This window comes from Ranitomeya variabilis, chromosome 7 (assembly GCF_051348905.1).
Source record: "Ranitomeya variabilis isolate aRanVar5 chromosome 7, aRanVar5.hap1, whole genome shotgun sequence".
In the NCBI taxonomy this organism is placed as follows: domain Eukaryota; kingdom Metazoa; phylum Chordata; class Amphibia; order Anura; family Dendrobatidae; genus Ranitomeya; species Ranitomeya variabilis.
This window is the reverse complement of record NC_135238.1, coordinates 50,117,677-50,261,855: the sequence shown is the minus strand read 5'-3', so window position 1 is coordinate 50,261,855 and position 144,179 is coordinate 50,117,677. Positions and strand designations below refer to the sequence as shown.

At 45.5% G+C, this 144,179-nt stretch overlaps 2 protein-coding genes across 2 annotated transcripts; both read left to right on the top strand.

Annotated features, from left to right (window-relative positions):
• The first annotated feature begins 52,495 nt into the window (after positions 1–52,495).
• UQCRC2 (ubiquinol-cytochrome c reductase core protein 2) lies at positions 52,496–82,993 on the top strand. Its single transcript, XM_077275053.1, has 14 exons — positions 52,496–52,647; positions 53,956–54,033; positions 54,959–55,108; positions 55,463–55,527; positions 56,447–56,503; positions 57,201–57,325; positions 57,887–57,984; positions 58,164–58,221; positions 59,118–59,213; positions 72,707–72,906; positions 73,199–73,279; positions 80,789–80,865; positions 81,914–82,067; positions 82,499–82,993. The coding sequence occupies exons 1-14, from the start codon at positions 52,615–52,617 to the stop codon at positions 82,580–82,582; spliced, it is 1,356 nt and encodes a 451-aa protein (XP_077131168.1). The 5' UTR covers positions 52,496–52,614; the 3' UTR covers positions 82,583–82,993.
• Positions 82,994–92,849: 9,856 nt separating this feature from the next.
• Positions 92,850–129,516, top strand: MOSMO (modulator of smoothened). The gene is made up of 3 exons (XM_077275052.1): positions 92,850–93,139; positions 124,362–124,574; positions 125,816–129,516. Exons 1-3 carry the CDS (start codon positions 93,034–93,036, stop codon positions 125,998–126,000), a joined length of 504 nt encoding a protein of 167 aa, XP_077131167.1. The 5' UTR covers positions 92,850–93,033; the 3' UTR covers positions 126,001–129,516.
• The last annotated feature ends 14,663 nt before the right edge of the window (positions 129,517–144,179 follow it).

Genomic DNA, 144,179 nt, shown 5'->3' with positions numbered 1-144,179 from the left:
TTCTGATAACATTGATGACCGGCAAGCAACTAACAGAGCAGCAAGGTTATATAGCGACTCCCACATCTTGATGGGAACAGGTGAACAGAGAAGATGAAAACACCAGTTCAATTCCACCAGTAGCCACCGGGGGAGCCCAGAATCCAAATTCACAACAGGCCGGTCTCAGACAGCCCTGTTGACAGCGCTCTGGACTGAGGACTCTAAAACCTTCAGTAAAGAGGTAAAGAGACTGCAACCTGGTGTCCTCGTTATTTACTGCACCGCACCATCTACATCCGTCACATCATTCACTGTGCGCCCCACGGCAGGGTCACGGATCGGGCCTAGCCACCGTGACCACCCCAGAGCAGAGACTCAGAGGCCCAGTACCGGGTACCCCTCGGCCCTGCGGCAGTGGGGGCGCTCCAACTTGGCGTCACGAACAGGATCTACTTAAGCCTGAAGAATCAGGTCATGTGTGCTTTGGAACTGTGATTTATTGTGCTTGGACTGTGTATTGCCATTTACCGCCAAAAACTCGCCATTGCCGTGCACGGAGGGAGGAGCCTTAGCTTCGTGGGCGGAACCGGCCAAAAGAAGCGCGGAACGGAAAGCGCGGTAAGGCGCCAATCCCAGAAGAGGAACTCCGACCTCCAGCAGGTTAGTGGGAGGAAGGGACAGCCATGTCCGAGTCGGGAGGAGAGGAGGTGGCAGCCGCGGACGCAGAGGCAGCTCCGGTCCCCGCAGCGGGCGAAGCCGCGGCCCTAATACCACCACCGGTTGCCGCAGAACCCGCTGTTCCCCTCAGCCAGTCGGACGCTGCCGCTAACACAAAAGCCATAATGCCCTTCTCCATGCCGTACCTGCCCAGAGCGGCCTGGCTCCCACGATACTCTGGGGAGTCGCATACATTCACTGACTTTAAGGAAGGGCTCTCCAGCCTGCTCGAGTTCTATCCCCTGACAGAGCCGCAGAAGGTTCATATGATAATTGGCCAACTCTTTGGGGCGGCTCTGAGAGAATTGAAATCCTGGCCCGCCGAGGATAAGGGAACTGCACAGCAGATTTTTGCAAAGCTTAAAGCCACCTTCGATACTCGCACTGCTACGGAAATTAAACTGACTTTCTATGGATGCAAACAGAGACCGCAGGATAGCTTACGGGACTATGCCCTTAATCTCCAGGAGGCGATGCGGGCCATTAAGCAGAGTGACCCCGGCAGCATGCAGGATGAGGATAAACTCCTGAAGGAGCGGTTCATTGAGGGGCTCCTGTGCAGTCACCAGCGGGGCCAATTGCACTTCCTGGCCATGCAAAATCCAGACTTGACTTTTGCGCAATTCAAAGATAAAGCTATCCAGGCATTGCAGGAGCGACAGCCCAGCCGCGCAGTACCACCCAGGCGCCCCGCTCTCACATACCACCAGGAGGTGGCATCGGAAACCCCAGTTGCCGCGGAGGCCGACGCCCAGAGCTTCGAGGACGACTCCCCTGCAGGACTCCGTCTTCAGATGCAGGAGCTGACCAAGAGCGTTGCTGCCCTAGCCCGGACGGTGCAGTCCCTACAGGAGGCCCCCAAGGAAAAGATCCAGCTAGCCTCCAGACCAGAAGATGTCCCCTGGACGCGACAGAAGAGGACCCCACCGACCAGAGGCCGGGACAGCGATCGCTTCCATCAGGACGGACGACCCATCTGCCGCCGCTGTCACTAGGTGGGCCACCTTGCAAGGTACTGTCCTTTAAACGAGCAACCCCTGGGGCAAAGGGCCAACCCCCAGGAGTAGGACGGTCAGGCCCGCAGCATTGGAGAACCAAGTATATTGGAGGACGACCAGTTCTCCCTGTAGTGGTTGATGGAATCCCCTTGAACGCTTTGCTGGACACCGGTTCTCAGGTGACGACTATACCTTACGTGCTTTATAAACGGTATTGGGAGGACACTGATATTACTCGTGGTCCTGACGATGATTTCACCATAATAGCCAGTAATGGTCAGCCATTGCCACAAGTGGGGTATAAGGAGGTCACCATCAAGGTGGGGCGGGTGGAATTGAAAGCCCAAGGGATTGTGATTGTTGATATTGATCGTCGAGAATGTAATCCCATGATGACTCTTGGTACTAATGTTATAGAAAATTGTCTTGCAGAAGTTATTGTTTTGTTGCAACAGGTGGCAGAAACCGCTGGCCACAGTGAGCAACGTGCCCTGCAGAAGGAAATCAGAGCTCTGATGCAGAGACAGCAGGTAGAGCTGACTGGTGGTGAGATTGGTCGTGTTACTGTGAGTGATTCAAACCCCATCGCGATACCCCCCAGGAGTGAAATGTTAATATGGTGTCGGGCAGCCATAGGCCTCAGGGGTAAGGACTACCAGGCCTTGGTAGAACCCGTATATTCAGACAACAGGCCTACTGTTCTGACAGCCCGGGGGGTGGTCGACGTCCACCAGGGGAGAGTGCCCGTACGTGTCCTCAATTGTGGGGAGGAAGAGGTTCACCTCACCAAGTATACCACGCTCGCCAAACTGTTCACTGTCAATAATAGTGTGATACAGACACCTGAACCCTTGGTCCCGTCAAACGTGGCGGAGAACAAAGGTTCTGCAGAGCACTCGAAAGACTGGTGTCGGGAATTGCATGTGGGCACTGACTCTACCCCATCCCATCAAAAACAGGGGGCCTACAGGGTGGTACACGAGTACGAGCAGGTATTCAGCAAACACCCCTTAGATTTTGGGCAGGTGAAAGGGATCCAACATCACATCCCCACGGGAGACCCATAAAAGAGAGATATCGCCCTGTACCCCCAGCTCATTACCAGTGTGCCAAGGACATGTTGCGGGAGATGAAGGAGGCTGGGGTGGTGAGAGACAGCTGTAGCCCCTGGGCAGCTCCGTTAGTCCTTGTTAAAAAGAAAGATGGTACAATGAGGATGTGTGTTGATTACAGGCAGTTGAATCGCATTACACATAAGGACGCATACCCACTGCCCAGGATAGAGGAGTCTCTGGCTGCTTTAAAATCTGCTAACTACTTCTCTACCTTAGATCTCACCAGTGGGTACTGGCAGGTTCCTGTGGCGGAGGCGGACAAAGAAAAGACGGCCTTCACGACACCAATGGGTCTCTGCGAGTTCAACTACATGCCCTTCGGATTGTGCAATGCTCCCGGGACGTTCCAGAGGATGATGGAGTGCTGCCTAGGACACATGAACTTTGAAACTGTGCTGCTGTATTTGGATGATGTCATTGTCTTCTCTAAGACCTACGAAGACCATCTGAAGCACCTGGCCGAGGTGTTTGAAGCCCTGTCCAACTTCGGCTTAAAGGTGAAACCGTCCAAGTGTCATCTGCTGAAACCTAAAGTGCAGTACCTGGGCCATGTGGTGAGCGCTGAAGGAGTGGCCCCAGACCCCGACAAGGTCACAGTGATCAAGGACTGGCCAAAGCCCAGTGACCTCCACGAAGTCCGGCAGTTCCTCGGGCTGGTAGGCTATTACCGAAGGTTCATTAAGGACTTCACCAAGAAGGCCGCACCCTTGCAAAACCTGTTGGTGGGCCAACCAAAGAAGACCAAGGGGAGGAACACCCCCTTTGATTGGAACAAGGAGCTGGAGGAATCCTTCACCTGTTTGAAGTCGGCACTGACGGGAGAAGAGGTACTGGCTTACCCCGAATATGACCAACCGTTTGTGCTGTACACAGATGCCAGCAATGTGGGATTAGGAGCCGTGCTGTCTCAGGTCCAGAAAGGCAAGGAAAGGGTGATCGCTTACGCCAGCAGGAAACTCCGTCCCACGGAAAGGAACCCTGACAACTACAGTTCCTTTAAGCTGGAATTCCTTGCCATTGTCTGGGCAGTGACAGAGAGGTTCAAACACTACCTGGCCTCCGCGAAATTCACCATCTTCACGGACAACAATCCGCTAACGCATCTGGATACTGCCAAACTCGGGGCTTTGGAACAGCGATGGATGGCCCGGCTGTCCAACTACGATTACACCATCAAGTACCGGGCAGGGCGCGAGAATGCCAATGCCGATGCCTTGTCCCGAATGCCCAATTTGCCAGAAGCGGGAGAAGACCCGGAGGCACTTGAAGAGGTGGAGCTGCCTGCATTCCATCGCCCCAAAGCCACTCAGAGCTCTCATCATGTGAAGAACAGGCACAAGAACCAACCGGATGACACGCTGAATCCCCTGCCCCATCACGGGTGGGCGGAAACCCAGGAGGGTGACCCCGCGGTCCGTCGGGTGAAAGAGCTCTTGACGCAGGCAGGGTCGCACCCTGGCCCAGATGACCCACAAGAGACCCAACAGCTGTGGAAGGGGAGAAGCAAACTGTTTATCCATGATGGCAAGTTGTGCAGGAGGAGCATCGACCCACGTACTCATGAATTGGTGTGGCAGATAGTGGTGCCAAGGCGAGATGCGCCCATGGTTCTGGGAGCCTACCATGATGGAGCCGGACACTTCGGATGGAGGAAGCTGGAAAGGCTCCTCCGAGGGAGGTTCTATTGGATTGGCATGAAGAGAACCATTGAGAAGTGGTGTCGGGAGTGTGGTCCATGTAGTCTGCGCAGGAAGGACCGTGACAGTCAACGGGCTCCCCTGCGGCCTATCATCACCAAATGGCCGCTCGAACTGGTCGCGCTGGATCATGTGAAGCTGACACCTAGCCGGTCGGGCTATATCTACGCCCTTACCATCGTGGACCACTACTCCAGGTTTTTGGTGGTTGTACCTGTCAAGGATCTAACGGCCAGGACTGCCGCCAGGGCCTTTCAGCAGCACTTTTGTAGGCCCCATGGCTACCCAGAGAAGGTACTGACTGATCAGGGACCTGCATTCGAAGCGGAAGTGTTCCAAGAATTCTGTCAACTGTACGGGTGTAAAAAGATCAGAACCACACCGTACCATCCTCAAACCAACGGGATGTGTGAGAAGATGAACCAAGTGGTAATCGATTTATTGAAGACCTTGCCTGTGGAGGAACGGAACCTGTGGCCAATAAAGTTGCCTGACTTGGTGGATATGTACAATCACATCCCAGTAAGTTCCACCAACTGTACTCCAGCGTACCTGATGCGAGGAAGATCTAGTCGGTTACCCGTTGATTTGGACATGGGGGTCCTAGTATCCGAAGATACCTCGCCGGATGACAATTGGGATGCAGAAAGGCAGCGAAGGTACCGCGAGGTACAGGAGTGTGTAGAAAGAAGTCTCGCCCAGGCTAGGCAAAAACAAGAAAGGGACTACAACCAACACGCTCCTGCGATTCCCCTGTCCCCTGGTGAACAAGTACTTAAACGAAAGAGGAGATTACACAAGCTCGATGACCAATGGGAAGCGGAACCGTATACCATCCTGCCATCCGATTTCGATAACACGAAGGTCTGTCTCATCAGCAAGGACAGAGGGGAGACTTCGACAGCGGTATCCAGGGATCACCTTAAGGTCTGCCCCGATAAGTTGAGAGAGAGGGACATGGCCCCGGAAATCTCCCCGCCAGTGGAAAAGGAGAAGATGATCCATACCGTCCTTGGTGATTTTCCCCAGTCCTGGACTCAGATAAATCAAGCCATCGTGGTACCTGTTCTAATGTTTCAACAGCCGGACCCACCAGAAACAATGGTGGTACCAGATCATCCGGTCCCGCTACCTCAACAAGCCCTACCTGAAGATGCCATGCCAACCGTTGAACCGGCAAATCCTCCCTCTGCTATCGGTGAATCTGCTGTACCCACTGTTGATAGCAGCAGCTCAGAGAGCCCCAACCTGCCAGTGCTACCCAGACTCACTAGAAGTGTAGCTAGAAGACAGTGCACTACACCAGCGGTAGCAAGCATAGCGGGCCCTGTTAGGCCAATAGCAACCCCTGCGCTGCGAAGGTCCACACGCAGCACTCAAAATCAAACTCCTCTCCGCTACAAAACTTGGAGGTATTAGCGGGGGCTGCTATTCAGTTGAAAATGTTTGTGTGTATATCTTTTGTTACAGGTTTTAAAATGGACAATAGAGTAATGGACAGTGAATTGCTCAAAAACGTTCACAAGGGGGCCCCTTTGTTTACCCGGGGTCCCCGCAGTTTCAACCACTGAACTGAGAGTCATAAACTGTGCATGACCTAACTTTCGCAACGTTCAAGAGTCCTCACCTCCCATAAAGGGAAGCACTGTTATGTTTACTTGTTTATGCTATTTCAAAATTTTGTGTGTTTCCTGCTAACATGTATTGTTGTTCTTGTTTTCCCAGTCCCGGAGTACTGGATTTAACCGGGGGGGAGTGCAGCGCCCCAGAGTCCTGGTCGTTGCAGTACTGTGGCTCCGCCACTATGGGGAGCTATGGTACGTCTGATTGCACTAAAGGAGTTTCTCTGATCAGGTAACACCTCACTACACTTCACACTCCGGCCACCAGGGGGGGTGGTCCTATCTAGTAGGCCACTCCTCACACTCTGGTAAAACTGGGGGTTGGACAGGAAGACAGGGAGAAGTAACTGGGAAGAGCTAGTGAGAGGACCTGTCAGGGATGGGATCCTGGCAGACTCCTCAGAGCAGAACTAACCAGTGAACAACGGGAATACAGAAAAGAGGCATTAGGACCAGAAGGAGTCGTGCTGTTAGACCGAGGCAACATCCTTCTGAGGCGCAAACAGTCGGTGGCCGGAACGCCGAGCAAGTAAGAGACTCTAAGTACTACTGCAAACCACGGCCGGACAGCCAATTATAGGTTGGCTGTCTCACTTAACACCTAAGCAGACAACGGAGGCAGCTGTGGGAGAGGGGCGACTCTAGGGTCCCGGAAGAACTCCAGGCCTACCCCGTCATATGGGTGCGTCCTACCATATCATCTGGGGGACGGAGAGAACGAACATCAGAGACAGACAGAAGCAGTTGTGAGGACTATCCCGGGAGCTCAGCAGGGAAGGACTACAACACCCAGCGCTAGAAGGTAGACACTGATTCCCACCTGTAAAGAGAACTCCTGATGTGCCTTTAGACCGGCCGGTCTCAGACAGCCCTGTTGACAGCGCTCTGGACTGAGGACTCTAAAACCTTCAGTAAAGAGGTAAAGAGACTGCAACCTGGTGTCCTCGTTATTTACTGCACCGCACCATCTACATCCGTCACATCATTCACTGTGCGCCCCTCGGCAGGGTCACGGATCGGGCCTAGCCACCGTGACCACCCCAGAGCAGAGACTCAGAGGCCCGGTACCGGGTACCCCTCGGCCCTGCGGCAGTGGGGGCGCTACATGTATATATCCTGTATCTAGTGTGTGACTGGTGTGTATGTATCCTGTGTCTAGTGTGTGACTGGTGTGTATGTATCCTGTGTCTAGTGTGTGACTGGTGTGTATGTATCCTGCGTCTAGTGTGTGACTGGTGTGTATGTATCCTGTGTCTAGTGTGTGACTGGTGTGTATGCATCCTGTGTCTAGTGTGTGTCTGGTGTGTATGTTTCCTGTGTCTAGCGTGTGTTAGGGGTCGAGTTCCTGCCTCTGCACAGGGGGAATCTCAGGCCATCTCCGCTGCGGTCTCCCATTCTTCTCCTGCCGCAGTGGATCCTGCTCAGCAGAGACGTCGGTCCCAGCGTCTCACTGGATCTGATATTGTGCAAAGGGTTACTGCTGCCTCTCCAGGCTTTACTATTGTACCCTGCACTGATCTGCAGCGAGCAGGCTTTTCTGGGACTAAGGGTATGTGTCCACGTTCAGGCTTGCTTCAGGCTTTGGTCAGGATTTTATGCAAGTAAAATCCTGACCAAAACTGCACCTGAGGTCACTGGCAGGTCACCTGCGGTGTTCGTGCATGTTTTGCTCATTGTAGCAACATGCTGCGTTTTGAAAAAACGCACCGCGCATGCGTTTTCGCGGCAAAAACGCATGCGTTTTTTAACGCATAGTGGAGTTGGGATTTCATGAAATCCCCTCCACTATGCTGTAACATCTGGACGCTGCGTTTTTGACGCTGCGGAAAAACGCAGCGTCAAAAACGCAGCGCTTCCTGAACGTGGAAACATACCCTTAGTCCTGCTTTGCACACATTGAGCATGCCCAGGGCAAGATCTTTCAGTGGAGATCTAGGGTCACATGCTCAGGTACTGCAGCAACTTCCATTGGTTCTTCTTGGAAGGTCCTGTAGGTGCTACAACTATAAAATGTTCTCATGACCGCACGGTATGTATATATATATATATAAAAAAATATTCTATTTCTTGTTTAAATAGTTTTATTGAAAATGTTCTAATTATTATACAAAATGGAGTTAAACAACGTGAAGGAAAAATATGGGGAAACTGGAAAATTAAGAAAAATGGGAGAAGGAACTATCGCAAAGCAATAACAATTATTCTTTCTCTGATACATGTACCAAGAAATATGAAGATCAAGGATAAGACAATGGAATTATCATTTCTTTCACAGTATCTCACCATTTTGATAGTTTCATTATCACATATGTAAGCTAGCTATGTTCCTGATCAGGACTGCCAAAAGGAATTTCAGGGCCCCATACTTGCAAAATTTTCAGGTTCCTTAGAGGCTCCAGGCTCCACCCCAGTTGCGCCTCCACCCGTCGAACTTTCAACAGTCCCATCGCCCACCCTTGGAAAAACTCTTCTGCCCCCCACCCCGTTCAAACCAATTACACTGTAACAGTTCCCATGGAACCATATCACATACATAACCATCAGCTTTTGTTTTGACCAACAGATTTTTAAGCCTGCCACCACGACAAGGTAGACTCTTTTGGCAGGGCCCTACTCTACTCTACTCTAACCTATTAAACATTTCTTAAAATATCCAATACTCTTTTTAGGTATATTTTTAATTATTTTTCTTAAAGGGAATGTGCTACATACATTTTTAAAGCTAAATTGAAATCAGATTATGATCATCTTTTTTTATAATCTGAATCTCTGATTGCAGATTATTGTATTCTGTTTCCTGTACATTTTTGGAAGCTGCTCTCCTGTCTGTTAGGAGATAAGGACATTGGGCATATACATGTGTGTATATATATATATATATATATATTTATACTGTATATATCATAAGACATTATAGGGAACTCTATTTCCTTGGGAGAGTTTTTTATTCATGTTCTCATGCTTTAGTGACATGCAGATGTCATTGTGTAGGAAGGGGAAGAGGTGAGCTGTGATACTCCATACTGTGAATGGTGAATTCTGTTATCTCTCATTGTAATCCTGCCTGTTATGATAATGAGGCGACTGCTAATAAGGGACCTCTTCTGGACATGTCAGTCTATTAGAAAAGCTGTTTCTGTTTATTATTTTATTATATAAGGGGTGACAAACTTTAAAGTAAATTCTTGCTTATCTTTAAACTATGATTAAAAGGATTGGCAAATTCCTGGTTATTGTTGAGGAATGTGTTTGAGATGTAGGGCTCTTACTAATATGGCCTTTCTTGAATTTTGGCACCAAATATGAAATATGGGAAATAGAAATATAGATTATGCTGAATTTCTGCACTAAGTGCCTTTTAAGCATCTCACAAACACATTGGTTAACAATTATCAGAGAGTTGTCAATGTCCAAAACATAAAAGCTTCATAACACATTCCTACTAAATATTTTGCTAACTAAATCTATTTGTCATAAGAGTCATTTAGTTTAAATCCTTTGGTCAATTACATAACGTGAATAATTGCAGTGCCAAAAACAAAAGAGAAGACAAACAAAAAAAATATCGTGTTGTGGAGAAATGCTACATACTGTCTGTATGATAAAGATTTCTTCCAGGCTTCCATAATATTTCTCCACAACAGGACCATTCCCATGAGGCATACAGTTAGGACTAGCCTAACATTTCTATTACCTGTATGCCCATATTAATAGGTCATATACATCTTGGCAGTGACCGATTCCCTTTAAAGCATAAACACACATATATTAATTCTTATCTATCTAATAGGATGACGACAGCTGTCCAGACCTGCATCCCACCACAAGTAACAGTCCAGGAGTACCGGTAATCCCCAGAGTATGAAATCATCCTCAGTGGGTCATCACAAAGCAAGAGGCTACGCGCCTCTCTTTGTTCTTACGGCATTTACTCAACTAAGAGTGCTGCTCAAACTGTTGGGGTGCAGCTGTGGGACCCTATTTTCAGAGATGATGTCCTCCACCCAAGTCTCAAAAAGCTGAAAGGGTCTTCAGGAGAGGTGGGTAGTTGAGCTAGGCTATCAGACGGTCACCTCTGTAGCTGTAGTGTCATCCTTCCTATGGTTACATTCAGGGGTGGACAGGGGCGGACATGTTATTGGTGCAACTGCACACAGGCCAATTGGTAGGGGACACATTTCCACATCCAAAGCAGATGATATTGTGTGTTATGATGAGTTATTGGGCTGCAAAGTGCTTATATATTGTTCTTGCATAGGGGTACTCTTCTGTCTGTGTCTGCCAGTGGCTCCAATGTATAATTAATTTCCTGCAATGAGAATCACATCATATTAATAATTTCCAAGCAATGAAGCTCAATACAATCAATCTTATCACTACCACTACGGGCTTTAGCAAAGTTGAGAATATATTGTTTAACCCAACTCTGATAAACCCCATCCAGAAAAAGGGATTCCATCCCTCCTTGGATATATCTCTAGCTTTTTATTGCAGCTCCTTTACTTTATCCATGTTTCTCTATTGAATCATGTGCATCTTCAATCTAGGAGCAGCATTCCTCACCTATAACAGCAAAGGTGCCCCTTTCAATTGCTAACAGGTAGTCAAGAACCATTCTCTTCTGAAGGGCCACCATCCCTATTTGGTGACTTCAGAAGTAGAAGCTAATGGGGGCGAAACCATCAACCAAAACATTTGGTGATATGACATATAAGAGCTAATGTGGGTGGAGCCAACAACCACCACAATCCTTGACATCATATGACGCATCTAATGGGGGCGAAATCAACAATCCCAACACTCTAAGACAGGGGTGGGGAATCTTTTTTCTTTCGAAGGGCCATTTGGATATTTATACCATCCTTGGGGGCCGTACAAAGTCCGCCCACAAAGTACATCCTGACTATGGCATTGGTATCAGGACGTAATCTTTCATAGCATGCCCTTCAGTGTTCAGTGGTGAACACTGCGTGTGTGCTAACAGAGCAAGAAGAAATTAATGAGCTTGTGGCAATCAAAATACAGCTCTTTGCCCAAGAACAAGAATCAGCTTGGAGCCTGATAAAAGGCCATTGAGGGCCTTACATGGCCCTGGGGCCTGAGGTTCCCCACCCCTGCTCTATGACATAACAAGCAACAGCTCATGTGGGCCGAGCCAACAACCACCACATTCCGTGACCTTACAAGTGTTGGCTGTTACTGCTGGCTTCCACTGAAGTGCATTGCCCAATATACTAACAATATGAATCCTACCAATATGGGGGAATATTTCAATAGTTTCAGTACATATGGAGCTAATATGTATATACATCGGTGTTGTACAAGAATTTCCCAATATTGGTTGGATTTATATGTTTGATCTAGACTATATATTACTATAATGTCTCAATAACATCCAACAATTACATACTGTAATTATCTCCAGGTTACATGTGTTCGTTTTACAGGATATAACTATAATCTCCCAGATTTGGATGATTCTATAACAATTCATGGCCTAAAAGTCAAGAAGTCGTCATGTTCCAGTTATGGCTGCGGGGATTCTCTCAATTATAACTATGCTATGGACCTGATGAGCAAGAAAGTCAGAAACCAATAAAATGTGATGGATAATCGGGAAGTCATTGTCATTTCTGTACTTGAAGATTAAACCTGTCACATCTCCCTTTACTATTGGAAGAAATGCTGTAAAACTTGGACATCACCTAATCTGAGGGGTTCACTCTTTGTTTTGGACGTGCTTGTATTATATAGAATACAGACTCCTTAATGAATAAAAAATAAATGAGAAATAGATGATAGAAGAGAATGAAGGACACAACAAGAGATGACATAGAGACGACTTACCTCTCTCTCCGCTGTCTGCAACTGTCAAATGGAATGTTGGCTCTGCGGCTCCTTACACAATGTGTGTGATGTCATAATGCAAAGGGGCGGAGCCAGAAACCACAACATTCCGTGACATCATCAACAGGAGCAGCAGTTGTTATTTAAAGTGACCAGGTCGTACAACCAGTTCATTACCATATACCGTATTTTTCGGACTATAAGACGCACCGGACCATAAGGCGCACCCCAAATTTGGGGTGAAAATTGCAGAAAAAAAGATTTTTTATAAGATGGGGGTCCATCTTATTGTCCGAATTTACAGTATCTTACCTGAGGGCTGGTGGTGGCAGAGCAGGGTCACAGGAGGCATGGTGGCGGCAGAGGTGGGGTGATGCGGTACGTCGTGCACCTGAGCAGGGTCCCTTCCTGCTTAGGTGGGCGACGCCACGGCCTGGTGTCCATGGGAGGGTGGCAGCAGTGGTTACCGACAGAGGTGCTGGGATGAGGAGGCACAGTGAGAGTTATGGCGTGAGAGGGGTCCCTTTACCCGGTGAGGTGATGGAAGGATCTCGTGGGCAGATGGACTGGAGATGATGGAGGTAGTGGTGTACATTGTGAAGCGAGTATTCCACAGGAGCTCAGATGTCTGAGTCCTTGCCGCTTCCCGGCGCTCCTCAGCGCAATAATTATTTCAGAAGCCGGTAATAAGTGAGGAGCTCCGCTACCGAGACACAGCCGCCATGACCGGACACTGCGGGAAAAGCGCCTCTGTACTGCTGCAAGCCCTGCTGGAGGCGGAGAGCCGGCCGTGCCATGCGGTGCTGAGGAGCGCCGGGAAGCGGCAAGGACTCAGACATCTGAGCGCCTGTGGAATACTCGCTTCACAATGTACACCACTACCTCCATCATCTCCAGTCCATGTGCCCACGAGATCCTTCCTGAACCTTGCTGCACCCATCCTGGCAAGCAAAAGGATACAGGATACAGAGTCCAAAGTCCCGGTGAGGTGATGCAGCAGCCCGGTAATGTAGCAGAGCCGGGTGAATCCTGTTGATATCGGTGGGCGCGGCCATCTTCCTGAGGCCGCGCGTTCGCAGATGGAGCTCTGCTGCCCGGGGCTTCAGGAAAATGGCCGCCGCGATCCCCATCTGCGCACGCGCGGCATCCCGCGGCCATTTTCCTGAAGCCCCGGGCAGCAGAGCTCCATCTGCGAACGCGCGGCCTCAGGAAGATGGCCGCGCCCACCGATAACATCAGGATTCACCCGGCTCTGCTGCCTTACCGGGCTGCTGCATCACCCCACCGGGAAAAGGGACCCCGCTCACTGCGCCTCCTCATCTCCGTACCTCTGCTGCCACACCTCTGCCGCCGCACCTCTGCCACCGCACCTCTGCCGCCACGGTAAGCTGCATTGCGACTATTAGACGCACCCCCCATTTTCCCCCCTTTTTTTGGGGGGAAAAAGTGCGTCTTGTAGTCCGAAAAATACGGTAAATGAAATGAACTCTAATTATCCACCTTGACCTCTTAAAACTTTTATACAATGTCATTATTGCTATAAAATGTAATTCCGGAGTAGTTTCTACTGATTTGAACAGTGCTAAATCGACAATAATAACCCATTTATCCCAGTATTACACAAGATTAGATTATATGGATGGTTGGATGGGGAGGTGGACATACTACTGTAGGATAAATGGCCAGTAAATAGGAGAGGACACTATAACCAATGTTACTATAAATTCCAGGATGGGACAATTAATTTTCCCAAGGGGCTACATGACAGACAGTGACTGATGTGGAGGGGGGAACCAATAGGCTGAAATTAATTCTGAAATATATATACAGTATATATTCCACTGGCGTAAGACACAAGGTTCTTTGGCGATTCTAGCTGCCTGTTTGGGTGACAACAACCACCTGTTGTCGAGAAGTAAAAATTAGAATAAAAATAGTAAAAGTTCAAAACGGCACTCAGACACCAGTCGTGATGACACTAGTATTAAAGCGAGTCTGCAAGAAAAAAGAACGTATGTCCTCACATAGAAGTATTCCAAGGGCCAGTATACAGGAAAATACCCCTCTTGGAACCACGCTGTAGGAAAGTATATTTTGAAATTAATTCTGCTCAATATTAATATTTACATGATAATTACAATTATTATTACAATTATTATTTTAAATTAATAATTATTGCATAACTTAATATTCAGCAGAATTATGTATGCTGATGAAGCGATGGCCGGGGGACCATCACTGTGCAGGAAGACTACTGTACACAAGATGAGGTGCAAACAACAAAGGGTAGATTTATTGGGAGGCAAGGAATGAAGGGAATGAGGGAGATGCAAACAGGGGTTAACAATAGCAAAAGACAATATAGATGAGTAATACTGTCCGGAAAATAGCACAGTGCTCCAACAATTACAGACTCACAATTTGTCTCACAAGCAACTTTAAACAATAAAACCAATAACGATGCTACTCTATGTATAACCTCCCTGGCCTTTACTAAGCAGGCCACACGGCTCCCGTGTTCTGACTACTGAAGCCTGCACTAAGCCCTAACAGGTGCACCATACAGGAACAGACTCACGGTGATGTTGGGGACTCAGGTCCAGTCCCAGGGGGGCCCCCAGCAGTCTATACGGTGGTGTGAACGGCTTTCTGTCAGCTCTGTGAAGCGTGGTCTTCTACTTGCTTCCGGATCCTAGGAATGCTCCTGGAAACTGCAAGTCCCTTTCTCAGTATCTTCGTGGCTTCACAAACTAGCACAGAACAGCCACCTTTGCTGAAACCCGGAAAAGTCTTGCAAATTTCAGAAGTACACTCTGTCCCAGCCTGGGATCTTTCTTGTAGCAAACAGCATGCAGTTCTCTCTCTCTAGAAGCTTCTGCTCACACACGCAGTCCAGGCTCAACTCTGTTGGGAATTCCGCTCTTGGGCTCCCTCCTGTGGTTGTAAGTGGCACTTTTGTGAGTTCTGCTCTTGGGCTCCCTCCGGTGGTTTTAAGTGGTATGGCTGCTCCTTGGATTTAGCATAAGCAGCTGCTTCCACTGATTGTCTTTCTGGCTCGGCTATTTTAGTCTGGCCTTATCCTTCAGCCAGTGCCAGTTGTCAATGGTTCCTGTTTGGAGTCACATCTCTTTTTGGATTTCCCTGATATTCTGACCAGTTCAGCAAAGATAAGTCCTTGCTTTGTTCTTTTGCAGTCCACTTGTTGTGGACTTAATTGTTCAGCACATTCTATGTTTTTCTTTCTTGTCCAGCTTATCAGTATGGATTTATTCAGTTAAGCTGGAAGCTCTGGGCAGCAGAGTTGCCCTCCACACCTTTAGTCAGGTGTGGAGTTTTTCGTATTCTCTGTGGTGGATTTTTCTAGTTTTTTATTACTGACCGCACAGTATTCTGTCCTGTACTATCTATCTAGCTAAAAGTGGCCTCCTTTGCTACATCTTGGTTTCATTCTACGTATGTCATTTCCCTCTCCACTCACAGTCAATATTTGTGGGGGGCTGTCTATCCTTTGGGGATTTTCTCTGAGGCAAGATAGTTTTCCTGTTTCTACCTTTAGGGGTAGTTAGTTCTCCGGCTGTGACGAGGTGTCTAGGGAGTGACAGGAACATCCCACGGCTACTTCTAGTGTTGTGTTAAGCTCAGGAACTGCGGTCAGTATAGTTACCACCTGCTCAGAGCTCGTCGCATGTCGCTCCTAAACCACCAGTTCATAACAGTACAACTGGCCAAAAATGAGTTAAATGCATCTCAAAAGAAGGAAAAAAAAAGAGTTTTGAGCCATTTTTTTTTTCTGTAGTCTGTTTTGTCTTTTTTTTCCCTCTTAATCTCTGGGTGGTTCAGGATTTTGGCGCGGGCATGGATGTTCAGGGTTTGTTTTCTCGTGTGGATCAACTTGCTGCAAGAGTACAGAGTATCCAAGATTATGTTGTCCAGACTCCAGCTTTAGAGCCTAGAATTCCTACTCCTGATTTGTTTTATGGGGACAGATCCAAGTTTTTGAACTTTAAAAATAACTGCAAATTGTTTTTTGCTCTGAAACCCCGTTCCTCTGGTGATCCCATTCAGCAGGTTAAAATAGTCATTTCTCTGCTGCGTGGTGACCCTCAGGACTGGGCATTCTCCCTTGAGTCAGGGGATCCGGCATTGCTTAATGTAGATGCATTTTTTCAATCGCTCGGATTATTGTATGACGAACCTAACTCTGTGGATCATGCAGAAAAAAACCTTGTTGGCCCTGTGTCAGGGTCAGGAAGCGGCAGAATTATACTGCCAGAAATTTAGAAAATGGTCTGTGCTCACTGAATGGAATGAGGATGCTCTGGCTGCAATTTTCAGAAAGGGTCTTTCTGAAGCCCTTAAAGATGTTATGGTGGGGTTCCCCACGCCTGTTGGTTTGAGCGAGTCTATGTCTCTAGCCATTCAGATCGATCGGCGCCTGCGCGAGCGCAAAGTTGTGCACCATATGGCAGTATCCTCTGAACAGAGTCCTGAGCCTATGCAATGTGATAGGATTTTGACTAGAGCAGAACGGCAGGGATTCAGACGTCAGAATAGGCTGTGTTTTTACTGTGGTGATTCTGCTCATGCTATTTCTGATTGCCCTAAGCATACTAAGAGGGTCGCTAGGTCTGTTACCATCAGTACTGTACAGCCTAAATTTCTCCTATCTGTGACCCTGATTTGCTCATTATCGTCCTTTTCTGTCATGGCATTTGTGGATTCAGGCGCTGCCCTGAACTTAATGGACTTGGAATTCACCAGGCGCTGTGGTTTTTCTTTGCAGCCTTTGCAGAGCCCTATTCCTTTGAGGGGCATTGATGCTACACCGTTGGCCAAGAATAAACCTCAGTATTGGACTCAGCTGACTATGTGCATGGCTCCAGCACATCAGGAAGATTGCCGTTTTCTGGTGTTGCATAATTTACATGATGTTGTTGTACTGGGTTTTCCATGGTTACAAGTACATAATCCAGTGCTGGATTGGAAATGTCTGTGACTAGTTGGGGTTGTCAAGGGGTACATAGTGACGTTCCTTTGATGTCAATTTCCTCTTCCCCCTCTTCTGATGTTCCTGAGTTTTTGTCGGATTTCCAGGATGTATTTGATGAGCCCAAGTCCAGTTCCCTTCCTCCACATAGGGACTGTGATTGTGCTATTGACTTGATTCCTGGCCGACTTTTCAATCTGTCTGTGCCAGAGCATGCCGCCATGCGGAGTTATGTTAAGGAGTCTTTGGAGAAGGGGCATATTCGGCCGTCTTCGTCACCATTGGGAGCGGGATTCTTTTTTGTTGCCAAGAAGGATGGCTCCTTGAGACCCTGTATTGATTATCGCCTTCTTAATAAGATCACGGTCAAATTCCAATACCCTTTACCTTTGCTTTCTGATTTGTTTGCTCGGATTAAGGGGGCTAGTTGGTTTACTAAGATTGACCTTCGAGGGGCATATAATCTTGTTCGTATTAAACAGGGTGATGAATGGAAAACTGCATTTAATATGCCCGAAGGCCATTTTGAATACCGTGTGATGCCTTTCGGGCTTTCTAATGCTCCTTCTGTATTTCCGTCCTTCATGCATGATATTTTCCGCAATTATCTTGATAAATTCTTGATTGTGTATTTGGATGATATTTTGATTTTTTCCGATGATTGGGAGTCTCATGTGAAGCAGGTCAGGATGGTATTCCAGATCCTTTGTGATAATGCTTTTTTTGTGAAGGGGTCTAAGTGCCTATTTGGAGTTCAGAAGGTCTCTTTTTTGGGTTTTATTTTTTCTCCCTCTTCTATAGAAATGGATCCTGTTAAGGTCCAAGCCATTCATGACTGGATTCAACCCACATCTGTGAAGAGCCTTCAGAAATTTTTGGACTTTGCTAATTTTAATCGCCGTTTCATTGCCAACTTTTCCAGTGTGGTTAAGCCCCTGACCGATTTGACGAAGAAAGGCGCTGATGTGACGAATTGGTCCTCTGCGGCTGTTGAGGCCTTTCAGGAGCTTAAACGCCGATTTACTTCTGCCCCTGTGTTGGGTCAGCCGGATGTTTCTCTTCCTTTTCAGGTTGAGGTTGACGCTTCTGAGATTGGGGTAGGGGCCGTTTTGTCTCAGAGGAATTCTGATGGTTCCTTGATGAAACTGTGTGCCTTGTTTTCCCGAAAGTTTTCGCCTGCGGAACGCAATTATGATGTCGGCAATTGGGAATTGTTGGCTATGAAGTGGGCATTTGAGGAGTGGCGACATTGGCTTGAGGGAGCCAAGCACCGTGTTGTGGTCTTGACCGATCATAAGAATCTGATTTACTTCGAGTCGGCAAAGCGGCTGAACCCTAGACAGGCTCGATGGTCCCTGTTTTTCTCCCGTTTCGATTTTGTGGTGTCGTATCTTCCGGGATCTAAGAATGTTAAGGCGGATTGTTGTGGATTCTGTTTGTGGGCTCCCTCTGGTGGTTACTGCTGGTACTGGGTGACTTTGGTGGGTTGCGGCCTTTGGTTTCCACCTGTCCATCAGTGGCTGGGTGTTTCCTATTTTACCTGGCCTTTCTGTCATTTCCCTTGCCGGCTATCAATGTATTCAGATGTGCTCTGTTTGGTTCCTGCCTACCTGCTCCCAGATCTTTCAGGATAAGCTAAGTGCTGATTTTCAGTTGTTTGGTTTTTTGTCCAGCTTGCTTATTATGTCTCTATGCTAGCTGGTAGCTCTAGTGGACTGAGGTTCTCCCCATGTGCCATGAGTTGGCACATGGGTTCTTGTAATCTCAGGATGGTTTTTTTGATTAGGGTTTTTTGCTGACCGCTCAGTCCCCTTTTGTATCGTTCTGCTTTCTAGTTTACAGCGGGCCTCAATTTGCTAAAACTATATATATCATCTCTATGTGTGTGCCTTCCTCTCATTTCACCGTCAATACATGTGGGGGGCAACTATATCTTTTGGGGTTCATTCCGCTGGAGGCAAGTGAGGTCTTTATTTTCTCTGCAGTGCTAGTTAGCTCTTAGGCTGGTGCGTGGCGTCTAGAACCAACGTAGGCACGCTCCCTGGCTATCTCTAGTTGCGTTTGTCAGGCGTAGGGCAGCGGTCAGCCCAGGTTCCATCACCCTAGAGCTCGTCCGTGATATATTTGTACTTTGCTTGTCCTGTGCTATCCCTAGCCATTGGGATTCATGACAGTATAGCCGGCCCACAAAGTGTTAATTGTTTGGGCTGAAGCAGGAGAAAGAGAAGTGTTTAAGGGAAATTTTTTTTTTTTTTTTTTCCCTTCAGAGTTTTGCTGCCTAGCCCTTAATTGCTGTCTAGCTGCTTCTTACCTCCTCTTAACCCTTGAATGGCTCTGATCTTTGCTGTTTAACATGGATGTCCAGAGTTTGGCTTCCAGCCTGAGTAATCTCGCGGCAAAAGTTCAAAACATACAGGATTTTGTTGTTCACACTCCCATGTCTGAACCTAGAATTCCTATTCCAGAGTTCTTTTCTGGAGATAGATCTACCTTCCTGAATTTCAGGAACAATTGTAAATTGTTTCTTTCTTTAAAATCTCGCTCCTCTGGAGACCCTGCTCAACAGGTCAAGATTGTAATATCTTTCCTGCGGGGCGACCCTCAGAATTGGGCATTTGCATTGGCACCAGGGGATCCTGCATTGCTCAGTGTGGATGCGTTTTTTCTGGCATTGGGATTGCTCTATGAGGAACCTAACCTGGAGATTCAGGCTGAAAAGGCTTTATTAGCCCTCTCTCAGGGGCATGATGAAGCGGAGATATATTGTCAGAAGTTTCGGAAATGGTCGGTGCTTACTCAGTGGAATGAGTGCGCCCTGGCTGCAAACTTCAGAAATGGTCTTTCTGAGGCCATTAAGGATATTATGGTGGGGTTCCCTACGCCTACAGGTCTGAATGAGTCTATGGCTATGGCCATTCAGATTGATCGGCGTTTACGGGAGCGCAAACCCGTGCACCAGTTGGCGGTGTCTTCTGAACAGGCACCTGAGACTATGCAATGTGATAGAATTCAGTCCAGAAGTGAACGGCAAAATTATAGGCGGAAAAATGGATTGTGTTTCTATTGTGGTGATTCAGCTCATGTTATATCAGCATGCTCTAAACGCACAAAAAGGGTTGATAAATCTTTTGCCATTGGTACTCTGCAGCCTAAGTTCATTTTGTCTGTGACTCTGATTTTTTCACTGTCTTCCATTTCCGTCGATGCCTATGTGGATTCGGGCGCTGCCCTGAGTCTTATGGATTGGTCATTTGCTAAACGCTGCGGTTTTAGTCTGGAACCTCTGGAAGTTCCTATTCCTCTGAAGGGAATTGACTCTACACCATTGGCTATGAATAAACCGCAGTATTGGACACAAGTGACCATGCGCATGACTCCCGTTCATCAGGAGGTGATTCGCTTCCTTGTACTTTATAATTTACATGATGTACTAGTGCTTGGTCTGCCATGGTTACAAACTCATAATCCTGTCCTGGACTGGAAAACAATGTCTGTGTTAAGCTGGGGATGTCAGGGGGTTCATGATGATGCACCTCCGATTTCAATCGCTTCATCTACTCCTTCTGAGATCCCTGCGTTTTTGTCTGACTATAGGGATGTTTTTGAGGAGCCTAAGCTCAATTCGCTCCCTCCGCATAGAGATGGTGACTGTGCTATAGAATTGATTCCTGGCAGTAAGTTCCCTAAGGGTCGTTTATTTAATCTGTCACTGCCAGAGCATACTGCTATGCGGAATTATATTAAGGAGTCCTTGGAAAAGGGACATATTCGTCCATCTTCGTCCCCTCTGGGAGCAGGTTTTTTTTTTGTGGCAAAAAAAGATGGTTCCCTGAGGCCTTGTATAGATTATCGCCTTCTGAATAAGATTACAGTCAAGTATCAGTATCCATTGCCATTATTGACTGATTTGTTTGCTCGCATTAAGGGGGCTAGGTGGTTCACTAAGATAGATCTTCGCGGTGCGTATAATCTGGTGCGGATAAAACAGGGTGATGAGTGGAAAACCGCATTTAATACGCCTGAGGGCCATTTTGAGTATTTGGTAATGCCTTTTGGACTCTCCAATGCTCCGTCAGTCTTTCAGTCCTTTATGCACAATATTTTCCGTGAATATCTGGATAAGTTTATGATTGTGTATTTGGATGATATTTTGGTGTTTTCTGATGACTGGGAGTCTCATGTTCTACAGGTCAGGAAGGTGTTTCAGGTTCTGCGGGCCAATTCTCTGTTTGTGAAGGGCTCAAAGTGTCTCTTCGGAGTCCAGAAGATTTCTTTTTTGGGGTACATTTTTTCTCCTTCTACTATTGAGATGGATCCCGTCAAGGTTCAGGCGATTTGTGACTGGACACAACCTACATCTGTTAAGAGCCTTCAGAAGTTCTTGGGGTTTGCTAATTTTTATCGTCGGTTCATTGCTAATTTTTCCAGTATTGCTAAACCTTTGACTGATTTGACTAAAAAGGGTGCTGATGTTGCTGATTGGTCTCCTGCGGCCGTGGAGGCCTTTCGGGAACTTAAGCGCCGGTTTTCTTCTGCTCCTGTGTTGTGTCAACCAGATGTTTCACTTCCTTTTCAGGTTGAGGTTGATGCTTCCGAGATTGGAGCGGGGGCGGTTTTGTCACAGAGAAGTTCTAATGGCTCGGTGATGAAGCCATGTGCATTCTTCTCTAGAAAATTCTCGCCCGCCGAGCGCAATTATGATGTGGGTAATCGGGAGCTTTTGGCCATGAAGTGGGCATTTGAGGAGTGGCGTCATTGGCTTGAGGGTGCTAAACATCGTGTGGTGGTCTTGACTGATCACAAGAATCTCATTTACCTTGAGTCTGCCAGGCGTTTGAATCCTAGACAGGCTCGTTGGTCGTTGTTTTTTTCTCGTTTCAATTTCGTGGTTTCATACCTGCCAGGTTCAAAGAATGTGAAGGCAGATGCTCTTTCCAGGAGTTTTGTGCCTGACTCTCCTGGAGACTCTGGGCCTACTGGTATCCTTAGGGATGGGGTAATATTGTCCGCCGTATCCCCAGACTTGCGACGTGCATTGCAGGAGTTTCAGGTGGATAAACCGGATCGTTGTCCACCAGAAAGACTGTTTGTTCCGGATGATTGGACCAGTAGAGTCATCTCCAAGGTCCATTCTTCTGTGTTGGCTGGTCATCCTGGAATATTTGGTACTAGAGACTTGGTGGCCAGGTCTTTTTGGTGGCCTTCCTTGTCTAGGGATGTGCGTACCTTTGTGCAGTCTTGTGAAGTGTGTGCTCGAGCTAAGCCTTGCTGTTCTCGGGCCAGTGGGTTGTTGTTATCCTTGCCCATCCCGAAGAGGCCTTGGACGCACATTTCCATGGATTTTATTTCTGATCTCCCGGTTTCACAGAAAATGTCCGTTATCTGGGTTGTGTGTGACCGCTTTTCTAAGATGGTTCATTTGGTGCCCTTGCCTAAGTTGCCTTCCTCCTCTGAGTTGGTCCCTTTATTTTTTCAGAACGTGGTTCGTTTGCATGGGATTCCGGAGAATATCGTTTCTGACAGGGGATCCCAGTTTGTGTCTAGATTTTGGCGGACGTTTTGTGCCAAGATGGGCATTGATTTGTCTTTCTCGTCTGCATTCCATCCTCAGACGAATGGCCAGACGGAGCGAACTAATCAGACCTTGGAAACTTATTTGAGGTGTTTTGTTTCTGCTGATCAAGATGACTGGGTTGCTTTTTTGCCACTGGCCGAATTTGCTCCTAATAATCGGGCTAGTTCGGCCACGTTGGTCTCTCCTTTTTTTTGTAATTCGGGGTTTCATCCTCGTTTTTCCTCTGGTCAGGTGGAGCCTTCGGATTGTCCTGGAGTGGACGTGGTGGTGGACAGGCTACATCAGATTTGGAATCAGGTGGTGGACAATTTGAAGTTATCTCAGGAGAAGACTCAGCAGTTTGCTAATCGCCGTCGCCGCGTGGGTCCCCGACTTCTTGTTGGGGATTTGGTGTGGTTGTCTTCTCGTTTTGTCCCTATGAAGGTCTCTTCTCCTAAGTTCAAGCCTCGGTTCATCGGTCCTTATAGGATCTCGGAGATTCTTAACCCTGTATCTTTTCGTTTGGATCTCCCAGCATCGTTTGCTATTCATAATGTGTTCCATCGGTCGTTGTTGCGGAGGTATGAGGTGCCCGTTGTTCCTTCGGTTGAGCCTCCTGCTCCGGTGCTGGTGGAGGGAGAATTGGAGTATGTTGTTGAGAAGATCTTGGATTCTCGTGTTTCCAGACGCAAACTCCAGTATTTGGTTAAGTGGAAGGGTTATGGTCAGGAGGATAATTCCTGGGTGGTCGCCTCCGATGTTCATGCGACTGATTTGGTCCGCGCCTTCCATAGAGCTCACCCTGATCGCCCTGGGGGTTCTCGTGAGGGTTCGGTGACCCCTCCTCAAGGGGGGGGTACTGTTGTGGATTCTGTTTGTGGGCTCCCTCTGGTGGTTACTGCTGGTACTGGGTGACTTTGGTGGGTTGCGGCCTTTGGTTTCCACCTGTCCATCAGTGGCTGGGTGTTTCCTATTTTACCTGGCCTTTCTGTCATTTCCCTTGCCGGCTATCAATGTATTCAGATGTGCTCTGTTTGGTTCCTGCCTACCTGCTCCCAGATCTTTCAGGATAAGCTAAGTGCTGATTTTCAGTTGTTTGGTTTTTTGTCCAGCTTGCTTATTATGTCTCTATGCTAGCTGGTAGCTCTAGTGGACTGAGGTTCTCCCCATGTGCCATGAGTTGGCACATGGGTTCTTGTAATCTCAGGATGGTTTTTTTGATTAGGGTTTTTTGCTGACCGCTCAGTCCCCTTTTGTATCGTTCTGCTTTCTAGTTTACAGCGGGCGCCTCAATTTGCTAAAACTATATATATCATCTCTATGTGTGTGCCTTCCTCTCATTTCACCGTCAATACATGTGGGGGGCAACTATATCTTTTGGGGTTCATTCCGCTGGAGGCAAGTGAGGTCTTTATTTTCTCTGCAGTGCTATTTAGCTCTTAGGCTAGTGCGTGGCGTCTAGAACCAACGTAGGCACGCTCCCTGGCTATCTCTAGTTGCGTTTGTCAGGCGTAGGGCAGCGGTCAGCCCAGGTTCCATCACCCTAGAGCTCGTCCGTGATATATTTGTACTTTGCTTGTCCTGTGCTATCCCTAGCCATTGGGATTCATGACAGCGGATGCCCTCTCTAGGAGTTTTTTGCCTGATTCTTCTGGAGTCCTTAAGCCGGTTGGCATTCTTAAGGAAGGGGTGATTCTTTCTGCCATCTCCCCTGATTTATGGCGGGTGCTTCAGGAATTTCAGGCTGATAAACCTGACCGCTGTCCTATGGGAAAGCTGTTTGTTCCTGATAGATGGACAAGTAAGGTAATTTCTGAGGTTCATTGTTCGGTGTTGGCTGGTCATCCTGGGATTTTTGGTACCAGAGATTTGGTTGCTAGGTCCTTTTGGTGGCCTTCCTTGTCGCGGGATGTGCGTTCTTTTGTGCAGTCCTGTGGGACTTGTGCCCGGGCCAAGCCTTGCTGTTCCCACGCTAGTGGGTTGCTTTCGCCTTTGCCGGTCCATGAAAGGCCCTGGACGCATATTTCCATGGATTTTATTTCGGATCTTCCTGTTTCCCAGAAGATGTCTGTTATCTGGGTGGTTTGTGACCGGTTCTCTAAAATGGTCCATTTGGTACCTTTGCCTAAATTGCCTTCCTCCTCTGATTTGGTTCCATTGTTTTTTCAGCATGTGGTTCGTTTGCATGGCATTCCGGAGAATATTGTGTCTGACAGAGGTTCCCAGTTTGTTTCTAGGTTTTGGCGGGCCTTTTGTGCTAGGATGGGCATTGATTTGTCTTTTTCTTCGGCGTTCCATCCTCAGACAAATGGCCAAACTGAGCGAACTAATCAAACCTTAGAAACCTATTTGAGATGCTTTGTGTCTGCTGATCAGGATGATTGGGTGGCTTTCTTGCCATTGGCCGAGTTTGCCCTTAATAATCGGGCCAGTTCGGCTACTTTGGTTTCGCCTTTCTTTTGTAATTTTGGTTTCCATCCTCGTTTTTCTGCGGGGCAGGTTGAGCCTTCTGATTGCCCTGGTGTGGATTCTATGATGGACAGGTTACAGCAGATTTGGACTCATGTGGTAGACAATTTGACGCTGTCTCAGGAAAAGGCTCAACGTTTTGCTAACCGCCGTCGGTGTGTTGGTCCCTGGCTTCGGGTGGGGGATTTAGTCTGGTTATTTTCTCGTCATGTTCCTATGAAGGTTTCTTCCCCTAAGTTCAAGCCTCGGTTTATTGGTCCTTATAAGATTTCTGAGATTATCAATCCGGTATCTTTTCGTTTGGCCCTTCCAGCCTCTTTTGCCATCCATAATGTTTTCCATAGATCTTTGTTGCGGAGATATGTGGTACCCGTTGTTCCCTCTGTTGATCCTCCTGCCCCGGTGTTGGTTGAGGGGGAGTTGGAATATGTGGTTGAGAAAATTTTGGATTCTCGTTTTTCGAGGTGGAGGCTTCAGTATCTTGTCAAGTGGAAGGGTTATGGCCAGGAGGATAATTCTTGGGTTGTTGCCTCCGATGTCCATGCCGCCGATTTGGTTCGTGCTTTTCACTTGGCTCGTCCTGATCGGCCTGGGGGCTCTGGTGAGGGTTCGGTGACCCCTCCTCAAGGGGGGGGTACTGTTGTGAATTCTGCTCTTGGGCTCCCTCCGGTGGATATAAGTGGCACTTTTGTGAGTTCTGCTCTTGGGCTCCCTCCGGTGGTTTCAATTGGTATGGCTGCTCCTTGGATTTAGCATCAGCAGCTGCTTCCACTGATTGTCTTTCTGGCTCAGCTATTTTAGTCTGGCCTTATCCTTCAGCCAGTGCCAGTTGTCAATGGTTCCTGTTTGGAGTCACATCTCTTTTTGGATTTCCCTGATATTCTGACCAGTTCAGCAAAGATAAGTCCTTGCTTTGTTCTTTTGCAGTCCACTTGTTGTGGACTTAATTGTTCAGCACATTCTATGTTTTTCTTTCTTGTCCAGCTTATCAGTATGGATTTATTCAGTTAAGCTGGAAGCTCTGGGCAGCAGAGTTGCCCTCCACACCTTTAGTCAAGTGTGGAGTTTTTCGTATTCTCTGTGGTGGATTTTTCTAGTTTTTTATTACTGACCGCACAGTATTCTGTCCTGTACTATCTATCTAGCTAGAAGTGGCCTCCTTTGCTACATCTTGGTTTCATTCTACGTATGTCATTTCCCTCTCCACTCACAGTCAATATTTGTGGGGGGCTGTCTATCCTTTGGGGATTTTCTCTGAGGCAAGATAGTTTTCCTGTTTCTACCTTTAGGGGTAGTTAGTTTTCCGGCTGTGACGAGGTGTCTAGGGAGTGACAGGAACATCCCACGGCTACTTCTAGTGTTGTTTTAAGCTCAGGAACTGCGGTCAGTATAGTTACCACCTGCTCAGAGCTCGTCGCATGTCCTCTCCTTGGATTTCTCTGATGGCCAGTCCATTTCAGCATAAGATAAGTTCTTGCTAGTTCTTGGTTTGTTCCTTTGCTTTTGACCTTCTGTTCAGTTTAAAGTTATGTCTCTTTTTGTCCAGCTTGTCATTATGAAATATTCAGGCTAGCTGGAAGCTCTGGGGAAGCAGATTTGCCCCTCCACACCGTGAGTCGGTGTGGAGACCTTTTTTTTGTAAACTCTGCGTGGATTTTTAGTTTTTTAATACTGACCGCACAGTATCCTTTTCTATTTCTGTCTATTTAGATTAGAATTTGCCTCCTTTGCTAAAATCTATTTTCATTTCTGTGTTTGTCATTTCCCTCTCCACTCACAGTCAATATTTGTGGGGGGCTATCTTTCCTTTTGGGAGTTTCTCTGAGGCAAGATAGTTTTCCATTTCCATATTTAGGGGTAGTTAGTTCTTAGGCTGTGACGAGTGTTGTGAATTCCATTCTCGAACTCCCTCCTGTGGTCAGGAATGGTACTTCTGTGAGTTCTGTCCGGGGACTCCCTCTGGTGGCTGAAAGTGGAGCTGCTGGTCTTGAAGCTGCTTCCTCACCTGTCCCCGTTTAGGACTGGGCTGGCTTCGCTATTTAACTCCACTCAGATCGTTACTTGATGCCAGCTGTCAATGTATCAGTACTGGTTCAGATCTCTCTTGGACCTTCCTGATGACCTGTCTACTCCAGCAGAAGCTAAGTCACTGCTAAGCTCATTTGTTGTTCATTTGTGTACTGAATATATTCATTAGTACTTTCTAAGTTCTAGTCCAGCTTGCAATCATGATATTGCCTTGCTAGCTGGAAGCTCTGGGTTGCAGAGTGGCACCACCGCACCATGAGTCGGTGCGGGGGTCTTTTTGCACACTCTGCGTGGCTTTTTTTATTTTTTTTAGTTTTTTTATGCTGACCGCAAAGATCCCTTTTTCTATCCTCAGTCTATTTAGTAAGTCTGGCCTCCTTTGCTGAAACCTGTTTCATTCCTGTTTGTGCCTTCCTCTTAACTCACAGTCAATATGTGTGGGGGGCTGCCTTTTCCTTTGGGGAATTTCTCTGAGGCAAGGTGAGGCTTTATTTCTATCTTTAGGGGTAGTTAACTCTGAGGCTGTGATGAGGCGTCTAGGCAGAGTTAGGCACGCTCCACGGCTAATTCTAGTGTGTGTGATAATAGGCTTAGGGTTGCGGTCAGCAGAGCTCCCACTTCCCAGAGCTCGTCCTGTTTTGCAGTTTACCTATCAGGTCATTTCAGGTGCTCCTAACCACCAGGTCCATAACAGACGAGGTGTCTAGGGAGAGTCAGGAACACTCCACGGCTATTTCTAGTGTTGGTGTTAGGAGTAGGGATTGCGGTCAGTAAAGCTACCACCTCCTCAGAGCTTGTCCCATGATTAATTTTACCCACCAGGTCATATCAGTGCTGCTCCGTAACCACCAGGTCATAACACCAAACGAAAAGATACCGGATTGATAATCTCAGAAATCTTATAAGGACCAATAAACCGAGGCTTGAACTTAGGGGAAGAAACCTTCATAGGAACATGACGAGAAGATAACCAGACTAAATCCCCCACCCGAAGCCGGGGACCAACACACCGACGGCGGTTAGCAAAACGTTGAGCCTTTTCCTGAGACAACTTCAAATTGTCTACCACATGAGTCCAAATCTGCTGTAACCTGTCCATCACAGAATCCACACCAGGACAATCAGAAGGCTCAACCTGCCCCGAAGAAAAACGAGGATGGAAATCAAAATTACAAAAGAAAGGCAAAACCAAAGTAACTGGCCCGATTATTAAGGGCAAACTCGGCCAACGGCAAGAAAGCCACCCAATCATCCTGATCAGCAGACACAAAGCATCTCAAATAGGTTTCCAAGGTTTGATTAGTTCGCTCAGTTTGGCCATTTGTCTGAGGATGGAACGCCGAAGAAAAGGACAAATCCATGCCCATCCTAGCACAAAAGGCCCGCCAAAACCTAGAAACAAACTGGGAACCTCTTTCAGACACAATATTCTCCGGAATGCCATGCAAACGAACCACATGCTGAAAAAACAATGGAACCAAATCAGAGGAGGAAGGCAATTTAGGCAAAGGTACCAAATGGACCATTTTAGAGAACCGGTCACAAACCACCCAGATAACAGACATCTTCTGGGAAACAGGAAGATCCGAAATAAAATCCATGGAAATATGCGTCCAGGGCTTCTCAGGGACCGGCAAAGGCGAAAGCAACCCACTAGCGCGGGAACAGCAAGGCTTGGCCCGGGCACAAGTCCCACAGGACTGCACAAAAGAACGCACATCCCGTGACAAGGAAGGCCACCAAAAGTACCTAGCAACCAAATCTCTGGTACCAAAAATCCCAGGATGACCGGCCAACACCGAACAATGAACCTCAGAAATTACCTTACTTGTCCATCTATCAGGAACAAACAGCTTCCCCATAGGACAGCGGTCAGGTTTATCAGCCTGAAATTCCTGAAGCACCCGCCATAAATCAGGGGAGATGGCAGAAAGAATCACCCCTTCCTTAAGAATGCCAACCGGCTCAAGGACTCCATGAGAATCAGGCAAAAAACTCCTAGAGAGGGCATCCGCCTTAACATTTTTAGATCCCGGAAGATACGAGACCACAAAATCGAAACGGGAGAAAAACAGGGACCATCGAGCCTGTCTAGGGTTCAGCCGCTTGGCTGACTCGAGGTAAATCAGATTCTTATGATCGGTCAAGACCACAATGCGGTGCTTGGCTCCCTCAAGCCAATGTCGCCACTCCTCAAATGTCCACTTCATAGCCAACAATGTTATGACCTGATGGTTAAGGAGCAACACTGATATGACCTGGTGGTTAAAGAGCAACATGGGACGAGCTCTGAGGAGGTGGTATCTTTACTGACCGCAGTTCCTAATCCTAACACCAACACTAGTAATAGCCGTGGGATGTTCCTGTCACTCCCTAGACACCTCGTCACAGCCTAAGAACTAACTACCCCTAAAGATGGAAATAGAAAGCTATCTTGCCTCAGAGAAAACCCCGAAAAGGAAAGATAGCCCCCCACAAATATTGACTGTGAGTAGAGAGGGAAATGACATACACAGAAATGAAATCAGATTTTAGCAAAGGAGGCCAATACTAATCTAGATAGACAGAATAGAAAAGGATACTGTGCGGTCAGTATTAAAAAACTAAAAATCCACGCAGAGTTTACAAAAATGATCTCCACACTGACTCACGGTGTGGAGGGGCAAATCTGCTTCCCCAGAGCTTCCAGCTAGCCTGAATATATCATAATGACGAGCTGGACAAAAAGAAACATAACATGAGCTAAGCAATAAAGTCCACAGCAAATGGGCAACCAAAGAACTAGCAAGAACTTATCTTTTGCTGAAATGGACAGGCCATAAGAGAAATCCAAGGAGAGATCTGAATCCAACCCAGAACATTGACAGCTGGCATGAACTGAAGACCAGAGCCAAGTTAAATAGCAAGGCCAGGAGAGACGATAAGTGAAAGCAGCTGCTACAGCAAAACTCAAGGAGCAGCAGTTCCACTCAAAACCACCAGAGGGAGCCCAAGGGCAGAACTCACAAAAGTACCATTCACAACCACAGGAGGGAGCCCAAGAACGGAATTCACAACACAACAATTCCCGATTGCCGACATCATAATTGCGTTCCGCAGGCGAAAACTTTCGGGAAAAGAAGGCACACGGTTTCATCAAGGAACCATCAGAATTCCTCTGAGACAAAACGGCCCCTGCCCCAATCTCAGAAGCGTCAACCTCAACCTGAAAAGGAAGAGAAACATCCGGCTGACGAAACACAGGGGCAGAAGTAAATCGGCGTTTAAGCTCCTGAAAGGCTTCAACAGCCGCAGAGGACCAATTCGTCACATCAGCGCCTTTCTTCGTCAAATCAGTCAGGGGCTTAACCACACTGTAAAAGTTGGCAATGAAACGGCGATTAAAATTAGCAAAGCCCAAAAATTTCTGAAGGCTCTTCACAGACGTGGGTTGAATCCAGTCATGAATGGCTTGGACCTTAACAGGATCCATTTCTATAGATGAGTGTTGTGAATTTGGATTCTGGGCTCCCCCGGTGGCCGCTTGTGGAATTGGACTTGTCATCCTCTTTCCTGTTTCACCTGGTTCCATCAGTAGTGGGTGTCGCTATTTAAGCTCATTTCTCTGGTGGTTTCCTGCCGGTCAACAATGTTATCTGATGCCTCTCAGTGCTTGTTCCTGCTTCTAGACAACTACTAGATAAGTTGGACTTTTGTCCATGTTTTGTTTTGCCTATTTGTTCCAGTTCACAGCTGAAGTTTTGTTACTGTGTCTGGAAAGCTCTCGTTGATCAGGGATTGCTACTCTGGCGTTATGAGTTAATGCCAGAGTTTAAGGTAATCTTTGGATGGTGTTTTGTTAGTGTTTTTCTGCTGACCATGAAAGTATACTATCTGTCTTCTGCTATCTAGTAAGCGGACCTCAAATTTGCTAAGACTATTTTCCTGCTGCGTTTGTTGTTTCATCTGAACTCACCGTCATTATATGTGGGGGGCTACTGTCTTCTTTGGAATATTTCTCTAGAGGTGAGCCAGGTCTTATATTTCCCTCTGCTAGCTATTTAGGTCTTAGGCCAGAGCTGGGCATCTAGCGATAAATAGGAAATGCTACCTGGCTATTTCTAGTTGCGCGGCAGGCTTAGTTCATGGTCAGTATAGTTCCATCTTCCGGGAGCTTGTCCCTCTATAGGCTTGCTATGATCTCTGCCTGCAGAGATCATGACAGTTTGACCGGCCAGTAAAGTGTTAAAGACCCAGGTTGAGAAAGGAGAGTTATAAGAAGTCTGCTGGAATTTTTTTTTTTTTTTTTTTTTTTTTTTTCCTCCAGTCTGCCTTGCTGCAGTCTTTTTTCTCTCTCTCCTCCTAATCTCTGTATGGCTCTGTGTGCACCTGACAATAATGGATCTTCAGAGTGTAACTGCGGGTTTGAATAATCTCATCACGAAAGTACAAAATTTACAAGATTTTGTGGTACATGCTCCGGTATCTGAGCCGAGAATTCCTTTGCCGGAGTTCTTCACAGGGAATAGAGCTAGCTTCCAGAATTTCCGAAATAATTGTAGGCTTTATTTGTCCCTGAGGTCTCGTTCAGCTGGAGACCCTGCTCAGCAGGTTAGGATTGTGATTTCCTTGCTCAGGGGTGACCCTCAAGATTGGGCCTTCTCATTGCCAGCAGGGGATCCTGCGTTACGCGATGTGGATGCGTTTTTTCTGGCCTTGGGCTTGCTTTATGAGGAACCTCATTTGGAACTTCAGGCGGAAAAAACTTTGATGGCACTATCTCAGGGGCAAGACGAAGCTGAAGTTTACTGCCAAAAATTCCGTAAATGGTCTGTGCTTACTCAGTGGAATGAGTGCGCCTTGGCGGCAACTTTCAGAGAAGGTCTCTCTGATGCCGTTAAGGATGTTATGGTGGGGTTCCCTGTGCCTGCAGGTCTGAATGAGTCCATGACAATGGCTATTCAGATTGATAGGCGTCTGCGGGAGCGCAAACCGGTGCACCATCTGGCGGTGTCTATGGAAAAGACGCCAGAAAGTATGCAGTGTGATAGAATTCTGTCCAGGAGCGAGCGACAGAATTTTAGACGGAAGAATGGATTGTGTTTCTATTGTGGGGATTCTACTCATGTTATATCAGCATGCTCTAGGCGTACAAAGAAGCTTGATAAGTCTGTTTCCATTGGCACCATTCAGTCTAAGTTTATTTTGTCTGTAACCCTGATTTGCTCTTTGTCATCCATTGCCACGGACGCCTATGTTGACTCTGGCGCCGCTCTGAGTCTTATGGATTGGTCCTTTGCCAATCGTTGTGGTTTTGATTTAGAGCCTTTGGAGACTCTTATTCCTCTGAAGGGGATTGACTCCACCCCATTGGCTAATAATAAACCACAATACTGGACACAAGTAACCATGCGTATCAATCCGGATCACCGGGAGATTATTCGTTTCCTGGTGCTGTATAATTTACATGATGATTTGGTACTGGGATTGCCATGGTTGCAGTCTCACAACCCAGTCTTGGACTGGAGAGCAATGTCTGTGTTGAGCTGGGGATGTAAGGGTATTCATGGGGACTTACCTTTGGTTTCTATTTCGTCGTCCATTCCCTCTGAAGTCCCTGAGTTCCTCTCTGATTATCAAGACGTCTTTGACGAACCCAAGCTTGGGTCGTTACCTCCGCACCGTGAGTGCGATTGTGCCATAGATTTGATACCGGGTTGTAAATATCCAAAGGGTCGTTTGTTTAATCTGTCTGTGCCGGAACATGCTGCTATGCGGGAATATATAAAGGAGTCTTTGGAAAAGGGACATATTCGTCCATCTTCTTCTCCCTTGGGAGCTGGGTTTTTCTTTGTCTCAAAAAAAGACGGCTCTTTGAGACCATGTATTGATTATCGGCTTCTGAATAAGATCACTGTTAAGTATCAATACCCATTGCCATTGCTTACTGATTTGTTTGCTCGTATAGAGGGTGCTAAGTGGTTCTCTAAAATTGATCTTCGTGGGGCGTATAATTTGGTGCGGATCAGGCAGGGGGATGAGTGGAAGACCGCATTTAATACGCCCGAGGGCCACTTTGAGTATTTGGTCATGCCTTTTGGTCTTTCTAATGCCCCTTCAGTTTTCCAGTCTTTTATGCATGATATTTTCCGCGATTTTCTGGATAAATTTATGATAATATATCTGGATGATATTCTTATTTTTTCTGATGACTGGGACTCTCATGTCCAGCAGGTCAGGAGAGTTTTTCAGGTTCTGCGGTCTAATTCTTTATGTGTGAAGGGGTCTAAGTGCGTTTTTGGGGTCCAGAAAATTTCCTTTTTGGGGTATATTTTTTCTCCCTCTTCCATTGAGATGGATCCCGTCAAGGTGCAAGCTATTTGTGACTGGACTCAGCCCTCCTCTCTTAAGGGTCTTCAGAGATTTTTGGGCTTTGCCAACTTTTACCGCCGATTTATTGCTGGTTTTTCGGATGTCGTTAAACCACTGACTGATTTGACCAGACAAGGCGCTGATGTTGCTAATTGGTCCCCTCATGCTGTGGAGGCCTTTCAGGAGCTTAAGCACCGTTTTGCCTCTGCCCCTGTGTTGCGTCAGCCTGATGTGAATCTGCCTTTTCAGGTTGAGGTTGACGCTTCGGAGATCGGAGCTGGGGCAGTGTTGTCGCAGAAAGGTTCCGACTGCTCCGTCATTAGGCCTTGTGCCTTCTTTTCTCGCAAATTTTCGCCCGCAGAGCGGAATTATGATGTTGGGAATCGGGAGCTTTTGGCCATGAAGTGGGCGTTTGAGGAGTGGCGCCATTGGCTCGAGGGGGCTAGGCATCAGGTGGTGGTATTGACTGACCACAAAAATTTGATTTATCTTGAGACTGCCAGACGCCTGAATCCTAGACAGGCGCGCTGGTCTTTATTTTTTTCTCGCTTTAATTTTGTGGTGTCATACATACCGGGTTCTAAGAATGTTAAGGCAGATGCCCTTTCTAGGAGTTTTGACCCGGACTCTTCTGGTAATTCTGAACCCACAGGTATCCTTAGGGAGGGAGTAATTTTGTCGGCCGTTTCTCCTGATCTGCGGCGGTCCTTGCAAGAGTTTCAGGCGGATAGACCGGATCGTTGTCCGCCTGATAGACTGTTTGTTCCGGATGATTGGACCAGCGGAGTCATCTCTGAGGTACATTCTTCTGCATTGGCAGGTCATCCCGGAATTTTTGGTACCAGGGATTTGGTGGCAAGATCCTTCTGGTGGCCTTCCCTGTCACGAGATGTGCGAGTCTTTGTGCAGTCATGTGACATTTGTGCTCGGGCCAAGTCTTGTAGTTCTCGGGCTAGCGGACTGCTGTTGCCCTTGCCTATTCCTAAGAGGCCTTGGACACACATCTCGATGGATTTTATTTCAGATCTGCCTGTTTCCCAGAAGATGTCTGTCATCTGGGTGGTCTGTGACCGTTTCTCTAAAATGGTCCATTTGGTTCCTCTGCCCAAGTTGCCTTCTTCTTCTGAGTTGGTTCCTCTGTTTTTTCAGAATGTTGTCCGATTGCACGGTATTCCTGAGAATATTGTTTCTGACAGAGGTACCCAATTTGTGTCTAGATTTTGGCGGGCATTCTGTGCTAGGATGGGCATAGATTTGTCTTTTTCGTCTGCTTTTCACCCTCAGACTAATGGCCAGACCGAGCGGACTAATCAGACCCTGGAGACATATCTGAGGTGTTTTGTCTCTGCTGACCAGGATGATTGGGTTGCTTTTTTGCCATTGGCAGAGTTCGCCCTCAATAATCGGGCCAGCTCTTCCACCTTGGTGTCCCCGTTTTTCTGTAATTCGGGGTTTCACCCTCGATTTTCCTCCGGTCAGGTGGAATCCTCGGATTGTCCTGGAGTGGATGCGGTGGTGGAGAGATTGCATCACATCTGGGGGCAGGTTATGGACAATTTGAAGTTGTCCCAGGAGAAGACTCAGCGTTTTGCCAACCGTCATCGTCGTGTTGGTTCTCGGCTTTGTGTTGGAGATTTGGTGTGGTTGTCTTCTCGTTTTGTCCCTATGAGGGTCTCTTCTCCTAAGTTTAAACCTCGGTTCATCGGCCCTTATAGAATATTGGAGATTCTTAATCCTGTTTCTTTCCGTTTGGACCTCCCTGCGTCCTTTTCCATTCATAACGTTTTTCATCGGTCGTTATTGCGCAGGTATGAGGTACCTGTTGTACCTTCAGTTGAGCCTCCTGCTCCGGTGTTGGTTGAGGGTGAGTTGGAGTACGTTGTGGAGAAAATTTTGGACTCTCGTGTTTCCAGACGGAGACTCCAGTATCTGGTCAACTGGAAGGGTTACGGCCAGGAGGATAATTCTTGGGTCAATGCATCTGATGTTCATGCTTCTGATCTTGTTCGTGCCTTCCATAGGGCTCATCCTGGTCGCCCTGGTGGATCTGGTGAGGGTTCGGTGCCCCCTCCTTGAGGGGGGGGTACTGTTGTGAATTTGGATTCTGGGCTCCCCCGGTGGCCGCTTGTGGAATTGGACTTGTCATCCTCTTTCCTGTTTCACCTGGTTCCATCAGTAGTGGGTGTCGCTATTTAAGCTCATTTCTCTGGTGGTTTCCTGCCGGTCAACAATGTTATCTGATGCCTCTCAGTGCTTGTTCCTGCTTCTAGACAACTACTAGATAAGTTGGACTTTTGTCCATGTTTTGTTTTGCCTATTTGTTCCAGTTCACAGCTGAAGTTTTGTTACTGTGTCTGGAAAGCTCTCGTTGATCAGGGATTGCTACTCTGGCGTTATGAGTTAATGCCAGAGTTTAAGGTAATCTTTGGATGGTGTTTTGTTAGTGTTTTTCTGCTGACCATGAAAGTATACTATCTGTCTTCTGCTATCTAGTAAGCGGACCTCAAATTTGCTAAGACTATTTTCCTGCTGCGTTTGTTGTTTCATCTGAACTCACCGTCATTATATGTGGGGGGCTACTGTCTTCTTTGGAATATTTCTCTAGAGGTGAGCCAGGTCTTATATTTCCCTCTGCTAGCTATTTAGGTCTTAGGCCAGAGCTGGGCATCTAGCGATAAATAGGAAATGCTACCTGGCTATTTCTAGTTGCGCGGCAGGCTTAGTTCATGGTCAGTATAGTTCCATCTTCCGGGAGCTTGTCCCTCTATAGGCTTGCTATGATCTCTGCCTGCAGAGATCATGACAGATGAGGGAGAAAAAATAAAACCCAAAAAAGAGACCTTCTGAACTCCAAATAGGCACTTAGACCCCTTCACAAATAAAGCATTATCACGAAGGATCTGGAATACCATCCTGACCTGCTTCACATGAGACTCCCAATCATCGGAAAAAATCTAAATATCATCCAAATACACAATCAAGAATTTATCAAGATAATTGTGGAAAATATCATGCATGAAGGACGGAAATACAGAAGGAGCATTAGAAAGCCCGAAAGGCATCACAAGGTATTCAAAATGGCCTTCGGGCGTATTAAATGCAGTTTTCCATTCGTCACTCTGTTTAATACGAACAAGATTATATGCCCCTCGAAGGTCAATCTTAGTAAACCAACTAGCCCCCTTAATCCGAGCAAACAAATCAGAAAGCAAAGGTAAAGGGTATTGGAATTTGACCGTGATCTTATTAAGAAGGCGATAATCAATACAGGGTCTCAAGGAGCCATCCTTCTTGGCAACAAAAAAGAATCCCGCTCCCAATGGTGACGAAGACGGCCGAATATGCCCCTTCTCCAAAGACTCCTTAACATAACTCCGCATGGCGGCATGCTCTGGCACAGACAGATTGAAAAGTCGGCCAGGAATCAAGTCAATAGCACAATCACAGTCCCTATGTGGAGGAAGGGAACTGGACTTGGGCTCATCAAATACATCCTGGAAATCCGACAAAAACTCAGGAACATCAGAAGAGGGGGAAGAGGAAATTGACATCAAAGGAACGTCACTATGTACCCCTTGACAACCCCAACTAGTCACAGACATAGATTTCCAATCCAGCACTGGATTATGTACTTGTAACCATGGAAAACCCAGTTCAACAACATCATGTAAATTATGCAACACCAGAAAACGGCAATCTTCCTGATGTGCTAGAGCCATGCACATAGTCAGCTGAGTCCAATACTGAGGTTTATTCTTGGCTAACGGTGTAGCATCAATGCCCCTCAAAGGAATAGGGCCCTGCAAAGGCTGCAAGGAAAAACCACAGCGCCTGGCGAATTCCAAGTCCATTAAGTTCAGGGCAGCGCCTGAATCCACAAATGCCATGACAGAAAAGGACGATAATGAGCAAATCAGGGTCACAGATAGGAGAAATTTGGGCTGTACAGTACTGATGGTAACAGACCTAGCGACCCTCTTAGTACACTTAGGGCAATCAGAAATAGCATGAGCAGAATCACCACAGTAAAAACACAGCCCATTCTGACGTCTGAATCCCTGCCGTTCTGCTCTAGTCAAAATCCTATCACATTGCATAGGCTCAGGACTCTGTTCAGAGGACACTGCCATATGGTGCACAACTTTGCGCTCGCGCAGGCGCCGATCAACCTGAATGGCTAGAGACATAGATTCGCTCAAACCAACAGGCGTGGGGAACCCCACCATAACATCTTTAAGGGCTTCAGAAAGACCCTTTCTGAAAATTGCTGCCAGAGCATCCTCATTCCATTTAGTGAGCACAGACCATTTTCTAAATTTCTGGCAGTATAATTCTGCCGCTTCCTGACCCTGACACAGGGCCAACAAGGTTTTTTCTGCATGATCCACAGAGTTAGGTTCGTCATACAATAATCCGAGCGATTGAAAAAATGCATCTACATTAAGCAATGCCGGATCCCCCGACTCAAGGGAGAATGCCCAGTCCTGAGGGTCCCCACACAGCAGAGAAATGACTATTTTAACCTGCTGAATGGGATCACCAGAGGAACGGGGTTTCAGAGCAAAAAACAATTTGCAGTTATTTTTAAAGTTCAAAAACTTGGATCTGTCCCCAACAAACAAATCAGAAGTAGGAATTCTAGGCTCTAAAGCCGGAGTCTGGACAACATAATCCTGGATACTCTGTACTCTTGCAGCAAGTTGATCCACACGAGAAAACAAACCCTGAACATCCATGCCGCGCCAAAATCCTGAACCACCCAGAGATTAAGAGGAAAAAAAAAGACAAAACAGACTACAGAAAAAAAAAATGGCTCAGAACTCTTTTTTTTTCCTTCTTTTGAGATGCATTTAACTCATTTTTGGCCAGTTGTACTGTTATGAACTGGTGGTTTAGGAGCCACATGCGACGAGCTCTGAGCAGGTGGTAACTATACTGACCGCAGTTCCTGAGCTTAAAACAACACTAGAAGTAGCCGTGGGATGTTCCTGTCACTCCCTAGACACCTCGTCACAGCCGGAGAACTAACTACCCCTAAAGGTAGAAACAGGAAAGCTATCTTGCCTCAGAGAAAATCCCCAAAGGATAGACAGCCCCCCCACAAATATTGACTGTGAGTGGAGAGGGAAATGACATACGTAGAATGAAACAAAGATGTAGCAAAGGAGGCCACTTCTAGCTAGATAGATAGTACAGGACAGAAAACTGTGCGGTCAGTAATAAAAAACTAGAAAAATCCACCACAGAGAATACGAAAAACTCCACACCTGACTAAAGGTGTGGAGGGCAACTCTGCTGCCCAGAGCTTACAGCTTAACTGAATAAATCCATATTGATAAGCTGGACAAGAAAGAAAAACATAGAATGTGCTGAACAATTAAGCACACAACAAGTGGGCTGCAAAAGAACAAAGCAAGGACTTATCTTTGCTGAACTGGTCAGAATATCAGGGAAATCCAAAAAGAGATGTGACTCCAAACAGGAACCATTGACAACTGGCACTGGCTGAAGGATAAGGCCAGACTAAAATAGCCGAGCCAGAAAGACAATCAGTGGAAGCAGCTGCTGATGCTAAATCCAAGGAGCAGCCATACCACTTAAAACCACCGGAGGGAGCCCAAGAGCAGAACTCACAAAAGTGCCACTTACAAACACCGGAGGGAGCCCAAGAGCGGAATTCACAACAGTTTCTCTCTGACCAATACTCGGTCTCCAGGTTGGAGCAGTAACTCTTGAGTCGGTTTGCGGGCCGTATGTTCTTTTTCTTGCAGTTGCTGACCCGCCAACCACCGTATCGTTTGCAATCGTTGCCGATGCTCTTTCACCCATGAGGTGACAGTTCGCTCCATCAGCTCCTCTGGCTGTTCCAAATTCAGCTCAATGATCTCTCGTCCAGCTCTTCCAAACAACAGTAGATAGGGGGTATAACCCGTGGTGGAGTGGACCCGATTGTTGTAGGTCCAGACCAATTCTGGCAGATAGTCTGGCCAACACGCCTTCTTATCCTCCTCCAACGTTCTCAGCATCTGAAGCAAGGTTCTGTTGAAGCGTTCACAAGCTCCATTGCCTTGAGGGTGGTAAGGGGTGGTCCGGGACCGCTCGATGCCATACATGCGATACAATTCTTCCATCACCTTGCCTTGAAAACATGCGCCTTGGTCAGAGTGGATGCGCTTTGGGCACCCATACACCCGGATGAAGTCTTGACAGATGGCTCGCGCCGCCGATTCCGCAGTCTGGTCTCTAGTTGGAGTGACTACTGCGAACTTAGAAAAATGATCGGTCATCACCAAACAGTATTGCAGCCCCTGGGCCGAGTGTCCAACGAGGAGATAGTCGATCATCAAGACTTCCAGCGGTTCCTTAGTTTGTATGGTCTGGATGGGGGCCCTCTGTTCAGTACTCTTAATGAGGTCACATACTCGACATTTCCGGCAAACCTCTTCCACCACAAGCTCCAACCAAGTGTGTGACTGGTGTGTATGTATAATGTGTCTAGTGTGTGACTGGTGTGTATGTATCCTGTGTCTAGTGTGTGACTGGTGTGTATGTGTCCTGTGTCTAGTGTGTGACTGGTGTGTATGTATCTTGTGTCTAGCGTGTGACTGGTGTGTATGTATCCTGTGTCTAGTGTGTGACTGGTGTGTATGTACCCTGTGTCTAGTGTGTGACTGGTGTGTATGTATCCTGTGTCTAGTGTGTGACTGGTGTATATGTGTCCTGTGTCTAGTGTGTGACTGGTGTGTATGTATCCTGTGTCTAGTGTGTGACTGGTGTGTATGTACCCTGTGTCTAGGGTGTGACTGGTGTGTATGTATCCTGTGTCTAGTGTGTGACTGGTGTGTATGTATAATGTGTCTAGTGTGTGACTGGTGTGTATGTATCCTGTGTCTAGTGTGTGACTGGTGTGTATGTATCCTGTGTCTAGTATGTGACTGGTGTGTATGTATCCTGTGTCTAGTGTGTGACTGGTGTGTATGTACCCTGTGTCTAGGGTGTGACTGGTGTGTATGTATCCTGTGTCTAGTGTGTGACTGGTGTGTATGTATAATGTGTCTAGTGTGTGACCGGTGTGTATGTATCCTGTGTCTAGTGTGTGACTGTGTGACTGGTGTGTATGTATCCTGTGTCTAGTGTGTGACTGGTGTGTATGTATCTTGTGTCTAGTGTGTGACTGGTGTGTATGTATCCTGTGTCTAATGTGTGACTGGTGTGTATGTATCCTGTGTCTGGTGTGTGACTGATGTGTATGTATCCTGTGCCTAGTGTGTGACTGATGTGTATGTATCCTGTGTCTAGTGTGTGACTGGTGTGTATGTATCCTGTGTCTGGTGTGTGACTGGTGTGTATGTATCCTGTGTCTAGCGTGTGACTGGTGTGTATGTATCCTGTGTCTAGTGTGTGACTGGTGTGTATGTATCCTGTGTCTAGTGTACGTTTGTGTATTGTGTCTAGTGTGTGCACATGTCTAATTAATACAATCTTTCTGTGCTTATAGAATATCATTGCTCTCGGCAGCACTTGTCTTTTTTATACAAAATTATCTGCTGCCGATAAAGACGTTTTTAAATCAAGTAGAAAAATCATTGCACCCAACAAATGAGCGCTTTGCTGATTTGTTAGGTGATTGTTTGGACAGGTATATAGCTGGAAAAAAATTCCCTCATTATCAGCTTAACTAGATGGAAGCTAAGGGAAGACTCTGCAGCTAGTACCCCTTAAGCATGGTGGCCCCCAAGAATGATTTTCACTGGAGGGCCCACTCCTCTTTGCAGATTTGTTGCAATTCAGCCCCATTGGAGGGTTTGGAGGTATGAACGACCTTTTTAAGTTCATACCACAGCAACTCAATCGAATTAAGGTCAGTACTTTGACTAGGCCACTCCAAAGTCTTAAAGGGAACCTGTCACTCCCCTCAGGCATTTGTAACTAAAAGAGCCATCTTGTGCAGCACTAATGCTGCATTCTGACAAGGTGGCTCTTTTAGTTATGCTCCCTGCACACGCTGAAATAAATGCTTATAAAATGTGCCCCCTCACACTGTGAAATAGTCCCGGGGGCGGGTCTTTCCCCCTAATCAAACGCAGCACAGCCATCACTCCAGGCCTGTGCACGCCGGGCGCCACCTCCTCATTCATTAGCATTCCCGGCGCCTGCGCTATAAGTATTTTTTTCCGGGCATGCGCAGTTGCGCTGCCCTTTGAACTTACAGCGCAGGTGCCAGGGATGATAATGAAGCAACAGGAGGCGGCGCCCAGCGCGCACAGGCCCGGAGTGACGGCTGTGGGGGGTGACAGGTTCCCTGTAATATTGTTTTTCTTAAGCCATTCAGAAGTGGACTTGCTGTTGTGTTTTGGATCATTGTCCTGCTGCATAAAACAAGACTACAACACCACACCCCTGAGAGAGTCAGAGCTAAAGTTTCCCCAAGCAGAGATTTATAAGGCCGAAAAATCTCCACAACTCTGGCAATTTGATTACTTTTTCAACAAGGCGATTAACAAGTGGGTTAATTTATTTGGATAGATCAGACATTTACGGACACAATACTATATATTTTTTTGAAGGAAGGTGGTAAAGACTTAGATGGGAGGTATGTGTCAGGTGGCTGGCCTCAGTAATGTAGATCCCGGAATGAAGGCTTCAGTAACAACAGGTTACAGAGAATTTTGTTTTGTTGGTCCGGATTTTGGGTTAGGGATTTAGGAGCGACCAAACAGCTTGAGTGGGAATGGCCGCTCTCATAGGTCAATCCATCTTTTTCAGCTTCCATAAAAGACTGCTAAACTGGCTCATGTGTGTGCGGGTAAGAGAGCATGTTTGTAAGCTTGTGTGTATGTATCGTGTCTAGTGTGTGACTGGTGTGTATGTATCCTGTGTCAAGTGTGTGACTGGTGTGTATGTATCCTGTGTCTAGTGTGTCACTGGTGTGTATGTATCCTGTGTCTAGTGTGTGACCGGTGTGTATGTATCCTGTGTCTAGTGTGTGACTGGTGTGTATGTATCCTGTGTCAAGTGTGTGACTGGTGTGTATGTATCCTGTGTCTAGTGTGTCACTGGTGTGTATGTATCCTGTGTCTAGTGTGTGACTGGTGTGTATGTATCCTGTGTCTAGTGTGTGACTGGTGTGTATGTATCCTGTGTCTAGTGTGTATGCATCCTGTGTCTAGTGTGTATGTATCCTGTGTGTCACTGGTGTGTATGTATCCTGTCCAGTGTGTGACTGATGTGTACATGTCCTGTGTCTAGTGTGTCACTGGTGTGTATGTATCCTGTGTCTAGTGTGTGACCGGTGTGTATGTATCCTGTGTCTAGTGTGTGACTGGTGTGTATGTATCCTGTGTCTAGTGTGTATGTATCCTGTATCTAGTGTGTGACTGGTGTGTATGTATCCTGTGTCTAGCGTGTGTTAGGGGTCAAGTTCCTGCCTCTGCACAGGGGGAATCTCGGGCCATCTTCGCTGCCGTCTCCCATTCTTCTCCTGCCGCAGTGGAGCCTGCTCAGCGGAGACGTCGGTCCCAGCGTTTCACTGGATCTGATACTGTGCGAAGGGTTACTGCTGCCTCTCCAGGCTTTACTATTGTACCCTGCACTGTTCTGCAGCGAGCAGGCTTTTCTGGGACTAAGTCCTGCTTTGCACACACTGAGCATGCCCAGGGCAAGATCTCTCAGTGGAGATCTAGGGTCACATGCTCAGGTACTGCAGCAACTTCCATTGGTTCTTCTTGGAAGGTCCTGTAGGTACTACAACTATAAAAGGTTCTCATGATTGCACGGTATGTTATATATATATATATATATATATATATATATATATATATATTAAAAAATATTCTATTTCTTGTTTAAATTGTTTTATTGAAAATGTTCTAATTATTATACAAAATGGAGTTAAACAACATGAAGGAAAAATATGGGGAAACGGGAAGGAACTATTGCAAAGCAATAACAATTATTCTATCTCTGATACATGTACCAAGAAATATTAAGATCAAGGATAAGACAATGGAATTTTCATTTCTTTCACAGTATCTCACCATTTTGATAGTTTCATTATCACATATGTAAGGTAGCTATGTTCCTGATCAGAACTGCCAAAAGGAATTTCAGGGCCCCATACTGGCAAAATTTTCAGGTTCCTTTGAGGCTCCAGGCTCCACCCCAGTTGCGCCTCCACCCGTCAAACTTTCCACAGTCCCACCGCCCACCCTTGGAAAAACTCTTCTGCCCCCCCGTTCAAACCAATTACACTGTAACAGTTCCCATGGAACAATATCACATACATAACCATCAGCTTTTGTTTTGACCAACAGATTTTTAAGCCTGCCACCACGACAAGGTAGACTCTTTTGGCAGGGCCCTACTCTACTCTACTCTACTCTACTCTAATCTATTAAACATTTCTTAAAATATCCAATACTCTTTTTAGGTATATTTTTAATTATTTTTCTTTAAGGGAATGTGCTACAAACATTTTTAAAACTAAATTGAAATCAGATTATGCTCATCTTTTTTATCATCTGCATTTCTGATTGCAGATTATTGAATTCTGTTTCCTGTACATTTATGGAAGTTGCTCTCCTGTCTGTTTGGAGATAAGGACATTGGGCATATATATATATATATATATATATATATATATATATATATATATATATATATATATATATATACTGTATATATCATAAGACATTATAGGGAACTCTATTTCCTTGGGAGAGTTTTCTATTTATGTTCTTTATGTTCTTTAGTGGCATGCAGATGTCATTTTGGAGGAAGGGGGAAGAGGTGAGCTGTGATACTCCATACTGTGAATGGTGAATTCTGTTATCTCTCATTGTAATCCTGCCTGTTATGATAATGAGGCGACTGCTAATAAGGGATCTCTTCTGGACATGTCAGTCTATTAGAAAAGCTGTTTCTGTTTATTATTTTATCATATAAGGGGTGACAAACTTTAAAGTAAATTCTTGCTTATCTTTAAACTATGATTAAAAGGATTGACAATTTTCTGGTTATTGTTGAGGAATGTTTTTGAGATGTAGGGCTCTTACTAAAATGGCCTTTCTTGAATTTTGGCACCAAATATGAAATATGGGAAATAGAAATATAGGCTATGCTGAATTTCTGCACTAAGTGCCTTTTAAGCATCTCACAAACACATTGGTTAACAATAATCAGAGAGTTGTCAATGCCCAAAACATAAAAGCTTCATAACACATTCCTACTAAATATTTTGCTAACTGAATCTATTTTTCATAAGAGTCATTTAGTTTAAATCCTTTGGTCAATTATATAACGTGAATAATTGCAGTGCCAATAACAAAAGAGAAGACAAAAAAAAAAAAAGATTGTGTTGTGGAGAAATGCTATATACTGTCTGTATGATAAAGATTTCTTCCAGGCTTCCATAATATTTCTCAACAACAGGACCATTCCCATGAGGCATACAGTTAGGACTAGCCTAACATTTCTATTACCTGTATGCCCATATTAATAGGTCATATACATCTTGGCGGTGACCGATTCCCTTTAAAGCATAAGCACACATATATTAATTTTTATCTTTCTAATAGGATGACGACAGCTGTCCAGACCTGCATCCCACCACAAGTAACAGTCCAGGAGTACCGGTAATCCCCAGAGTATGAAATCATCCTCAGTGGGTCATCACAAAGCAAGAGGCTACGCGCCTCCCTTTGCTCTTACGGCATTTACTCAACTAAGAGTGCTGCTCAAACTGTTGGGGTGCAGCTGTGGGACCCTATTTTCAGAGATGATGTCCTCCACCCAAGTCTCAAAAAGCTGAAAGGGTCTTCAGGAGAGGTGGGTAGTTGAGCTAGGCTATCAGACGGTCACCTCTGTAGCTGTAGTCATCCTTCCTATGGTTACATTCAGGGGTGGACAGGGGCGTACATGTTATTGTTGCAACTTGTGCAACTGAACATGGGCCATGAGGTAAGGGGACCCATTTCCACATCCAAAGCAGATGATATTGTGCTTAATGATGAGTTAGTGGGCTGCAAAGGGCTCATATATTGTTCTTGCATATAGATCCTCTTCTGTCTGTGTCTGCCAGTGGCTCCAATGTCTAATTAATTTCCTGCAATGAGAATCACATCACATTAATAATTTCCAAGCAATGAAGCTCAATACAATCAATCCTATCACTACTATTATGGGCTTTAGCAAAGTTGAGAATATATTGTTTAACCCAACTCTGATAAACCCCATCCAGAAAAAGGGATTCCATCCCTCCTTGGATATATCTCTAGCTTTTTATTGCAGCTCCTTTACTTTATCCATGTTTCTCTATTGAATCATGTGCATCTTCAATCTAGGAGCAGCATTCCTCACCTATAACAGCAAAGGTGCCCCTTCCAATTGCTAACAGGTAGTCAAGAGCCATTCTCTTCTGAAGGCCACCATCCCTATTTGGTTACTACAGAAGTAGAAGCTAATGGGGGCAAAACCAACAACCAAAACATTTGGTGATATGACATATAAGAGCTAATGTGGGTGGAGCCAACAACCACCACAATCCTTGACATCATATGACGCATCTAATGGGGGTGGAATCAACAATGCCAACACGCTAAGACAGGGGTGGGGAATCTTTTTTCTTTCGAAGGGCCATTTGGATATTTATACCATCCTTGGGGGCCGTACAAAGTCCGCCCACAAAGTACATCCTGACTATAGCATTGGTATCAGGACGTAATCTTTCATTGCATGCCCTTCAGTGTTCAGTGATGAACACTGCGTGTGTGCTAACAGAGCAAGAAGAAAATAATGAGCTTGTGGCAATCAAAATACAGCTCTTTGCCCAAGAACAAGAATCAGCTTGGAGCCTGATAAAAGGCCATTGAGGGCCTTACATGGCCCTGGGGCCTGAGGTTCCCCACCCCTGCTCTAAGACATAACAAGCAACAGCTAATGTGGGCCGAGCCAACAACCACCACATTCCGTGACCTTACAAGTGTTGGCTGTTACTGCTGGCTTCCACTGAAGTGCATTGCCCAATATACTAGACATCAAACAATATGAATCCTACCAATATGGGGGAATATTTGAATAGTTTCAGTACCTATGGAGCCAATATGTATATACATCGGTGTTGTACAAGAATTTCCCAATATTGGTTGGATTTATATTTTTCATCTAGACTACATATTACTATAATGTCTCAATAACATCCAACAATTACATAATTATCTCCAGGTTACATGTGTTCGTTTTACAGCATATAACTATAATCTCCCAGATTTGGATGATTCTATAACAATTCATGGCCTAAAAGTCAAGAAGTCGTCATGTTCCAGTTATGGCTGCGGGGATTCTCTCAATTATAACTAATCTATGGACTTGATGAGCAAGAAAGTCAGAAACCAATAAAATGTGATGGATAATTGGGAAGTCATTGTCATTTATGTACTTGAAGATAAATCCTGTCACATCTCCCTTTACTATTGGAAGAAATGCTGTAAAACTTGGACATCACCTAATCTGAGGGGTTCACTCTTTGTTTTGGACGTGCTTGTATTATATAGAATACAGACTCCTTAACCCCTTACCGACATCGGACGTACTATACCGTCTGATGTCGGCTCCCCCGCTTTGATGCAGGGCTCCGCGGTGAGCCGGGACATGTCAGCTGTTTTGAACAGCTGACATGTGCCCGCAATAGGCGCGGGCAGAATCGCGATCTGACCGCGCCTATTAACTAGTTAAATGCCGCTGTCAAAAGTAGACAGCGGCATTTAACTACCGCATCCAACCAGGCGGCCGGATATGACGTCATTGCCGACCCCGACACATGATCGGGGGTCGGCGATGCATCACGAAGGTAACCATAGAGGTCCTTGAGACCTCTATGGTTACTGATGCCGGCCTGCTGTGAGCGCCCCCCTGTGGTCGGCGCTCACAGCACACCTGCATTTCAGCTATATAGCAGCGATCTCATGTTCGCTGTTATGTAGCTGAGCCGATCGAGTGGTGCCTGCTTCTAGCCTTCCATGGAGGCTATTGAAGCATGGCAAAAGTAAAAAAAAAAAGTTTAAAAAATGTGAAAAAAATAAAAAAAATATAAAAGTTTAAATCACCCACCTTTCGCCCCAATCAAAATAAATCAATAAAAAAAAATCAAATATACACATATTTGGTATCGCCGCGTTCAGAATCACCCGATCTATCAATAAAAAAAAGCATTAACCTGATCGCTAAACGGTGTAACGAGAAAAAAAATTGAAACCCCAGAATTACGTTTTTTTGGTCGCCGCGACATTGCATTAAAATGCAATAACGGGCGATCAAAAGAATGTATCTGCACCGAAATGGTATCATTAAAAACGCCAGCTCGGCACGCAACAAATAAGCCTTCAATCGACCCCAGATCATGAAAAATGGAGACACTACGAGTATCGGAATATGGCGCAAATTTTTTTTTTTTTTAGCAAAGTTTGGAATTTTTTTTCACCACTTAGGTAAAAAATAACCTAGTCATGCTAGGTGTCTATGAACTCGTAATGACCTGGAGAATCATAATGGCAGGTCAGTTTTAGCATTTAGTGAACCTAGCAAAAAAGCCAAGCAAAAAACAAGTGTGGGATTGCACTTTTTTTGCAATTTCACCGCACTTGGAATTTTTTTCTTGTTTTCTAGTACACGACATGCTAAAACCAATGATGTCGTTCAAAAGTACAACTCGTCCCGCAAAAAATAAGCCCTCATATGGCCAAATTGACGGAAAAATAAAGAAGTTATGGCTCTGGGAAGGAGGGGAGCGAAAAACGAAAACGAAAAAAACGAAAAATCCCACGGTCATGAAGGGGTTAATGAATAAAAAAATGAGAAATCGATGATAGAAGAGAATGAAGGACACAACAAGAGATGACATAGAGACGACTTACCTCTCTCTCCGCTGTCTGCAACTGTCAAATGGAATGTTGGCTCTGCGGCTCCTTACACAATGTGTGTGATGTCATAATGCAAGGGGCGGAGTCAGAAACCACAACATTCCGTGACATCATCAACAGGAGCAGAAGTTGTTATTTAAAAGGACCAGGCCGTACAACCAGTTCATTACCATATAAATGAAATGAACTCTAATTATCCACCTTGACCTCTTAAAACTTTTATACAATGTCATTATTGCTATAAAATGTAATTCCAGAGTAGTTTGTACTGATTTGAACAGTGATAAACCGACAATAATAACCCATTTATCCCAGTATTACAGATGATTAGATTATATGGATGGTTGGATGGGGAGGTGGACATACTACTGTAGGATAAAAGGCCAGTAAATAGGAGAGGACACTATAACCAATGTTACTATAAATTCCAGGATGGGACAATTAATTTTCCCAAGGGGCTACATGACAGACAGTGACTGATGTGGAGGGGGGAACCAATAGGCTGAAATTAATTCTGAAATATTTATACAGTATATATTCCACTAGCGTAAGACACAAGGTTCTTTGGCGATTCTAGCTGCCTGTTTGGGTGACAACAACCACCTGTTGTCGAGAAGTAAAAATTAGAATAAAAATAGTAAAAGTTCAAAACGGCACTCAGACACCAGTCGTGATGACACTAGTATTAAAGTGAGTCTGCAAGAAAAGAGGACGTATGTCCTCACATAGAAGTATTCCAAGGGCCAGTATACAGGAAAATACCCCTCTTGGAACGGCTTGATACTTTGATCAAACATCGCGGTGCTTGGTTACACTCGTTACTCGGTCAAGTCCTCAAGCGCCTTTCTCAAGTCCCCCCGACATGTTTTGCAACTGTTAGACAGCTAATAAACATGCGATAATTGCCTGCCATACACAGTAATGCCATAGCCATGTTGGCTACTGGCATTACTGTGAATGGACAGCCGCATCGTGTCATTGAGTCTTATATGAGACCTGATGATGCGATGCTCGGCACAATGTCCTCTGGAAGCATTTAACCCCTTAACCCCCAAGGGTGGTTTGCACATTAATGACCGGGCCAATTTTTACAATTCTGACCACTGTCCCTTTATGAGGTTATAACTCTGGAACGCTTCAACGGATCCTGGTGATTCTGACAATGTTTTCTCGTGACATATTGTACTTCATGATAGTGGTAAAAAAAAATCTTGATATTACCTGCGTTTATTTGTGAAAAAAAATGGAAATTTGGAGAAAATTTTACAATTTTACAACTTTGAATTTTTATGCCCTAAAATCACAGAGATATGTCACACAAGTAACATTTCCCACATGTCTACTTTACATCAGCACAATTTTGGAACCTAACTTTGCTAGGGAGTTTTAAGGGTTAAAAGTTGACCAGCAATTTCTCATTTTTACAACACCATTTACACCCCATTTGAAGTCACTTTGAGGGGTCTGTATGGTAGAAAATACCCAACTGTGACACCATTCTAAAAACTGCACCCCTCAAGGTGCTCAAAACCACATTCAAAAAGTTTATTAACCCTTCAGGTGTTTCACAGGAATTTTTGGAATGTTTAACAAAAAATGAACATTTAACTTTTCTTCACAAAAAAATTTACTTCAGCTCCAATTCGTTTTATTTTACCAAGGGTAACAGGAGAAAATGGACCCCAAAAGTTGTTGTACAATTTGTCCTGAGTACGCCGATACCCCATATGTGGGGGTAAAAACGACTGCTTGGGCGCATGGGAGAGCTCAGAAGGGAAGGAGCGCCGTTTGAGTTTTCAATGCAAAATTGACTGGAATTGAGATGGGACGCCATGTTGTGTTTGGAGAGCCCCTGATGTGCCTAAACATTGAAACCCCCCACATACGGCAGCATTGGCTCAGTATTGGGGTATCAGGTGCAGTAATAGGGACACATACAGCAGCAGCGGCTCAGTATTGGGGTATCAGCAGGATGAGCAGTTTGTGCCGGTTGGGAATAGATGGTGACGTGCTGAAAATATGAGATGTGAAATGTGTCTTTGTTGTATTCTCTGCAGACGAGTCCTGGCTGGAAGAAGTTGTCATGTTGGTCTGTGCCAGATGGGAAAAATGAACGATCCCATCAGAAAGAACATCAGCGGTAAGGCATTATCTGCAACTGCGCTGTGATCTCTTACATGTTCTGTAGGACTGGTATCTGCCACTGACCATATGGCGGTAATATCCATGTTGGTCGTCTTTATATAGAGAATATCTTCAGTAACAGCGCGGTCTTCTGCTGAGGTTCTCCTCCACTATTAGGGGGCGTCACTGAGTTGTAATCAAGGTTACCTGGTTAGGGGCCCACTCAGAAGCTTCGCCCCCCCCCCAACCAAAACCCTAGCTACACCTCTGCGTCCTCCGTTTAAAGGGAACCTGTCACCCCCAAAATGGAAGATGAGCTAAGCCCATTCGGCATCAGGGGCTTATCTACAGTATTCTGTAATGCTGTAGATAAGCCCCCGATGTATCCGGAAAGATGAGAAAAAGAGGTTAGATTATACTCACAGTACAACTGTCTACACAGTCAAAGTAGGGGAGTATACAGCAAAACCAACAACTCAGAGAGCAATCCTACCCCTTAAAACCATTAATCTTTATTAATATTCCAGTATAAAATATACAATAATTTACCAACTAAAGATAAACAACATCCCAATTAGGGGACCACGATATCTGGGAAATAAGAGACTCCGCTTAACTATATCTCATTTGTATACAAAAAATAACACAATAGAAAAAATAAACAGAACGTGAATATCTAAACATAATATATGGTGATAACTAGTTCATTGAGCGTTTTTTTATCAAAAACTCTAGCTAGCAACAACATTAGATCTTTATGATAGATGATGGTTATATGATCATTTTTCTTCCTCTAAATACACATATGAGGACTTATTAAGAATTTATATGTACAGCTAGGGTATACCAAAAGGATGTTGGCTGGCTATTGTTAGCACACATATACAAACCTAGGGGCAGTTCCATGCCTATATGGATCATTGCATATCCACTATATGAATGAATTGTAGGTCATACATCAGGTGTATCAGTATTGTTTTTATGTGTGTTACTATGGATCTTTTCTGATCCATACTTGTGTGGGGTTTGTTATTTGTGGGTATTAGATTTGTAGGGGTCACCTAGGGAAATAAGGGACAGCCGCCGTTGAGCGGGGGCGCCATGTCGACTATCTAGGGTGCCAACCTCCGCTGCAAGGAAGGGTATCAGACCTTAGGGCTCATTAGGGTCAATATAGGCATACTATATCAATTTTTCATTTTTTATGCTTTTTTCATGTTTTTTGGTTTTTTAGTGTTATTTTTCACGTTCTGTTTATTTTTTCTATTGTGTTATTTTTTGTATACAAATGAGATATAGTTAAGCGGAGTCTCTTATTTCCCAGATATCGTGGTCCCCTAATTGGGATGTTGTTTATCTTTAGTTGCTAAATTATTGTATATTTTATACTGGAATATTAATAAAGATTAATGGTTTTAAGGGGTAGGATTGCTCTCTAGATTATACTCACCCAGGGGGTTCCCACTGCGGTCCGGTCCAATGGGTGTCGCAGTCCGGGGCCTCCCATCTTCTTACGATGACGTCCTCTTCTGGTCTTCACGCCGCGGCTCCGGCGCAGGTGTACTTTGTCCTGTTGAGGGCAGAGCAAAGTACTGCAGTGCGCAGGCGCTGACCCTCTCTGACCTTTCCCTGCGCACTGCAGGACTTTGCTCTGCCCTCAACAGGGCAAAGTACACCTGCGCCGGAGCCGCGGCGTGAAGACCAGAAGAGGACGTCATGGAGTGAAGATAGGAGGACCCCGACCGGACCGCGACGTCCATCGGATCAGACCGCCCCTGGGTGAGTATAATCTAACCTCTTTTTCTCCTCTTTCAGGATACATCGGGGGCTTATCTACAGCATTACAGAATATGCTGTAGATAAGCCCCTGATGCCGGTGGGCTTAGCTCATCTTCGATTTTGGGGGTGACAGGTTCCCTTTAAGAACATGCTGGGAGTTGTAGTGCTTTCAGACCACCCTTTTTTGGCAGTAACATAAGCCTCCATCTACGCAGGTCTTTAACACTGTTATTTTCATAGGGGCTCTCTAGGGAGCTTTGGGGCCCGGGTGTGATTGTACCGCTGTACCCACGATAGTTTTGCAACTGGGCGGACGGTGGGTGTCTGAGGACACTGGTGACCGGGGCAGGGGGCGGCGCTGGGCATGCCGGGAAAGCGGACGCCGCCATCTTGGACTTCCTGTCAGCAGCTGAAGGAGACTGTGCGGTCATGAAGCTGATCACCGGCGCCCGGTTCCTCTCGGTAAGGACGGGCTCCGTGTTATCTGCCTGTTCACATTGCAGCCGGGGGCGGCCATGTCTGCTGCTAGTCACCTAGGCTGGGGTGTGAGGGAGAAGGGCTGGTGGTCGCTCAGGCTGTCACCCCCGGTGTGTATGGGGAGCAGTGCCCGGTGACAGGCGGCTCTGCGGCCCCGGTCCTGTGTGTGACTGTGGCGGGGCCGGGGCGAAGGTGACCCCGCTGTCCTGTGTGACATTACACATGGCCCCCAGCGGAGCGGGGACTACTGCTCCCAGCGGAGCGGGGACTACAGCTCCCAGCGGAGCGGGGACTACTGCTCCCAGCGGAGCGGGGACTACTGCTCCCAGCGGAGCGGGGACTACAGCTCCCAGCGGAGCGGGGACTACTGCTCCCAGCGGAGCGGGGACTACTGCTCCCAGCGGAGCGGGGACTACTGCTCCCAGCGGAGCGGGGACTACAGCTCCCAGGTGATGGCAGTAAGCTGCATTAAGAATGCTGCAGCCTCCGGAGCTGAAATCTCTCCTGTGGTCTGAATAGGAGTGGCTGATCCGTAATATCAGATCTCCGTGTCCGGGAGGCTGCGCTCTTATGTGTGGTCACTGTTACTAACCAGACTCCCTGCAGGTGTATGGAGGCGGCCAGGACCCTCACTCATCTGATCGGGGGGCTCACTGGAACACCAGCAATATTATCATGTCATTTGCTTGATGGCAGAGCTGCATACCATGATGGCGGCCCCCCAGATTGCTGCGCGATGTCACCTACTGTAGTTGTTAATAACCTATTATTTTGATACTGAAAGCTGCACAGTACAGCCGGATTCACACCATGGTGTTTTCCAGGCCTGCTCTGGCATCAGTCGCTCCACCTGGACTTTGTGTCTGTGGCGCTGTAAGTTTGGGCCGGAAGACCTACGGTCAGTCTGGGCATTGTGGTCCATGTACGGCCCGGGATATACTGGTGTTCATGAGCTCAGGCTTCTTCCATGTTCACTGCGGGGCGCAGGAGACTATGGGTATATTCTGCTACCACTAAGCACACTCTCTATGTTCCCCCATGTAAAATACTAACTCCTCTCCAGTGCCGGTGCATGGATCTTGATATTGTTCCATCGGGCGATCTCTGCAGCTTCATTCTTCCCGTCTGCGGACAAATCCCAGACATCTAGAAGAAATAAGCGCTGCTGCTCTCCGCTTCCTCTTGGGTGTATGTGATCCGTCCGGAGGCGGGGAGAGTTGGATGTAATATTACTTTCTCCACATTAGAAGCTTTCCAATGACGCCAAGTAACTATCGCTGCTCTTTCTTCTAGAGACGGCTGTATTCTGCAACAGCAGCCGCAAAGTCAGAAGCTGCCGTAGGAGCGCGTCTTCTGCCCGAGGAGCTGGAGGTAAGTTCTTGGTGACGACGTGTCACCTGTATAGTGCCCCTATAAATACCAGGCCTCCAAGAGTCCGCTGTGTGTGTTCCCACGTACGCTAACTAAGTCTTTAACGCTGTTGTTAAAGGGGTTGTACAGCATATGAAATTTAATCCCCCCCCCCCCAATACATAGAATTGGAACTAACCCTTCGATTGCTGGGACCCCTACTGATGCAGAGATTGGGACTTTGTAGAGCCCCCATCTTAATAGAGCTGAAGTAAAACATGATTCGTTGTGCTGGAGATCGCCGAGCCTTGAACCCATAGACAGATATTGGAGAACAAGTCACCGCTGCTCCTTTTAGGTAGTGTGGTGCAGAACCCCGTTCAATGGATCTGTGGGGTCCCAAAGGTCGGACCCCCAGTGATCAGTATGTTATCTCCTATTCTATGTATAGGGGGATAATTTACAATCTTGGTACAACTCCTTAAATTCTACATTCTTCACGAAATTACATTTTCTTTAGGTGTTAAAAAAGCATTGGTCTAGGTGAGTGTTTCTCAAACTCCAGTCCTCCCAGCCCCCCCACAGGTCATGTTTGAGGGTTTCAATAGGTGAGAGAATTCCTGATGTCTTGATGATACTTCTATAACCTATGTAATGCTAATGATATCATGAGAACATGACCTGTTGGGGGCCGTGGGGACCGGAGATTGGGAAACGCAGATCTAGGTGAATATTGTTCGTAGAGAACTTCCGTTTTAATGGAGAGCAAATTACTGTTGCAGCCAAAAGAACAACAACCAGTCTGCTCGCTACCTCTGTATTTTATTATATACTCAGCATAGGGACTTGTGGTCCTCACGGGGACTAGTCTGGTCCCGAATGTTATTACATACTCATGTGTTACCGTGCTGCTTGTGTATAAAGCTGTTTTACTTGGGTTTTTCAGATCACAAAGTTGCCAAATGGGCTGGTAATCGCGTCTCTAGAAAACTACTCCCCGGCTTCTAAAATTGGAGTATTTGTGAAGGCTGGAAGCAGATATGAAAGTGGCAACAACTTGGGCGTTAATCACGTGCTCCGCCTGGCATCGAACCTGGTAAGGTCTACTTTAAATTGGCTTAGTGTGATGTAGGAACCATACAAAAGCATTTTGGGCCTCATACATTACGATTTGTTTTATATTGCAATATATACAGAATACCTTGGCAAACATAAAGTGGAACTATAATGTATAAAATGCATCAACATGGTGTGTAAGATCTTTTGCAACTTTAAAAAAAAAAATGCCACAGAGGAAGAGATTATTTAAAAAAAAAAAAAAGTATAATTTATCTCTCCAAATCTGCTGCAGCGCCCCACGACGGTGGTCTCTACCAGCACCTGAGAGCATTCAAAAAGGTTATTTGGCCTCTGTATAATTTTTCTGTTCCATTTTTTTTTCTCCTTACAGACTACAAAGGGAGCCTCTTCTTTTAAAATAACCCGAGGCATAGAAGCTGCAGGCGCAGGATTAAGGTTTGTATTTACAATTTGTAATTATTCCCAGCATTGCAAGTTATCACCTCTCTATAAGATAAATTAAAACTTTCTAATCGGTGAAGGTCCAACTGCTGAGACCCCCCTCCACCAATTTTGACAGGGCTTTGAAAAGTTCAGACTACTTAAAGGCCTATTCCCACCGATCACAAAGCCGTCATCTGTCTTGTAGACAGTCTATGATGATCAATGTTGGGAGTAACCGTTACAGCTTTAGCGCAGAGGGGGGGGAAATGTCTGTGTAAGGCTGCCGTCACACTAGCAGTATTTGGTCAGTATTTTACATCAGTATTTGTAAGCGAAAACCAGGAGTGGGTGATAAATACAGAAGTGGTGCATATGTTTCTATTATACTTTTCCTCTATTTGTTCCACTCCTGGTTTTGGCTTACAAATACTGATGTAAAATACTGACCAAATACGGATAGTGTGACGGCAGCCTGAAAAAAATGAAGCAAGTTACCTGCAACAATTATCAAGAGCCTTTCACACTAAGACCTGCGCCATGCTGTGAACTGCGATTAACACGTGGAAAGCCTTATTTACACTTTTCCCCCCTCTTTCTTAGTTTGCTGGATCTATTTTGTATCCCTGTGTCCATCCTTGCAGTCCGTGGGGCTTCGTTATTTTTTTCCTTATGAAAAATTGTTAGGCAATCCCTGCATGTGTTGTGGCTGTCAAACAGCCGCAAGACATGCAGGTACGGGGACTGTAACATATTATTCGAGCACGCCAAAGACACACTCGGTTAGCTCCTGAGCATGCTCTGGTGACATCTGATCCGAGCACATTCGCTCATCCCTAGTAATGAAGCTTTCATAGAAGAAGCTATCACTTGGTGACAGATGTTGATAGTGTTAGGAATCACAGAATAATTGCTTTGGATGTCTGTTTTGCAGTGTAACATCTACGAGGGAAAACATGGTGTACACCGTGGAGTGTCTGAGGGACTATGTGTAAGTATCTCTTTCATTCCCTTCACCGTGCCCTCCTGCCCCTGCTTCAGTGGTTCAGGGGAAGGGAGATGCATAGTAGGACATTTTATGTAGATGTGTTACTTAGCATGCACTTTTAGGGTATGTGCACACGATGCAGATTTAGTGCAGAATTGGTGCAGAACTGCAGCAGATTTTTCTGCTGCAGAAACGCTGCAGAACTGCACTGTGATTTACAGTACAATGTAAATCAATGGGAAAAAAAAAAGCTGTGCACATGGTGCAGAAAAATCTGCGCAGAAACGCTGCAGATTTCAAAGAAGTGCACGTCGCTTCTTTTGTGCAGTTCTGCAGCGTTTCTGCTGCAGATTTTTCTGCACCATGTGCACAGCTTTTTTTTTCCCATTGATTTACATTGTACTGCACAGAAACTGCACAGAAACTGCATAGAATCTGCATAGAATCTGCGCAGAAACTGCATAGAATCTGCATAGAATCTGCATAGAATCTGCATAGAATCTGCATAGAATCTGCATAGAATCTGCATAGAATCTGCATAGAAACTGCACAGAAACTGCATCAAATCTGCAGATGCAGATTTAGTGCAGAAAATTCTGCACCACATTTCCTACGTGTGCACATAGCCTTAAAGGCTCACATTTGACACACAAATATGTATTTGAAACGAATGCTAAATATTTGTCTTTATTTTCTCCAGTGATACCGTAATGGAATATCTGATTAATGTCACTACGGCCCCTGAATTTAGAAGATGGGAAGTGTCTGACCTTCAGGGCCGAGTGAAGAATGATAGACTTCTGGCTTATCAGAACCCACAAGTCGGTGAGTAATTGGTCTGCCTCTAATTAGAGAACAATTACCACAAATGTTGTAACAATTAGACCTCATTTACACATCAATTTTATTTCACATATGAGAAAAACGGACCAAATTTCATCAGCACTTTGACTGAGTGTTATCTGGGTTTTTTTTTTATCCTATTTAACAATCTATGAAAATCTGACTGCTTGCCTTTTTTTTCACACACCTATAGACTTGCAGATGATTTTGAACCCACACTGAGATCAGTCAGACATGTCTCTGCGATTTTGCATGGACCATTTGGTCTGCGGAAAATTACTTACATGTCTATGACACCCCATTCACTATTAAAGGTACAAGTGCTATCCTTGAAAAATATGGATAGCGCTCGTAAACAAACAAGAAAAATTAGGTCTTAAAATTGGCACAATACTATGTAAAAACTTAGGAGACATCGTCTGTATGTTGAAACGTGAAGGGTAAGACATTTCTAACACTGAGGGCAATTGAACCTTGCTGTAATTCCCATGTATTATTGCACGGACATAGTTGTACTAAGTTTCTGAATACATTTATTCTCAGGTGTCTTGGAAAACCTTCACGCTGCATCTTACCGCAATACACTTGCTAACTCCTTGTTTTGTCCTGACTACAGAATTGGAAAAGTGTCGCCTGATGAGGTAATGATTTACACTGAATGTCTGTTTTTATAGGTTGTGAATTTGGTGTAGAATTTATTATATAAATGGATTGCGGCGTCTAAGAACCCCAGAGATTATATTTTTTGTGATATGAACCATTGCTGTACAGTAATTTAATTAATCATTTTAAATTTACAAAAAAATGTTTTGTCTTTTAGCTACATCAGTTTGTACAGAATCACTTTACAAGTGCAAGAATGGCCCTGGTTGGACTAGGTGTGTATTAATGGGCGTATGGCAGAAATCAGGTCATGGTATGGTTCACATCTCAATTCTTGCTGCTGTCTAAAGAAGTATTTTATCACCTACACTTTTGACAGAAACCTAATGTACAACATGGACTACCACAGAATCAAAATAATTATGTATGGCCAGGTGCTGCAAGCTGCGCTTTCCTGTAGAGTGGGGAAAAAAGGTGTACGGACCCTGCGTATACCGAAAAGTGCCTTGTTGGCTCATGGTAGTCAAACCGATTTATGTGAAAAGCGTTTTCCACATAAATGTGGAATCTGACAGTATATCGGCTTTTCCCCTCTTACACTGACATTGGATTAGGTTGCATTAGTGACATTACTTTTGCATTTGTCCCTCATTCTTCTAAGAGCACCAACTTTTAAGGTAGAGCAGCACAAGAGTACCAAAAACAGCAGCGACACAGGCCTTTAGTAAACTCCTCAGTGCCCTGCAATCGTGTCCCGGGGAGGCCAGTTGGAGCTGGTGACCGTGAGCATCAATAACCGCTCAGTTCATACGGTTAACAAGAGCGTTTGGAGCTCAGTTCTGGCCCCTGCTGATGCAGATACCATGTAACAGCTCCTGGGCTCCCCCCACTCATGGATACCCCAGCACTGATGTACCCACACTAGATTTTCCGTTAGTGGGTAAGCTTGGGAAATAAAGCAATATATCAGTTCCTGGGGTGTTTGCCTTTAAAGCAAAATCCAATTGTTGCCACTTGAATCAATTAGAAATAAAATGACTCGTACACAAAAAAAAAGGCATCAAATAATTCACCGAAAACTTAAATTTTCTGCTGAGAAAAGGGCCACAAAACTTTTGCAAAAAGCTGTATGAACTTTTTATAGTGCAAAACTGACAGTGTCCTGTTTTAGGTGTCAGCCATTCGGTCCTGAAACAAGTCGGAGAGCAGTTCCTGAACATCCGAAGTGGCGCTGGCGTTGCATCTGTGAAAGCTCAGTATCGCGGAGGTATGATTGTGCCTGATGATGATTTACACTTATTTTCTCACTCTGTTTAGTACTTTCTGAGTAATGCATTTTGCCGCCCTTGGTATTTTGCCTGGAGCACCATGCTGTATTGTCCATGTATGTATTCTCTAGAAGTGTCAAAAGGAAGGAGTTGTTTAGCAGGCACTTATGTAATATTTGAGCCGACGTGAATTCATGTGACCAAGTCTGAAGCAAGTGATAAATGCGTTGATCATACACCGTAAGCCCTCATTCACATACGGACTCTGTATACGGCCTGTGCTTACTGCTTCCCTGCTCAGTCAGCTGCTGTATATATGGAGCTGTCTCCGACCAAGGAAGAATACTTTAATTAAATATGTGGCATCTGATGGAGCAAACCTTTTGTTTCTCTGTGCAGAATCGCTTCTATGACCTTAGAGTTGCCAATGTTATGTTCACTAGACCTAAGGCTCTTTAATAAATGCAAAATACTTTGTTGTAATAGTTGTCAGCCATGACTAGGCGAAGAAGTTAAGTAACGGAAAACTTTTAATGGAAACACTTGCACTTTACTCTGTCGCCTCATTGGGGGACACAGGACCATGAGTGTTATGCTGCTGTCCACTAGGAGGCGACACTATGCATAATCTGAAAAAGATTAACTGTGGCTCCTCCTGTGCAGTATACACCCCTGGACGGCATCAGCCTTCTCCAGTTTTTTGCTTAGTGTCGCAAAGGAGGCACACCTAAAGATTTTTTACTCTGTTTTACTCCGTTTCCCGTTTTTTCGACGGGATTACAGATGAAGAAAAGAGGGTCTCCTGTGAGACCCCCGGCATGGCTCCTTCCTCGGCCCCCTATTATGGGGTGCCCAGTTGAAGTTGAAATGGCTATTCCCCATGCTGCTCCTTCCCCAACCCCTCGGGTGTTGGTTCGAAGTCGAGACCCCCCTCCTTCCCCAATTCCTTTTGGTTTCTGGGTTGAGGTCGAGGCGAGGATAAAGGCCCCTGATGGTGACAACAGCACCCTCCCTATCCCCCTCTGGGGGTATTAGGTTGAGACACCTCAGGTAGGGCCTGTACAGGCAGCATCCTACAGCTCCCAGCAATGGGCCAGCACACTGCGCCTGCATCCAGGGACACCAGCCCAGCTGCGGGCTCCTGTTGGGGCCGGGGGGAGTGCAGGCAGGCATGGCACATACAGACACAGGGCTCTCAGTGTCCCTGTCTCTGTGGCAGCACCAGCTCTCTACTCCCTCAGGGGGACCCCTCACCGGGCTCCCCCTTCCGCTATAGCCCCACCGCCATCCTGCCTTCAAATCCGGAGGGGTCCGGTTCAGATCCGACCCCCTCCCGGACTTTCGCGCCGGCCTGGAGCCCTTCTGGGCCTCAGGCATCTAATTTAGGCCCCGGCTCCGGCCTAGCTGAAGCAGCAGCTTCCTCTCCGCCCCCCGGCCCGCCCCCCGGATGACAAATATGACACTCTACAGTGTCATACAAGGGGCGGATTGAGACAGAAAGAGCGGGTTTTTTTTATAGCCTTGACGCCTTTTTTTCAGCTCTCCGCCCCCTTCTCCTCCTCTCTCCTCTGTCTCTGCAGCCATTTTCGGCTGCAGATTAACCCTGCATCTCCCGGTCTGCAGGACCAGGACCAGGCAGCCAGTCTCCGGGGGGCACAAGACTGTGGATCTTCGGCGCTGGACCTCAGGGCACACTGGTGGGGTAAGATCACAGCTGGGTTATTTTTACTCAGCTGTGAATCCATATTACCTACAAGACTCACCTGTAGGTTCTCTACCCCTGTAAGGTCCATCTGCTGGCAGCACCTCTGCACTTGGTGCACTATACAGGGTTCAAGGTCCGAGAGAACCAGGCAGATCTGCTATTATGCATTCTGCACAGCCTGCGGGACTGCTCTCCCCAGTAGTAGCACGTACCCGCATTGTCAGAACTGTATACAACCTAATGTGTCACTTGGTGTCTAATGCCACGCCGGAATGGGCTATCAGTTCTCGCAATCTATGACGCAGTCTATAGATAACCTAACTTTCACATTGCTTCAGGCTCTGCAGGGTCATGCCCCGGCTATGACCGTTACCCAACAACGGGAGAGCTTGACTCAGGAACAAGATGACCCTGGCACATCCACGTCTAGGTCAGGACGCAAGCGCGGATCCATGGATCAGGTCCATCTGCGTCATCCCATAGCACACGGTCATCCCCCTCTAGGGAGACACCGTAGCTCCAGGTCATCTAGACCGTCCCATTCCAGGGACAGACAATGCAGATCTCCGCAATCCTCAGAGAAGGCCTCCTGCCCAGCAGGGGACGCCTCAGTGATACACAGGATTCGGAAGGCACGACTCTGACTCGGACAGAGAAACGAAGGAGTCCCTGATCCCAATCCCTCCTAGGAATACAGCGCTAGTTGAGGACATGATATCGTCCATCCATCGGGTGCTGGACATTTCTGATTCGCCACCAGAGGTCCCAGAACATAAGATTTCCTTTGAAGGACCTCTGAAGCCGCCTAAGCTCTTCTCTAACCACCAGAGTTTAAGGCGATCCTTAAAAAAAAAACAAAAAAAAAACTACAGCCTGAGAAAAAAATCGCAAATATCTGGGGGCGAGGTACCCCTTCCCACAGAAGGACACCAAGGGATCCACCTGAAGTGGATTAAAAGTCTCCAGGCTAGCAGCACAGACTCTCCTTTCACTGCCAGATAGCTCAACCCTCAGGGACGCAGCAGACCGGCAGGTAGAACGCATGGCTCGTTCAAATTTCGAGGCAGCGGGGGCAACCATGGCCCCCGCGTTCGCCTCAGCTTGGGCTGCCAAGGCCAGCCTGACCTGGGCAAAGAATTTACAAGCCTTACAAGCATCCGCTTCTGAACTGCCGGACCAAGCGGTTCAAATTGCAGTTGTAGCAGATTACATGCTCCATGCAGCTCTGTTTTCAGCAAGGGGAGTCGCGGGGATAGCATCAAACGCCATCGCGATTCGGCGTATCCTCTGGCTGCGGGAATGGAAAGCGGACGCAGCCTCAAAGAAGTCCCTCACGCACCTCCCCTACCTCAGTGGGAGACTTTTTTTCGGTGAACAGTTGGACACTATGATATCCAACGCCACAGGGGGTAAGAGTACTTCTCTTCCCCAACTGAAACCTAAACGCACTTACAAGAAGCGTAACCAAACTCGATTCCGATCCTTTCGGAATTCCTCCGGCTGGTCCGTCTCACGTCCGGTACAAAATCGTAACCGTTCCCCACGCAGGGACAACTCACGATCGACGCAGAGGTCGGACAAGACTTGGCAGTCCAAAGCAGGCCAGTCTAAGCCCAGAGGAGGAAGATCCCAGACTTCTCCTCCTCATGACTCACGGACTCCGGAAAACACCACACCAACAGGTGGCCGATTTTTCGCAAAACCGCCAGCCAAGGCTCGACCCTACCACCAAGTGGTCTCCTCGCTTTATTAATCAGGAGTCATTGTACCGGTACCCACGACCGACCGCTTCCGAAGGTTCTACTCCAATCTGTCGTAGTTCCCAAGAAAGGAGGCAGCGTACGGCCCATACTAGACCTAAAACAGCTCAACAAATATGTACAGGTCTGTCACTTCCGCATGGAGTCCCTTCGGTTCATGTTGCGTCCATGGAGAAGGAAGAATATCTCGCCTCCATAGACATACGTGCATATACCTATTGCACCTGTCCATTAGAGTTTTTTCTCAGGATCGCAATAGCCCAGGATCACTACCAATTCGTGGCTCTCCCCTTTGGACTCGCCACGGCTCCCAGAGTCTTCATCAAGGTCATGGCAGCAACCACGGACGTCCTGCATTCCAGAGGCGTAGTAGTCGTTCCATACCTGGACGACCTACTCATCAAGGCTCCCACCTTAAAGGAATGCGAGCTCAGCGTCTCAATCACAACCGATACTCTCAGTCGCATGGGCTGGTTAATCAACCTACAAAGTCATCACCAACCCGAGTCAGTCCCTGACTTTCCTGGGAATGTTATTCAACACTTCCAAGGGTCTATTGCTCCTTCCCAAGGATAAGGCACTGGCCCTCCGTCTAGCAGATGAAGAAAGAGGGTCTCCTGTGAGACTCCCGGCATGGCTCCTTCCTCGACCCCCTATTATGGGGTGCCCAGTTGAAGTTGAGATGGCTATTCCCCATACTGCTCCTTCCCCAGTCCCTCGGGTGCTGGTTCGAAGTCGAGATCCTTCCCCAATTCCTTTTGGTTTCTGGGTTGAGGTCGAGGCGAGGATAAAGGCCCCTGAAGGGGACAATAACACCTTCCCTATCCCCCTCTGGGGGTATTAGGTTGAGACACCTCAGGTAGGGCCTGTACAGGCAGCATCCTACACCTCCAAGCATGAGCCAGCACACTGCGCCTGCATCCAGGGACCCCAGCCCAGCTGTGGGCTCCTGTTGGGCAAATGGTCCTCAGCGGAAGCGTCCATGCCCATCAACGTCCTGGAGATTCGTGCCATCCTTCTGGCATTGAGGGCTTTCCATCACTTACTGGCAGCCTCTTACATCAGGACACAGTCGGACAAAGCCACGACTGTGGCATATGTGACTCATCAAGGGGGGACCCGCAGTACCCAAGCGATGAGGGAAGTGTCACATATCCTCCGCTGGGCGGAGGACACAGGGTCGGTCCTTTCGGCGGTCCACGTTCGGGTGTGGACAACTGGGAAGCAGACTTCCTCAGCCGACAAGGAATAGACTCGGGAGAGTGGTCTCTCCATTCTGAAATTTTTCACAGATCTGTCTCCGCTGGGGGACCCCGGATGTGGACCTAATGGCATCCCATTTCAATGCCAAGGTCTCCAACTTCATTGCCAGAACACACGATCCGTGGTCGCTCGGAGCAGACGCTCTGGTTCAGGACTGGACTCCGTTCCAGCTTCTGTATATCGTTCCACCTCTCCCCCTGATATCCAGAGGGTGAGGAAGATCAAACAAGAGGGAGTTTCATCCACCCTCATTGCACTGGACTGGCCCAGACGCACATGGTACGCCGACATCGTACAACTCACAGCAGACGCCCCCTGGCGTCTCCCCGACCGCCGCGATCCTCTATCACAAGGGCCGTTCTACCACCAGAACTCAAGGGCTCTCAACTTGATGGCGTGGCCCTTGAGACCTGGGTTCTACCCAGGCAGGGTTCTCGACAGAGGTCATTGTAACCATGATCAGAGCACGGAAATCAGCCTCTGCCAAGATTTATTACCGTACCTGGAAAGTTTTCTTTACTTGGTGCGAATATCGTGGCCAGGTTCCACTCCCTTATTCCCTACCCAAAGTTCTTGGTTTTTCTCCAAGCGGGTCTGGAGGCCAGTCTGTCATTAGGATTGCCTAAAAGCCAGGTGTCAGCCCTCTCAGTGCTTTTGTCAAAAGCGCATTGCTACCAGGCCGCAAGTAAGGCCTTTCCTTCAGGGGGTTTCCCGATTGGTTCCCCCCTACAGACGACCACTAGAAACCTGGGACCTCAACCTGGTCCTGACAGCATTGCAGGAACCACCCTTCGAACCCCTTAAGGAGGTCCCGCTCCGCCTTCTTTTCCAGAAGGTGATTTTTTTCCTGGTGGCACTCACCTCGCTACGCAAGGTGTCTGAACCGACAGCACTCTCATGCAGACGGCATTTTTTTTCCTGGTTTTTCACCAGGCCAAGGTAGTTCTTCGTACGGTCCCATCCTTCCTTCCGAAGGTTGTGTCAGACTTCCACCTCCATGAGGAAATTTCACTACCATCCCTTTGTCCGGTTCATACAGTGGAGAAGGCTCTGCATACGCTTGACCTTGTCAGGCCTTTTGCTTATATACGTGTCTAGGACTGCGTCCTTCCGGAGGTCTGATTCTCCTTTCCTCCTTCTGGAAGGCGGCCACAAGGGTAGGCCAGCTTCCAAAAGCTACTCTTGCCAGGTGGATCAAATCCACCATACAAGAGGCGTACCGCCTTAAGAATCCTCCTCCTCCAGCCGGTATTACGGCACACTACACGGGCGGTAGGGGCCTCCTGGGTCATTCGGCACCAGGCTTCGGCACAACATGTGTGTAAGGCGGCCACTTGGACTAGCTTACACACATTTACCAAACACTACAGGGTTCATACCCAGTCCTCAGCGAGCCTGGGTAGATGTGTCCTGCAGGCGGCGGTACCCTAAGTGTACGGGCCTGTCTGCACAATATTCGTCCATTGCTTCCCACCCAGGGACTGCTTTAGGACGTCCCATGGTCCTGTGTCCCCCAATGAGGCGACAGAGTAAAGGAGATTTTTGTGTACTCACCGTAAAATCTTTCTCTTAGCCTCTAATTGGGGGACACAGCTCCCACCCTGTTGCCCTTTCTGGGCTGTTGTAACTGTTGAGTTCTCATATTGTTTCTTGAGCTCGTACATAGTTGCCTTCTTACAGGCATAATTATGTTATTCATGTTACGTTCCTCCTACTGCTTTGGCACAAAACTGGAGAAGGCTGATGCCGTCCAGGGGTGTATACTGCACAGGAGGAGCCACAGTTAATCTTTTTCAGATTATGCATAGTGTCGCCTCCTAGTGGACAGCAGCATAACACCCATGGTCCTGTGTCCCCCAATTAGAGGCTAAGAGCAAGAGATTTTACGGTGAGTACACAAAAATCTCCTTTTTCTCACTCTGTTTAGTACTTTCTGAGTAATGCATTTTGCCGCCCTTGGTATTTTGCCTGGAGCACCATGCTGTATTGTCCATGTATGTATTCTCTAGAAGTGTCAAAAGGAAGGAGTTGTTTAGCAGGCACTTATGTAATATTTGAGCCGACGTGAATTCATGTGACCAAGTCTGAAGCAAGTGATAAATGCGTTGATCATACACCGTAAGCCCTCATTCACATACGGACTCTGTATACGGCCTGTGCTTACTGCTTCCCTGCTCAGTCAGCTGCTGTATATATGGAGCTGTCTCCGACCAAGGAAGAATACTTTAATTAAATATGTGGCATCTGATGGAGCAAACCTTTTGTTTCTCTGTGCAGAATCGCTTCTATGACCTTAGAGTTGCCAATGTTATGTTCACTAGACCTAAGGCTCTTTAATAAATGCAAAATACTTTGTTGTAATAAACGAATAAAAGAAAACAGCTACCTGCACTACTGGTCCGGCAATCCTCTAGCCTCCTGGCTTACTGCGCTCCAGCTGGTCCGCTGACGTCGGGTGCTATGGCCGTGAATGGAAATCCAACATTGATTGCATCCAGACGAATAAAGATGCGGCCGCACTCACCGGTCTCAATTTCCAGGTACTTTATTTGTGCAAAAGATACTTCACGGCACGGGGGTGTTCACATAACAAGAAGAGGTGTAGGCAGAACGACGGCCGTTTCGCGCCCGTGTGGCGCTTCAACGGGTTCTAAGGGTGGACGGACATGACGCCCTAAGAAGTGCATGAAAAAAGCGCCACTCCCCCTGACGTCACTGCGTCCAACCCAGTGCGATACAGATTAAAAACAACATTGTTTACAAAAACAGAATTATTTAAAAACAAATACAATCAATAAGCACAGGCCTATAAATAAGCAATATTATGAGCAAAAATTAATTAACTATTTACCGATACTCCTAGCCTAAAAACATCCCGAAATCCCAAGAATGCACTCAGACTTTCATATGAGACGCCAAGTATAAGTTGGCTTAAATAACATAACGCTGCATTACTCTATCCCTTGAATTCTATTTATATAGTAATACTTTTACTTGCTGCAACAAAAGGTAATGTTATAACCAAATAATTAACTAGGAATATGTAAAAAACCATTGAATAGATATCTACGCTACTATGGAGGTAGCCAGACTGCCCTATAGACACACAGTACAGTAACTTATAGGAAGATGGACATGTCAAGTTTGTCATTTAAACCTGCGGGACCTGTGGCTCCAGTCCGCATAATCCATGACGCTTCCCTCCTTAATAATAAATTATGGTGGTCTCCCCCTCTACTGGGAGTTTTAACCTGTTCTATTCCCGCAAAAGTCAACACTTCAGGGTTACCACCATGTGCCTCTAATATGTGATTAATTAGTCTCGGTACTCCTTTACCTGTTTTCACCGACCTCAGATGTTCACTAAATCTAACATATAGACATCTAATAGTTTTGCCTATATAGTACCTGCCACACGGGCATAGCACTACATAGACAACATATTTCGTATGGCACGTAATTAGTTGTTTCACAGTGTGTGTAATAGAACCAATCCGCAACACTTTATCGATAACATGAAATTTACAGTACGAGCAGTGTCCACAACGAAAGTTTCCAACAGGGGTACAACGTTCCAGCCAATTGCTGTTTCTTCCCTCTGTTATGCGATTTCTTACCAGCAGATCCCTAATTCTAGTGCTCCTCCTGTTAGAAATTAGGGGACCTCTCACCACCATCTCACTAAGTTCTCTATCACTGTCTAAGAGGTGCCAGTTATTTCTGATAGCTGCCCTAATCTGTTGGTCCATTGGGCCATACTGAAAGCAAAAGGTGAACCTCTTGCCTATCGATTTGGGCACATCTCTAGTTCTACCGTGTAAGTTATCGTTCATTTTCCTCCGTGCTCCCTGCCACATATAGTCAGGATACCCTCTTTGCTTGATTCTCTGCTCGAGATCTCCTAATTGTTCCGCCAAACCTCCCTGTGTGTTATTGGCCCTTTTGGTTCGCACTATCTGGCCATAAGGTAGGGCACGTTTTGTATGGCTAGGGTGGTAACTATCATGATGCATGAGGGCATTGGTGGATATGGACTTACGGTACAGCGAGGTATGTATTTTGTCATCTACTATTTGTACGGACACGTCGAGAAAATCTAAATGGGAGCCCCCAAACATGGACGTGAAAGCCATACCCATATTGTTATCATTCAGATAGGAGACAAATTCTCCAAATTGTTCTTCAGTCCCATCCCACACAAGAAACATGTCATCGACGTACCGTAAGTACATCTTGACATGTTTTAAAAAGACATATTTGCTGTGTACAGATGCTGCTCTTCAAAAAATCCCAGATATAAATTTGCGAATGTGCATGCTGCCGGAGTCCCCATCGCGGTGCCCACCATTTGAAGGTACCAGAGGTCCAAAAAAGTAAACGCATTATGCGTCAAAATAAATTTCAGACTATTACATATAAAATCCACCACTTTGCTGCTTTTGTCAGTAGTCTCCAAAATGCTCCGTATCGATGCTACCCCTAATTCCTGCGGTATACGCGTATACAGATTTATAACGTCAATGGACGCCAATCTGAAAGTGGGTTGCCACATGAATGTCTGAATATGTGCTAAAAACACACCGGTATCCTTGATATACGAAGGAATATGCGGTAATAAGGGGCGTAATAGCCAATCTACATATTTGGAAAGTGGTTCTGTCAGGGAACCCACCCCTGACACGATTGGTCGGCCAGGTGGCTCCGTTACAGATTTGTGGATTTTAGGGACGTGGTACCAATGTGGCCTGATGGGGAACTCCGGCAGCAGCTTCTCCGCTTTGTTACTCGACAGTACTCCAACCTCCACCGCTACTCGTAGGAGTGTTCTCAGCTCTCCTTTAAATTTAATGGTGGGGTCCCCTCCCAATCTTTTGTAAGTTACAGTGTCACTCAATTGTTTTAGGGCTTCTTTGATTTATAGTTCCCTAGGTATTAGTACTGTTTTGCCCCCTTTATCAGCTGGCCGGACAATAGTGTCCTTCCAGCTAACAATTTCTTTTAGGGCCCTCTGTTCTACTGACGTTAGATTGGGGGGTGCTTTAGGATAAATTAGAGCCTCTACATCCCTTATAACTTGTGTGGCAAAAAGATCGATACCATTCCCGGGGGACACTGGGGGCATGTATTTAGATGAAACCCCCCCTGTAAAAGGTACGTCAGAACTCCTCTGTTGTACTGGTGCCCCTGATAAACTGTCAGTAAGACTTACTAATAATTCCGCCTCAGCATAAGAATCTGCCAACACCTCTAACCCTGCACCTGCCATAAAGCCCAAAGGGCCTACCATACACGGAAGTTCTAATCGCCACAGAAGAAGATCGGGAAAACGCAAGTTTAACCCCAGGAGGGATTATGTGACTACCGAATCTGACTCCAGCCAGAGTGAGGGTATGCTAGCCTCAGGTAGTTCAGTGGAAGGATTGGGGGCAGCAGGTTCCTTGAATCAGGATTTCCCTTTAGGCGGAGAAGGACGCGCCGAGGAGGCCAGAGGCGGCAGAACAGTACAGGAGCGGAAAAGGAAGTTTGTTTCGTGGAGGCAGAGACGCTAGTAGACCTTGATAGTCAACATGTGGTTAATTTAACCAGTCATACTTTACATGCGGCGCACTTTTCACTTTTGGCAAAAGGATTGAATTATTGTATCCCCATTGATTTTGACTTGACACAGTTTAAAATAGATTTATTTAAATCAGTTCGTAAGATTCACTTGTATAAGCAGTTCCACAATAATCCTGGAACACAAAATAGCCTAGGAGAAAAACCGTGTATGGTAGGCCCTTTGGGCTTTATGGCAGGTGCAGGGTTAGAGGTGTTGGCAGATTCTTATGCTGAGGCGGAATTATTAGTAAGTCTTACTGACAGTTTATCAGGGGCACCAGTACAACAGAGGAGTTCTGACGTACCTTTTACAGGGGGGGTTTCATCTAAATACATGCCCCCAGTGTCCCCCGGGAATGGTATCGATCTTTTTGCCACACAAGTTATAAGGGATGTAGAGGCTCTAATTTATCCTAAAGCACCCCCCAATCTAACGTCAGTAGAACAGAGGGCCCTAAAAGAAATTGTTAGCTGGAAGGACACTATTGTCCGGCCAGCTGATAAAGGGGGCAAAACAGTACTAATACCTAGGGAACTATACATCAAAGAAGCCCTAAAACAATTGAGTGACACTGTAACTTACAAAAGATTGGGAGGGGACCCCACCATTAAATTTAAAGGAGAGCTGAGAACACTCCTACGAGTAGCGGTGGAGGTTGGAGTACTGTCGAGTAACAAAGCGGAGAAGCTGCTGCCGGAGTTCCCCATCAGGCCACATTGGTACCACGTCCCTAAAATCCACAAATCTGTAACGGAGCCACCTGGCCGACCAATCGTGTCAGGGGTGGGTTCCCTGACAGAACCACTTTCCAAATATGTAGATTGGCTATTACGCCCCTTATTACCGCATATTCCTTCGTATATCAAGGATACCGGTGCGTTTTTAGCACACATTCAGACATTCATGTGGCAACCCACTTTCAGATTGGCGTCCATTGACGTTATAAATCTGTATACGCGTATACCGCAGGAATTAGGGGTAGCATCGATACGGAGCATTTTGGAGACTACTGACAAAAGCAGCAAAGTGGTGGATTTTATATGTAATAGTCTGAAATTTATTTTGACGCATAATGCGTTTACTTTTTTGGACCTCTGGTACCTTCAAATGGTGGGCACCGCGATGGGGACTCCGGCAGCATGCACATTCGCAAATTTATATCTGGGATTTTTTGAAGAGCAGCATCTGTACACAGCAAATATGTCTTTTTAAAACATGTCAAGATGTACTTACGGTACGTCGATGACATGTTTCTTGTGTGGGATGGGACTGAAGAACAATTTGGAGAATTTGTCTCCTATCTGAATGATAACAATATGGGTATGGCTTTCACGTCCATGTTTGGGGGCTCCCATTTAGATTTTCTCGACGTGTCCGTACAAATAGTAGATGACAAAATACATACCTCGCTGTACCGTAAGTCCATATCCACCAATGCCCTCATGCATCATGATAGTTACCACCCTAGCCATACAAAACGTGCCCTACCTTATGGCCAGATAGTGCGAACCAAAAGGGCCAATAACACACAGGGAGGTTTGGCGGAACAATTAGGAGATCTCGAGCAGAGAATCAAGCAAAGAGGGTATCCTGACTATATGTGGCAGGGAGCACGGAGGAAAATGAACGATAACTTACACGGTAGAACTAGAGATGTGCCCAAATCGATAGGCAAGAGGTTCACCTTTTGCTTTCAGTATGGCCCAATGGACCAACAGATTAGGGCAGCTATCAGAAATAACTGGCACCTCTTAGACAGTGATAGAGAACTTAGTGAGATGGTGGTGAGAGGTCCCCTAATTTCTAACAGGAGGAGCACTAGAATTAGGGATCTGCTGGTAAGAAATCGCATAACAGAGGGAAGAAACAGCAATTGGCTGGAACGTTGTACCCCTGTTGGAAACTTTCGTTGTGGACACTGCTCGTACTGTAAATTTCATGTTATCGATAAAGTGTTGCGGATTGGTTCTATTACACACACTGTGAAACAACTAATTACGTGCCATACGAAATATGTTGTCTATGTAGTGCTATGCCCGTGTGGCAGGTACTATATAGGCAAAACTATTAGATGTCTATATGTTAGATTTAGTGAACATCTGAGGTCGGTGAAAACAGGTAAAGGAGTACCGAGACTAATTAATCACATATTAGAGGCACATGGTGGTAACCCTGAAGTGTTGACTTTTGCGGGAATAGAACAGGTTAAAACTCCCAGTAGAGGGGGAGACCACCATAATTTATTATTAAGGAGGGAAGCGTCATGGATTATGCGGACTGGAGCCACAGGTCCCGCAGGTTTAAATGACAAACTTGACATGTCCATCTTCCTATAAGTTACTGTACTGTGTGTCTATAGGGCAGTCTGGCTACCTCCATAGTAGCGTAGATATCTATTCAATGGTTTTTTACATATTCCTAGTTAATTATTTGGTTATAACATTACCTTTTGTTGCAGCAAGTAAAAGTATTACTATATAAATAGAATTCAAGGGATAGAGTAATGCAGCGTTATGTTATTTAAGCCAACTTATACTTGGCGTCTCATATGAAAGTCTGAGTGCATTCTTGGGATTTCGGGATGTTTTTAGGCTAGGAGTATCGGTAAATAGTTAATTAATTTTTGCTCATAATATTGCTTATTTATAGGCCTGTGCTTATTGATTGTATTTGTTTTTAAATAATTCTGTTTTTGTAAACAATGTTGTTTTTAATCTGTATCGCACTGGGTTGGACGCAGTGACGTCAGGGGGAGTGGCGCTTTTTTCATGCACTTCTTAGGGCGTCATGTCCGTCCACCCTTAGAACCCGTTGAAGCGCCACACGGGCGCGAAACGGCCGTCGTTCTGCCTACACCTCTTCTTGTTATGTGAACACCCCCGTGCCGTGAAGTATCTTTTGCACAAATAAAGTACCTGGAAATTGAGACCGGTGAGTGCGGCCGCATCTTTATTCGTCTGGATGCACTTTGTTGTAATAGTTGTCAGCCATGACTAGGCGAAGAAGTTAAGTAACGGAAAACTTTTAATGGAAACACTTGCACTTTTTCTATGTTAGACCCACTCCTGATTTTTGCTTGCAATGCTAAATACTGATGTTTTACAGAACCCTTAATCTGTGGCTGCGGGTCAAGAATATCTATCTGATTTTTTTTTTTTCCACCAGGTGAGATCCGAGAGCAGAATGGAAACGATCTTGTCCACGCTGCAGTCGTTGTGGAAGGAGCAACTGTCGGAAGCCCTGAAGCCAATGCATTCAATGTCCTCCAGCACATCCTGGGTGCAGGACCCTACATCAAGCGGGGAAGCAACACCACCAGCAAATTGTCTCAAGCCGTATCCAAAGCTACTAATCAGCCCTTTGACGTAAGTATAAAACTGAAGACGTGGGAGCTGTAATGATTCACTTACTTTATATTTCATTTTTTTTACTCTTTAAAAACGTAAGATTTTTTCATTATTGTACTTTTCTTTTCCTCCCTTTGTTACGTGAGCCATAACTTTTTTTATATATATATATATATTTGTCAACATAGGGCTTTTTTTTTCTCCTGTGCACAAGCTGTACTTTTGAATGATACCATTCATTTTACCATACTATTTACTATGTACCATACTATGTATGTTTACCATTTAATGTTGTGTTTTTTTTCTGTAGGTTTCTGCATTTAATGCCAACTATTCAGATTCTGGTCTTTTTGGAGTTTATGCTGTATCTCAGGCAGCTGCAACAACAGATGTAAGCAAAAGAACAAACATTAAGTGTTGATGCTTAAAGCGGTTGTCCAGGAGTTTAACATTGATGACCTATGCTAAAAACAAGCCATCAATGTCTGATCGGTGGGGGTGGATGTGCAGGACTTGGCTGTGATCTCTATACAGTCGACTGAGCTGTGCTGAGCAGTTCTGTCCAACATCGGGAACGGCTTAATGTTGGGGGTGGTGGCTGTCGCATCTCCGCCAATCAAACATTGACCTAACCTATAGATAGGACATAAGTATTAAAGGCCCGGACGACCACTTTAAAATGTGTTCTGCAAGGCCACATTCCCACGATGAGTATTTGGTGAGTTTCAATGTTTTCAGAATTTCTGCATGTACCAGGTTAATTAAATCAGCTTGCACTCATTACGTTTGAGTGCTTTTTTTTTTTTTTTCCTTGTGTTTTTATCACATTTCTGACCCTGTCTCTGTCTTTTTTAGGTATATCGTATTTAAAAAAATATATATCTGCTTTCGGTTTTGATATTCCTAATATTTGACTTTATTGATAGTCATGTGCGGATTACATTATTATTTATTTACTAGCTGTACTACCCGGCTTCGCCCGGGTTAATGACTGCTGTTAGCAAAATAGAATGTGTTAACAAAAATTTATTCTGCACACAAAAACCACAAAACAAATAGATAGAAATGTAATTATTAAAAGGCAAAAACTAAGCAAATAGAAGCATTTCACAACATATATTAGCTTTGTTATACTGAGAATGTCTTTGTTGCCTATATTAACCAATCAGAGCTCAGGTTAATTAACTGTAGCAAAATAGAAGCTGAGCTGTGATTGGTTGCTATTGGCAGCCTGATAAATCCCCAGCCAACAGGAAGCCCTCCCCCCTGGCAGTATATATTAGCTCACACATACACATAATAGACAGGTCATGTGACTGACAGCTGCCGTATTTCCTATATGGTACATTTGTTGCTCTTGTAGTTTGCTTATTAATCAGATTTTTATTTTTGAAGGACAATACCAGACTTGTGTGTGTTTTAGGGCGAGTTTTATGTGTCAAGTTGTGTGTGTTGAGTTGCGTGTGGCGACATGCATGTAGCGACTTTTGTGAGATGAGTTTTGTGTGGCGACATGCGTGTAGCAACATTTTGTGTGTTGAGTTGCATGTGACAGGTTAGTGTAGCAAGTTGTGTGCAGCAAGATTTGTGCATGGCGAGTTTTGCGCGTGGCGAGTTTTATGTGTGGTGCATTTTGAGTATGTGCAAGTTTTGTGTGAGGCAACTTTTGCATGTGGTGCAACTTTTGTACATGTGGCAATTTTTCTGTGTGTGCAAGTTTTGCATGAGGTGAGTTTTCCATGAGGTGAGTTTTGCACGTGTGGCGAGTTTTGCGTGAGCCTAGTTTTGCATATGGCGAGTTTTGCATGTAGCGAGTTTTGAGTGGTGACTTTTGTGTTTCGACTTTTATGTGGCGAGGTTGGTGTGTGTGTGTGGTGAAATGTGTGCTGAGGGTGGTATATGTGTTCAAGCACGTGGTAGTGTGTGGCGCATTTTGTGTTTGTGTTCATATCCCCGTGTGTGGTGAGTATCCCATGTCGGGGCCCCACCTTAGCAACTGTACGGTATATACTCTTTGTCGCCATCGCTCTCATTCTTTAAGTCCTCATTGTTCACATCTGGCAGCTGTCAATTTTCCTCCAACACTTTTCCCTTCACTTTTTCCCCATTATGTAGATAGGAGCAAAATTGTTTGGTGAATTGGAACGCGCGGGGTTAAAATTTCACCTCACAACATAGCCTATGACGCTCTCGGGGTCCAGACGTGTGACTGTGCAAAATTTTGTGGCTGTAGCTGCGACGGTACAGATGCCAATCCCGGACATACACACATACATACATACACACATTCAGCTTTATATATTAGATATACCTGTATGTAATCTCCTGTATATAGTATATACCTGTGTGTCATCTCACCTATATATAGTATATATCTGTGTGTCATCTCCTGTATATAGTATATACCTGTATGTCATCTCCTCCTATACATAGCATATACCTGTGTCATCTCCTCCTGTATATACTATATACCTGTAGGTAATCTGCTCCTGTATATAGTATATACCTGTGTGTCATCTCCTCCTGTATATAGTATATACCTGTATGTCATCTCCTCCTGTATGTAGTATGTACCTGTATGTCATCTCCTCCTCTATATAGTATATACCTGTGTGTCATCTCTCCTGTATATAGTATATATCTGTGTGTCATCTCCTCCTGTATATAGTATATACCTGTGTGTCATCTCCCCTGTAAATAGTATATACCTGTGTGTCATCTCCTGTATATAGTATATAGCTGTATGTCATCTCCTCCTGTATTAGCCCTCGTTCACACGTTATTTGGTCAGTATTTTTACCTCAGTATTTGTAAGCTAAAATGGCAGCCTGATAAACCCCCAGCCAACAGTAAGCCCACCCCCTGGCAGTATATATTAGCTCACACATACACATAATAGACTGGTCATGTGACTGACAGCTGCCGGATTCCTATATGGTACATTTGTTGCTCTTGTAGTTTGTCTGCTTATTAATCAGATTTTTATTTTTGAAGGATACCAGACTTGTGTGTGTTTTAGGGCGAGTTTCGTGTGTCAAGTTGTGTGTGTTGAGTTGCGTGTGGCGACATGCATGTAGGGACTTTTGTGAGATGAGTTTTGTGTGGCGACATGCGTGTAGCAACTTTTTGTGTGTCGAGTTGCATGTGACAGGTTAGTGTAGCAAGTTGTGTGCAGCAAGTTTTGCGCATGGCGAGTTTTGCGCGTGGCGAGTTTTATGTGTGGTGCCTTTTGAGTATGTGCAAGTTTTGTGTGAGGCAACTTTTGCATGTGTTGCAACTTTTGTGCATGTGGCAATTTTTCTGCGTGTGGCAATTTTTCTGCGTGTGCAAGTTTTGCGTGTGGCGAGTTTTGCACGTGTGGCGAGTTTTGCATGTGGAGAGTTTTGCGCGTGGCGAGTTTTGAGCGGCGACTTTTGTGTTTCTACTTTTATGTGGCGAGGTTGGTGTATGTGTGGTGAAATGTGCACTGAGGGTGGTATATGTGTTCGAGCACGTGGTAGTGTGTGGCGCATTTTGTGTGTGTGTTCATATCCCCGTGGTGGTGTGATTATCCCATGTTGGGGCCCCACCTTAGCAACTGTACAGTATATACTCTTTGGTGCCATCGCTGTCATTCTTTAAGTCCCCCTTGTTCACATCTGGCAGCTGTTAATTTGCCTCCAACACTTTTTGTTTCATTTTTTCCCCATTATGTAGATAGGGGCAAAATTGTTTGGTGAATTGGAAAGCGCGGGGTTAAAATTTCACCTCACAATATAGCTTTGACGCTCTCAGGGTCCAGACGTGTGACTGTGCAAAATTTTGTGCCTGTAGCTGCGACGCCTCCAACACTTTTCCTTTCACTTTTTCCCCATTATGTAGATAGGGGCAAAATTGTTTGGTGAATTGGAAAGCGCGGGGTTAAAATTTCACCTCACAACATAGCCTATGACGCTCTCGGGGTCCAGACGTGTGACTGTGCAAAATTTTGTGGCTGTAGCTGCTACGGTTCAGATGCCAATCCCGGACATACATACATACATACATACATACACACACACACACATTCAGCTTTATATATTAGATATAGCACCATTGATTCCATGGTGCTGTACATGAGAAGGGGTTACATACAAGTTACAGATATCGCTTACAGTAAGCAAACTAACAATGACAGACTGATACAGAGGGGCGAGGACCCTGCCCTTGCGGGCTTACATTCTACAGGTTGGGGGGAAGGAGACAATAGGTTGAGGGTTACAGGAGCTCCGGTGTTGGTGAGGCAGTGTCTCCAGTAGTGATGAGGAGGCAGCGGGGTCAGTGCAGGCTGTAGGCTGTCCTGAAGAGATGGGTTTTCAGGTTCCATCTGAAGGATCCGAATGTGGTTGATAGTCTGACGTGTTGGGGCAAAGAATTCCAGAGGATGGGGGATATTCAGGAGAAGTCTTGGAGGCGGTTGGGTGAGGAGCGAATAAGTGTGGAGGAGAGGAGGAGGTCTTGGGAGGAGGAGATTACGTGAGGGAAGATATCGGGAGATTAGTTCAGAGATACTGTATATGGAGGAGACAGGTTACGGATGGCTTTGTAGGTCAGTATTAGTAATTTGAACTGGATACACTCAGGGAATGGGAGCCAGTGAAGAGATTTGCAGAGGGGGGGAAGCGGAGGAGTAGAGAGGAGAGAGATGAATTAGTCGGGCAGCAGAGTTAAGGATGGACTGGAGAGGTACGAGAGTGTTAGAAGGTAGGCCACAGAAAAGGATGTTGCAGTAGTCGAGGCGGGAGATGATGAGGGCATGCACAAGCATTTTAGTAGATTAACTGTTGAGGAAAGGACGGATTCTGAAGATATTTTTGAGCTGGAGGCGACAGGAGGTGGAAAGAGCTTGGATGTGCGGTTTGAAGGACAGGGCAGAGTCAAGGGTTACTCCGAGGCAGCGGACTTCCGGTACTGGGGAAAGCGTGATGTCCTTTATTGCGATAGATAGATCAGGTAAGGAAGATCTATGAGATGGAGGAAAGATGATGAGTTCAGATTTGTCCACATTGAGTTTGAGGAAGCGAGAGGAGAAGGACGATATGGCTGATAGACACACTAGGATTCTGGACAACAGAGCGGTGACGTCTGGGCCAGAAAGGTAGATCTGAGTGTCATCAGGTGGTACTTGAAACCATGAGACTTTGAGTTGTCCCAGGCCAAGTGTACAGATTGAGAATAGTAGGGGTCCAAGAACAGAGCCTTTGGGGACTCCAACAGAGAGAGGGTGGGATGAGGAGGTAGTGTGGGAGTGGGAGACGCTGAATGTGCAGTTGAAAAGGTATGAGGAGATCAAGGATAGGGCGAGGTCTTTGATGCCAAAGGAGGAGAGGATCTGTAGTAGGAGCAGTGTTCAACTGTGTCGAAGGCAGAGGACAGGTCTAGAAGGAGAAGTATAGAGTTTTGTCCGTTAGCTTTGGCTGTCAGTAGGTCGTTAGTAATTTTGGTCAGGGCTGTCTCAGTTGAGTGATGAGGGTGGAAACCAGATTGCAGATTGTCAAAGATCAAGTTAGATGAGAGGTAGGAGGAAAGTTCAGCGTGGACGTGCTGCTCCAGGAGTTTGGAAGCGAATGGGAGCCGCGATATTGGGCGATAGCTGGACATAGCAGTTGGATCGAGGGTTGGCTTTTTAAGGATAGGCGTGATTGTGGCATGTTTGAAAGCAGAAGGGAAGGTGCCAGAAGTTAGTGATAGGTTGAAGAGATGGGTTAGGGATGGGATAAGAGTGGTGGTGAGGTTGGGGAGGAGGTGGGATGGGGTCGAGCGCACAGGTGGTGAGGTGCGTTTTGGAGAGGATACAATCAAGCCCCCCTTCAGTGATCTTGGAGAGGGAGGTTATAGGGTGTGGCCATTGGTCTGGTATATAAAGGGGTTGTGGTGGTTGAACAATGAAGACTTGTCTTGTTTGGTCGATCTTATTTTTAAAGTGTGTGGCAAAGTCCTCAGCAGAGATGAGGGAGGTTGGAGGGGGCAATGGGGGGCGGAGGAGGGAGTTAAAGGTTTTGAATAACTGTTTGGGGCTGTAGGATAGGGAAGATACGAGGGTTGTGAAGTAGGCCTGTTTAGCAGAGGTGAGAGCAGATTTAAAAGCGAGTGTTGCCTGTTTGAATGCAGTGAAGTCGTCTTGCGAATGTGTTTTCTTCCAATGCCGCTCTGCAACCCTGGACAGTTGCCGGAGCTTTTTAGTGGTGTTATTGTGCCAGTGTTGTCAATTGATACGTCACACTCTGCCATTAACGAGAGGGGCAACTGTGTCAATAGCAGATGCGAGAGTGGCATTGTGGGAAGCAGCGGCGCTGTCTGTGTCGTGGAGTGAGGATATGGATGCCAGTGGTAGGATAGAGTCAGAGAGCATGTGGGAGTCTAGGTGTTCAAGGTTTCTGCGGGGGTGCGCATGTTGCTGGACATGGGTGACCGGTGAGGAGGACAGGGATGAGAAGGTGAGCAGATGGTGGTCGGATAGAGGGAGAGGGGAGGCGGTGAAGTTAGATAGAGAGCAGAGACGTGTGAATACCAGGTCTAGTGTATGCCTGTCCGTGTGGGTGGCTGCGGAGAACCACTGAGAAAGTCCAAATGATGAAGTAAGGGACAGAAGTTTGGAGGCTGTTGACTGAAGTCTATCAGTGGGGAAGTTGAAGTCACCCCTGATGAGGGTGGGAATGTCAGCAGAGAGAAAGTGAAGGAACCAGGTGGAGAATTTGTCAATAAAGGCAGTGGCCGGGCCTGGAGGTCGGTATATGACGGCCACTTGGAGGTTGGAGGGAGAGTAGATGCGGACAGAGTGGACTTCAAAAGAGGAGAGGATAAGGGAGGGAAGTGGTGGGATTGGGTTAAAGGTGCAGGGAAAAGACCCACTCCTCTACCATGTCTGTTGCTGGGGCGAGGGGTGTGGGTGAAGTGGAGGCTGCCATAACACAGCGCAGCAGGTGAGGCGGTGTCAAAGGGTGTTAGCCATGTTTCTGTGAGGCCAAGGAAGGCAAGGTTGTGAGAGAGAAAAAGGTTGTGAATCACATGAAGCTTATTGCAGATTGAGCGGTCATTCCAGAGTGCTCCAGAGAGAGGGAGCAGGGGGGTGGGCGTCAGGGGCACGGGTTTTGTATGTTGGAAAGATTGCGGTAGTTTATATTAGATAGGGAGCGATAGGAAGGGGTAGTAATGGGAGGTATGAGCTGTGGGGGGGCAGGGTTGGGAGATATGTCGCCAGCAGTGAGGAGAAGCAGAGAAAGGGAGAGCAGGTGGGAGAAGGAGAGTGGCCCGCTTTTTTTATTAGGACAGATTAAAGGACTTGTTGCAGGATGATAGGCAGCAGTTGACAGGAAGTAGAGATTGTACCATTAAAAGAATTGTTTCCACAGCAGAAACACACTAAAAACGCATGGATTTTTACCTGTTTATTTTCAGCATCTAATGAAATGCTATGGGGAAATTCCGCACATAAAACTCGGCGTACCCACAACAGAAATTAACATGTTGTGGATTTCAAAAACGCACCTCAGGTTAGTTTATTTAGTGTAGAAAAAAAATATACGGTGGGCATAAGATTTCTATATATCCCATCCACTTGCTGCCACTGTAATACGTTGCATTTTTTGTGGAGCGAAAATATGCTTCATCAAAAACTCATTGCGGATTCTTAACCTAAGGGGATATTTGCTTCAGACCTTTCTGCAAATGAAAATCAGTTACGTTTTATCTGAAGTGGGTTGTATCGGCGGCGATAAATCTTCCATCTTGTGAATTGACCTGACGTTCATTAATTTATTTCCTCTGTGCTTAAACCTATACACGGTGGGAGGTCGGTACAGGTGGTGGATCATACACTGTGTTTCTTGTAATATTAGTATACACTTGTTCCCAAACTACTATAACCTTCTGTTTTTTTTAGGTGATTAAAGCTGCAGTGAATCAGGTGAAGGTTGTTGCACAAGGCAGTGTCACAGAGGCTGATATTACAAGGGCCAAGTAAGTAATAAGAGACCCTCTGGATTACATCGGTATAATATCGGATGGACAATTCTAGGATTATCTTGTAGAAGCTTGGTCTAAAATTTCTCACAGCAGCCATTTGTTAAATTCTGATGTATATTTATATATAATATATACGGTGTGTATATATATATATATATATATATATATATATATATATATATATATATATATATATATATATATATATATATATATATATCTCTCTCTATCCCCGTCTCACAGCCACTGTGATTAGAGAAGTGGGTGTACATGCATGACTCCCCATTCACTTTGGGAGGTCTACTCCTCATTGCCATTCACAGCTGCAAGGGTTGACTGGCCACATACTGCCAAAACGTTTCCCACCCACTCAGGCCAAGGACAGTATGATTTTGAAACACAATTATCTGGCTATTGATCACTGCGGCTGGAGGGCATGTCAGCTACCTGCGGCCAGCCTCAACTTGTGGTTTCACCCTTGGACTTATCCTGTGGATGTGCTATAAATGTCTGGGTTGGGAGTACATTAGAGTTTGTACAGAACTCGGTCCATCGGCCACGTCAGTACGCTCTGACCGCTGGACCTAAGCCCCTGAGACCTGCCTTCTACCTTTGGCATCTGCTGCTCAACTGATGAGAAGAGCCGAGAGTTAACTGGCAGGTCTCGGGGCGACCTTCCAGCAATCAAAGCCTACTGACGTGGCCGATGGACCGAGTCCTGCATATTCATTTGCACCAATTCTAGAGAATAATATTTTTAAAACGCTCCTGAGTGAAAGGATGTAAAAATACGTAAGGCAAATTTCACCTGGATGTCATTTGCATCAGTATTTTTTCATCAACATTAGAACGCATATATCGGATGATTTGTACCTTTTTTCCGTGTTTTTGGTTAAGATGTTAAAAAGCCTGTGCAAAGGTCCCTTACTTAAAGCGTAAAAAGCTTAGTTGATAAATGGTGTCCGCTCTTTATAGCATAAACAAAACCCCATAAGAAAGTGGTGTGTGTTCAAAATGGTGAGAATAGTGACCATTGTTTCAGGAACCAGCTGAAAGCACATTATCTGCTGTCTGTGGAGAATTCCTCTGGGCTGTTTAATGAGATTGGCACCCAGGCGTTGGCGTCCGGCTCCTACTCATCACCAGCGGCCGTCATCCAGAACATAGATGCTGTCACCAGTGCCGATGTAGTAAATGTGAGTCTTCTGGGGGAGATATCTTTTTTTTTTTTTTTTTCCCTTTATGAAATAAAAGGAAACAATCCACGCCGTATATAGTGTATGGGCTGAAGGTATTAATAGCCTGTAATGGGCAAGACATACTATATTTAAAATGTCTTTCGGTTAATTTTATTCCTCATTTCCGTATCGGGAGGTGAGCGGGGTCAGTGAAAAACATCATCAACAGGTTTCTGCCGGCGCTAGTGCTCAAGCGGCAGGTATTGATCACCTGTATCATTAGAATCTGTGAGCCGGAAGGTATCTAAATGAGACGTCACTTACCCCGCTAACTTTCCTATGTGAAGATTGTATCCAAACTTATTTTTTTGGAGGACTTTATGTCTGATTTGTGGTATTAAATTAAGAATATATTATATTAATTTTGAATTATAATTTTTTTTTTTTAGGCGGCAAAGAAGTTTGTCTCTGGAAAGAAATCATTAGCCGCTTCAGGAAACTTGGAAAATACTCCCTTTGCTTCTGATTTGTAATGTCTGAGGAAGTCACCTGTGGAGAAGCCAGATCTCTTGCTAAGGCCGGGATCACACATGCGAGAAACACGGCCCAGTCTCGCATGTTAATACCCGGCACTCCGGAGCGGAGCGTGCCGCTCCATGTATTGCTATGCGGCCGCGCGCTGGAGTGCTCCTGAGTGCCGGCAGCAGTGCCGGGTATTAACATGCGAGACTCGGTTGTGTTTCTTGCATGTGTGATCCCGGCCTAAGAATGACAAGTGGACCCCTTGATCCACACCATGTAGCTGAACTTATTTATGACATTAAGCCATACATGTAAAAAGCTGACGTGGAATCAACAAAGGCTTCAGATCGTAATATATTGGGGGATGAGCTCACGTGTGTGTTTGCAGCATAACATACAATAAAGATTTACTATTTCTATCATTTTGTTGAACTATGTTGATATCTTGGGTATGATGAGCCCTCTACAATGAGAAGCCTTATCTTATATACCTGTAGTAAGACATCACAGCACTGCCTTGATGTATTGAGGAGGGAGGTTTCCAATCTAGGCTGAAGTATGGACGAAATTAACACACTAAAGAAATTTGCCTAAATCTCTTATTTGTGTAAACTTTTTTTTGTTTTTCTTTTTCAAATGAGGCAGGTGAGAAACGTTTGGTTTGCCCAAGAGTTGGACATTTAGAGCCTGTCAAAAATGTCATCCATACTTTTACATTGAATGGTTATGTAGGTCTTTTAAGCTTAACCAAAGCGAGTAGGGATAATGGATAAAGTGTTCATTTAGCCAATGTGTCTTGTCCTCTGGAAACCTGATCAATTGACTCCTAACTTGGGGTCATTATTACCACTTACTAGATTGTCTTCCTCAACAGCGGCCTATTCAATGTAAACAATCCTGTATCACAGTATTGGACATATTCTCTTTTGGTTGGAAGTGTTCTCGCCCAGTAACTTAATCACAATGTCTCCTAAAGATACAATAATCTGCGAGGGATCCTGGCAGCGCACCTACTGCAGAAATCGCACCTTACGTGCTGCCCAATAAAATCAATGGTGTTCGGTTAAGGCTGATAAATTTGAACAGTTTTTCAGAACTTTTTTTTTTTTTTTGCTCCTTGTAGCATTTTTGGTAGCCATTTGATAGTGTATAGCAGATTCCATCCGGGATTATCACACACACCTAATCGCTCCAGGAAAAAAACCCTTTCATATTGGCTTTATGTACATGTGTCTTTTTGGAGACTGAGAGGAAACTCTTCAAAAACTAGGGAGCTTCAGCTTCAAAATCTGCTCGAAAAACTCTTGTATGAACATAGCCATTAACAGCAAAGTGCAATAGGAAGCGTTTTGGTGGCAGATGCGCTTAAAAAAAAAAATAAATAAACCACTCCTAAAAACTGTGATCTGAACATAGCGTAAGGGTACCTGAACATGGTACGGAGAGGCTGCTGCTTGTCTGTCCTGGTTTGTGCTCTGGTCGTCTCGGTAGGTAGGTCATCTTAGGTTGTCTCTGGTTACTCGGTAGGTAAATTCTTGCTTTAGCTGCTATGTAAAAACAGTTAAATCGATTTCTTAAAATTCATTAAATAGGATGTTTAAGTTGTCCGTTAAGGCGCACTGACCGGCGGCACGATACAACCGCCAATTGGTAATCTTATTGATCGACGGTTAATTGACCAACGTAAGTGATGCACACAGAGCAATCTGTACTAAATCAGGCAGTGTACACAGGTGCTATACTTCTCGGCGGTGAGAGTCCTGTTTACACAGGATGCAATACCGCCGAGAACGATTTACTTATTTTGTTGTTGTATGAAAAGTCAACTCGCCTGAAGAAAGAGCGTCTTGGTTTTTTGGGGGTGATTGGCAGCCTGTTTACAAGGCAAGATAATTGTGAAACAAGCGTTTAACAAGGCTCGTTCACAATCATCTTGCCCTGTATTGGAACAGCATCCAATACTACCTCAATGGCGTGCAGAGCTTTCCCAACCAGCACTCCAATAGCCTCCAGTTATAGTATCAAAAAAAGAAAAGCAGCGCAAAATAGAAAAAAAATGGACTTTATTGCCTGAACGGCATGGCAACGTTTCGGATACAAAATCCTTTTTCAAGCAGTGAGCACATGAGTGAGACAACCCTTTATACAGAACTCATACATATCCAATTACAAAATTCATTATGTATAATATTATAAATACTGATAAAATATATATATTAACAGTCCATAAAACAGTGCATCAATGTGACTTATAATATCCTTATTAAATTCATTGTTAGTGAACATATTACATTACATGTTGCGCGATTATTCTTAAACTTTGCTCAATGAGCAATTAGTAATTACAAAAAAACCAGGTGTCCCAATCCCTAAAATCATGATTACAGCGAACTTACACATATAATGTTGTTTTCTCATGCACACCACGGTCTCCGGCATCCTAGTGCGCTCATTATCAAAGACCCATACTGCACAGGCTCGCAGTTGCGCAGAGCCACCATGAAGACCGCGGCGCCATATTGATTAAGGGAAAGATGCCACATGAAGTGCCAAATCTCCACATCATCAAAATTAAGGAAAAACTAAATAATAAATAAATAAGAATGTGCCTAACCAGCATCCTCAGATTCTTATTAAGCCGAAAAGCAAAAACGTAACATCAGGAAGCAATAGAAAAGACTTCTAATACTTCTACTGGGGCGAGTTCAGATGTGCTGCATGCAGGATTTAAAGGGCCAGGGCATAAGCCCAAAGAGTCACAAGGTCTGAGGAAACCCTCCCCAATTAAGTGGGGCATCCCATTCCTCACTATGAATACAGAGACCTTTGGGGCCACGCCGTTCAGGCAATAAAGTCCACATTTTTCTATTTTGTGCTGCTTTTCTTTTTTTGATTATATATATATATATATATATGTATATATATATATATATATACACATACACGCTTTCCGCAAGGGAAACATGGGAACATACCCTAACAGTATGGCCAATTTATAGTGAACACGGGTTCTTGGGAATGCTCGAAATCCGATAATCGTGCAGTTTACACAGACAGGCGATTGCCAGACGCTCATTCATTGGGTGAAATTACTTGTAAGTCCTCATTCTCGGCAGCACATCATCCCTTGAGAACAATGGCAGTCTATGCACACAGAACGATCTGTTACCAATTGTTCTGTGCACATTGATGAGCGGTCACTTAGCTCCCGCCATCGTGTCGTGTAAACTGCCCTTAACACGTCTTGTGAAGTTGCCAAGTCTCCGAGGTGCCCAGAAATCATCACACAACTGTACATGCTACTGGGTATATTTTGTTAGTCCAGTAGGTGGCAGCACTTCTTGGCTTTTCTAATAGTGCCGACCCACTTCACTTTTAAAGGGAAAAAAAAAACTTAATGACAAGACCCTGCAAATCACTGACATGCAGACGCAGAATTGCTCAGCTGGGGTCAGCTTTGCATTGGCACTCCTTTGTGAGCCCATAGTCCAGCTCACACACCTCTGTGGGCCTAGACACCACTAACTTCATCTCCTGGAGGAGAGCAACAGCTGAGTGTCTGTTATTTTTGTTATTCATTCCATTGGAGCTCAGAAAAAGGCAGTTAAGTTACAAAGTGTAGTCAGACCGAGCTCACTGCCTTATCCTCAGTTGACTCATTCTGTAGTCCACAATAGATGGTGCAACACAGATGATCTCATAGGTAAAGAGTGCAACATTTTTAATGAATCGGATATCCCAAATTATTTTTTTTTCTCCCAAATACTTGCATTTAAGTAAAAGAAAAAAAAAAAGTCTCCAAAGGTGAGTGATCCCCTTGAAATAGAAATTAATGCAGTCTTTGGAAGAAAAAGCGATAGTCACATTTGTAATAAAGCAGGGTGAAATACACAGCTATATCCGCAAGAAACCCATGCAGATTTGTTACAGATTTTTGACCAGATGTTTTCCGCAGCATGTGAATGTGGCCTTAATGATAAGTGTTTTCATCTGCTCTACTCTATCCTTCTCCTGGACCTGTCATCTGCCATTGACACAGTGGACCATTCCCTATTATTACAGACCCTCTCATCTCTTGGCATCACAGACTTGGCCCTGTCCTGGATCTCATCATACCTAACTGACTGGACATTCAGGCTATGTGCACACAATGTGCAAAACGCTGCGGATCCGCAACAGTTTCCCATGAGTTTACATTACAATGTAAACCTATGGGAAACAAAAAATGCTGTGCACATGCTGCGGAAAAAACACGTTGAAACGCAGCGGTTTACATTCCGCAGCATGTCACTTTCTGCGGATTCCACAGCGGTTTTACAGCTGCTCCTATAGAAAACCGCAGTTGTAAAACCGCAGTGAAATCTGCAGAAAAACGGCGGTAAATCCGTGATAAATCTGCAGCAAAAGCGCAGCGTTTTTGCCATGCAGATTTATCAAATCTGCGGAAAAATCCGCAATGGACCATTATACATGTGCACATAGCCTCAACGTCTCCCACTCGCACACCACCTCCTCACCTCGCCCCCTGTCGGAGTCCCACAAGGTTCAGTCCTAGGGCCCCTGCTCTTCTCCATTTACACCTTTGGCCTGGGACAGCTCATAGAATCTCATGGCTTTCAGTATCACCTCTATGCTGACGACACAAAGATCTACATCTCTGGACCAGATATCACCTCCCTACTAACCAGAATCCCACAATGTCTGTCCACTATTTCATCCTTCTTCTCCGCTAGATTTCTAAAACTTAACATGGACAAAACAGAATTCATCATCTTTCCCCATCTCACGCGACCCCCCGAACAAACCTATCCATTACAGTAAACGGCTGCCCACTCTCCCCAATCCCACAAGCTCGCTGCCTCGGTGTAATCCTTGACACTGATCTCTCCTTCAAACCACATATCCAAGCCCTTTCCACTTCCTGCCAACTTCAACTCAAAAACATCTCCCGGATCCGTACATTCTTCAAGAATCTGCAAAAACCCTAGTCCATGCCCTCATCATCTCCCGTCTTGACTACTGCAACCTCCTGCTCTGTGGCCTCCCCTCTAACACTCTCACACCCCTCCAATCTATTCTAAACTCTGCTGCCCGACTAATCCACCTGTCCCCCCGCTATTCCCCGGCCTCTCCCCTCTGTCAATCCCTTCACTGGCTCCCCATTACCCAGAGATTCCAGTACAAAAGCAATACCATGACATAGAAAGTCATCCACAACCTGTCTCCTCCATACATCTGTGACCTCATCTCCCGGTACTTACCTGCACGCAACCTCCGATCCTCACAAGATCTCCTTCTCTACTCCCCTCTTATCTCCTCTTCACAATCGCATACAAGATTTCTCCCGTGCTTCCCCCCTACTCTGGAATTCTCTACCCCAACATATCAGACTCTCTCCTACCATCGAAACCTTCAAAATGAACCTGAAGACCCACCTCTTCCGACAAGCCTACAACCTGCAGTAACCACCGATCGACCAAACCGCTGCATGACCAGCTCTACCCTCACCTACTGTATCCTCACCCATCCCTTGTAGATTGTGAGCCCTCGCGGGCAGGGTCCTCTCTCCTCCTGTACCAGTTGTGACTTGCATTGACAAAGATTATTGTACTTGTCTTTCATTATGTAAACCCCTCCTCACATGTAAAGCGCCATGGAATAAGTGGCATAATAATAATAAATAATAATTAGCTGACCTCAGTATCTGCAGTTACACCCTCAGGTGTGTTTGACATTCCTTGAACTTCTTAAAGTAGTTTTCCAATACTCAGACAACCCTTTGTTAATCAACATGTTTGCCCCCCAGTAAAAAAAAACATACTTTGGTGCCTGCGCTGTTCCAGTGGTGTCAGCACTGTCTCCTGTGAGAGAGCAGCAGCTCTCACTCAGGATACCTGATTTATCCGAAGGCGGTGAGAGTGAAGTGGCCGCTGATTGGCCACAGGGATCGTGTGACATAATGTCACGTGAGCCCTGGGAGAGACAGTGCTGCCACCGCTGGAACAGCACTGGAAGAGGGGAGTATGTGTTATTTCATTGGGGGCAAAGATACGGATTGAGAAGTGGACAACCTCTTTAAGGGACATTTACAATGCCAGATAATCGTGAATGAGTGTCGTTAAAAACACTCGTTTAACAATTATCTTGCCATGAGTTTGGATCGCCCCCAAGGGCAGTGGGGTACTCGGTACCGGGTCCTTAGGTTCTCAAGGGGGATGTCACGGTGGCTGACCCAGTCCGTGGCCCTAGGGACGTCCGTGTAAAAGGGAAAGGGGTCCGCTGGGGGTGATGTTATGGCAGCTAGATGGTATATCTTCCCACAGGTGAAGTATGTCCCCAGGGCTTTCCAGTATGTAGATGGTGGATGGTGTGAGGCGCAGTGAAGAACGAGGACACAAGGTTGCAGTGTATGTTTGTGATACCTGGTAAAGAGATCTCCTTTATTGCCTCCAAACGTAACATCACTCCCCCCCTAGAGGAGAATGATATTACTGCAACGACCAGGACCCTGGGGAGATGCAAAAACAGGCTGCCGATCACTAGATGAGCATAAAAGCTCTTCATCCTGTGTAAACGGGACTATCCCTGCCAAGAACTATGGCCTACGAGCACAGAATGATCCAGTATAGAGCACTCAGTGCGCATCGTTTACTTTGGTCTGATGTATAAACAGGCAGTCAAACGAACTTTGGTCATATTGTGCCGCCTGTCACTGTGTAAACAGACCCTTAGTCTCAGACCGCAAAGACAATGCTGAGAAGATCCAGACAGGGTAGGAATAGTCAATCACATCCGGGGAAGAGGGACTGCAACTACAGAGCCCAGACTAGTCCCGGTGAGTTAATGCATTGCCAGATTACTCTGGTTTTTGGTTATGGTAAGTGGCCCCATAAAAGTTCAGTTTTCACAAATGTTTATTCACTCATTACTGGAGTGCCGGAATAAGGTTCTAAAAGTTCACAAGGTGGTTAGAATGTTTTGGTTAACCTGTCCAGTTTCTTTTTAAAGTGTGACAATTGGTATCAGCGCGCCGATACAGTTAAACTCTGCGACAGAGAAGGGAGACATTATCCCCCTGTACTGCCTGCATCTCCGGTTCCAGGCCTCCTCACCCGTCACCCTTACAGTTGAAAGCAATGATGAAAGAGGGAACGTCAGCTGATGCTTCCTCCTCCATCATTCTTCCTCGGTGTCTGACGTCTCAGCTGAGCAGATGCGATGACATCACAACATGGTGCACGCTACGCTGAGATGTGCGGTGCTTCATATGAATGCTCGCTGCAGAGGCTGGAGCAGCGGTGGAACAAGAAGGAGGCGTGAGGATTGTGGGGGGTTTTTTGTTTGTTTTTTCTGTGAGAAAATTGTGGTGGCCAGAATACTGTATAGAGGACTATGGGGAATGAATTATACTGTATAGAGGACTATGGGGTGCATTATACTGTATGGAGGACTATGGGGTGCATTATACTGTATGGAGGACTAGGGGGAATGAATTATACTGTATAGAGGACTATGGGGTGCATTATACTGTATGGAGGACTATGGGGAATGAATTATACTGTATAGAGGACTATGGGGAATGAATTATACTGTATAGAGGACTATGGGGTGCATTATACTGTATGGAGGACTATGGGGAATGAATTATACTGTACAGAGGACTAGGGGGAATTAATTATACTGTATAGAGGACTATAGGGAATGAATTATACTGTATAGAGGACTATGGGGTGCATTATACTGTATGGAGGACTATAGGGAATGAATTATACTGTATAGAGGACTATGGGGTGCATTATACTGTATGGAGGACTATGGGGAATGAATTATACTGTATAGAGAACTATGGGGAATGAATTATACTGTATAGAGGACTATGGGGTGCATTATACTGTATAGAGGACTATGGGGAATTAATTATACTGTATAGAGGACTATAGGGAATGAATTATACTGTATAGAGGACTATGGGGTGCATTATACTGTATGGAGGACTATGGGGAATGAATTATACTGTATAGAGAACTATGGGGAATGAATTATACTGTATAGAGGACTATGGGGTGCATTATACTGTATGGAGGACTATGGGGAATTAATTATACTGTATAGAGGACTATGGGGTGCATTATACTGTATAGAGGACTAGGGAGAATGAATTATACTGTATAGAGGACTATGGGGAATTAATTATACTGTATAGAGGACTATGGGGTGCATTATACTGTATGGAGGACTATGGGGAATGAATTATACTGTATGGAGGACTATGAGCAATGGATTATATTGTATGGAGGATTATGGGGAATTAATTATACTGTATGGACTAGGGGGAGCGCATTATAGGATATAGAAGGCTATGTGGGGGCTAATATTTGGAGGACTATGTAGCAGTCTTTAAACTGTATGCAAGCAATTATACAGTGTGAAGGTTTGTGTGGGGTCCATCATACTAAGGCTGCTTTCACACATCAGTTTTTTGCCGTCAGTCACAATCAGGCGAATTTTGAAAAAAAACGGATCCGGCAAAAGTTGCCACCGGATCTGTTTTTTTTTTGCTCAGACTTGTATCAGCGACTGATGGCTTCACGTTTCATCTGTTTTTCGCTGGATCCATCGAAAATTTGTTTTCCGGCGGCCGGAGAAAATGGACATAGTAACGCTTTTTGTGTCCATCGAAAAAATGGACAGTTACGGATCAGGCGTCGTCCGGCGTTTGCTGTAACAGAAGCCTATGGCGCCGGATCTGTAAAATGAGGAATCCGGTGACAGATTCCGTTTTTTTAAACTGAGCATGCTTAGCGTTTTCCATTCTGGTCTCTTTCTCCCTCTCCGGATCAGCTAGTCGGATCTGGCGAAAAAACGGATCTGACGCATCAGTTTTTCACAATGTGTGATGGATCCGTTTTTTTTCAAAGTTTGCCGGACTGAGTCTGACAGCAAAAAACTGATGTGTGAAAGTAGCCTTAGTGGACGCCATTATATAGGGTGGAGAGGTTTGGGGGCAATTATACTGCATGGAGGCTTGTGTGGGGGTCACAGTTGGGGGGGAATCATACTGCAGTGCACAGGTGCCGGGAAAGGTCAGAAGGCCCAGTGCCTGCGCACTGCAGTACTTTGCTCTGCCCTCAACAGGGCAGACAGTACGCCTGCGCCGGAGCCGCAGCCTGAAGACCAGAAGAAGACGTCATCTGATGAAGATGGGAGGCCCCGGACCGGACCACAACGCCCATCGTACCGGGACCGCCCCTGGGTGAGTATAATCTAACCTCTTTTTCTCATCTTTCAGGATACATCGGGGGCTTATCTACAGCATTACACAATGCATTACAGAATGCTGTAGATAAGCCCCTGATGCTGGTGGGCTTAGCTCATCGTCGATTTTGGGGGTGACAGGTTCCCTTTAACCTGCAAATTAACCCCATATCTGCAAGTTAATGGCATTTTTTTCTGGTCACAGGTTCCTTTTAAGGTGTCCAATTACTTTTGAGCCCCTGAAATGAGGAGGCTTTGTAGAAAAATGGTTGCAATTCCTAACTGCTTCACGGGATGTTTTTGTTCAACCCGTTCAGGACCTCTGCCGTACATGTACGGCACACTTTGGAAGCGGGTGTATGGAGCGGGCTCATGGGGTGAGCTCGCCCCATACCCGGCAGATCATGGTTGTAGATTACAGCCAGGACCCACCTCTAACTATTGAGGGTGGGGCGGTGCTCAGACTTCGATTATTAACCTGTTAAATGCTGCTGTCAAACTCTGACAGAAAATTTGACACACGCCGCCATGGGGATACGTCATTCTGTGCGTGCGTGCGTCAACTGGGTCATGTCGACAATGTAAATTTTTCTTTCGTATGCACCATATTTTCTTTTGAAAAATAAAAAGAAACGGAAGATCCAGTCCTGCTGAGCTGGACTCCAATTTTTTCTATTTTCCATATTAAAAAAATGCAACAAAAAAAATATTTTACAAACATTTGTGCTTCAGAAAAAGAAATTGATGACACAAATTTATAGGACTGTGTAAAAGACAATAAAAAAAAATCAACCAATTAGATGTCAGTTCTCACATTTCAACCGCTGTTTGGAAAATGAGAGCAGCAGCCTGATTGGTTGCTATAGACAGCTCCTCCCCATTTCCTTAGGGTACTATGTGAGGGAGAACAGCAGCACCGTGCAGCCAATCCCCCCTGTATCACGTGACACGATCGTTGTTGCTAGGGAGAGGTTGTCCTGCGCCAGCTTCCATAGTAACAAGGCGAGGGCGGAGCGGTCAGTATCGGTGGGAGGAACACTGCCCGCTGTTTACTTCCGGGGGTCTCAGGAGAGGGGGGGTTTGAGTTCCGGGGCAGAATCCGGCCCGGTCCCAGCGCTGGGTTGGTGGTTTACGCGGAGGGATCGCCCCCCTCCGTCTGAGAGGGGAGCGGGCACCGGGAGGCCCAGCGGCGGCGGGGGGGAAAGATATGGATAAACTGACCATCATTTCAGGATGTCTGTTTCTGGCTGCGGATATCTTTGCCATCGCCAGCATCGCCAACCCGGACTGGATAAACACCGGGGAGTCCGCGGGTGAGTGAGGGCAGGGCTGGGGGCTGGCGCCCGGTGCGGGGAGCGCACAGCGGAGGAGGGCTGCGGGGACACCAGGAGCGCTGAGCCGGGCTGCGGGGCACCAGGAGCGCTGAGCCGGGCTGCGGGGCACCAGGAGCGCTGAGCCGGGCTGTGGGGCACCAGGAGCGCTGAGCCGGGCTGTGGGGCACCAGGAGCGCTGAGCCGGGCTGTGGGGCACCAGGAGCGCTGAGCCGGGCTGCGGGGACACCAGGAGCGCTGAGCCGGGCTGTGGGGCACCAGGAGCGCTGAGCCGGGCTGCGGGGACACCAGGAGCGCTGAGCCGGGCTGTGGGGCACCAGGAGCGCTGAGCCGGGCTGTGGGGCACCAGGAGCGCTGAGCCGGGCTGTGGGGCACCAGGAGCGCTGAGCCGGGCTGCGGGGACACCAGGAGCGCTGAGCCGGGCTGCGGGGACACCAGGAGCGCTGAGCTGGGCTGCGGGGACACCAGGAGCGCTGAGCCGGGCTGTGGGGCACCAGGAGCGCTGAGCCGGGCTGCGCGGGACACCAGGAGCGCTGAGCCGGGCTGCGGGGACACCAGGAGCGCTGAGCCGGGCTGAGGGGCACCAGGAGCGCTGAGCCGGGCTGCGGGGACACCAGGAGCGCTGAGCCGGGCTGCGGGGGCACCAGGAGCGCTGAGCCGGGCTGTGGGGCACCAGGAGCGCTGAGCCGGGCTGTGGGGCACCAGGAGCGCTGAGCCGGGCTGTGGGGCACCAGGAGCGCTGAGCCGGGCTGTGGGGCACCAGGAGCGCTGAGCCGGGCTGTGGGGCACCAGGAGCGCTGAGCCGGGCTGTGGGGCACCAGGAGCGCTGAGCCGGGCTGTGGGGCAGGGGGTCCCGCACACACGGGGCAGAGCCGGGGCGGACTCACCGAGCTCTGCGCCGGGAATTCCTGGAGGAAATCTCCCGGTAATTGTATCATTAGGGCAAATGACATTGTATTGTCCCATCTCTGAAATATGACCAGAAATCTAGACAGATCACCCCTCACCCATGGCAGGATCGTACGGAGGAGATTAGGGGGGCGACGTGGAGATGTGGGGGGGACGTGGTGGAGATGTAGGGGACGACGTGGTGGAGATGTGCGGGATGATTTGGTGGAGATGTAGGGGGCAGATGTAGGGGGCGATGTGGTGGAGATGTAGGGGGCAGATGTAGGGGACGACGTGGTGGAGATGTAGGGGACGACATGATGATGTGGGGTGACGTGGGGGACCCGGTGAGATGTGGGGGGTGATGTGGGGGCAGTTGTAGGGGACGACATGGTGGAGATGTAGGGGGGAGATGTAGGGGACGACGTGGTGGAGATGTAGGGGGGAGATGTGGGGGGTCGTGCTGGAGATGAAGGGGAAGCTGTAGGGGACGACGTGATGATGTGGGGTGACGTGGGGGACCCGGTGAGATGTAGGGGCAGCTGTAGGGGACGACGTGGAGGTGTAGAGGACGACGTGGTGGAGATGTAGGGGGCAGCTGTAGGGGATGACGTGGTGGAGATGTAGGGGGCAGCTGTAGGGGATGACGTGGTGGAGATGTAGGGGACGACGTGGTGGAGATGTAGGGGGGAGATGTGGGGGGACGTGGTGGAGATGTAGGGGACGACGTGGTGGAGATGTAGGGGGCAGATGTAGGGGACGACGTGGTGGAGATGTAGGGGGCAGATGTAGGGGACGACAAGGTGGAGATGTAGGGGGCAGATGTAGGGGACGACGTGGTGGAGATGTAGGGGGCAGCTGTAGGGAACGACGTGGTGGAGATGTAGGGGACGTGGTGGAGATGTAGGGGCAGCTGTAGGGGACGACGTGGTGGAGGTGTAGAGGACGACGTGGTGGAGATGTAGGGGGCAGCTGTAGGGGATGACGTGGAGATGTAGGGGGCAGCTGTAGGGGATGATGTGGAGATGTAGGGGGCAGCTGTAGGGGATGACGTGGAGATGTAGGGGGCAGCTGTAGGGGACGACGTGGTGGAGATGTAGGGGGGGACGTGGTGGAGATGTAGGGGGGGACGTGGTGGAGATGTAGGGGCAGCTGTAGGGGACGACGTGGAGGTGTAGAGGACGACGTGGTGGAGATGTAGGGGCAGCTGTAGGGGATGACGTGGTGGAGATGTAGGGGGCAGCTGTAGGGGATGACGTGGTGGAGATGTAGGGGACGACGTGGTGGAGATGTAGGGGGGAGATGTGGGGGGACGTGGTGGAGATGTAGGGGACGACGTGGTGGAGATGTAGGGGGCAGATGTAGGGGACGACGTGGTGGAGATGTAGGGGGCAGATGTAGGGGACGACGTGGTGGAGATGTGGGGGATGATTTGGTGGAGATGTAGGGGACAGCTGTAGGCGACAACACGGTGGTGTAGTAGGTGGCAGCTGTAGGTGTTGACACCGTGGCATAGTAGGGGATGGCTGTAGGTCATGACATGGTGGAGATCTTACGGGATGGCTTCAGGTCACAACATGGAGATGTTGTGGGATGGCTGCATGTGACGGGATAGAGATGTAGGGGACGGCTGCAGATGACGTGTTGGAGATGTAGGGGACGGCTGTGGTGTAGTAGGGGGTGATTGTAGGTCACGACATGGTGGAGATGTTACGGGATGGCTGCAGGTCATTGTGTCGTAGTGGGGTCGGCTTTAGGCGACATCATTATGGAAGTGTATGTGGATGGCTGTGGAGAATGTCTGGTTCCATGAGCTCAGTACCGATCCATTCACACAGTGGATCTTGGCTCCCCTATGTCATGATCAGTGGAGCTTCCAGCAGTAAGCATACATTTATCACTTGATGGGTGATATGTTGTGTATATATATATGTGTATATAATAAATAATGTGTGTATATGGTTGCTTGTCACGTTGGGAGTGTTAGTTTGGCAATAACACCATGACTTGGGGGGGGGGGGGGGGCGCTGTCACTGATCTATGATGAGATGTCTGCTGTTTGGATTCTCAGCCATGAGACCCCTCTTCCCACTTTCAGTGATTGTTGTTGCCAAAATGTCCAGAAGGGCAAGTTGTTGAGGCAGCGTATGGTGCTACCTGCTGCCTGCACCCACTGATGACATCTGATGGATACCTGTATATTGCAGCACGGCTATCAGCACTTTATACTCTACAGGGAGGTTTTCGTTTTCTTCCAAGCAGCCATAATTAGAAGTGAGGTGGTCTACACAGCGCTGGCAGCGGACCACCGCCTGCTCTCACATCATTCATGGCTGCAGTCTATGTGCCGTTGCTTTTTCAGAGCGGCTTTTTCTTTCTTGTAACCAAAGAATTAAAATTGATTTTGTATAGGAACTGAGTTATTTTGTTTGTTTCTTAGGCTTTGTATCGACCGGCCGGCTGCACCATTAGTGGATTGTTTAGACATTGCCTTTGTAAATGGAGATGGGAATTGTACCTGACTTTAGAATGTGGTTGATTTCCAAGTAAATGTCCTTACTTGATTTTTGCACATGTTCCTATGTAGCCTGTCTGTGTGGCCTTAGCAGAAGGGGCTCCGCACTAGGAGTCCGACAAAGTGGCTTTAATTTGTATCAGAAATTGGCGTAAATAAGGGTTCTGGCGTAGGTCTAAGACTCTGTCTAAATAAAAAGGATTTTTAACTGTTTTATTTTTGGGGCCAGATGTTACTTCAGCGTCTATAGTGCGATAAAAAAAATAAACCTGCTAATGGTATTGTAGATCATTGTTATTGTGGTTTTTTTTTTTAGGAGAGACTTTATTACGGATTACAACTTTTTACAAATCCCTTTGAACGATGTATCCTAAGCAAGAATAAGAGACCCCATAGAGGCGATTTCCTGATCACCATCCTCATTATATTGATAGGGTTTCAATAACTCTGTTCACATGTAACAGCAAATGTCTACGTGGAATTTTGGTGCTGCTGCGGAAATGGGTAGTGTCTTATTGTACACTGTACATTGACAGAAATCTGTTATTCAGTGGTGGGAGCAGGGTTACATGGAGCAGTTGACTAGGAGGCACGAGACACCTAGTCCTGTAGTGATAATCAGGGCTGTGGAGTCAGTCGGAGCCCATTTTGGTGGAGTCGGTGTCATGAAAATTGAGGAGTCAGAGGTTTGGCTTACCAACTCCACAGCCCTGGTGATAATCTCCTGCTGATAAAACACTGATTTTTGTTGAAACAGCAGCAGAAGTGACACATCACTGGAATCGGGGTCTCTGCCTCAAAATTAGGCTGTTCTCAGATTACATAATAAAAATGTGCTGACAGACTCCCTTTACGATGCCTATACACTTAGCTGTCGGCTAAGGATGCATTTGCTCTGCTCTTTTTTTGGCCACAATCACAGTAGAGCAACAACATTTTTGCGGCAATTTTGGATAAATTGCAGCAATAATATGTATTGATTATGGGGAAAAACTGGAGCGCAGCCACAATGTATGAATACAAATGAAGGCTCGGCTTTGCTGTTCTGTCAAATGTTGTCAACAGAGAAAGCTCTGAATGGCGAACAAGAGGATGGGGGTTATTGAGTTAACTCTTAACTCCCCCATCAGCAACTGTCGGGGGCAGGTAGCATCTTTCTTTTTTCTCCACATTGAATGAACATATAGGATATATGAACATACCCTTATAGTGGGATTATATGATGGCACCCGATGGGCTTGTACCATCTAACTCCGATGCTACCTTATAGTCTCGTAAAAAAATAAGAACTTTTTAGGACTTTTAAATTAGATGTCTAATTTAATTATCTAAATCCGTTTGCATTTATTCCTCTGTGAACTGATCTTGGTGTATTGAAAATAATGTAATAAATCCGAATAGTACAGTCCAGTGGTATCCGCTGGACTGCAGGAGCCCCTGCAGCATTAATTGGATTAGCCGGGTCTGCCTGGCACCTCCAGCCTGACCAGAGTAACTCGCGGCATTGATCAGAAGACGGGAAAACATCCAGATCTCCGACATTACAGATTGATTGTATCTTTGTCTAGGCCTTTTTAATTAATAGTCGCTTTGTGGGCGATGTATCTTGTCTTAATCATCGAAATTAAGCTTGATGCCGGGTGGGAGTCAGGAACGTCAACCCATCTGGGTCCGAACAGATGAATATATCCATAGCCCAACCTATTAAACCACAGAAATGCTCATTTTTCAAAGATCAAAAGTCGTGTTATTTTGGCAATCTTGACATGGTTATTATATGGACATATCAGAAGTTAACATGAACTGGAGCTTTTGAGTGAGGAGGATACCCATTGTTTTGCAGACTAATGGCAGGCCATCACTTGAGCGAGGAGGATACCCATTGTTTTGCAGACTAATGGCAGGCCATCACTTGAGCGAGGAGGATACCCATTGTTTTGCAGACTAATTTCAGAATACGTTGTAACGTGTGTACATGTAGGGAAATAACACTACTTCTGGCCATTAGAACACCTGTATCCTTCTTTTTTTTTACCAGTTCTTTAATTAGTAGTTGTCTCTGAGCTAGTGGGTTATTACTCTCTATGAGATCTTCCATATACAGCACTCGCATACCTGAGGGTTTTCTTGCTTTCCTGTCTTTATGTAACATATGTTCAGCAGCAGTATGGAGGATATTTTACAACAGTACTGAGCAGTGCAGCTGTGAATCCATTGCTGGTGTGAGAAGAGAGGTTTGCTAGAAAGCAGCAGCGCAATCTGTGAGTCTGTCTCTTTCACTATGCTCCTTCCAGAACAATGGTAGTATAAGAAGGACAGCTGTAGAGCCTAGAGCAGATGAGCAGGGCTGGTGAAACCACTTGCCAGTTTCTGTCTACCCACTTTTTTCTGGAATTGGGGTGGGCAGTTTGCATTATGACTGGCCCAATTATAACAAAGGCCTTTTGTGCTCCTCAGAAGAAAGTCTGCAGATTCAGATCGGACTGGTTGAATGTCTGATGTATCTGGGAGCTTTCCTTCTCATCTTTGAGGGATGATATGGGGGTGGGGGGTGGTCAAGCAGTTGAAATGTAACCCTTTTTGGTATCCAAACAAATTTTTCAAATCTGACATGTTGCTAAGGGGTAACATTTTTCCTTGTGAAGAGTGACAAGCCAGGCCTGGCATGTCAGAGTGAGGAGACTTTTGCGCCATGTATGCTCGCCTGGCTCAGAAAAGGCAATTTGCATACTTTGTATGATAAAGCGAAATGTGTCATGAAATTTTGTTAGTTGTAAATGTAGGTTTTGCATCTATTTACGAAAGTTTTGGAAATTTGACAAACATTTTGAGAAATGAGCTATTTTCAAACGGTGAATGTCTGTACAAGCCAGATAGTGATCCATGATAAAAGTTAATAAATAACATTTCCCATATTTCTACTTTACATCGGCATCGTTCTTCTAATATCTTTTTATCTTGTTAGGATATTAGATAGTTTAAAAGTTTAGCAGCAACTTTAACGAAAAAAAAAAGTTTTATTCAAAGAAATTTACCAAACGTAATGTTTTGTTTTTAGAGGTCTCCTCCGTTTCAGTTAAAGTGGAACAAATCCAAATTTTTTTTTTTTTATTTTTTTTTTATTCTTTCCGCTAAAATGTTGCTAACATCCTAATGGCGCAGTATAAATGGGAGCAAAATCGGAACGCAGCTGTATAGAAATACATGAAGCTGTCATGCTTGGGTCAGGAAAGCTGCCGGCCAGCTCATGCACTGCGTTTCCGATTTGTGTGACCATCTGACTGCCCTAACGGGACGTCATGGCTGGCTGACCCATGGCAAACATTGGGAACACACATTCCTGATGTAGTGTGCAGCTGCTGAGCACGACGTCTGCTGTAGCGCGCAGCTGCTGAGTGCAGCGTCTGCTGTAGCGTGCATTTTCACCCATTGGGGATGCTGTAATTTTAATTAAAAAGGTGTATTGGCGGTGATTGAGGGGTTAAACACCCGATACCTTTGCTTACAGGGAGAGACCAGCATCTCTTTCCTCTCTGCTTATTGAATACACATGAACGCTCGGCTGAGCTGATCATGCATGTGTATGGGGGAGTCAGGAGATTATTGGCTGCCAGCAGATATTTTATGTCTATGGCAGCTTCTGGGCTCTCTCCAAGAGATGGGCACTAATGCTTTGTGATAAGGAACCCGTACCGGCGTGGTTTTGGCCGGCGTGGTTTTGACTGGCGCTCTTTCTATCGATTCCCTGTTTGTTTTTGCCGTTTTGTTCCTTTTGCACATTTTCTCCAGGAAGCAGCTGATAGCGTGAATCTCATTCGTGATCACAACCACTTTGGGGGAAAAAAAAGAAACTTTGAAAGGCTTCCCCGGAGGACGACAGCGGCAGGATTAACACTTTGTCTTTCTAGTGTTATTACCGTTAGATTTATCATCGGGGAATCTAATTAAGCTTCAGAGGAAAGGAGGCCAGAGGTAATTTTTAGCCCGGCTTCCTGTAAACAGCCGGAATATGGATTGTGGAGCGAGGCGAAACGTTAGAGTAGAGCGTCCCCCGTCATCTGCCGCAGGTTTTCTAATAGACAGGATAATGGGAGTGTTAATGAAAGCCTCCATGCCTCACTGTTACCTGTAGGAAACGCTGTGAACTGGCGTCCGAATAGAATAGAATTGGCAGCTGGGCAGGTTCCAATAGAAGTGAAATATTAATGCGGGGAACACACTGATAAAACCTGAATTATTAAAACATAGAAATTAAGCTTTTATTGCATATTGACCACTGATGTGTGTGGGGTTTTTTTTTTTTTTTGGTCTTCCAAACAGCAAATTACACTGTGCAGAATTATTAGGCAAGTTGTATTTTAGAGGATTATTTTTATTATTGATCAACAACTATGTTCTCAATCAGCCCAAAAGACTCATAAATATCAAAGCTTAATATTTTTGGAAGTTGGAGTGGTTTTTTTTTTTAGATGAGGATATCTGTTTGTGCAGGTAACTATTACTGTGCAGAATTATTAGGCAACTTAATAAAAACCAAATACATTCCCATCTCACTTGTTTATTTTCACCAGGTAAACCAATATAACTGCACAAAATTTAGAAATAAACATAACTGACATGAAAAAACAAAACCCCCCAAAATTAGTGACCAATATAGCCCCCTGGTGCAGCAGCCACCACAGCCTCCCAGACACTGTTCCGAGAGGTGGACTGTTTCCCTCCCTGCAGATCTCACATTTTATGAGGGACCACAGGTTCTCTGGGGTTCAGATCAGGTGAACAAGGGGGCCATGTCATTATTTTTTCTTCTCTGAGACCTTTACTGGCCAGCCACGTTGTGGAGTAGTTGGAGGCATGTGATGGAGCATTGTGCTGCATGAAAATCATGTTTTTCTTGAACGATACCGACTTCTTCCTGTACCACTGCTTGATGAAGTTGTCTTCCTGAAACTGGCAGTAGGTCTGGGAGTTGAGCTTCACTCCATCCTCAACCCGAAAAGGTCCCACAAGTTCCTCTTTGATGATACCAGCCCATACCAGTACCCCACCTCCACCTTGCTGGCGTCTGAGTCGGAGTGGAGCTCTCTGCCCTTTAGGCTATGTGCACACGTCAGGATTTCTTGCAGAAAATTCCTGAGAAAAACCTGACATTTTCTGCAAGAAATCTGCATGCGTTTTTGCCGCGTTTTTGGTGCGTTTTTTTCCGGACATTTCCCAATGCATTTTATAGTGGGAAATCCGCAAAAAAAAACCCGCAAAATTAATGAACATGCTGCATTTTTTACCGCGATGCGTTTTTTTCGCGGAAAAAAACGCATCGTGCACAAAACATGCGGAATTCATTCTAAATGATGGGATGCATATTGTATGCGGTTTTATAGTGTTTTTATCGCGAAAAAATGCAAAAAAATCAGCAACGTGTGCACACAGCCTTACTGATCCAGCCTCTGGCCCATCCATCTGGCCCATCAAGAGTCACTCTCATTTCATCAGTCCATAAAACCTTTGAGAAGTCAGTCTTAAGATATTTCTTGTCCCAGTCTTGACGTTTTATCTTATGTTTCTTGTTCAAAGGTGGTTGTTTTTCCAGCTTTCCTTTCCTTGGCCATGTCCCTGAGTATCGCACACCTTGTGCTTTTTGTTACTCCAGTAACGTTGCAGCTCTGAAATATAGCAAAACTGGTGGCAAATGGCATCTTGGCAGCTTCACGCTTGATTTTCCTCAATTCATGGGCAGTTATTTTGCACCTTTTTTGCCCAACACGCTTCTTGCGACCCTGTTAGCTATTTGCCATGAAACGCTTGATTGTTCGGTGATCACGCTTCAAAAGTTTGGCAATTTCAAGATTGCTGCATCCCTCTGCAAGACATCTCACAATTTTGGACTTTTCAGAGCCCGTCAAATCTCTCTTCTGACCCATTTTGCCAAAGGAAAGGAAGTTGCCTAATAATTAAGCACACCTTATATAGGGTTCTGATGTCATTAGACAACACCCCTCCTCATTACAGAGATGCACATCACCTGATTTACATAATTGGTAGTTGGCTCTCAAGCCTGAACAGCTTGGAGAAGGACAACATGTATAAAAAGTATTGTGTGATCAAAGTACAACTTGCCTAATAATTCTGCACACAGTGTATAAGCATTAAAGGAATATCCCATCTGTGGCATATGCCGTCACTTAAAGGGGAGCCTGCCGCCCTAAAAATGCATATTAAACTACAGTGCATGAGAAATGAGGAGGCTTCAATGCACCATTACATCCCCTCAATTAGCGATTTGGGGACTTGCCTCATTTCTGATTGACAATGTTGGATTGCCCAGAGCGAGTGCTGTCTGATCTCGGCCGATGCGTCTTGCACACTGACACTGCCTGAGCCCGGCTGTGCCTGCAGGATCAATGATGGCGGTCAGACAGTGTGGGCAGGCGCGATCTCCACCCTGGTTCCCCTCTGGAGCTGCTGCAAGCCCTGTAAGCAGGGCTGTGGAGTCAGTGTCATTGAAAATGAGGGGTCGGAGGTTTGGCTTACCCACTCCACAGCCCTCCACGAAGCGCCATCCCACACTATGCACTCGACAGGGATCAGGCAGTGTGTGTTCTCGCTTGCCAAGAGTGTGCGCTCCCAAGATGCAAGCTGAGGGGGTGTAATGGTGCACTGATCCCTTGACCACACCTAGGGTGCACCAATGCCCCTTCATTTGCATTGGAATGAAAAGTAGATTTTCTCAGGAATTATCCCACTAACGTGCAATTATTATTATTTTTTTATCAGGGTTGTCTCACTCTACAGCTAGTTTATTATGCATTTTGGGCAGTGGCCCTCTCCCTTTAATGATTTCCAATCGTCAAACCTCTGGGGACCCCATTGATTCTGAGAATGAAAGGGTCAACCAGTGCTGTGTTGGCATTTTAGCACTGTCTCGCTACACAAGGGCAATCCAGACCACCCATCTGTCTCAGTGAATGAGTCCAGTTGTTGTTCCCTGCACAGAGGAGGAGGAGGCCTTCTGTCCAGGGGGAAAACAAAACTGTGATGGGAATCTTGTAAGGCATCCCATATGTAACACTATGGAATGATCCTGCAGTCGTTCCTCCGTACATCTGTCTTTCAATTATTGCAAATAATGGTAAAGCTACCAGGTGAAGGCTGCTCCCACAATCGCAGATGTAATCAAATTATCAAAAAAGCAACAGGAAAAATAAAATAAAATATTGTATTTAAAAACAACGCATTTCGGCTGTATACAGCCTTCTTCAGGGGTCCGAACACCTAAACACCTGAAGAAGGCTGGATACAGCTGAAACACGTTTTTTAATACTTTTTTTTTATTTTATTCTTTCTTCTGCGATAGTGGGAGGACCCTTCACCTGGGGTCTTCCTCTTTTGGAGGAATTTCCATCAGCACAACAGGTCGGCTGCACCTATTGGATTTATTTCATGCCTTTTTAGGAGTTGTGAACAAATTCCCTGTTTTTTTTATTTTCTATGCTCAGAAAGCCGCATTTTCTCTTTTTTTGTTTCCCATTAAGGGAGTTCCACTGTTGGTATACGTTTTTCTAATATGCATTTGAAAATTTGCAAAAAGTAGGGGAGAGATTGCTTCTACAGCCGGCTGTACTCTTATCCATCTACTCAAGGTGTGTTTGTAGTCTGTTACCATGGAGATACATAGATACTCTTATCCATCTACTCAGGGTTTGTTTGTAGTCTGTTACCATGGAGATTCATAGATACTCTAAAGGCCCCGTCTCACTTAGCGACGCTAAAGCAATCCCGACAACGATACGACCTGTCAGGGATCGTTGCTGCGTCGCTATGTGGTCGCTGGTGAGATGTCAAACAGTGAGATCTTCCAACGATCGCTGCTGCGATCTCACTGTTTGACATCTCACCAGCGACCTGTAGCGACCTGTACAACGATGTCACATGGGAGCTATTATGACGATTCAGTGTCTGAGTCGTCAACGAGGTCGTTGGTAAGGTGTCAAACACAGCGATGTGGGCTACCCAGCGGGACCTCAACGATCAAAAAAAGGTCCAGGCCATTCCGAGACGACCAGCGATCTCACAGCAGGGGCCTGGTCGCTGCTACGTGTCACACATAGCGAGATCGCTACTGAGGTCGCTGTTGCATCACAAAACTTGTGACTCAGCAGCGATCTCGCTAGCGATCTCGCTTAGTGAGATGGGGGCTTTATCCATCTACTCAGGGTTTGTTTGTAGTTTACCATGGAGATGCATAGATACTCTTATCCATCTACTCAGGGTTTGTTTGTAGTCTGTTACCATGGAGATGCATAGATGCTCTTATCCTTCTACTCAGGGTTTGTTTGTAGTCTGTTACCATGGAGATGCATAGATGCTCTTATCCATCTACTCAGGGTTTGTTTGTAGTCTGTGACCATGGAGATGCATAGATACTCTTATCCATTTAAGGTACCTTCACACGAAGCGACGCTGCAGCGATAGCGACAACGATGCTGATCGCTGCAGCGTCGCTGTTTGATCGCTGGAGAGCTGTCACACAGACCGCTCTCCAGCGACCAACGATGCCGAGGTCCCCGGGTAACCAGGGTAAACATCGGGTTGCTAAGCGCAGGGCCGAGCTTAGTAACCCGATGTTTACCCTGGTTACCAGCGTAAAAGTAAAAAAAACAAACAGTACATGCTCACCTGCGTGTCCCCCAGCGTCTGCTTCCTGACACTGACTGAGCTCCGGCCCTAACAGCAGAGCGGTGACGTCACCGCTGTGCTTTCACTTTCACTTTAGGGCCGGCGCTCAGTAAAGGTACCGTCACATTAAGCGACGCTGCAGCGATAGCGACAGCGATCCCGATCGCTGCAGCGTCGCTGTTTGGTCGCTGGAGAGCTGTCACACAGACCGCTCTCCAGCGACCAACGATGCCGAGGTCCCCGGGTAACCAGGGTAAGCATCGGGTTGCTAAGCGCAGGGCCGCGCTTAGTAACCCGATGTTTACCCTGGTTACCAGCGTAAAAGTTAAAAAAACAAACAGCGCATGCTCACCTGCGCGTCCCCCAGTCTCTGCTTCCTGACACTGACTGAGCTCCGGCCCTAACAGCACAGCGGTGACGTCACCGCTGTGCTTTCACTTTCAGTTTAGGGCCGGCGCTCAGTCAGTGTCAGGAAGCAGAGGCTGGGGGACGCGCTGGTGAGTATGTGCTGTTTGTTTTTTTAACTTTTACGCTGGTAACCAGGGTAAACATCGGGTTACTAAGCGCGGCCCTGCGCTTAGTAACCCGATGTTTACCCTGGTTACCAGTGTAAAATATCGCTGGTATCCTTGCTTTTGCTGTCAAACACGGCGATACACGGCGACCTAGCGACCAAATAAAGTGCAGACCTTCTAGCAGCGACCAGCAATTTCACAGCGGGATCCAGATCGCTGCTGCGTGTCAAATACAGCGATATCGCTATCCAGGTCGCTGCAACGTCACGGATCGCTGGCGATATCGCCTAGTGTGACGGTACCTTAAGTGTCAGGAAGCAGAGGCTGGGAGACGCGCAGGTGAGCATGTACTGTTTGTTTTTTTTACTTTTACGCTGGTAACCAGGGTAAACATCGGGTTACTAAGCGCGGCCCTGCGCTTAGTAACCCGATGTTTACCCTGGTTACCAGTGTAAAACATCGCTGGTATCGTTGCTTTTGGTGTCAAACACAACGATACACAGCGATCGGACGACCATATAAAGTTCTGGACTTTATTCAGCGACCAGCGACATCACAGCAGGATCCTGATCGCTGCTGCGTGTCAAACTAAACGATATCGCTAGCCAGGACGCTGCAATGTCACGGATCGCTAGCGATGTCGTTTCGTGTGAAGGTACCTTAACTCAGGGTTTGTTTGTAGTCTGTTACCATGGAGATGCATAGATACTCTTATCCATCTACTCAGGGTTTGTTTGTAGTCTGTTGCCATGGAGATACATAGACCTTCATCGGAGCTGTAGATGTAAAACAAGTAAAAATGGCTTCGTTGATGCGTTAAAGATGCGTTACAGCATTTAAATAAATAATATGCTAAGGTGGTCCGTCGTCTGCAAAACGACTGACTCCCCACAACCTACTCCCCAGGAATTGGCTTGGAATGACAGTCCCATGAGACAACGTGATGCTATGCGGTGCCAAATGCCATAGGTTTACCTTAAGGGAACGTGTCCAATGCATATGTATGAGCCCCATTTCCGTACTGCCGTGTTACTAGCACACAATTAATCTGTGCGCGCTCTAATAGAAAGGAAATGTCATTTGTATCCCTTCAGGGTTGGAGCAAGGAGACGAAGAAAATGGCAAACGCAGTTTGTGTGCTGCTGATTTTTGTCTGCAGAGCGAAGTGTAATGACTGCAGGCTATTGTTTCTGGAAGCCGTCTTCTGTGCTGCTCTGTTTTTATCCAATATGTGCAGACACCCGGAATATTGGGCGTAGGGGCCAGCTTGGGAGAAGAACGTACTCGCCCAGACCCGCTCCTGTGCAGTGGAATCGGTGGGCGACTCAGTGGCTGGACCACCACTGATCAAGAAAGTTATCTTCTAGTCCAGTGGTCCCCAACCTTTCTGACCTAGAGAGCCACATTCCGCTTTGAGAGGGCGTCACAAGCCACGTCTACCTCCCTCCCCCTCACAGTAGTGGCAGCCACAGCCCCCATTAGGGGTATAATGATAACCAAAGCTTTTCCACAGAAATCACCTTGAGATCCAGCCATCCCCACAATATTCCCATTCAGTATTCTCCCCCCACACTGTCCCATCCAGCTTCAGGCACCTCCTCGGACAGGTGGTATCATCCTGTCTCCAGCGCCCCATACTTTATCTCCGGCTTCTCCTGCTTGAGACAAATGTTGAGTATGCAAATGCATGTAGAAAAGCCGCGGAGACACCATCACGTGTTTCTCAACGCAAGCAATGAATAACCAGGTCTTTCACCGGGAAGGAACAACCACAGGAAGGGCAGCATCCAATAAAGGAAAACCACCTATGCCAAAACATGTTATCCATCCACAGACAGCTGTTTCGGGGTATTTGCCCCTCATCAGTGTGGAGTAGGATGTTTTGATCTCCCCGAGGTCATTCACCCTTATGTTTATAGATGTTGAGTATGCGACATGTTCGGAGCAGATCCTGAGTCCAGACCATACAAGCAGACAGATATTTACATATTTCTGCACAAAGGGGTTAAGGGAAGATGTCCTACTAACCTTTGAAACTGACCAACACAACTTAATGTGTCTCATTGGAAGTGACACTCTAGCCTAGGGTTACTCCCACCCCTCTGTAGAGATATCGGGGGCTCACTTGCTCTTCCAGATCATGAAGTCATTACCTTCCACTCAGACCAGTTTTCCTATGGATAAAGTTGTTCCGGTCACTGCCAAGACCATCCCTATCCTATTAGATGAGAAGGCTGCCAAGTTAGCCAGTCGTTATCGAACACTGAATAAACCTCTAGAGACCAAAAATAATTAGACCTCTCCCAGCAGATAGAAAGGCTTTGGTTGCAGCTATTTGTTTTGTCAGGTGAGACATCATGGTTAATATTCGCACAACTCCTGGATGGTCGGATTTGCCAAAGTTTTGACACTTTGGTGGCAATATTTGCACAAATTTAAGATTATTTTGAATTTCATCAGATAATCTATATATTTAATTATGTACTTGGGTGTATGCATGTAGATATAAGTGTGTGTGTGTATGTAGAGATATACGTATATTTGTGTGTAATATACATATATATACATTTGTGTGTATATAGTATGTGTGTGTATATATATACCGTATATGTGTGTGTGTATATATAATATACACACACTATATACATTTGGACACACCTTCTCATTTAAAGATCTCTCTGCATTTTCATGACTATGAAAATGGTAAATTCACATCGAAGGCATCCAAACTATGAATTAACACATGTGGAATTATATACTTAACAAAAAAGTGTGAAACAACTGAAATTATGTCTTATATTCTAGATTTTTCAAAGTAGCCACCTTTTGCTTTGATGATTGCTTTGCACACTCTTGGCATTCTCTTGTTGAGCTTCAAGAGGTAGTCACCGGGAATTATTTTCACTTCACAGGTGTGCCCTGTCAGGTTAAATAAGTGGGATTTCTTGCCTTATAAATGGGGTTGGGACAATCAGTTGTGTTGTGCAGAAGTCTGGTGGATACACAGCTGATAGTCCTACTGAATAGACTGTTAGAATTTGTATTATGGCAAGAAAAAAGCAGCTAAGTAAAGAAAAACGAGTGGCCATCATTACTTTAAGAAATGAAGGTCAGTCAGTCCGAAAAATTGGGCAATCTTTGAAAGTGTCCCCAAGTGAAGTGGCAAAAACCATCAAGCGCTACAAAGAAACTGGCTCACATGAGGACCGCCCCAGGAAAGGAAGACCAAGAGTCACCTCTGCTTCTGAGGATAAGTTTATCCGAGTCACCAGCCTCAGAAATCGCAGGTTAACAGCAGCTCAGATTAGAGACCAGGTCAATACCACACAGAGTTCTAGCAGCAGACACATCTCTACAACAACTGTTAAGAGGAGACTTTGTGCAGCAGGCCTTCATGGTGAAATAGCTGCTAGGAAACCACTGCTAAGGACAGGCAACAAGCAGAAGAGACTTGTTTGGGCTAAAGAACACAAGGAATTGAAATTAGACCAGTGGAAATCTGTGCTTTGGTCTGATGAGTCCAAATTTGAGATCTTTGGTTCCAACCACCATGTCTTTGTGCGATGCAGAAAAGGTGAACGGATGGACTCTACATGCCTGGTTCCCACCGTGAAGCATGGAGGAGGAGGTGTGATGGTGTGGCGGTGCTTTGCTGGTGACACTGTTGGGGATTTATTCAAAATTGAAGGCATACTGAACCAGCATGGCTACCACAGCATCTTGCAGCGGCATGCTATTCCATCCGGTTTGCGTTTAGTTTGACCATGATTTATTTTTCAACAGGACAGTGACTCCAAACAGACCTCCAGGCTGTGTAAGGGTTATTTTGACCAAGAAGGAGAGTGATGGGGTGCTACGCCAGATGACCTGGCCCCCAGAGTCACCAGACCTGAACCCAATCAAGATGGTTTGGGGTGAGCTGGACCGCAGAGTGAAGGCAAAAGGGTCAACAAGTGCTAAGCATCTCTGGGAACTCCTTCAAGATTGTTGGAAAACCATTCCCAGTGACTACCTCTTGAAGCTCATCAAGAGAATGCCAAGAGTGTGCAAAGCAGTCATCAAAGCAAAAGATGGCTACTTTGAAGAACCTAGAATATAAGACATATTTTCAGTTGTTTCACACTTTTTTGTTAAGTATATAATTCCACATGTGTTAATTCATAGTGTTGCCTTCAGTGTGAATGTACAATTTTAATAGTCATGAAAATACAGAAAAATCTTTAAATGAGGTGTGTCCAAACTTTTGGTCTTACTATTTATTTTTGCTGGGCTTTTTTTGAACCTGCCTCTTATATTTGCTTATTTCTGCAGTAACAGACTTGTGGTTTGGGAAAATGTGTGTTTTAAAGGTGTCGTTCCATATGAGACATTTATGGCTTATTCAGAGGACATGGTGTAGATGTGGGTCCCTGCATCACAAGCCACAGTCAGTGGAGAGGTGGACACGCGTGCGCTCAACACAGTAGCCACAATTCTCTTCTCTCTGTACACTTGGCACATCCAGTCACCCCAAAGGCAATACATACAAATCTGTGGGGGTCTCGAATGTCTGACCCCCACTTATCTGGCACTGATAACCTATCCTGTGAATGGGTCATCAATAACATACACCTTTAATATTGATTGCCCTCCTTTACTCATTAGACTCAATGTTGAATGAACCATCTCCTATCGTACATTGTGAATATTCGTTACGGTTGAAATCGCCCCTTTGGATGTAATGTCTGTGGCCTGTAGACTTTAGAGGGTGCAATCAATTTCCAAAAATACAACCCAAGTCCGATATTTACTTGGCAGATTTTATTTTTTCTTCCTTCTACTTGTAGCGCAGCCGTGTCACATTCCAGCGTTGCATCTCTCATTGCGGTAAGAACTGAAGACGTATAATGAATTTCTTTGTGTCTGCGAATTAATAGGAAGCTCTTTATTCTGCCGACTGAGGAACGATTACTGGCTACCAGCTCCATGCAAAATTCAGATCTCCTCCTAATATTTTATATTCTGCACAGTGTCGTCTTTGTCTCTTCGTTTTCGTCTTAATAGTGTCTGGGGATTTGAGGGAAAAAAAACTAGTTTGGCACAATTCATCAAAACAGCAGTGATACTGAAGGGCAGATGCTGAGGAGAGATGTGCCGCCTGTGACGGGGATGCAGACGTTGGGTTATGGCTTTGTACGAGCAGAGATAAATGATAGAACATGCACATTCGATGCATCGGAGCGTCCACACGAGTCTCTGAATTTACCCTTTCGAATTTTTCATATTTCAACTTAAATGTGACCTAAAACTACATCAGATTTTCGTTCAAGTCCTAAATATAAAAAAGGTAAAAAATTAAAAATCATACAAATGAGTTGAAAATATTAAACTTTCTGGCGACATTGAAATTGGTGTCGCATTGCAACATCGCATCTGATTTTTCGTGGTGTTGGATTTTCTGCCAAAAGTGACTCACTTGCCGTAGACTTCAACACAAATCGCTCGCAACTTGTCGTAACCTGCCTGTTTTTAGTTTACAGCAAAATCGGAGCTCTAAAATAGTCGCGAGACGGCAAGTTGAGAATTGTTGTCGAGCAACAAGTGTCGCCATGTTGCCCTAGCTTAAGGATTAGCGGAAAATTTTATGGTGACATTGGAGGCTGTCATTAATTGAAAACACCAATGAGGTGTGAGTCAGGGACCTCTTTAAATAAAGGAACTGGGATCTATCAAAGTCTGATCATCACAACAGGTTTGTGGATGTATATCATGGCAGGGACAAAGGAGAAGTAGAGTTGTTGATTCTCGTGAAGTCGGAGAAGGTTATAAGTCAAAAAAGAGTTTGGGCTACTCCAATCTACAGTCTGGCTGAAATTCAAGACCATTATTACCTTCCCCCAAGTGTAGTCAACCAACAAAGATCACTCAAAGACCAAGGCGTATAGTGGTCTGCAAGGTCACAAAGGAACCCAAGGAAAACTCTAAAGGCTGAGTCACACATAACGATATCGTTAACGATATCGTTGCAACGTCACGCTTTTGGTGACGTAGCCAACGATCCCGCTAACGATCTCGTTATGTGTGACAGCGACCAACGATCAGGCCCCTGCTGGGAGATCATTGGTCGATGGGAATGATCAGGACCTTTTTTTGGTCGCTGATCACCCGCTGTCATCGCTGGATCGGCGTGTGTGACGCCGATCCAGCGATGTGTTCACTTGTAACCAGGGTAAATATGGGGTTACAGAGCGCAGGGCCGCGCTTAGTAACCCGATATTTACCCTGGTTACCATTGTAAAAGTACAAAATAAAACACTACATACTCACATTCTGATGTCTGTCACGTCCCCCGGCGTCCACAGGGTTAAAACTGCTTTCGGCAGGAGCACTGCTTAATGCACGCGCTGCTGCCGAGAGCTTCCCTGCACTGAATGTTGTGTCAGCGCCGGCAGTAACAGCGGTGACGTCACCGCTGTGCTCTGCTTTACGGCCGGCGCTGACACAGTCAGTGCAGGGAAGCTCTCGGCAGCAGCGTGTGCATATTAGCAGCGCGTGCATATTAGCAGCGCTCTTGCCGAAAGCAGTTTTAACCCTGTGGACGCCGGAGGACGTGACAGACATCAGAATGTGAGTATGTACTTTTTTTTTTTTTACTTTTACAATGGTAACCAGGGTAAATATCGGGTTACTAAGCACGGCCCTGCGCTTAGTAACCCGATATTTACCCTGGTTACAAGTGAACACATCGCTGGATCGGCGTCACACACGCCGATCCAGCGATGACAGCGGGTGATCGGCGACCAAAAAATGGTCTTGATCATTCCCATCGCCCAACGATCTCCCAGCAGGGGCCTGATCGTTGGTCGCTGTCACACACAACGAGATCGTTAGCGGGATCGCTGCTACGTCACCAAAAGCGTGACATTGCAACGATATCGTTAACGAAATCGTTATGTGTGACTCAGCATTTACCAACGATCCCGGCCAGGTCGTATCGCTGGTCGTGATCGTTGGTAAGTCGTTTAGTGTAATGGTACCTTAAGCAACTAAAGGCCTTTCAAATTAGTTCATGTTAAAAGGATCCTGTCACATTGAACATGCAGAGTGATCTGTGGACAGCATGGTATAGAGAAGGAGAAGCTGAGCAGAAGATTCAGCCTAACTTCTGTTTTGTTCATTGAAACCCCTGGTGTTTGTATCCAGGAGTCCAGCGGGCGGTCCTAGTCAATCATTGATAGCTATTTCTATATGCACCGTCATACAAGAGACTGTCAATCACTGTATAGGACTGCCCACTGAACTCCTATGCATCCAAACACCAAGGACTTCTTTGAATAAAAGACTAGGATTTGTACCACAGAAAAGTATTTCGACCTGATCGGCTGTCCCTGCTCTGTAAGATGCTTCCTGCAGATCAGATACCATGTCCAACATGAATTCTTTGTGGAAAATGCACCAAATTTGACAATAACATTTTGTTGAGGATATAGTTTTTTTTTAACTAGGATCCGAGGCCAAAAACTCTGAACATACCCTGAAGCCTCATTCACACGTACGTGAAAAACTGATCTTGGTGCCTTCAGTGTTTTCCATCCGTGTGCCCATTTTACCATCAGTGTTTTCCGGTGTGGTTAAAGAATTTAATTACGAAGCTTCTCCAATACTTGTCAAACATGGACAGCACACGCATGCCATCCGTGTGCTGTACGTGATTTTGCACAGACCCATAGACTTGTAATGAACTTTGTCATCAATAGGAGCAAAAACCGGCAACATGTCATCCGGTGGCAGGTCATCTTTAATAACAATCCCATAGAGGTGGGACACTCACAATCAGTGATCTTTTGAGATAAGATCAGGTGAGTGACAAACCATAGACACTTATAATATTGGTTGGGATACAAGTAATTTTCCATATTTACTAACAATGTGATTTTTCTGTGTTTGGTTGCTGTCTGTGATGTCACGTTGTGATGTCACTGCTGCGAGTTCTGAAGGTTCTTTGTCATCGAGGTTCTTCAGTCACTTTCTGCGAGTGATTTGGTTGGTTGGATCGTGCAACTGACTGCGTTTCTTGGATTACGTTTTGGATAACGAAAATGTTCTGGCTGGAAAAGTTTATCCTAAAGTCAGCCGCTGACATTTCTTCAGAATATATTTTGATGAAGCTGAAAAGCCTCATTAATAACCAGGAGTATAGAGACAAAGTAAAGCGGCACCGAGAAGAATATAACAGAAAGAAGAACGAGTTCCTGGAAGTCCTCAGTGATGTGGCCTGCATGGACAGCGACGTGAGAGCAGCTCTTCATGTTCTGTTTTGTCTGCAAAATTATGAGGTTCATCACCATCCACCAATGTGAGGAAGCCGTCTTCTCCATGTGCCCTAAACAACTGTGAGAAATCCCACCTGTCGTTATGACAGGATCTTGTTAAGCAGAAATACTGCAGTTGTCCTTACCATCATCATCAGACACCAGCCTAACAAAGACATCTCCATCTATCAGCAACTATGCCGAGTACCGGATCTTCTTCATGCCATATATGAAGCGAGGCTGAGGTGCCGGCGAGTCCCCAGCACGGTTGTGGCCGAGGTGCCGGCGAGTCCCCAGCACGGAGGTGGCCGAGATGCCGGCGAGTCCCCAGCATGGAGGTGGCCGAGATGCCGGCGAGTCCCCAGCACGGAGGTGGCCGAGATGCCGGCGAGTCCCCAGCACGGAGGTGGCCGAGATGCCGGCGAGTCCCCAGCACGGAGGTGGCCGAGATGCCGGCGAGTCCCCAGCACGGAGGTGGCCGAGATGCCGGCGAGTCCCCAGCACGGGGGTGGCCGAGATGCCGGCGAGTCCCCAGCACGGGGGTGGCCGAGATGCCGGCGAGTCCCCAGCACGGGGGTGGCCGAGATGCCGGCGAGTCCCCAGCACGGGGGTGGCCGAGATGCCGGCGAGTCCCCAGCACGGGGGTGGCCGAGATGCCGGCGAGTCCCCAGCACGGGGGTGGCCGAGATGCCGGCGAGTCCCCAGCACGGGGGTGGCCGAGATGCCGGCGAGTCCCCAGCACGGGGGTGGCCGAGATGCCGGCGAGTCCCCAGCACGGGGGTGGCCGAGATGCCGGCGAGTCCCCAGCACGGGGGTGGCCGAGATGCCGGCGAGTCCCCAGCACGGGGGTGGCCGAGATGCCGGCGAGTCCCCAGCACGGGGGTGGCCGAGATGCCGGCGAGTCCCCAGCACGGGGGTGGCCGAGATGCCGGCGAGTCCCCAGCACGGGGGTGGCCGAGATGCCGGCGAGTCCCCAGCACGGGGGTGGCCGAGATGCCGGCGAGTCCCCAGCACGGGGGTGGCCGAGATGCCGGCGAGTCCCCAGCACGGGGGTGGCCGAGATGCCGGCGAGTCCCCAGCACGGGGGTGGCCGAGATGCCGGCGAGTCCCCAGCACGGGGGTGGCCGAGATGCCGGCGAGTCCCCAGCACGGGGGTGGCCGAGATGCCGGCGAGTCCCCAGCACGGGGGTGGCCGAGATGCCGGCGAGTCCCCAGCACGGGGGTGGCCGAGATGCCGGCGAGTCCCCAGCACGGGGGTGGCCGAGATGCCGGCGAGTCCCCAGCACGGGGGTGGCCGAGATGCCGGCGAGTCCCCAGCACGGGGGTGGCCGAGATGCCGGCGAGTCCCCAGCACGGGGGTGGCCGAGATGCCGGCGAGTCCCCAGCACGGGGGTGGCCGAGATGCCGGCGAGTCCCCAGCACGGGGGTGGCCGAGATGCCGGCGAGTCCTCAGCACGGGGGTGGCCGAGATGCCGGCGAGTCCCCAGCACGGGGGTGGCCGAGATGCCGGCGAGTCCCCAGCACGGGGGTGGCCGAGATGCCGGCGAGTCCCCAGCACGGGGGTGGCCGAGATGCCGGCGAGTCCCCAGCACGGGGGTGGCCGAGATGCCGGCGAGTCCCCAGCACGGGGGTGGCCGAGATGCAGGGTACAGATGATTATGTGCATCACCTACAATGGTAAAATACCAGTTACCCTGCTGAGAAGGCAACTCCTTCCTGGCCTTATACTGGTGATACTTCCCGGGAAGACCTCACCATGTAGTGGAATATTCCTCACCAGGATCCTTATCCGGCAATGTGTGTGTTCTACAATGATTTAGTTGTTTTTGGAGTAAATAAAATAATGATAAAGTCCAGTCCGGCTTACTGCGTCATTTCTACTGTCGTCACATATTACAGAGGAGACATGATGTCAATCTTTACTTGAACGTGCCGCCAGAAAAAAAGCGGACATGTCTGTGTGCTTTACACGGACTGGGTACACATGGACGGTGAGTGGCCCCATAGGTTATAATGGGTTTGTGTGGTTTATGTAGAAAAAACGGATACCACACGTCCTGGAGACCCTTGGAAGCCTTAGTGCTTCTTTGGCTGTGTTAGGGGCCAGGCACACGTACACCTTTCTGTTAGATCAGGTCGGATTGATGCAGAGCTGACCCGTGTCTGCTTCTATAGAGGTGGTGTGGTGCACACACTGCATTTAGTGCAGATTTACCCCCCACCATGAAAGTAATCTCCCTGCAGGAAACATACTACACAGTGCTGACCACTGAGCCACCGTGCTGCCCAGTGTATGGCTACCATAGGATGAAAATGCATCCATGTGATCAGCAGTAGATATAGGTCAAATTTTGACAGCAAGTGTGACCATCCCGCAGGGTATTTATGAAGCGAAATGCAGCAGCATTCAGGCTCAATGATCTACCTACCTGCCTTGCACATAACGTATGTGTTTGACAACTTTTCAAATCTGTCGGGTGAGGTACAGAGTCAAGCTAGCTGACAAATTTTTGCCAAAATTTTGGTACAAAAATATTGGTCTAAAGTCAGTCAACAGCTCAAAGAAAAGTGCCTAACATGTCTATTATGATGCCCCAGATCAACCTCTGGTTCTTTAATACTGCTTTTACCCAGACTAGTTTTATGCCTGGATGAGAAATGGGTTGCGCCAGCCGGATAACGGTGTAAAGTGAGAGGCGGTGCTGCCCACCTGATGCAGGTGTGTGAGACACGACGCTATATAAAAAGTCCATCTGCTGCAGGTTGGCAAGACCAGCGCTTAATTCAGGGATCTGGGATTTGCCTGGAACCTGCGCTGCCGGTAGTGGATCCAGTCCCGAATAGAGGGAACAGTGCGGTTTATTCTTGACGCATTTTGAAATGTTCTCGCGTGTTCTTCATGAGATTGCAGGTTCCCCACAAATCGTAAATGCCTGGATGGGCACACGTAACGTAGTATGAGATTATACCCCTACGATACTTTATAGGGTCAGACCAGTTCTCCCAGGGGCGACCCATGCAGAGCTCTCCTACCCTACCATTACCTTCATCCCGGAATTCATTCCATATTTTTCTTGTATTTCGGCTTGTTATTCAGCAGGGATGAAAGGACTTTGCTGTCGGCTCCAGATTGATCTGTTTCTTGGCTCGTCTGCTTACGTTGCACTTAAGAATCAGAATAATGTGATGTATGAGGGCTGTGACACCTGAGCGGGCGATCACACAGCGGGCGGGAGGCCAGTGCTTTTAGAGAATTAAAACTCACCATCGTGTCGGGGCTGATGTCATGGTGTGGACAGTCTTGCGGTTTTCTTGTGTTGTTAAGGAAATTATTTTTCTGCAAGTTTTACAGTGGTGGGCCCCATGCCTTTCCTTTCACACAATACCATTAAAAAAGAATGTACTTACTACCCTCGTCACCCACAACTAATTAAAACTAGTAATATCTGTCTAGCAGTTCCTCATCTCTGTAACTTGGCAAATTTCTGTTGAACGGAAGGTTCCTCTCCCTCAGCATTCTTTCAGCACATTGGGAGCTGGAACATTCTTTTCCTCAATTTCCAGCATGCATTGTGCCTGCTTTTGTCCAATGGCGTGCTGACCTGAACTGACAGACTGCCAACTTTATGCAGTTTCACGGACAGGAGCAAAGACACAAAGACCCTTCCCCCATTACTTGCAGTCCATTTTAACATCTCTGCTGCTAGTGAAGGATTACACTCGACAACAGGCAGTGGACAGCAAATTAGAAGGGAAACACTTAATGGCTGACAATTTGGAGTCTTTTGGGGTTTTTTAGGTGGGGGCAGAAAGACAAACATTAAAATAAAGTTGCCCCTGTTGCTTCTTGCCGCCCCTGTGGCTCCGTGTGGCCTTACCCTAATGTCTGATCAGGGGTGAGATGTGTCTCCTGAACCTTCTCCGCGACCCTTGCGCCTGGTAAAGCCGGCGTCGGTCACCGCTAGTAGCGGGCGCTGACCACCTGCGGTGATTCTGTGCTGCGCCTCTGCACTGTACAAATAGACTTCAGTCATTTCTTCCCTTGTGGTGCACACGCTTTATATATTCCATTAGTTATTATGGAAATGTCAGGCTCCATAATGAAAGCTATTGAGCAGGCTGTTATGTGATGGCAGGCGCTCTGGGGTGATTGACGCTGCAGTTAAGTGGCGCTCGTGTTTTACTTCTCGCCGCCGTGACGCCCCGTGTATTCTGATCGGCCTGTGCCTGTTTCTATACACATGAAAGAGAACAGTGTTAGTAAAAATCCCAACAATAGAACGTGCTGAACCCCCACCGCCACCTCTGCCGCCCTGCAGCAGACAGGCTGCAATTTAGTGTGGCTCATTGTATAGCAGGAAATAAATGACAGCTGTCTATTATTTGCCTGCCTATAACGTTTTGTACTTAAAGGGGTTGTCCCAGATTATAATCTTGGTGATTTCTCCTTTACCAGTCAGAGTCCAATATCTCACCCCCCACTAATCTGCTGTTTGCAGCTCCATACACTGTGTAGTTGACCTGCAGTACCCAAAAACGGCCACTAGACAGGGCACCTCCGCCGATCAGCTGGGAGTTCTTGGATGTTGCCGGAAAGCTCTAATGGCCGCGGCCGGCTCCTGTAGATCTCCCCTATTTCTTATAATAGAGGGTGGATCTGTAATACTCGGGCACTATAGAAATGACAAAGCTGCTGTATTCCGGCGACATCTGGCACCCTCTTGCCCCCCGTTGGACTGATATCTAGCCTAAGGATAGGCAGGTCTTCAAAAAAAAAAAAAAAAAGTAGTCGCCCCTCCTTTAATAAACTTATCAGTATGCTAAGGTTTAGTATCCTTAACCGTTGGAGCCCCATGACATCCTTAGGTGCCTTGTCTGAACCATGCATTATTTTCCACCATGCCTATGTTACATGTATGCAGCTTCATAGATTTAATACTTGTCAGCAGCAGAAGTGCTCTGTAATCCTGATAATGTCACAGGGTGATCTCACGGATTCTATCGAACTCTTAAAACAAACCTCATGTGATCACGAGCCTTTTACTGACCGGACCACTATTGCATCCATTAAGACGATTGCAGCAAGAGATGGCTGGGAAAGAAGTGCAGCTTTGCAAATTGCTTTATGAACGCCCCGGTTTACATAAATGCATGCTTTTTTTGCAACAAAACAATAATTTGCAATGGGGTTTTAACAATGGTTGGGAAGTTTTGGCTTCTGCAGCCTCTATGTATCATAGTACATAAACTATGGAATGAGCTTACGAGTAGTCACCTTGTTTATTCAGGAGCACACCGCTTCTCGGCCTCCTGACTTCCTGCTTGTCTTAGGGGCAGTAATCCCCCTGACTGACTGTTCGGACTAGCAGCATGGCTGCACTGCTGGCCCAAACTGTGCGCTCTCCAATGCTGAAAGCAGAGGCAGCTGTGTCACTCCAGCTCTGTAGCAAAGAGCTTGTAAGTGCTGTGATCATTGCATAGGAAACTGACTACTGGTGATGGACTGCAGCGGTGACTGGTAACATAGGCAACTAGTTGGAAATAGTAACATTAAAAATCACTCTGTTCTTGACAAAAGTGAGTATTTTTAATAAGTAAATTTGAAGTTTTGCTTTTACAAACACTTTGCATTTTTTCCCGTTATAAGGTGAAGACACAAACCCTTAAACCGTAAATTTGTCATTGTCGAAAACTCTTAACTCTTGTCTTCTAAACTGTTCTATGGTGACGAAAATTCATCTGGTCATAAATCAGATATTATATACACCACACTTATTAAAATTCTGGAAAAAAAACACAAAAATTGAGCTTGGTTTAAGTTGGTATACATGCAGCACATAAACGCATGTTCACATTGGCCATAAAACATGCAAAACCTACAAGAGACAAAATGAGCATAAACCCTGCTGTAACTAAATAAATAAAAAGCAAAAGTGCATTTAAATAACTCAGGGTCCTTAGTAATACTGTTTTTGATCAAAAATAGCATAAAAGCCATCCCACCGTCGACAAGGTGACTCTGATCAGGACGGTTCCTGCATTGTCTAATATTAAAAACCTTACCGTGTGTCAGAGTTGACCTCAGTGTGTGAATAAGGGCAGACAAAAGGACCGAGTCCCAGTCTGTGGACACCAGTCTGGGGAAGCCTTTAAATGTAATTTCTAGCTCAGGAAAGGGAGGCCACACCCCGGCTTGCACAGAATGCAAAAATTGAGCTAAAATTCAGCTCACTGAAGGATGCACTGTTAATGAAGCTACCCATACACATCGCATAGCGGTCGGATGAACAGTCGTTCAGTCGATGGTTACCTCTCTCAGGTCCCCCATACACGGGCACCGTCAGATGAGCACTCTTGTATAACTGAGCTCTCTTCTGGAAGCGGCTTAAATACCAGAGAAAAATATTATTACACCAACAAAATATGTAGTAGGTGTAATAATATTAGCAAATATCTCCAATTAGAAATGTAGTATAGTTCTTCTGATTAGCTAGGTTACTTACCCCATGTGCAGGGCATTGTAGTAGCTTAGGTATCCATGTTTATGACAGCTGTCACTATGTGAGTGGTTGTAACCATGGATACCTAAGGTCCTGCAATGCCTGCACATGGGGTAAGTGACGTAGCCAAGTCTCTAATCAGAGGAATTTTCTAATATTATTATTATTACACCTACTACATATTGGGACAGGATCTTGGAGATGGCAGTACCCTTTCAATTTTCTAACATGTAGAACAGTGCAGGTCTACACAGTTGCTTTCAGTTTGCAGTAGGATCCCTTTTTGTTATCCTTTTTTTTTTTTTTTTCTTTTTTTTTTTCCCTTTTTTTTGTTTCATGTAGTTTTTGTCTAAAGTTCATCCTTAAGCAATCTCTGCGTCTGTGCTTTGTAAAATGAGCCCTTTCCTATAAGAGACGTGGAAGGCGAAGAATGGCTGCTATTAATTTAGATGAGCCGCGAGTTCAGCCGAGGACTGTACCCTTTTATTAAATATGAATGCTGCTTTATAAAGAAGGTTAATTAGAATAATTGTGACTCCGCTCATAGCTGCTACGTGACTTTCCTTCCAAGGCTTTTTTTTTTGTGTTTAATTAAACATTCATTAAGTAGCGTAGTCGCCGGCTCGTCTGTAGGTCACAGGGCTCGGACGGCAATGAAGCACGCCGCTTAAATCTGCGCGAATCGTGTTGCTCTGCAGGTATTTCGCTTTTCTTTTGCTTTCTTTTCTTACTTTTTTTCTGATCCTTTCTACTTTCTGAGACCTATTCATACCTCTTTCATGGGAGGTATACGTTATACATCAGAAACATTCGCCAGCACCAGGGCTGTGGAGTTGGAGTCGTGGAGTCGGTGTCATGGAAATTGAGGAGTTGGAGGTTTGGCTTACCGACTCCACAGCCTTGGCCAGCACATTACCATGGAAGGTGGCAAGGCTTAAAAAAAAAAAATACAGTATATGTTCTTTGAGACGGCACCCCGATTACACCTACCCAGAGGCCAAAATGGAGTCTCTGTTCAGTTTAGGCCCCGGGAGCTGTCCCATTGCATATACCGATGTTCACATAGCGAGATGTCAGTGGAGTGGATTGTGGGAGCTCCGCTGGTGGTCATACAGCTAGGACTAGGCTGAGCCAGAACATCAACCTATCCTTTGTCATGTGTGGGTATGTATAATATATACAATACTGTGCAAAGGTTTTGTGCCGGTGTGGGAAAAATAGTGTTACTGCCCTTTGCCGTTTTTGAAGGCATCAAAACATCAATTCTTCTAGATACTTGCACACTGTTTGAGAAGGAACTTGTAAGAAAGTTGTCACACATCGTGGAGAACCTACCACAGATCTTCTGTGGATGTCGCTTGTGCAAATCCTTCTGTCTCTTCTTGTAATCCTAGGCAGACTGGAACATGTTGAGATCAGGGTTCTGTGGAGGCCATATCATCACTGCAAGGACTCCTGTCCATGCATTTGTTTCTTGTAGGCCAGCTTCGCTCTCACGAAGTGAATAGGGATGATCTCAAAGACTTCTCAACCATATGGAGCTGCTGAGCACTTCACTTGGCTTTTCCGGCAGCCCAATAGAAAATGAATGGAGCGGCACGCGGACACCCAATGATCAGCAATGATTGGTGATGAAGGGGTCTGGTGAAAAGTAGTTAAGTATCTAAGTAAAGTTTAGGGGATTGTGGAACATAAGACAAGCGCTCACCTCTTAGGAGGCTTGTCTGAGCAGGCCCTTAGCGGTGGTCACCATCCCTACCTTTTTGTTGCAGTCCCTGTGATATTGATCATTTCTCAGATATTTTGGAGCTTCTCACCACATGGCCAGATTCTGGGCTCGGTGAGACCTAACCCGAAGAATTGGCTACTTTCTGATCCACAAAGTGAAGGGCCTCTTTAAAGAGCAATTGTCTTCACTTTCTTTGTTATTATTCCAAGACGGTGAAATGTTTTATTCATCACAGTCTCGCATTCATCTAATCTGGACAAGTCTAGGCTTGCTGCTTCTTCTGTGCACCCGAGCCGTTAACTAGCCCATCGTGAGCCGGTTTACACGGCTTTTGATCACCCACTGTTAATGATCATTCAGCATTGCAAAATATCGTGTCTATAGCCACTTAGTATGAGAAATAATGTAATGACGCATGAGATTAGAAAAGCATGGATGCTTTCTTCCAAACACCATCCCATTCTTGTCCGTGGGCTTTGTGCATCACCGCTCCATTCAAGTGATTAAACCGAGCTGCCCATAAATGAGGATGGTGCTGTTTCTGGCAGAAAGTCATGTTCCTAATCTCATGCAACACATTTGTGGGCTAGCTGCACCAAATATCTCCTACTGATCAGCCTGCTCATCTACCCTGATCGTCGGATATATCTTTTTATGAGCTTGTGTTTTGCGGAGCACTACTGTGGGTTGTGATGCAAGATATCAGCTATCAGTTGTTGAAACTTAAAAAAAAAAAAAAGTTGTCCACTACTTGGACAACTTGTTGTCATCCCCCTCGCTTGGCCCAGATTAAAATAATAAAGCCTATACTCTCCTCCCGTGCCTGTGCTGCACCCGTGGTGTCTTGCGTTCCCCAGGGCTCTCATGCCGTGTTGTGACATGTGACATTGGCACCCAATCAGCACTGTCTCTGCCTTTGGACAAATCCAACCCAAACTTCCTGTTCATGATCGATTTGTCCGAAGGCGGGGACAGTGACGCCAACACTGATTGGGCGCAGCAATCACATGTCACAACACCGCATCCGTCTCGGCGAGAGCGAGTGCCAACACAGCGGGAGCGGGGCCGGCACAGGAGGGGAGGATAGGCTTTATTATTTTATGGGGCCAAACATTTTGATGAATAAGGTGTTGTCCTAGTAGTGGACAATTCCTTTAATGGTAAATTTGGTGCCAATTCAGTATTTGTATTTGTTCCACGCCTTTCTGCTTTGATCTATTTAGTATCTGCAACTTTTTTGCTGCTTTTATGTGTAAATGCAATGATAAATATTATTCTTTACACCAAAAGATTAACCACTCATCCTTTTCTCATTATTTTTATGTTTTCGGGTAGATAATAAAAATGGTGCATTAAATCCCATAAAATATTAGTTATTTTGGCTCCCCAAAAAATTAAATGTTATAGATTTCACAAACGTTTGCGCGCAAACATAGTAATAAATTTAGCCGAGTATGTTCTACTGAATGTTGTCTACCAATTTCTACTCCTCTAATACTCGGTAGTGGTGCAGGTCCTAGAGGACAGACCTCCACCAATCCTAAACCGGTTACAAATATGCCGCTACTTTGGTTTGGGACTTCCCCTTTAAGAGTGCTATCCTTTCTGGGCAACCACTTTAGTTGCTGTCCCTCTATTACATTTACAAGTGGGGCTGTCTTCGATAACTTGCTGCCCACAGTTTCATTTTTGCAACCTTTTGAGGACGAGTCAAAATGTCTCCATACACATTAGATACGTGACTTTTCGAACTGAAAATTGGCTTACAGAAGTTACTGGTCCCCATACACATTAATGAGGCGCTAGGAAAGATCCCTCTGGCTATTCTCCCAAACATGGCGATAAATCTGGTACTGTTGCTTTCAGCGTGGACACTTTGTGGTTTCTTTTTTCTTCCGAATTTATAAGAACATCTACATTAAGTGACCTGTCACACTGGGGAAATGTTGTGTTGTTTCTTTGTTGTTTTTATTCTTCGTGCGTTCTATCATTTTCTCGTCTTCCGTTTTTATTATTATTGTGTCGTCTGGCTGAGATAATGATGGATTTTCTGTACTCTCCGGTGTTAATGCCATCTCTATTGTCCGCAGGTGCTCTCACAGTCGGCCTTGTCAGGCAATGTCAGACCATCCATGGACGTGACAGGACCTGCATTCCTCCGCGGCTCCCTCCGGAGTGGGTTACTACACTGTTTTTCATCATTATGGGAATTATATCATTGACTGTTACGTGCGGATTGCTAGTGGCTTCCCACTGGAGAAGAGAAGCTACAAAATATGCCCGCTGGATAGCATTCACTGGCAGTAAGTGTTAATGAGGATTCGGGGGGTACTTGCTGTAGATCCTTATTATACTGGATGACGCCACTTCTGAAATCATTGGCCTAGTGTTCACCGCTGGCCATTTCATGTATTAGTTTATAGCCATATTACAGTAAATGGAGTATAGATCATCGACTCCGTATACACTAGAGATGACCGCCAGCCTGTAATTTAATAACACAAACACAAATATATTGAGGTCAAGAATCATAAATATTAAATTAGTGGGGTGTGTATAGATCATGTCCTCCTAAAATCTTCTCCAGTCACACTGTGAAGAGTATTGCATCAAGAACCTGATGAAGACCCCTGCTTCAAGTTAAAACGTATTTATTAATACACTCTAAGAATAAACATGAAGCTCTGTATACCGGAGATCCGTCAAAGGCATTTCTCTGAATATTGTTTGTTGTATTTTTGTTACCTTTACATTGGGGGTACAATGTTAAACCACCCCAGCCAAAACATAAAAACACTACTCCGAGCCGGGGCTGTGAAGTCGGAGTCGGAGCCCGTTTTGGTGGAGTCGGCGTCATGGAAATTGAGGAGTCGGAGGTTTGGCTTACCGACTCCACAGCCCTGTTCAGAGCAATGCCTTTGACAGATCTCAGGAATACAGGACTTCAGGTTTAGTCTTAGAGTGTATTAATAAATACGTTTTGACTCGAAGCAGGGGTCTTCATCAGGTTCTTAATGCAATACTCCTCACAGTGTGACCGGAGAAGATCTTAAAGGGACATGACTGTAGACCGAGATTTATTCCCGTTTATCCATTTTAGATCTTTTATATCTGTAATAGAAAGCTGAGAATCATTGCATTTATGATTAGAGGCCGAGACTACACTACTGTGTGAGACATAGGATTGTTCTGGAGATCATGTTTCTTAGCTTGGCTTTTAGTAGAGGTTGACATGTCAATAGAATATTTTAGCATCCCTAGACATATACCCCATATTGAGTACTTTAAAAGTTTATTTTCCTTTTTTTTTATGGTCACCCTAGAGAAAATAGGAGCAGACCATACAGTAACATTGTGTACCATTTTAATATACATTTATTGTATGGATGCTTTTATAGAGCGTAGCATTGCATCATTTGTTGTCCCAATGTAGAGAAGCCCAACTAAGGCCTCAGTCAGGTGAACGTGACCTTGGGGATACTTAAGTAACCGACAAATTTCTTAGTAAAGTAAAATATAATCTTTTTTTTTTTTTTTCTTGCAGTGATCCTCTTCTGTATGGCAGCATTAATATTCCCCATAGGATTTTACATCAATGAAGTTGGTGGACAGCCCTACAAACTACCCAACAATACTGTAGTTGGGTCATCCTATGTACTTTTTGTCTTATCCATTTTCTTTACTATAGTGGGACTATTATTTGCAGGCAAAGTATGTTTACCTGGCTGATATAAAGGGGAGAACGACGAGACTCTATTTTATTTTTTTTCTCCTTGGAATGGATAATATAAATTTGTTGGGAAAGTTGGTGGGGAAAAGGGGGTTCCTTGAACACCTCTGAAGACCTTGCCTTCTCGGGAGAATACCTGAAAGGGACAAAAGAACTGAGAAGCTAAAAGACATTGACTTGTTCTCACTATGCACTTTGGATCAAATGGAGAGCCTTTCTTTCCACAACCAAATACGAATATCATTGACTGATCTCCTGAGCATATTGATGCCGTCAGGTCTGCACTGTGACGTGGACTCGTGAAGAACGATGCTTTACACTGACAAGCAAAACTGACCTTCATTACTGTACCCAAATCTCATTTCATTGTCTGCTAACATAGGAACTGAAGAGGAAACGAATCTCAAGAGTATTTATGATTTCTTGGAGTATGACCCTAGCATCCTTTCGAGGCCAAGTGAGGCTGGCCTCACTTAGGAGACGAAAAGTTGGAGCAGTCGCGGACTAGAGACTCGGTGACTGAAGATTCTCCACGTGAAGGAGCAAAGAGATCAACCCCCCATGACGTCCTCCAGCTCAAAGCTTGGTTTTGTGTGTTCCTGACAGCTTAGTATGTCGGTGGGTTCCTTGTTGGAAATATGGCTATATGGGAGGAAGTTGGTACTAAGCAAAGGGTGCGCGACAAAGGACGGTCATATTATTATTAAAGAAAAAAACTAATTGGAATGGTGCTTTGCTGATATGAGGGGAATATTGTATTCCTTTTCAAAGCATACAGGATACTGGAAACACTAATCCTATCCCCTCTTTACTGGGCCATTAGAAGAACACATTTTAGGACGGGGTTGTCTTTTTCATTTATATTTATATAAATATATATATATATTTTTTGCTGACGCAGTATACAGTGTTATATACAGGCAGTTCTGGGAAAAGAAGGCTACAAATGCTTTGCTAGCGAAATCACTGTGGCGCGCAAACTGGAACCGGTAGATAACTAAAGCCATTTCCCTGAAGACTGCGTAGTGAATGGTCTTCAGTTTACCTCATACATTGTAGCAGCCCTCCGTTTTTAGTTTTTAATGGTAGAAACATTTCATATATCTTTTTTTATTATTATTTTTAAAGCAACCTAATTCATCTTGAGGTTGACTTCTGTGATCTTTTCAGTTGCTTGATGGTTGATCCTACATTGGACCCCCTTTAAATTAGGTCTTCTAGAAGCGTCAATAATAGGGGTGAGAGAGTTGGTTTCTTCTTTCTTTTTTACCCAATATGTGGCCTCTCTATTCCGGATATCTATAATGTTGTACAACCCCCGTGGCCATACACCTGAGATCGTAATAGAAATGCTCCGGTGAATAATGTCCTGCCGATAAACGTGTTAGTCCACGTAGGACTGAAATCTCTCTGGGAACATTCTTTCTTGGAAAGATCTTTCGTGATCTATTGACCAATGGACTAAAATTTTAAACCCGACCAACTTCGTTCCAGGCGATGACGGCCTCTCCTAAAATGATCGTTTGTTTTGAAATTGACTTTTGGTTTTCTTTTGTTTTAGAAGGAATCTGTCAATAGGATCAACCCTCCCAATCATCTATATCGACATACAAATTATAGAAAGTCGAATAAAATAAAATAACACCTTGATGTCTGCAATCAGATCTCTTATTCCAGAGAAATCCACATTTTGCTTAATATATAAATGAGCTTTTAATATCTATAGGTCAGACATAGGTCGCTCCCCGAGAATCTGCCTCAATAGATTAGGGGGCATTACCAGTGTGAGACATGTAATGACCGACAGTCTTCTCTCCGATTCTCACTGCAGAGCTATTTGTGATTACAAATAACACAGTACAGCAGAGCTGAAATTTGTCTCATTACAAACACATTTGCAGTTTCTTCTGTCCGCTCAGTTGCAGAGCTGTGCCTGACTACAACTAACACTTCTTAAGTTTCTATCTCACACCACCGGTGTCGGTAGAGGGCAGTATAGAAGAGCTAACGGCACTATGAGAGGAGAACTACAACTGTGGATGTGTTTGTAATGAGACAAAGATCAGTTCTGCTGAGTGTAATTATAACTGTCAGTCATTCCATGTCTCACACTAATAACTCCCCCTTTCATTTAAAATAAACTCTGGAGGCAGATTCTCAGGGAGATCTATGTCTGGCCCATAGATCTTAACAGTTCATTTACATATTTATAAAATCGTTGATTTCTCTGGAATAAGACATCAGTTTTTAGATATCAAGGTATCATTTTGTTCAACTTTTTATACCTGCATGTCCAGATAAATGGCTCATGAGGGTTGATCTTACTGACAGTTTCCTTTTAATGTTTATGGCCTCCCAGATAGTTAGATAAGGAAAAAAAACAACTTGTACTCTTTCCTTCTCCATAAAAAAGTGGCTTCTGGCAGTTTTGCTGTCATATTTTGTTTCGGCCTCCTCTTTTCCCTTTATTTTGAACTCTAATGATCCAACTGCTTCCAAATGAAGCCTCCCGAAGATCGAGCATGTCACTCCTTTTAACCGCTTCCAAACCCTGAAGTTAGAATAGACCGAATATGTGCGCACTGCTGTGCGTTCTATTCATTTTTTTTATGGTGATCTTGTGGCGCTTTTTCAGGTGGATTCTTGGTGGAAACCACCTGAAAAAGATATTTCTTGCACAATTCACCAACAGAGGACACATATTGGAAAAATGCATTCACGTGAGTCAGATCTGTATTCTTCACTTGTCATAGGGGCAAACTTGAGAAGCTCTGGGGTAGAGGAGGGATCAAGGCTGAATTCACACATGGATTATTTTATTTTTTATCCTGATTAGACAATTTAAAATAAAATCTAAAGAAATACACGTGGCAGATCTGCTGGCACAGCCCTGTTCATCCAAACAAAAACCAGAACAGCCCGTACGTTACAATGTATAGAAGTGAGTTTCTGGATCCAATCTCTCCCCTATGGCCCATATCATAGTTGCCCTAATTTAAAGGGGATTTCTATATTTGACCCCATAAATTAGCACCAGTCCTTTGTTTATTTATTATTTATATACTGTCACCTAATTGTTTTTTCCCCACATTCATTTTGTATTCCCATTGAGGATTTTATTTTTTTTCCTTCTTTTGCGTTCTCTGATCTCACCTGCTACATGTAGCCGCATTTTTACCAGCGATTTACTCCCAAGCACAGCTACAGACTCTAAAACAAAAGTATGCTCCAGGAGACGTCACTACTAGGTCAACACGATGTAAATACCTTTGTTCTGTAATGTGTGTTACTTGTTATGACTAATTTATTATCAGTCAGATGGACATTCTTAAATTATTTTGTGAGATTTTTTTTTTTTATTTTTTAAATCTTTACTTTACCCTCCATCCCTCGCACCATTTTGTTTTCTCATGACATTTGCATTCTGTAGATAACTATTTCATTGTCACATGATTATATGGAAATATTTGCAGAAAAAAAATACATATAAACGGGAATACAAAAACGAAACTTGATATTCAGGTGTTTTTGTTTTGTTTGTTTTTTGCTTGTGTCCACCATTTATTGTAAAGAAAGTCAAGTTCGAAAAGTTCAAAAGCTTCAGTCATCTGTAACATTGTCTGGGTATTGCATAGGTCTGAAGGAAAAAAACATCACTACTGCTTGGCAAGAAATGGATCCAACAGGAAGGCGAAGCATAAATCCTTACCCTTGTATATCCTATCCATTGCGTTGCATTAGTTCAGTGTATGTGTGTGTGTATATATGTGTGTGTGTGTGTATATATATATATATATATATATATATATATATATATATATATATATATATATATATATATATATAATTTGGTGTGTGTGTGTATATATATTTTTTTGGGTATATAATTTTTTTATATGTAATATATATATATATATATATATATATATATATATATATATATATATATATATATATATATATATATAATCTGCCATATAGAGAAGTTACCCCCATGATCTAAAGACTCATTGAATTCCATTGCATTAATATTAAGGTTTTTAGAATTCAAAATGTAAAAAATAATTGTGTGAAAACTATTTAAAAAAAACACCAGTAGCATAAATACTTGTCCCTTTCCTTCTAGATGCATCCACTTCTGGTTTTGGTAAAAAAAAAAAAACTACATAAACTGGTTATGGTGTTTTCTTTAAAAAGAAAAAAAAGCATATTGCTGCATTCCCACGTCCATGTGAGTATTACCATTTGGAAGAAGCGGACCATTCTTTTTGTTTCGTGTTTTTTCTCTCCTTCCTCAGATGTCATCTTTGTTGCATCTATTTTTTTTTTTACTGAAGCAGGTAGTCTAAACATTTATTTATTTTTTTTAGCCATTGGTTCTTGGCAATCAGTCAGTTTAAAAAAAAAAAAAAAAAAAAAATGGATTGAAACTCGGATGGGGTGTGGAGTGTCATCTGTTTTATTCGGAACACCCATAAACTGGTCTGCAACATGAGCGAGGATAGGACTTGTTGTGAGGATGCGGTTTTCCGTTTCTTTAACTGATGTGTATACGGATCAGTACAACTCTATGGGTCCGTGTGCTGTCTGAGAAAAAGCCGCACAGCACTAGGATGTGTCGCACGGATGTGTAAATACAAGAATACAGCCTAAGGGTACGTTCACACAGGACTTTTTTGCTGCTTTTTTTTTGCTGCTTTTTTTTATGCTAATTTTCAGCTGTTTATAGGTGCGTTTTTTGTGCGTTTTTTGGGTGCGTTTTTTGTGCGTTTTTTTCATGCTTTTTTTGTGGTATATGGTGAATCAAACATGTTTGATGACTACACCAAAGACACTCAGTTAGTACTCAAGCACGCAGGTATTTACCTACTACCTGGTCATTTAATTTGTTAGAAAAGGACACCTCACAATGGCTCTTCACACCTGACAATGGCTCACAATGGCTCTTCACACCTCACTACCAGGAACTCCCTCACAATAGATCACAATCAGGACACCTCACAATGGCTCTCCACACCTGACAATGGCTCACAATGGCTCTTCACACCTCACTACCAGGAACTCCCTCACAATAGATCACAATCAGGACACCTCACAATGGCTCTTCACACCTCACAATGGCTCTTCACACCTCACTAACCACACCCCTAAGCTCTTGGCTGTGAGATCCCTTCCTGCTGGCCATGATTTTCTGCACAAAAAAAGCAGCAAATAATGCTACATGCGTTTTTTCAGCGTTTTTGCAGCGTTTTTTTCATCACCCATTCAAGTCAATGGGTGAAAAAACGCTGCAAAAACGCAGCAAAAACGCTGAAAGAAGTGACATGCCCTATGTCCAAAAAAAGCAGCAAAGCAGAAAAAACTGATCAAACAAAAAACCAACGTGTGTGCATGAGATTTCTGAAATCTCATAGGCTTTACTGGTACTGTAAAAAGCAGCTGAAAATTAGCATAAAAAAAAGCAGCAAAAAAAAGCAGCAAAAAAGTCCTGTGTGAACGTACCCTAATAGCGTTTTTTGTTTTATCCTGGTGATGCTGCCATAGACATAACATAATTCTGCCTGCAGTGAATATTCTTTATCTACAGACCTGACCAGAAAGCGGTGACATTTACCTGCAGACAGTCCGAATTGGATTTTTCATCAAGCTGGAAAATCCTTTTTTAAAGCCAAGTTTGTTTTCTTGTGCGGTGGGGAAGGTGGCGTTGTCTTCACCAGCGGTGCCTTCATATACTCGTAAACATCCAGAAAACAAGATTCTAGAATTCAAGTTAAAACATGTGGCTAGTTGACAGCAGCCCAACCTGGGTTTCGCCTGCTTTCTAGGCTTCTTCTGAGTTTAGCATGTAATATCTAACCTCTTAACAATTAGGTCTGTACATCTTCTTTTCTTGTAGGTAAGGTCTCATTCACACGTGAGTGTTTTAAACACGTTAAAAAATGGTATCGGCGTACGGTCCATGTGTTCGTTTTTTACCATCAGTGTGTCATCAGTGGTTTTTCTCCTATCCTTTTCAGTGTTCAGTATGGATGGCACACGAAGCCATTGATGTGCTGTATGTGTTTTTCATAGACTTGTATTCGCCCTTTTCATCCATGATGCTTTAGGCAAACGGACATGTCGCTATGTGTTTTGCACAGTGCTATATGGTCCGTGAAAACGGACATGTGAACAGTCCCATAGTTTATAATGGGTACGTGTATTATCCATGCAAAAACAGAACATGTACATAGAACTCAGACATGTGAATGACGCCTAAAATGAATGAGGCCTTTACAGTTTAATTTAGAATTTCCTAGAAAAGTGAAAGAAAATGAGTTTTCCAAGTTAGACAGCCCCCCTGTAAGACTTATTGAGGCTGCCATAACGTGTGCGCACACAGCCTCGCTACGCAGTGTGTACCACCCCGGGACCCTCGAGACAGCTTGTGAAGATACAAAATAAAAGCTACATAAAAAAAACTCAAAAGGAATGACCTATTCTTTTAAATTTAGGTTTTTATGAAGTTTGTTTTTTTTACTTTTCTTCAATATGTGACACTTATTTTAATCTAAATCACAATCTATATTCACCATTTAAAGGAAACCTGACAGGTCCCCCATGCCCCCCAAATTACTAGCATGTATATATTCCTTTAGAAACTCCCCGCCTAATAAGAATTTAATCCTGTTTGACACATTAGAAATGCTTTTTTCAAGGATCTGTTAAAGTCTGTTTTTAATATGCAAATTTAAGCTTTTGACTAGTCTGGAGAAACAAACCCCCATAGACTTGTCATCCCACTTACATTATGTGCAGAATTATTAGGCAAATTGTATTTTAGAGGATTATTTTTATTATTGATCAACAACTATGTTCTCAAACCTTGTGCTTTTTGTTACTCCAGTAACGTTGCAGCTCTGAAATATGGCAAAACTGGTGGCAAATGGCATCTTGGCAGCTTCACGCTTGATTTTCCTCAATTCATGGGCAGTTATTTTGCACCTTTTTTGCCCAACACGCTTCTTGCGACCCTGTTGGCTATTTGCCATGAAACGCTTGATTGGTGATCACGCTTCAAAAGTTCAGTGCAGCCGCCGCACAGTTTCAGAATGCTATTAACCACATATCTGAAGGTTGAGTGTTTTGTGATACACATTAGAATAATGTCATCAAAACCTACTGATCTCAATTGGCTCGGCCAAAAGTCTAATGTGGCCCTGAACCAGCGACGGACATTGGTGCAACGTGTGCACTCGGAGAATGACCCAAGAAGTAAGAGGGCTAATTTCCACCTCCAAAGCGTCTAGTTGCTTCTGTCACAGACTCTTAAGTGGGTGCATTATGATGATGTCTTGGATTACAAAGGGCCCATATACTGTTCTGGCACAGTATCGGCCCCTGTCCCCGGACAATTGACTATCAATCCTTTTGTTCTTCTGGAGTCAAGCCACCGCCAGAGGTGTTTGGCATGGACTCTCTCGAAGCACTCATCAGACCGAGCGCCTCTGTGTATGGGAAAGATGGCTGTCGAGCGATGGTTTGTCTGACAGCCATCTAATGTGTATGGTGTTCTTTAGCTTAAAATTCTTTTTGTTTTTGTAGAATCGCACATTTCTAATAGCCTATTCCATAAAAAGAATGTCACCAAACACAGCATAAAATCTTGGGAAGTGGAGGATTGCATTTTCTTGTCAAGCTTCATTGCTTATAAGTGTCCTGTAGCTATACCCAGCACATGTATCTAATGAAAGAGCTCTGTATTGCGCTGTCTCAGGAGTGCTGAATAATGGGATTACGTTCCTGAGTCCACAATGTGTGAATGCAATTTAGCTAGAGAAGATAAATTGATGTTGGATCGTCACTCTGTTATATGAGGGCCTTTTCTTTTTTTTCTTCTTCTCTCCCCCTCTTCCACTTACTTTGAAACCGATCCACAAAGCCGTCATGAGACTATTTCTGCTTATCAAAATTGAAATATGATTATTCCATTTTACGTTAAATTAGCATCTGCCAAGCATCCAACGTCCTGGGAGACGAGGTCAGAATTCTCCATTAGCACTTAATGAGATTTGTGTTAGAGGAGAGCTAATCTATTTACCCAACAGTAACCGTTTTATATTGATGGAACGTAACTCGCGCCAATTCACGTAGTTGTGAGTCCACGTTGTGATCTGATGTAGAAAATTGTGACCTCACGGGGAACATACCTGAAATAGTAACTGCTATTGCCATCAATGCAAAGTTAAAGTAAGGGTTGTTCTCTACACCTAAATTAATGGGCTAGGCTCCATTCACATATTCATGTCAGTGCTACCACCCAAGAGGTGTCTGGTGTCCTCCTACTTGCATCCTAGTTGACTGTTTTGTTTTGTTTTTTCCCCCTCACTGAAGCAGGTAGATTATCTAAAATTATATCCATTGACTTTTTAGTAATGCATCAGCTAAAAAGAGATTAAACTCTGATGGAACACAGAAGTACAACTTCATTTGTGTCTTGTACAGATCTCTAAAGATTTTAATGGCCGAGCTTGATCTGCAAGACTGTTGAGAACAAGATATGATCTGAGCCTCATGGACCAGAGACATGGATCGGCTTTTAAAACTGATGTGTACATGGATCTACTTCTTCCCCTGTATCAGGTTGACCAATCATAAGCAGGCAGCAACATACAGGGGGGAAAGAACACGCCCCTTCAGTAGCATGTAATGATGGACAGTCTGCTTTCTCCTCACTGATTTCCCTACAGAGCTGTGTGCGATTATAAATGTCTTTCAGCTTTCATTTCGCCACAGTCAGTGGGGGGGTTCAGTACAGCAGAGCTGAGCTTTGCCTCATTACAGACCGTATTGCAGCTCTTCTCTCACAGTGCTGTCAGCTCAGCAGTACACCCCTTCCCCACACTACCTGCTCTGAGATAACAATTGGAGGTGTCACTTGTAATCACCCACATCTCTACAGTAAGGAGAGCAGACTGTCTATTATTACATGTCTCACACTGATAAACCTACTTTATCCTTTTGTCTGGGTGTGTTCTTCCCTGCAGTATGTTGCTGCCTGCTTATGATTGGTCAATTCCATGCAGGGGAAGAAATACACAGTCTCAGTGAAAACCTTTTTGGACTTGACTCCAAGAAATTTAACATCTATTTATAATGTAAACTTTACAATCTAATCTCTCCGCAAGAAAGCTTATAATTAAAAGGAAAAAAAATACACCGCACAATACAGGTCATATGTTGTATGTATCCTAAAAAAGCACTAATAAAAACACCAGCTTTCTACGTAAAAAAAAAAAGCACCCATTCAGCTCCATCAAAGGAAAAATAGAAACTTTATGGGCCTCAAAAAATGGCAACACAAGCCTTTTTTTTCACTAATTTATAAAATTATTTTTACCACTTAAATAACAAAAAAAAACGTACAAGTTTTGTATTGCAATAATTGTACTGACCTAAACTTATTTTTCCAGGACATTTTTACCACATCATGAATACCAAGGACAAAATCCAAAGAACATCGGAATTTTGATTTATTTTTTTTCCTCATTTTCCAGTAGATTGGATGGTAAAATTAATAGCCTGATCCATCCTGCAGTTCTTGATGATGATGATGTTGTATATCGTAGTGCTTCGTTTAAATAGACCACCAAGACTTGAACAAGTCAGTAATTATGTTCTCAAATGGTTTATCCACAGGAAGCAGATTGAATAAAATAATTACTTCTATCAAACTATTAAGCATTAATTAGCTTAGCTATAGGCTATTAAAAAAAAAATTCCCTTAATACTTTTTTTTTTTAAATATACATCAGTGTTTGATCGATGAGGCATTGGTCTCCAGGAGATTCATGATAATAATGAAGATGCAGGTCCACATGTGATACAACAAAAACACACAGTGATAACTGCTAATGTAGTATTATAAAAGTACTAAATAAGAATACAGGATTTACACAAATTACACAACACTCTAAAGTAGGACTCCCATTTTGTTCCCCTCCACCCAACTTACAAACCCAAGTACAAAGCTCCTAACATAAATACGGATGTAGCTATCACAAACTTGTCAGATGCTCAATTATTATTATTATTGTAGCGCCATTTATTCCATGGCGCTTTACATGTGAGGAGGGGTATACATAATAAAAACAAGTACAGTAACTTAAATAATACAAGTCATGACTGGTACAGGAGGAGAGAGGACCCTGCCCGCGAGGGCTCACAATCTACAAGGGATGGGTGAGGATACAGTAGGTGAGGATAGAGCTGGTTGTGCAGCGGTTTGGTGGATCGGTGACTACTGCAGGTTATAGGCTTGTCGGAAGAGGTGGGTCTTCAGGTTCCTTTTGAAGGTTTCCACGGTAGGCGATAATCTAAAATGTTGGGGTAGAGAGTTCCAGAGTAGGGGGGATGCGCGGGAGAAATCTTGTGTGCGAGATGATGTGCGTCATCATGAAAGATTACTATAGGATCAGTGCACGAATACAGCACCAGAACGAACATCAGTACATGAATACATCATCAGGCGTAATACAGCGATCAATTGCAATGTCTTGTCAGCCCCCAACATATACTGTACATATCTTATGAACCTAGAACTGCCAGTATGACCTTAACAATAGTAAGGACATCCTAGGAGTTATTGTTACAAGCCATCATCAGACTGGGGATTGTACAGAAATCAAAGTACTGATTAGACTTAAACCTGTAGCACTATTAAACATTGAAAGACTAATAAACTTTTGGGAGATTTTTGTGTTTCAGCCAAGGACATAATGACTGCAGTTGCAGGTAGTGCAGGTGGGAGCCCGTGTGGTTAAGCAATCCGCCGACACCAGCAGAAACTTCAACTGGATGTGCAGCAATACGCGCTGCTGGCTAATCAGAGGCCAGCAGCTCACATCGGTTTGCATGTGACTGGTGGCTCTTGGCAGTGACGTCATGCGCTCCCGTCGCTTGCATGCTGATGTCAGCTGCCGGCTTCAGAAGAGGACGCATGTGGCGGGTGAGTGGAGGGAAGGTGAGTATAATGGGTTTTTTCTATGCATTAAAGAACAGCAGAAGAATGGGGCCCAGTAGCAGGGGCATATACCAGGATGGACATTTATCAGTATGGGGGATATACACTACTGAAAAAAATAAAGCGAACATTAAAATCCCACATCCTAGATATCACTGAATTAAATATTCCAGTTGCAAATCTTTATTTATTACATAGTGGAATGTGTTGAGAACAATAAAACATAAAAATGATCAATGTAAATCAAAATTAATATCCCATGGAGATCTGGATTTAGAATGATGCTCAAAATCAAAGTGAAAAATCAAATTACAGGCGGATCCAACTTCAGTGGAAATGCCTCAAGACAAGGAAATGATGCTCAGTAGTGTGTGTGGCCTCCACGTGCCTGTATTAACTCCCTACAATGCCTGAGCATGGTCCTGATGAGGCAGCGGATGTTCTCCTGAGGGATCTCCTCCCTGACCTCGATTATAGCATCTGTCAACTCCTGGACAGTCTGTGGTGCAATGTGGCATTGGTGGACGGAACGAGTCATGATGTGCACGATTGGATTCAGGTCTGGGGAACAGGCAGGACAGTTCATAGCATCAATGTCTTCAGCTACATGAGGCCTAGCATTGTCATGCATCAGAAGGAACCCAGGGCCCAGTGCACCTTCATATGGTCTCGCAATGGGTCTGATGATATCCTGGTACGTAATGGCAGTCAGGGTACTTCTGGCTAGCACATGGAGGGCTGTGTGGCCCTTCAAAGAAAGGCCGCCCCACACCATTACAGACCCACTGTCAAACCGGTCATGCTGGAGGATGTTGCAGGCAGCAGAATGTTATCCATGGTATCTCCAGACTCTTGTCTGTCGTGCTCAGTGTGAACCTACTCTCATCTGTGAAGAGCACAGGGCACCAATGTCAAATCTGCCAATCTTGGTGTTCTTTGGCAAATGCCAATCGCCCTGGATGGTGTTGGGCTGTAAGAACAACACCCACTTGTGGACGTTGTGCCCTCATACCACCCTCATGGAGTCTATTTCTGATAGCAAATTATGCAACAGCATGTATGAAAGTACTTGGGTAAGAACACAGTAATTAACCAAAGCCAGCATGGGTTTGTAGCGGGCAAGTCATATCAGACTAATCGAATTTCCTTCTATGATGGAATCGCTGACTGAGTGGATCAGGGAAATGCGGTAGATATAGTATATCTCGACTTCAGCAAAGCATTTAATAAAGTATCTCCTAATATCCTTATTGAAAGTTACAAGAAAGGGTGAAGAATGTCAGCTCACCTCAAGAATTAGGAGACACATTGAATGGAGATGTGTAATATTGCAAGATCTTATCAGAAGTAATGTCCAGCAAAAGAATCCTTTAAAAAATCACCTTTAGGCTTTATTCGCACATCAGTATTTTTAATTAGTATTTGTTTGCCAAAACCAGGAGCGTCTCCAAAATATAGAACTCGTGTAAATCTTTCAATTACAGTTTTTCTCTGCCAGTTCACCTCCTGGTTTTAGTATACATATGCTGATAAAATACTGATGTGTGAATAAGCCCTTATTGTAGCATGTTAAAATCCATCCAACACCATAGGAAAAGCAGATGTATGTCATGCACAGTCTTTAATCATCATACCTACTTGGTACAAGGCGATGACTAAAGACTTTTGTCTGAAACGCGTCTCTTTTTCCTATGGTGTTGGGTGGATTTTTCCCATATGGATGTTAACATGGACAATAAAAGTTATTTTTTTTTTTTAAGACTCCTTTTGCTGGTCATTACTTCTTCTTGGATCTTGCTGTACAAAGTTACAGTTTTGACTCATAGCTGGTTATAGGAACCATTAGAGAATTGTACAATACTGATCTTGTAACATAGCATGAATTAGTGGTGTGTGTGAGTTCCCCAACCAGCCGGAGAGCTGCTTGTAAAATATTTTAGGCTGTGTTTTACAGTACCAGCAAAAGCCATGAGATTTCAGAAATGTCATATACACACAAAAGATATAGATAGGTGAACAGCACCATAAACTACATAGATGCAGGTAGGACGCATATGTGACAAACAGATGTCTGACTTGAAAGGATGAAAAAAAAGTATTTGTGGGAACAGAAAACATTTTTCCTTTTATCGAACCAGTGAAATAGATGGAGCTCTGCAGGTCTCGATCTGTCACTTCGCTGTGCTCTGCTGCTTCCAGTCATGCAGAATAAGTGTGTAAAGTGTGCTACACGGCCGCCCGGGTAAACCTAATATAAGACCCTGATACCGCTCTCATCCCTTTGGGAGTTAAGCAAGACATTATAAAAGCATTAGAGAATATGTTCCGGTAAAACATTCTAAGTGATGTGATCTGAGAGCTTGGAGAAAACACATTAACTCTGGTGTAGACATGTCAGGTTGCACATTACAATCCATACATCAAGCATACAGGAACCATCAGGATTGGTGTGTATTTCATCATACACAAGAAATGTATTGAAACCTTTGAGATGTGGCAGAAATTGTCAGGATCTTTACGTTTTAAAGGCAATCGGTTGCCAAGTTTATGCTTCCCAATCTGAAAGCAGCATAAAATAGCGATATAGACCCTGATTCCAGTGATGTGTCACTTAATGGGCCTCTTGCTGTGGTCTGGATAAAACTCTTTTATATCTGCTGCAGCTCTGCTAGCTCTCGCAAGACTCAGCTGTCTAACCCGGCCCATTACATTGATTGACATAGACAAATAGCTGCCTATCACTGGTGAAGGGATGGGGATATCCAGAGCACACGAATATCAAGGACGATCATCTGTCATCTGTGAGAAGACTAGCAGAGCAGCAGCAGGTAAAACTGTTTTATCAGCACTACAGCAAGAACCCCAGTAAATCACCTAGCATTACAATCAATGTCTCCTCAACAAAAAGCTGATGACAGGTTCCTTTTAACCCCTTCACCCCGAAGTCTGTTTTCACCTTCCTGACAAGGCCATTTTTTTCAATTGTGACCACTGTGACTTTAAGAGGTAATAACTCTAGAATGCTTCAACACAATGCTTCATGATATTGGTAAATTTTGTTCGATACGATTGCGTTTGCTCGTGAAAATATCGGAAATTTGACGAAAATTTCGCCATCTTCAAACTTCATTTTTATGCCCTTAGAAAAGAGAGTTATGTCACAGAACATAGTTAATAAATAACATTTTCTACATGTCTACTGTACATCAGCACAATTTTTGAAACATAATTTATTTTTTTCATAAGGAAGTTAGAAGGGTTAAAAGTTCACCAGCGATTTCTAATTCTCCCAACAAAATGTATAAAACCATTTTTTTAGGCACCACATTATATTTGAAGTGACTTTGAGGGGTCTATATGATAGAAAATACCCAAAAGTGACACCATTCTAAAAACGGCACCCCTCAAAGGCCTCAAAACCACATTCAAGAAGTTTATTAATGCTTCAGGTGCTTCACAGGAATTAATGCAATGTAGAAGGAAAAAATTAAAATTTTACTTTTTTTCACAAAAATTTTACTTTAGCCCCCAATTTTTTGTTATTTGTTGGAATAATACAGGAAAGATATATATCTTTGTACCGTGTTAGCCACTAGATAGAACAATATTTGGAATTGAGACCCCAATACCCCATATGTGGTGGAAAACTACTGTTTGGGTGCACGGCAGAGTTAGGAAGTGACGGAGTGACGTTTTGGAATGCAGACTTTAATGGAATGGTCTGCGGGCGTCAAGTCCCATTTGGAGAGCCCCTGATGTGCCTAAACAATGGAAACCCCCAACAACTGACCCCATTTTGGAAACTAGACCCCTCAATCAGGGGCAGACACTGATAGCTTGGGGCCCCTGTGCAAGAAATGTCTGGGCCCCCCTCCTTTTATGGTGACAAAGCTACATATATATACCCACTGTAGTGCAGCGGGGTTGATAGACAGGCAGTGACTACAGGAAAGTTTAAAAACAAAAGTCTCTAATGTTCAGCGTACTCACAAAGTAGAAAACAAAAGGATATCCTGCCGGGAAACAAGACAGTCCATAACCAGGAGCGGTTGCCGTGGGCGACTGCACCGCCTTGTATTCTGAGGGTGCAGGAGTTCGCTCTGCTGGGCCCTGTGTTCCCTCACACAGGCTGAGCTTTTGCAGAGCCATCTGCTCTACACTTTGCAAACTCCACACTGACACCCCTAACCCCCTGCTGCAGGGTTTTTTTTTACCAAAGAACCTGTGGCCGTAAGCCACATGTAAAACCCGGGCTGGTGAGGAAACGGACTGCCCCACTACCTTCCTGTAGTCCGTTTAAAAAATAAAAGCCCATGGCAGATTTTCTTAAATCTGCCTTGGACAAATAGCTTGCCCAAGACTAACACTTACTTTTATTCTGCATTGCAATCACAGCTATGCCTGTGACTGCAATTCACTCCCACGGCCTCAATACGCCTCCATCCTGGGGGAGACACATAGTGACCCTCGCATGTGACACCACTCACTGCCTCACACCACACACATACATACACTCACCGGCCACTTTATTAGGTACACCATGCTAGTAACGGGTTGGACCCCCTTTTGCCTTCAGAACTGCCTCAATTCTTCGTGGCATAGATTCAACAAGGTGCTGGAAGCATTCCTCAGAGATTTTGGTCCATATTGACATGATGGCATCACACAGTTGCCACAGATTTGTCGGCTGCACATCCCAAAGATGCTCCATACAAGGCAGGATGGATCCATGCTTTCATGTTGTTTACGCCAAATTCTGACCCTACCATCCGAATGTCGCAACAGAAATCGAGACTCATCAGACCAAGCAACGTTTTTCCAATCTTCTACTGTCCAATTTCGATGAGCTTGTACAAATTGTAACCTCAGTTTCCTGTTCTTAGCTGAAAGGAGTGGTACCCGGTGTGGTCTTCTGCTGCTGTAGCCCATCTGCCTCAAAGTTCGACGCACTGTGCGTTCAGAGATGCTCTTAGGCCTACCTTGGTTGTAACGGGTGGCGATTTGAGTCACTGTTGCCTTTCTATCAGCTCGAACCAGTCTGCCCATTCTCCTCTGACCTCTGGCATCAACAAGGCATTTCCGCCCACAGAACTGCCGCTCACTGGATTTTTTTTCTTTTTCGGACCATTCTCTGTAAACCCTAGAGATGGTTGTGCGTGAAAATCCCAGTAGATCAGCAGTTTCTGAAATACTCAGACCAGCCCTTCTGGCACCAACAACCATGCCACGTTCAAAGGCACTCAAATCACCTTTCTTCCCCATACTGATGCTCGGTTTGAACTGCAGGAGATTGTCTTGACCATGTCTACATGCCTAAATGCACTGAGTTGCCGCCATGTGATTGGCTGATTAGAAATGAAGTGTTAACAAGAAGTTGGACAGGTGTACCTAATAAAGTGGCCGGTGAGTGTATATGTATATATATTACATAGTCTCCTTTATTATTATTACATACCGTCCTGTCTTATTAGCTGTATAATGCAATGACGGCTGATGGAGCATGGGAAAGCTTCTTTTCTTATGCAGGACCTGATGGACTGGTCATCTGGTCACCGGCTGCTCCATCAGCAGTCATTTTATATCTAACAAGAGAGGGGACTGTGTAATAAAAGAGGGCGCTGTGAATAACAAAAATAACAAGAATACACTATGTAAGAGACAGCACTGTACATAAGCTATATAACAAGGGACAGCACCATATATAACTAGAGAGGATGGTACGTAATAAGGGATGGTGTTATACATAAAAGAGGGAACTATGTAACTAAGGATGGTGCTATACATACTAAAAGAGGAAACTATGTAACTTAGGATGGTGTTATACATAATAGGTGAGTACACTATATACTAAGGGACTGCTATACATAATAAGTGAGTACACTATATACTAAGGGACTGTGCTATACATAATAAGGCTACATTCCTGTATCTACTGTACAGTGCCTACAAGTAGTATTCAACCCCCTGCAGATTTAGCAGGTTTACACATTTGGAATTAACTTGGCATTGTGACATTTGGACTGTAGATCAGCCTGGAAGTGTGAAATGCACTGCAGCAAAAAAAAATGTTATTTCTTTGTTTATTTTTTTGTAAAATTGTGAAAAGTCTTTTCAGAGGGTCATTTATTATTCAACCCCTCAACCCACCAGAATTCTGTTTGGTTCCCCTAAAGTATTAAGAAGTAGTTCAGGCACAAAGAACAATGAGCTTCACATGTTTGGATTAATTATCTCTTTTTCCAGCCTTTTCTGACTATTTAAGACCCTCCCCAAACTTGTGAACAGCACTCAAACATGGTCAACATGGGAAAGACAAAGGAGCATTCCAAGGCCATCAGAGACAAGATCGTGGAGGGTCACAAGGCTGGCAAGGGGTACAAAACCCTTTCCAAGGAGTTGGGCCTACCTGTCTCCACTGTTGGGAGCATCATCCGGAAGTGGAAGGCTTATGGAACTACTGTTAGCCTTCCACGGCCTGGACAGCCTTTGAAAGTTTCCTCCCGTGCCGAGGCCAGGCTTGTCCGAAGAGTCAAGGCTAACCCAAGGACAACAAGGAAGGAGCTCCGGGAAGATCTCATGGCAGTGGGGACATTGGTTTCAGTCAATACCATAAGTAACGTACTCCACAGCAATGGTCTCCGTTCCAGACGAGCCCGTAAGGTACCTTTACTTTCAAAGCGTCATGTCAAGGCTCGTCTACAGTTTGCTCATGATCACTTGGAGGACTCTGAGACTGACTGGTTCAAGGTTCTCTGGTCTGATGAGACCAAGATCGAGATCTTTGGTGCCAACCACACACGTGACGTTTGGAGACTGGATGGCACTGCATACGACCCCAAGAATACCATCCCTACAGTCAAGCATGGTGGTGACAGCATCATGCTGTGGGGCTGTTTCTCAGCCAAGGGGCCTGGCCATCTGGTCCGCATCCATGGGAAGATGGATAGCACGGCCTACCTGGAGATTTTGGCCAAGAACCTCCTCTCCTCCATCAAGGATCTTAAGATGGGTCGTCATTTCATCTTCCAACAAGACAACGACCCAAAGCACACAGCCAAGAAAACCAAGGCCTGGTTCAAGAGGCAAAAAATCAAGGTATTGCAGTGGCCTAGTCAGTCTCCTGACCTTAACACAATTGAAAACTTGTGGAAGGAGCTCAAGATTAAAGTCCACATG

Bases quoted from the DNA above. Each gene is read 5' to 3' on its own strand.
- UQCRC2 (XM_077275053.1), top strand. From the start codon at position 52,615: ATGAAGCTGATCACCGGCGCCCGGTTCCTCTCG. The intron at 55,528-56,446 runs GTTTGTATTTAC...TCTGTTTTGCAG, and splicing joins GCTGCAGGCGCAGGATTAAG to TGTAACATCTACGAGGGAAA. The intron at 72,907-73,198 runs GTAAGTATAAAA...TTTTTTCTGTAG, and splicing joins CTACTAATCAGCCCTTTGAC to GTTTCTGCATTTAATGCCAA.
- MOSMO (XM_077275052.1), top strand. From the start codon at position 93,034: ATGGATAAACTGACCATCATTTCAGGATGTCTGTTTCTGGCTGCGGAT. The intron at 93,140-124,361 runs GTGAGTGAGGGC...TATTGTCCGCAG, and splicing joins AAACACCGGGGAGTCCGCGG to GTGCTCTCACAGTCGGCCTT. The intron at 124,575-125,815 runs GTAAGTGTTAAT...TTTTTCTTGCAG, and splicing joins CTGGATAGCATTCACTGGCA to TGATCCTCTTCTGTATGGCA.